The following is a 126,076-nucleotide window of genomic DNA, read 5'->3' as shown; positions in this document are numbered from 1 at the left end:
GAGCAGAGCAGGGTTGGTGGTGGGCGAAGGGAAGGAAGAGCTTCGCTACTGTGAAACTCTTGGGGGAGGGGTTATTTTGCCCCCACAAGGGTTAGAAGCTTGCACCTAACTTTTGCAGGTCTGGTGTCACTCTTACTTGGTTCTGTAGGTGCACGCAGATTCAGTGTTGCTTGTCTGCACGTGATGTGGTGGGCTGTCTTTGGATGATGCTGCTTGCCTCAGCCCATGGGTACTGTGCAGACTCAGCTAGCAGGGTACTGGTGATCTCACAATCTGTACTTCTCCATTTCTTTTGAATTGTCCCTCTTTCCACCTGCTGCTCAGTCCAATTCTTCAGCTTTGTCTTTGATGATTAGGGTTCCTAGATTGTTATATATAATTGAGTCACTTGTTTTTTGGGGTCTTAGTCATAAGAAGGGCTGACAGGGAGTGTCTGACTATTCTGCCAGCTTGGATCCACTTCCCCCAGAAAATATGGTCTTGAAGATAGAAAGGACGCCAAACATTGCATGATAGAATTTCGCAAGACCAATGACTTAATCATTGCAAATACCTTTTTTCAACCACATAACTGGTGACTATACACATGGACATCACTGGATAGAAAACACAGGAATCAAATCGACTACATCTGTGGAAAGAGATGATGAAAAAGTTCAATATCATCAGTCAGAACAAGGCTGGGAGCCGACTGTGGAACAGACCATCAATTGCTCATATGCAAGTTTAAGTTAAAGCTGAAGAAAATGTAAACACATCCATGAGAACCAAAATACAATCTTGAGTATACCCCACCTGAATCTGGAGACCATCTCAAAATAGACTTGATGCTTTGAACATTAATCACCGAAGACCAGACGAGTTGTGGGATGACATCAAGGACATTATACATGAAGAAAGCAATAGGTCATTAAAAAGACAAGAAAGAAAGAAAAGACCAAAATGGATGTTAAAAGAGACTCTGAAGCTTGCCCTTGAATGTAGAATAGCTAAAGAGAATGGAAGAAATGATGAAGTTAAAGAGCTGAACAGAAGATTTCAGAGGGCAACTTTACAAAGTATTATAATGAAATATGCAAAGACCTGGAGTTAGAAAACCAAAACGGAAGAACACTCTTGGCATTTCTCAAGCTGAAAGAACTAAAGAAAAAATTCAAGCCTTGAGTTGCAATATCGAAGGACTGTATGGGCAAAATATTGAACAACCCAGGAAGCAACAAAAGAAGATGGAAGGAATACACAGAATCACCACACCAAAAAGAATTGATCAATATCAGCCACTTCAGGAAGTAGCATGTGATCAAGAACTGAAAGTATGGAAGAAAGAAGAAAAAACAAGGCTCTAGGAATTGACAGAATACCAATTGAGATTTTCAGCGAACAGATGAAGCACTGGAGGTGCTCACTCCTCTATGCCAAGAAATTTGGAAGAGCTACCTGGCCAACTGACTGGAAGAGATCCATATTTGTACCCATTCCAGAGAAGGGTGACCCAGCAGAAATTATAGAAAAATGTCATTAATATCACACACAATGAAAATTTTGCTGATGATCATTGAAAAGTGGTTGCAGCAGTACCTCGACAGGGAACTGCCAGAAGGACAAGCCGGATTCAGAAGAGGACATGGAAAGAGGATATCACTGCTGATGTCAGATGGACCCTGGCTGAAAGCAGACAATACTATAAAGATATTTACCTGTATTTTATTGACTATACAAAGGCATTCGACTGTGCAGATCATAACAAATTATGGATAACATTGCAAATTATGGGAATTCCAGAACACTTAATTGTGCTCATGTGGAACCTGTACATAGACCAAGAGGCAGTTGCTCAAACCATAAGGAATATTGCATGGTTTAAAGTCAGGAAAGGTGTGCATTAGGGGTCTGTCATTTTACCATCCTTACTCAACCTGTATACGGAGCAAATAATCTGAGGAGCTGGACTATTTGAAGAAGAATGGGGCATTAGGATTGGAGGAAGACTCATTAACACCCTGTGATATGCAGATGACTCAATCTTGCTCACTGAAAGAGGACTTTGAGACACTTACTGATGAAGATCAAAGACTATAGCCTTCAGTATGGATTACACCTAAACATAGAGAAAATAAAAATCACCACAACTGGACCAATAAGCAACATCATGATAAATGGAGAAAATACTGAAGTTGTGAGGATTTCATATTACTTGGATCCGTAATCAATGCCCTTGGAAGCAACAATCAAGAAATAAAATGAACAACATGGATGAATCTGGAGGGCATTATGCTGAGTGAAATAAGTCAATCGCAAAAGGACAAATAATGCATAAGACCACTAGTATAAAAACTCAAGAAAAGGTTTGCACATAGAAAGAAAGAATCTTTGATGGTTACAAGGAAGGGGTGGAGTGAGGATGAAAAAACACTGACTAGATAGTAGATAAGTGGTAACTTTGGTGAAGGGAATGACAGTACTCAATACTGGGGAAGTCAGCACAACTTGACCAAGGCAAAGTCATGGAAGCTTCATAGACACACTCAAACTCCCTGAGGGACCAAGTTACTGGCCTCAGGTCTGGGGACCATGAACTCAGGGGACATCTAGGTCAATTGGCATAACATAGTTTATAAAGAAAATGTTCTACATCCAACTGTGGTGAGTAGTGTCTGGGGTCTTAAAAGCCTGCGAGCGGCCATCTAAGATAGCCTAGTGGTCCCATCCCATCTAGAGCACAGGAGAGAAGGAAGAAAACCAAAGACACAAGGGAAAGATTAGTCCAAAGGTCTTAATGGACCACAACTGCCAAGCCTCCACCAAACTGAACCCAGAACAACTAGATGGTGCCAGGCTACCACCACCAACTGCTCTGAAAGGGTTCCCAGTAGAGGATCCTGAACAGAGCTGAGAAAAATGTAGAACAAAATTCAAATTCACACACACACACACACACACACACACACACACACACACAAAGACCAGACTTTCTGGTCCGACAGAGACTGGAGAAACCCTGATAGTATGGCCCCAAGACACTTTTATAGCTAAGTACTGAAGTGACTCCTGAAATTCACCTTTCATCCAAAGATTAGACAGATCTATAAAACAAACAATAACAAATGTGAGCAATGTGCTTTGTAGTTCAATTATATACGCGAGACTAAAAGGACACTCCAGCCCCAAAACAAAGACAAGAAGGCAGGGACAGGAATACTGGACAAATGGAAACAAGGAATCCAGGGCGGAGAACAGGAAAGTGTTGACACATCACGGAGTTGGCAACCAATGTCACAAAACAGTTTGTGTATTAATGGTTTAACGAGATACTAATTTGCTCTGTAAACTTTCACCTAAAGCACAATAAAAAAAAGTATGTGGTTACATAGGTAGATATGTATGCATATATGTGTATAGGAAGGCATATGTGAGCATATGCATGAGCAGGTATAGGTGTATCTGTGTTGTTGTTGTTAGGTGCCATTGAGTCAGTTCTGACTCATGGCAACCGTACGTCAACAGAATGGAATACTGCACGGTCCTGTGCCATCCTCACAATCATTGTTATGCTTAAGCCCATTGTTGCAGCCACTGTGTCATTCAGTCTTACTGAAGGTCTTCCTCTTTTTTGCTGACCGTCTACGCTGTATCTGTAGGCATAGGTGTATACGTGTTTTTATGTGCTGCATATATATCCATACATAATAAAGCATCTGGGGGCATGGTTACGGAGACATCGTAGACATAGCCAAACAACTGGCAGGATTGGTTTACTGGGCTTAAAGGCTTAGGACCATCAAGGGCCTGTCTACAGAAAAATAGCACCTATGGCAATTTGTTTTAAATTGCTGAATGATCTCTCGCAGCAGGCAGTGAAAACTGCGATGGCCAATAGAAACTGCTCATTAGCAGCTGTTACGGATTGAATTGTGCCCTCCCCCCACAAATGTGTGTCAACTTGATTAAGCCATGATTCCCATCATTGTGTGCTTTTCCACATTTTATGATATGGTGTAAGTTTCCTATGTGTTTTAAATCCTAACCTCTACGATGTTGAATGTGGATGCATGTAAAATGAAGTCCTTAAGAACTTCAATATTTTCTCCATTTATCATGACGTTGCTTATTGGTCCAGTTGTGAGAAGCTCCTAGACCAGGGGAAGATTGATGACAAGGATCTTCCCCTAGAACCGACAGAGAGAGAAAGCCTTCCCCTAGAGCTGGCACCTTGAATTTGGACTTCTAGCCTCCAAAATTATTAGAGAATAAATTTCTCTTTGTTAAAGCCATCCATTTGTGGTATTTCTGTAATAGCAGCACTAGGTAACTAAGACAGTCCCGCTCCTCAAGCAGCTCCCAGGGCACACACCCTACCTCCCATGCCTTAGTTACGCCTCTGAGGACCATATATTTAGTGGGGCAACTTAGTTAATTGGCATAACATAGTTCGTAAAGATAATGTCCTACACCCTAGTTTGGTGAGTAACAACTGGGGTCTTAAAAGCTTGCAAGCGGCCATCTAAGATACACTATTGGTCTCTCCTCACCTGGAGGAAAAGAGAATGAAGGAAGCCAAAGACTTGAAACTAGTCCACAGTACTAATAGCCCACATGAACCACAGCCTCTTCTAACCTGAGACTAAAAGAACTAGAAGGTACCTGGCTACCATTACAGACCATTCTGACCAGGGACACAACAGAAGGCCCTGGATAGAATGGGAGAAAAATGTAGAACAAAATTAAACTTCCTAAAAAAGGACAGACCTATGGACCAATAGAGACTAGACGAACCGCCAAGACTTTAGTCCTAAGATAAACTTCGAACTTGGCACTGAAGCTACTCTTGGAGATGACCTTTCAGCCAAATAATAGATTGGCTTATAAATTAAACAATATAATCCCTGGGTAATATACTGCTTAAAACAATCAACTATATGAGACCAAACGGTCAACATTTATTTACCCAAAAGCAAAGATGAGAAGGCAGGGAGGGGCAGGGAACCTAGGTCAATAGAAACAGAAGAAACAAAATGGAAATAATGAGAATGCTGACACATTGTGAAAATTGTAACCAATGGCATAGAACAATTTGTATAAAAACTGTTAAATGGGAACCTAATTTGCCGTGTAAATTTTCACCCAAAACGTACATGACAGTGGCTAGAAAGGCCACCAAAAAGTAATCAATGGCACCACAGACCCATCACAAAAGGGCATGAGGGGTGGGAGGGAATCTTATGACCGTCCTTGGAAACAATCCACAAACTCGAATGGAAGACACTGTGTGAGACAGTAAACAATGTTCTTGACAACAGTCCTACAATAGATGCACCTGTAAGTTTTATAATATCAAAATGATATTTGTTGATTGAATGAATGGAATCTAGTAATAAAGCTTTTGAATGACCCACCTATAGTTAAGCAAAACTTTAGAGTAGCTGGAGTAGCTGTTCTTAAGCTTATTAATGACATGAACCCTTTGAGAGTCTTATCTCAGTGCTTTAGAAAATTAATTTTTAAAAAGTTATCTTTTTCCCTGTCTTAGTTGTCTACTGCTGCTATAACAGATATACCGCAAGTGGATGGCTTTAACAAAGAGAAGTTTATTTTCTCATAGTAAAGTAGGCTAAAAGTCCAAACTCAGGGCGTCAGCTCCAGGGGAAAGCTTTCTCTCTCTGTTGGCCTTTTCATCAATGTTTCCCCAGACTAGGAGCTTCTCTGCGCAGAGTCCCCAGGTCCAAAGGGCGTGCTCTGCTCCCGGCACTGCTTTCTTAGTGGTATGATGTCCCCAACTCTCCGCTCACTTCCCTTTCCTTTTATCTCTTTAAGATAAAAGGTGGTGTAGGCCATACTCCAGGGAAACTGCCTTTACGTTGGATCAGGGATATGACTTTAGTAAGGGTGTTACAATCCCACCCTAGTCCTCCTTAACATAAAATTACAATCACAAAATGGAGGACAAGCACACAATACTGGGAATCATGGCCTAACCAAGCGGACACATATCTGGGGGGACACAATTCAAACAATGACAGTCCCCAAATTGGCTGTCCTTTTCAACTATCCATTTATATTTTTAGAAGCGTCTTTCTCCCAGACATTCCCAGCCATTGTGATAAAACTCTTACAGGCAACATCTCATTTAATCCTGTCACTTAAAGCGAAATTGTACTTTCTGTCTTCATTTTACAGAGAAGGATATGGGCTTAGAGTGGCTAAGTAAATTGCTCATGATCACACAGAGTGTAAATGGCAAAACCCACACTTGAAATAAATTCTTTCTGGTTCTTAACTTTTTTAGAGTTACAGACCCTTTTGAGTTCTGATGAAAGCTGTGGGCCTTCCTCCCGAAAAGTGCAACTATGTATATTCACAAAACATTTCCCATGCCATATAAGGGAGATGATGCTATCTTGAATTCTGTTTATGGACCCCAGTGTCAAAATTATGAGGTATATTATAAACATTTATTAATGATAATAATTAAAATTCCTAGAGTTTTGAAAGTTTATGTTTAAAAAATTAGAGCAGGTTCAAGATTATTCTTAAAATGTCACTCTTACTTGCATTATGATCTGCTTTCTTGAGTGGGACAGGGATAAAGTTGCAGCATGTTAGTAATTCTACAAGAATGTGTCACAAATAAGAATACGAATATCATTCGCCAGCTGTCACAGTAGAAAAGAAGCTAAGACTCACTTATAGATGGCAGCAATAAATTTATTTGGAAAATTTTTGTGCTGGGGCCCACCTCAGCTATGAAAAATCTCAGTAGATCTCCCATAGAACATCTAATTTGAAACAACATAGTTATTCTGATGAAAATTCTTGGAAGGTATCAATGAGGTGGACCAGGAAACAAGTAAATCTGTTATACATAACTCTTAGGCATAAGCCTTTAAAATGTAACAGTAGTCTGTAAAAAATGATGTTACTTTTGGATTAGTCAATTTAAAGCCACTTTTTCTAGCACTTGTTAGTACTGTCAGCAGGATCGTGTCTCTATCAAAACCACTCCTAGCCCAAAGGTTGACATGTTTTTGCCTGGTGGCCCTTGTAAGCATTTGGAATAGCAGCAAGTGTTCTTTTAAAAACTGCAGTACAAGGTACAGCACTCTGCTTCCTCCTTTAATTAAAAGTTTTTTAAAAAATTTAAAATACTTTCAAAGCTACGGAAAAGTTGTGAGAATATTACAAAGACATATTTCAGAGTGCATTTCTTAAGAACAAGGACATTCATTCTCTTACGGAATCACAGAACGAGTATCAAAATTTAACAGTGTTAATGTAATTTACAATCCACATTCAAAAGTTGCCAATTGTCCCAGTAATGAATGCCCTTTAAAGCAGTGTTCTTTTTCTGGTCCACATCGAATCCAGGATGACACGTTGAATTTATTGGTCATGTATAGGGTTGCTATGAGTCAGAATCGACTCGACAGCAGTGGATTTGGTTTTGGCGGTCTCTTTAGTCTCCTTAGCTGTGAAACAGTTCCTTGGCCTTTCTTTGTCTCTCATGACATTTTTGAAGAGTACAGGCCAGCTATTTTGTAAAATTTCCCTGTTTGGGTTGATGTGATGTATTCTCATGATTAGATTCAGGTTATGCATTCAGGAAAGGACTATTATATAAGCAATGTCCTTGTCTCAACCATCCGGAGGCACATGTTGATTTAGGTATTACTGGAGGTTAACTTTGATCACTTGGTTTAAGGTGATGTCTGTTGAGTTTCTTCATCATGAAGAATTTTTTTCCTTTCGTAATTAATAATTTGTGGGGAGATATTTTTGAGACTATGTAAATATCCTGCTCCTCAAAATCTTGCTCCACTCATTTTCACATCCACTGATGTTTCTTGCCTGAATATTACCATGATAGTTGTAAATGACGATTTTCAAAATCCTCATTCCCTCTATGTTTTTTTAAATTGCCCATTCTGCTCTTACGAATGAGCTTTCCTTTCTTATTTATTTATTATCAGTATAGACTCTGGATTCTAAGTTATATTACTATTATTTTGGTGTTCAGATTATCATAATGGGAACCCCTTCAAGCTCTTGTATCCTTTTAACGTGATCCCTCAATTTGTGAGCACATCCTTACTTTCTGATATAAGATATTCCAGGCTCATTTGACTTCATGCCCTACTCCTGGAATTAGATTCTCTGGGTGGCACAGATGGTTAAGCACCTGACTGCTAGTTGAAAGTTTGGCAGTTCAGACCCACCTAGAGGCACCTCAGAGATCTGCTTCTGAAAGGTCACAGCCTTGGAGAAGTTCTATTCTGCATACATGGGGTCTCCATGAGTTGAAATCAACTTGATAGCAACCAACAACAACAGCCCTGTAATCAGCAATTTCTCCAAGGAGCATTGGTTCCTTTTACAGAGTGTCTTAGCTTCCTAATGCTGCTATAATACAAATACAGTACCACAAGTGGATGGCTATAAAGAACAGAAAGGCTAAAAGTCCAAATCAGGGTCTCAGTAGTGTCGATTTCTTCCTTGTTGGTAGCCCTAGGCATTCCTTGGTTCTTGGTGATCCTTACATGGCATGCGTTATTGCCCGTATGTGCTTGCCCGTAAGTCTAATTTGCTCTTTTTATAACTCACAAGTGCCTACCTCTTAGATTTAGAACACACCCTACACTGATATGGACTCATTAACATAACAAAGAACACCTCATTTTCAAACAGGGTTACATCCACAGGTATAGGGGTTAGTGTTCCAACACATATTTCCGGGGGATGCAATTCAATTCATAACACAGGGTAATTGGTGTTTAGAAACCAAAATCTGGGCACTCCTTAATCCTTTCTTAGAGACCCATACAAATCCAGTGCCATCGATTATTGAACCTATTCATTTTGGGCATTCTGAACTGCAGAATCAAATGAGGTCGCATTTGCTCAGGCTGAGAAAGCATTTACCTCCATTACGTTATCTATAAGATTATAAATTATATAAGGGTCTGTTTTGCACATCAGTGGGTCCCCAGCACTAGAGTGCCTGACATGCATATAGAAAATGTTCCATAAATATTTGCTGAATGGTTTACATGCTGCCAAGCCTACCTTAGAGAAACCTGTTTGAGATATAGCTCCAATTCTAAGTACAAGGGTCATTGCAGAGCAATTACATTCTTTGCATTCATTCGTTGTAGATACTTGTCATGCTACAGATTCATAGCTTAAAATATATTTAGCATCAGCTTAAAATAGATTTATCTGTCCTACAGTGTACCTTGGTGTTTTGTATTGTATTAGAAACTTTTAGGAATCAATAGTTCAGTTTACAAAAATTATTTTCCCTTTTTCAAAGCTGCCCTATTTTCAAGATTTTTCTAAATGACTAGGAAGTGATGTCAGTAAATGTTAGTAAGCTTGGAGATACACGGTTAAACTACCAAAGATTAACAACAACAACAAAAAAACCAAAAGAAGATGAAAATTGGAGATGGGGGAATGCAGGAGGGAAGCTGTTTTATATAAACCATCGACAGCTAAAAATAGGGGCAGATAATAGATAGTAAAGGAAAGAACCAGAAAACAACTCCGTAAACTACAAAAATACAGCTGGTTCCAATTCCCTTTAGGATTAACAAACTTTACATGGTTATATAATGTGCTTATATCACACAGACACACACACACATGACATATCGGGGGGAATAGGAGAGAAAGATAAATATCAAGACATATTATCCTGATGACTTCTGTGGAGTATGATTTAGCAATATCTATCAAAAATTACAAATGTACCATCAAATAGCTAAAGCAACGTTGAAAGAGAAAAACAAAGTAGAAAGACTCACAATTCCTGATTTTAAAACATACTGTACAGCTACAGAAATAAAAAAAACCTTCAACTGGTGTAACAATAGATACATAGACCAGTGGACTAGAATTGGGAGTCCAGAAATTAGCCCACATGTCTGTGGTCAACTGATTTTTGACAAGGATGCTAAGCCCATTAGATGGGGAAAAGAAGAGTCTCTTCAATAAATGGTGCTGGAAAAATTGGATTTCCACATGCAGAAAAATGAAACAGAGTCCATGCCTCATGCTGTACACAAAAAGACATTCAAAATGGATTAAGGACCTAAATGTGCAAATTAAAACCATAACATTCTTAGAAGAAAAAGCGGGGCAGTGCTGTCAGGCTTAGCTTTTAACAATGACATATTGAATATAATAACAAAAGCACAAAAAGCACAAGACAAAATAAATAAATGGGACCTTTTATGGGTTGAATTGTGTCCCTTGAAATTGTATATCAACTTGACTAGGCCATGATTCCCAGTATTGTGTGGTTGTCCACCATTTCATGATCTAATATGATTATTCTATGTGGTGTAAATCGTAACCTTTAGGATGTTAACGAGGCAGGGTTAGGGGCAGGTATGTTAGTGAGGCAGGACTGAATCTACAGGATAAGGTTGTATCTTGAGTCCATGTCTTTGGAGATATAAAAGAAGTGAGCAAAGAGACCTCATGCTACCAAGAAAGAAGCACCAGGAGCAGAGTGCATCCTTTGGACCCGCAGTTCCTATGCTGAGAAGCTCCTAGACCAGGGGAAGATTGATGACTAGGACCTACCCCCAGAACCGACATAGAGAGAAAGTCTTCCCCTAGAGCTGGTGCCCTGAATTCAGACTTCTAGCTTCCTAGACTGTGAGAGAATAAATTTCTCTTTGTTAAAGGCATCGGCTTGTGGTATTAGTTACGGCAGCACTAACTAGATAACTAAGACAGGACCTCATAAAAATTAAAAATTTTTGCTCATCAAAAGGCTTTTCCAAAAAAGTGAAAAGAGAATCTACTGAACATATCTTCAGAAACCATAGATCCGACAAGAACCTAATAACCAAAATATACATAAAACTTCAACAACTTAACAGCAAAAATTCAATAACCCAGTTATAAAATGGGCAAAGGACTTGAATAGACATTTCATCAAAGAAGACATACAAATGTCTACCAGGCACATGGAAAGATGCTGAACATCATTAGCCATTGGAAAGATGCAAATCAAAACCACAGTGAGATACTATTTCACTCCCACTAGGATGTTTAGTCCCCACATGTCTGTCAGTTTATCCTACTGAGGGGGCTTGCGTGTTGCTATGATGCTGGAAGCTATGCCACTGGTATTCAAATACCAGCAGAGTTGCCCTTGGTGGACACGTTTCAGCTGGGCTTCCAGACTAAGATAGACTAGGAAGAACATTTCAAGATCTATCCTGAAGTACAGTGCTGTCAGTGATAGGATAATATCCATATGCCTACAAGGAAGCTTAGTTATTACAACTATTATTCAAATTTATACATCAACTACTAAGGCCAAAGATGAAGAAATTGAAGATTTTTACCAACTTCTGCAGTCTGAAATTGATCGAACATGCAGTCACTATGCATTGATAATTACCAGTGATTGGAATGCAAAAGTTGGAAACAGAAGGATTGGTAGTTTGAAAATATGCCCTTGGTGATAGATACAATGCTGGAGATTGCATGATAGAAATTTTTAAGACTAATGACTTATTCACTGCAAATACCTTTTTTCACCAATATAAACAGTGATTATACACAAAGACCTCGCTGGATGCTCTACACAGGAATCAAATTTACTGCATCTGTGGAAAGAGATAATGAAAAGCTCAATATCATCAGTCAGAACAAGGCCAAGGGCCAACTGTGAAACAGACCATCAACTGCTCATATGCAAGTTCAAGTTGAAACTGAAGAAAATTAGAACAAGTTGACTAGAGCCAAAGTAAGACCTTGAGTATATCCCACCTGAATTTAGGAACCATCTCAAGAATAGATTTCACACATTGAACACTAATGACCCAAGACCAGATGAGTTATGGAGTTACATCAAGGACATCATATGTGAAGAAAGCAACAGGTCATTAAAAGGCCAAGAAAAGACCAAAATGGATATCAGAAGAGGCTCTGAGACTTGCTCTTGAATATTGAGTAACTAAAGCAAAAGGAAGAAATGATGAAGTAAAAGAGCTGAACAGAAGATTTCAAAGTGTGGCTCAAGAAGATGAAGTAAAATATTATAATGACGTGCAAAGAGCTGGAGATGGAAAACCAAAGGGGAAGAATATGCTTGGCATTTCTCAAGCTGAAAGGACTGAAGAAAAAATTCAAGCCTCCAGTTGCAATATTGAAGAATTCTACAGAGAAAATATTAAATGACAAGGAAGCATCAAAAGAAGGTGGAAGGAATACACAGAGTCACCGTACCAAAAGGAACTGGTTGATGTTCAACCATTTCAGGAGGTAGCAAATGATCAGGAATGAATGGTAGTGAAGGAAGAAGTCTAAGATGCTCTGAAAACAAAGCTGCAGGAATTGACAGAATACCAATTGAGATGTTTTAACAAATGGATGCAATGCTGGAAGTGCTCACTTGTCTATACCAAGAAATTGGAAGACGGCTACCTGGCCAACTGACAGGAAGAGAAGGCTATTTATGCCTACTTCCAAGAAAGATGATCCAGCCAAATGTGAAAATTATCAAACAATATCATTAATAGCACATGTAAGTAAAATTTTGCAGAAGATCATTCAAAAGCAGCTGCAGCAGTGTATCGACAAGGAACTGCCAGAAATTCAAGGTGGATTCAGAAGAGAACCAGGGATATCATTGCTGATGTCAGATGGATCCTGGCTGAAAGTAGAGAATACCAGAAAGATGTTTACCTGTGTTTTATTGACTATGCAAAGGCATTCAAATGTGTGGATCAAAACAAATTATGGATAACATAGCTAAGAATAGGAATTCCAGAACACTTAATTGTGCTCATGAGGAACCTGTACGTAGATCAACGGCAGTTGTTTGAACAGAACAATGGGATACCGCAGGGTTTAAAGTCAGGAAAAGTGAGCATCAGGGTTGTATCCTTTCACTATATTTTTTCAATCTGTATGCTGAGCAAATAATTCGAGAAGCTAGAGTATATGAAGAAGAATGGGGCATCAGGATTGGAGGAAGTCTCAGTAGCAACCTGAGTTATGCAAATGACACAATCTTGCTTGCTGAAAGTGAAGAGGACTTGAAGCACTTACTAATGAAGATCAAAGACCACAGCCTTCAGTATGGATTGCACCTCAACATAAAACAAAAATCCTCACAACTGGACCAATGAGCAACATCATATTAAAAGGAGAAAAGATTGACGTTGTCAAGGATTTCATTTTACTTGGATCCACAATCAACAGCCATGGAAGCAGCAGTCAACAAATCAAAAGACGCATTGCATTGGGTAAATCTGCTGCAAAGGACCTCTTTAAAGTGTTGAAGAGCAAAGATGTTGCCTTGAAGACTAAGGTGCGCCTGACCCAAGCCATGGTATTTTCAATCGCATCATATGCATGTGGAAGCTGGACAATGAATAAGGACAAACGAAGAAGAGTTAATGCCTTTGAATTGTGGTGTTGGCAAAAAATATTGAATATACCATGGACTGCCAAAAGAACGAACAAATCTGTCTTAGAAGAAGTACAACCAGAATGCTCCTTAAAAGCAAGGGTGGCGAGACTGCGTCTTACATACTTTGGACATGTTGTCAGGAGGGATGAATCCCTGGAGAAGGACATCATGCTTGGCAGAGTACAGGGTCAGCGGAAAAGAGAAAGACCCTCAATGAGGTGGATTGACACAGTGGCTGCAACAATGAGCTCAAGCATAACAAAGATTGTAAGGATGGCTCAGGATTGTGGCAGTGCTTCGTTCTGTTGTACATAGGTTCGCTTTGAGTCAGAACCGACTTGACGGCACCTAATAACAAGAACTTATAATAGGTGTATGGAGCCCTGGTAGCACAGTGGTTAAGATCTTGGCTGCTAACAACAAGGTTGGCAGTTCAAATCCACCAGCCACTACTTGGAAACCCTATGGGGCAGTTCTACTCTGTCCAATAGGGTCACTGTAAGTCAGAATCATCTCCACGGCAATGGGTTTTTACTCCCCTAATAAACCTCATAGGGGCCCTGGTGACACAGTTTTTAAGTGTAACGGCTGCTAACCAAAAGATCAGCAGTTTGAATCCATCAGTCACTCCTTGGAAACCTTATGGGGCAGTTATCGTGAGTATTGTCTGTGAGTTCTGTGTAGCCATTGCAATGAGTTATCGAGCCCAGCAGAGAACTAGAGAGTGCCATGGGAGGGACAGTTGGTGTCAGACTTGGTAAACAGGTTGGAGAGAAGAGGTATGTCTGACCTCTGCCTCACAGGAATCCGCCTTGGGTTGTTGATCTTGATTCTCCTTCCCCCTCAGGAAGTTAGAGGAAGGTCAGATGCCGCCCCCCGCCATTCTAACAGGATCCAATTTAATCTTTTTTCCATATGGACATAATAGTCTCAGCACTATTTATTAGAAAGTTTACCCTATTTCTGGCCTCTCTGTTCCCTTGCATTCTATTTTCCTATCCCTGCACAAATACTCACCATCTTAATTACTAGAGATTTTATAAGAAATCTTGCTAAGAGGGCAGCTCTTTCTGTTTCATTCTTTGTCATGTATCTCTGACTTATTTTCAGCTCTTTGAATTTCTGTATTGAGAATTATCTAAAATGTGGAAATAATGTAAAAAAGATGACGTGGGACTGTTTCATGCCATGCTAGAGTATTGTCTATCAAGCTCCTCAAGGGGTCTCTGTCTCCCTAGAGAATGTAACTTTATTTACACAAATGATTAGGGTTGAAACATTTTACAATTCTGTAAAACGATGAGGTGAAATTACCTTTTCTGTTTAGTTGAGAAGATAACCCCAAAGGTTACCAGGTAATTGCCCTACAGGATATTAACCAGTTTTGATTGCAGCATTCCTTTTTTCCAGTTTTTCATATTCTGTTTAAACTGGTTTTGTTATCCTACTGGTTCTCTCATAATTAACTAATTAAAAATACAAATCCTCTTTGTATGAGAATTACACTTAACATTTTGGAAAATATGTTTTGATATCCATAAACATTTTAAATCAACGTATCAAGTTCCACAAAACAAGCAAACAAAAAAAAGGTGTTCTTTTTCTTTTTAAAATCTCCCACATTCTTTCGCTCAGCATTGTTTGTGTGATTTATCAATGTTTTCTGTATGGTTATAGATTTTTCATTTTCGTTGCTGTATATTTCATTGTATGGGTATGCCATAGTTTATCATCCATTTACTAGAGATGGACATTTGGGTTGTTTCCAGATTTGGGCTATTACGAATAGTTCTGCTACTGATATTCTCGTACATGCCTTTTGGTGAGCATGGGAATATTTCTGTTGGGAATATACCTAGATATAGAATTGGTAGCTGGCAGGGATTGAATTGTGTTCCCAAAAATATGTGTGTCAATTTGGCTAGGCCATGATTCCCAGTATTGTGTGATTTTCCACCATTTTGTCATCTGATGTGATTTTCCTAAGTTTTGTAAATCTATCCCTATGATGTTGATAAGATGGGATTAGCAGCAGTTATGAGGCAGGACTCAGTCTACAAAACTGGTTGGTGTCTTGAGCTGGTCTCTTCTGAGATAGAAAGAAGTGAGCAGAGAGGGAGGTGGGAGGACCTCATACCAACAAGAAACAAGGGCCAGAATAGCTTGTCCTTTGGACCTGGGGTCCCTGTGCAGAGAAGCTCATCAGTCAGGGAAGATTGCTCACAAGGACCTTCCCTCAAAACCAACAGAGAAAGCCTTCCTTTGGAGCTGACGTCCTGAATTTGGACGTCTAGCCTCCTAGACTGTGAGAGAATAAAATTGTTTGTCAAAGCCATCCACTTGTGGTATTTCTGTTATAGCAGCACTAGATGACTAAGACAGTGGTTATAGAGTATGTGATGCTCATGTTTTAGTAAATACTACCAGTTTTCCCAAGTAGTTATATATACCACTTTACACTTCCTCCTGCCATGTACGATAATTTCAGTTGTTCCTCAACCTCACCAAACCTGGGTATTCTGTCTTTTCATCTTAGCCATTCTGGTGGCTGTGAAGTTGTATGGCATTCTGGTTTTAATTTGTAGTTCCCTAATAACTAATGGAGAAGACGGCACTGGGTTATGGGTAATAACTAATGAGGAAACCCTGGTGGTGTAATGGTTAAGAGCTATGACTGCTAACCATAAGGTTGGCAGTTTGAATTCAGTAGGCACTCCTTGAAAACTCTACAGGGCAGTTCTACTCTGTCCTATAGGGTTGTTGTGAATTGGAATTGACTTGATGGCATGGGTTTGGTTTTTGGTTAATAATTAGTGAAGCTCGGCACTTTTTCTGTTTATAGACCTTTTGGGTATCCTGCTTTGTGAAATGCCTAAGTCTTTTGCTCATTTTTCTATTCATTGTCTGCCTTTTTTAAAAAAAAAAAAAGATTTTGAGAAATGTATCTAATGTATATGAGTCCTGTGTCAGCAAATATCTTCTCTCACTCTTTGGCTTGACTTTCCACTTTCTTAATGGTATATTTTGATGAACAGAAGTTATTAATTTATGTATAGTCCAATGTATCGGTTATTTCCTTTATGGCTCCTTTTGTGTCCCATTTAAGAAAGTTATACCTAAGCAAAGTTCATAAAGATACTTTCCTATATGTTCTTGTAAAATATTTCTTGCTTTATCTTTGAAACTTTAAGAACAGTCCATCTGGAATTACTTTCTGTATGGTTGTGAGGTAGGGATGAGTTTATTTTTTTTCCGTATGGATATTCAATTGGCCCATGCTAAAAGACCACCCTTTCCCAATGTACTCCAGTGTTGCTTTTGTCATCTGTCAGGCGACTCCATTCAGCCTGTCTGTGGACTTTCTGTTCTGTTTCACTATTTGTCTGTTGTTGGAACAAAACCCCACTGTCTAAATTTTCACAACTTTGTAATAAGTCATGATATCTAGCAGTGTAATTTTTTAGTTTTTTTTTTTAGATTTATTTTTGACATCTTTTGTTAGATTTAGATTCAGGTTTTTAACGTTATTGTAAATGATATGTTTTCAAAATTCATTTTCTATTTGCTTGTTGCTGATATACAGAAACACAAGTGATTTTAATGTAATAGCCTTGTATTCAGAGACCTTGATAAATTATTAATTCTAATATTTCATCTACACATTCTTTGGGATTTTCTTCATATATAATCAGGTCTCTGGGAGGCACAGTTTGCACTTGACTACTAACTTTAAGGTTGGTGATTTGAACCCACCCAGTGTGTCACAGAAGAAAAGCCTGGCATTCTGCTTCCATAAAGATTACAGCCAAGAAAACCCTATGGAGCAAAATTCTAATCTGTAACACCTGGGTTTGCCATGAGTTGGAATTGATTTGATGACATTGCCACGTGGGGCACATACACAATCATGTCATTTGTGAATTAAAAAAAAAAAGTTGTCATTGAGTCGATTCTGACTCATAGCGACTCTATAGGACAGAGTAGAAGTGCCCCATGAGGTTTCCAAGGAGAAGCTGCTGGATTCAAACTGCTGACCTTTTGGTTAGAAGCCAAGCTCTTAACCACTGATAGTTTTATTCCTTTCTAGACTATAAATCTTTTATTTTTCCTGCCTTATTGTTATGCTAGAAACTCCAGAATAACATTGAATAAAAGTGGTGATGGTGAACATCCTTGTCTTATTCTTTATCTCAGCTGGAAAGCTTTAAAAAATTTTACCACTGAGTATGACTTTTGCTTTAATCATTGATTACATACCCCACATTTTTATAGGTTATATCTTCATTATCATTCAGATCAAAATATTTTCTAATTTCTACTGTAATTCCTTATTGATGCATGAGTTATTTGATAGTGCATTCCTTAGTTTCCAAGCAGTTGAAGATTTTCTCAATCTGGTTCTTTACTGATGCATAGCTTAATTCCACTATAGTCAGAGAACTACGAATTATTTCAGTCTTTTGAAATTTTGGGGTCTTGCTTACATACAGTCCATTTTTATTAATGTTCCAGTGACAGTTGAAGGAACACGTGCAATAGGCAGAATTTTGGCCCCCATGGTCTTTATTCTCTGATGTTACTTGTGTGAATATGTTAAAGGGACTTGCAGATGTAATTATTAAGATATGGAGATTTTCCTGGATTATCCAAATGGAGTCAATGTAATCACATGAACCCTTAAAAGCAGAAAAGGATGTCAGAGAGGTTTGAGATGTGAGAATAACCTGACCCACCATGGCAACTTAAAGATGGAGGAGTTCCGGTGCAAAGCATGAGAAAGCATTGAATTCTGCCAACATCCTAAATGATCTTGGACACAGATTTCTCCCTAAAGTCTTCAGTAAGGAACGCAGCCCTGCCAACTGCTTGATTTTGACCTGTGAAACCCTAAGCAGGGAACCCAGTTGAGCTATGCTGTGCCCAGACTTCTGAGCCACAGAAACTGAGATGATAAATGGGTGTTTTCAGCCACTAAATTTCTGGTAATTTGTTACACAGCAACAAGAAAACAACATGTTTTGTCTTTGTTGTGTGAGGTGTTCTATATGTATCGGTTATCGTTATACAAAAACCTCCAAAAAAAAAAAACAAAAAACCACACATGGTGTCCACACCTAAATGCCAGTGTCCTTTCTCAAGTCAGGCCTATGACTGTTGTATGCTCCTGAGTTTTGGTATCTTCACTACCCACAGAGGCAGATCTGATCTCCACTGGGTCTGGGCTGGGCGTGGAGGCTGACCACGACATAGCTTTTCCGGAGAACCTTCCTGCCTTTTGCCTTTTCTTCCTGGGATGAAGTCACTGGAAGAAGCACTGCATCCTATTTATCAAAGGTTCTTTTTACAGAGGCTGACTCATGGCCCAGGAAATGGGAATTTTTGCACACCACGGCCTCATGAGCTCGGCTTGTGTGGCCTCTCTGAACCCATGAATGATGTTGGAAGGGGGACCTCTAGTGGGGCCAATAAGAACGTGGAATTCGGTGGCAAAAAACGTTCTGGGGGCAGATGAAAGCCCTTTGGTGAGGTGAAAGAATGGAACGTGAGAGCATGGAGGTATTCACTGGCAAAAAAGATTCTGGTGACTGAAAGGAGCCCTGGGGTGAGGGTGAACAAGGGACAGTTAGTGGGAGGTAGATGATAATTGAAGGAGTAGGAGGGACCAGTGGCCAGGAGAGCATGGTAGACAGGTCAGTCCATGGATGGTAGAGGAAAACAAGTCAGTCCCTGCAATTGTGTGAGGCAAATAGGAACTTAGGGCCTCTGGTGGCAGAAATGGCCAGTGCTAGGTAAAGGAGTGATGAGCAGCCAGGGCTCATTGTGACACTAGAGCAGACAAAGTGAGGAGACAGGGAGACCAGAGAGCTGAACTGGGGTATAGTGAGGGTTCTAGAGCATGCTCAGGCCAAGAGCACAACCAACAGTCCAGTGCCAGAGAGGGCTCAGGCAGAGACCTGTGGGAGCCAAAGGCAACAAAGAGGAAGCCACATCTCGCAGAGCAGAAGGCTGCCTTCCACCATTGCTCCTTCACACTCACAGGAAGGATCTTTACAGGTTGGGTTGCTAAAGACAAGAGATAAAACCTCCAGCCAGGAGCATAAGGGGACAGAAGGGCCAGGCAGGGCTCACGTTCTCCTAGAGGACAACTTCGATCCTCATCCCAAGTCTATTTCTCACATTCCCTTTCCCATGGGCTCTTCCTCCTAAGTCTGCTCTGGCTTCCCTGGGGCTCTGGAATTGCATAGGCTGTGCTAGGAAAAGGAATACAGAAAAAAAAAGAGGAAGAGATTAATCATCGTATTAGAAGAGAAATCGGGTCCTGAGACACCTCAGCTGCTTTCTGGCAAGCCCCCTAGCTGGGAACCAGGGGACTTAATTAAATTTTTTTTACAAGTGGTAAAGTAGGAAAAGCGATCTCATGGGAAGCAGGGTAGAATAATGGCCCTTTGAAGGGGTCAGTTTTGAGAACTCTGGCTTTGAATCCAGTTCCTACCCAGTGGCTGGGGAGTGACAGAGTGCTCTCTGATATCTAGAGATTTATTACCTGAAGCCTGTGAACAGCATGTGCTCCAGCCCCCTCCTGAGTTTAAGAGCCTTTTCTCTGCTCTCCTTTCCTCCTGTCAGGGGGAGGAAGAGCGAGAAAGAGATGCTTTACCATCCCCATCCTACCCTAGCTCAGTGCCCTACAGTCAGAAAGCCATATTGCACACACGCACCGCTCACACGGAGCTGTTTACTCCCTCGCTGGAGTGAACACTGGAAGAGAGGGTAAGTGTTGTGTCCCTCCAAAAGATATGTTGATATCCTAACCCTTGGTGCTGAGAATATGACCTTATTTAGAAATAGGGTCTTTGCAGATGTCATTAGTTGAGGTCATACTGAATTGGGGTAGGCCTAAATCCAACCACGTTCTGAGGATAATTAACTAGATCAGCGTGATCCTTTCAAAGCTGGTTTTTGTTCGAGTGTGTCTAGCTTTTATTCTAGAGCTAGTTAGTGCTATTCAGGTGACCCCTCTATCAATACTGAGCACCCTGGGTATTTTACAAGATGTCTCCACTCTGGCTGTTGGAACTGGACTGTCTCCTATCCCTGTGGGAGCTTTGGGAGTTGTTCAGCTCACAGCCCCTGGACAGGTCTTCGCTCAGCCTTATGCAGCTGCGCTCTATGCATGCATAGTTTGGTATTTAGTCAAAGATTCAAGGGACTCCTATGCAGGTTTCTGGAGCTTTTTCCCTGCATAATTCCCTTTGTTACTGTGGAGCACTGGTGGCGCAGTGTTTAAGCATTCAGCTGTTAACCAAGAGGTCAGCAGTTTGAATCCACCAGCCACTCCTTGGAAACCCTATGGGGCACTCCTACCCTGTCCTATAGGGTCGCTATGAGTTGGAATCGACTCGACAGCAACGGGTTTTTGTTACTCTATCCCACAAATTCTAACTGCCTTAGCCTCCCCAAGCTCTGATCTGTCTCAACTAACCTGAGACCCCTTTTCTCTGCTTGGGTCCACCTTCCTTTTGCATCAGTGACAAAATGTTGCAGGAAAAAAGCCAGTGCAATTGTAGGGCCCACTTTTGTTTCCCTTTTCTCAGGGATTATACTCTTGTGCTGTTATCCGATGTTTGCAAAGAGTTGTTTCAAACATCTTGCCATTTTCTAGTTATTTACAATGGGAGGACAAATCTAGTATCAGTTATTCTGTCATGGCCAGAAGTAGAGGTGACAAGCAATGGCTTTTATTATCTAATAACAGAAAACATCTGTGCCACAAGATACCAAAAACCAATTCAAAGAGGCTAGGAAAAGTACTTGAAACATAGACATAACATAAAATATTAAAAAGATTCCACTTACCAATAAGAACCAAGCCTCCCAATTACCAAAAACGGGCAAAAACACAAACAGGCAATTAATTTAAAAATTAATAGTAAAAACTACTAACAGATGAAAGGAAACCCCGGTGGCATAGTGGTTAAGTGCTATGACTGCTAAACAAAAGGCCAGCAGTTCAAATCCACTAGGTGCTCCTTGGAAACTCTATGGGGTAGTTCTACTATGTCCTGTAGGGTCGCTGTGAGTCAGAATCTACTTGACGGCAACGGGTTTGGGTTTGGTTTTAACAGATGAAAAGCTGCCCAAGTACATTAGTGTTGAATTTCTCAATCTCTTTAAAATTTCTATTCTGACTTCTATCACCATAGAATACTTTTCACCTGTTTTCCTACTTTAGCAATTTTTAATGGAATCATACACTATATACTTTTGTTCCATGCTTGTTTCATTCAGTGTTATGTCCTTGAGATTCACATACGTTGTCACATGTAGTTAGGCTGTTCATTCTCACTGCTCCGTAGTATCCCATTGTAAGAATATTCTATATTTATTCTTATGTTGATGGACATGTGAACTATTTCCAACAAGGGCTATCATGAATAAAAACTGCTATAAGCATTTATTAGTCTTTTTGTGGGCATGTACTGTCACGTTTCTTGAGAAAATTCTCATTGCTGTTGAGTTGATTCTGACTCATAGCAACCTTACAGGACAGAGCAGGACTGCCCCATAGCGTTTCCAAGGAGCAGCTGTTGGATTCGAACTGCCAACCTTTTGGTTAGCAGCCAAACACTTGATTGGAACCTGATACACTGATCTAGTATCCAGAACACAGACATAACTGGCACATAAGCAAACCCTATGACCCAACGAACAGAAATACATCCACATGCATCCACCAAGACCTGAACAGAAGTGTTCACAGCTGCATTTTTTGTAATAGTCAAAAACAGGAAACTACCCAAATAATGTCCATCAAAAGTTGAATGGATAAATTGTTAAATTCACACAAAGTAAAATACAGCAATGAAAACAATCTCTACACAAAATTATGGATTAATCTCACAAACACAACATTAAGGAAAACCACTCATAAAGGTGTACATAATGTATGATTCTATCTATAAAGCAACAAAACCAAGACAGAATCAAGATAGTGATTAGTCTTGGGGAAGGTAGGGTAGGAGAGAGAAAAACTAGAAGGGAGAGCCTCCGGGGGACTGGTAATGCTGTTTATCTGTGTCCTGGTGTATGGTCTGCATTTCTGAAACAAACAGAAACCCTGACCTTTCATCAACTCTCAAGCTGCTGCTCTTTTAGTTAGTTCTACAATTCTGACTCCACCATATTACTGAAATTGCTCTCACCAAGGTCAGTAATGACTGTATTTAATGAACCATTATTTCTCTGTTCTCATTTTACACAGCAGCATAACTTAACCACTCTCTTCAATGACATTCTCCTGGTCTTCCTTCATTGTCTGTCTTCTCTATTTCTATGGGTAATCTTCTATATTCCTATCTCTTCTATTACGTCTATTTGCTAAGGACTCCCAACTATTTCTTGTTCAAATTTCTGAGCTTTAGATGATTATCTAACTGCCAATGGATGATCTCCGTTTGGATTCATTCACATAGCACTTGAGTGCTTGCTATGTGCCAAGCACCATGTTAGGCACTAGTTTCTCGTGGTAATACCAAATTCAAACCCCCAAACCCCACACCTGCTGCCGTCAAGTTGGTTCTGACTCACAGCAACTCTATAGCTGCCCCCCGGTTCCCAAGGAGCCCCTGGTGGATTCGAACTGCCGACCTCTTGGTTACCAGTCGGCACTTAACCACTATGCCACCAGGGTTTCCAATAACAAATTCAACGTACGCAAAACCAGAGTCTATCTTCTTTCCCTCAAATTTGGGCTTCCTCTAGAGTTCTCTTTCAGTGACTGACACCGTCTTCCACTAGGCTGCCCAACTTAAAAAAAAACTTTTTACTTGTCCCTGTCTCTCTGGCCGTATCCAATTAATCAAGTCCTCTGAAAGATCAATCTACCCATTTCTCTCATCTCATTCCTATTCCTCTGGTTCATTCATATTTATTTTATATGTAATCAATTTTTTAGAATGAACAGATCAAAATGGTGAATGCTTCAAAGAAATCATTAAGGTGTGTATGAATTCCAAAGCATTACTTGGTATTGTTTCCAAATGATATAGCATCAGCAAATTAAATATGTACACCACCCCTCCCGCCAGTGGTGGTGGGTACCGCCCCTCAGATTACAATGGTAGTTGTGGTAGCCAAACTTCAAGATAAGCCTCAGTGATCCCTGCCTCCTAGTATTCACACCCTTGTGTAGTCCCTTCCCACATTTTACCAGAGCTGATCTATGCTACCAATAATAGAGTATGGCAAAAGTCAAGATACGTCATTTCCAAGATTAGGTTATGTAAAAACAGTGGCTTCAGTCTTGGGTGCGCCTTCTCTCTTGCGTCACACTGGGAGAAGCCAGCTGTCATGCCATAACGGCACTCGTAACAGTGAGCTTACAGCCAGTACCTTGTGAGCTTGGAAGCAGATTGTCCCAGTTGAGTCTTCAGATACTGCAGCCCTGACTGCAATGTTATGAGACCTTGAGCCAGAACCACCCAGCTAAGCCACGCCTGAATTTCTGACACAAAGAAACCATGCAGTAATTGTTTTCAGTTTGAAGTAACTTGTTACATACATAGCAATAGTTAACTAATACAGTTTAAATCCCATATGAGCATGTATTTAGCAAAAAAAAAAAAAAGCCAAACCTATTGCCATTGGGTTGATTCTGACTCAGTGACCCTATAGGACACAGTAGAACTGCCTCACATGGTTTCCAAGGGGCACCTGTTGGATTCGAACTGCTGACTTCTTGGTTAGCAGCCGTTCTTAACCACTACCCCATCAGGGTTTCCAAAGCATGTATTAAATAACTAAAATAAGGAGCCCTGGTGGCATAATAATACCAATTTTATAAAGTGATATGAAAAATGTATTTCTTCTTGCAGTCAAACCATAAACCGTAATAACAACAATTCTAACTATTCCTCTTACTGGGGAAAATAAAACAAGTACACCTTACATTTCTTTCCCATTTCAAGTTACTGTCACAAACTCAATGTGTTAAATTCTGGACAATAAAGTCAGCAGTAGTCTAATGCAAAAGCATTTGATTAGGATCGAATTTTCATAATCAGCTTTAATTTATTCCAAAGAAGTTCTGACAAACTTTTGATTCTTTGCCAACAAGGATTAAACATTACTAATTTTCCTCAATAAGATAAATAACAATACTTCAACTGCCAATATAATTATATTGTTATTAGTTACCTGGAATAGTCAAATGCTTTATTTTTTAACTACTTCCCAAAAGAATGCCCCAAGACAAATTCAAAGGTATTTCTCAAACTGCATCCATGTACTGCAAAGCGTTATACCTGGCCCAGAGGAGGTGTACAATATTTAAGTGGGTAGCAAAATTTTTAAGTGATAAATTCCAATCAATTTCAAAACACTCTGAATATAATAACATAAATGCCATCGAATGTCAGTTAAGCTAACGAGGGCCTAACAGAATCGCATGGATGCCCCCCACCCCCACCCCCAGGACACATACACTCAAAACTCCATGTCTACTTCTTTACCTCCTTCCCAAATCTTTGGTGGGAGGATGGTATGTGAATTCAGAAAAGCTCTCTGACTGCCGATATCAAGGTGAGAGATTAACCACATGTGTTTAAAGCCTCTTTCTGCTAAGACTATATCACCAATAAGGGATTATAAGTGTTTTACCACAATGGCAAACAGAATGGCATAAGAGACATCAAAGGACAAAATATGTCCAAAAAATTTTGGAAGATGTAAAACAGATCAAGAAATGGAAAATAAGTTAGCAAAGTTAAAGAAGGCTCAACTTAAATGACTGCAAAGAGTAAAACTGGAAGTGAGCCACTCTACCCTAAAGAACCCCTAAGAAGTTTGGAACTTAGAGGCAACACTTAAAGTTGTAGAAGGAGCAGGCCTGTTTAATCAGACCATTTTCCAGCTGTACAAACCCGAGCAAGAGTCCTAACTTCTCTGAGCATCAATTTCCTCATTTGTAATGAGAGGATAATAAAACACCTACTTATAATGAGAGGATAATAAAACACCTACTTCATAGGATTACTGTGTGGATGAGTTAATATATAACAAGCTAGTAGAGCAGTACCTAGCACATGGCAAGCATGTAATCAAATGCTATTTTAAGCTTTTGATGCTATTTGGTTTTCAATTAACTACAGTGTATGTATTACTTTGAGAGTCACTAATTAAAATGGGGGGGGACAACACATGAATGACAGAAAGGTAACAGCAATTTCATCCTCTGAACACAGCTCCATGATGAAAAAAACCACAGTGACCTGTTTAGTCTCAAAGCAAGGCTAAGTATAATCAAGAGTGCTGTACTGAAGTACTAAGGCAGTAAAACTAAGGCCAGGGGTGGGGTGGACAGAGCTGAAAAGAAGTACTTACTTTATTGTAGGGGGTAGGAGAGGTGTCCCTGAGAATTTCCCTGTCGTTCTGTGAACTAATGGCTATATATTGCTTGTTTATGAACAAACGAGGACTTGATTACTATGATGATTAGAAATAAAACAGAGGAATAGACTGAAATGAGAGCTAAAACTCAACAATTCATATATACCACATAAGAAAACAATCTGGAAAAAAAAGATGTTATCAGGAAATTGTATACAACTCTCTGAAAAGCATTTATTGCAATGACAAAACTAGAGGTTAATTACTTTATTATTGAATTATATTGTAAAGTCTTAACTACTACGTCGACAATTTAATCAGGAAGAAATGCCTTTTGCATTTACATCAAGGACACATTTACTCTAGTGGCAAAAAACAGACACAGACAAAAGACCAAGTACATGTTCTGTTTTGTTCTTAAAAAGAGACTACATGTTTTACCTGGTCCTACTTTTCCTATTTTGGACCATACTTTTACTATTAGAAAACTGATCTTACATACATGTTATGTCTGATTAATCTTCCCACATTTTTAAACATTAAATGTAGCTTCTCAAAATTTCTAAGTTATAAACAAAAGATGAAAAACAATATGGGAAACAAAGTTTAAAAACAAAGTAAGCATAGACTTGCTATTACCCAATAGTGGAAAGGTTGAGTAAAACATGCCCCCTCTGTGGCTCATCTCAAAGAAACACTTCTACTCAGAGAGGCAAACGTTTCTGACCTGGGAGGAAGTTTCTCATGCCCCCCGCAGGACCAGACCTACCAGTGTTTCTGGTTTCAACTGCAAAGTAAGTAAAGATGTCTATAAAATATCTACAAGCTAAGTATCAGAATATGGCTAATTCAAATAAAAACCGGGTGCCAGTCTAAATATATCTTCAGTTTTTTCCTTTTTTTAAAAGTATCACTTTTATTTCAGATGATATTTAAAAATAACTTACATTTTTAATGTGCTTTATGGTCAATGAGTGTAAATTTGAAACTCAAAATGAGTAAGCTTAAAATTTTTGTTTCACTTGATTCTATTGAAATTTCAATTATCTACTATTTTATTTAGCCAAGCTAAACATGAGGTAAGTTTCAGCTAAAAAAAAAAAACAACACCAACCACAAAGATACAGTTAACCATTTCAAGAGTACACAAAATCATAATGCCCTTCTCAGAGTTTACAACTTTATCGGTTAACTATTGTGTATTCAAGAAAAGTTTACTATGTAATTTAAAAGAAAATACTTTTTGCACTTTTAAATCAAATTACATTGGGAAATGTAGGGCAAAAACTTGGTAAAATTTGTTTTTGGTAACAGAACACAAAGGAATAATGAACAAACCCAAATGAAACTAAGACCAGTGTTTAAAGTTTCTAACTTCTAAACAAACACACATACACTTATTTATCTAAGAAATATTTTGGTAGCAAATCAGGATTGACAGAATGAATGTTTTGCTGTAAATAAAGAGCACAAATTTTCAGTTATGGCCTTATAGCTACAAAATTGTAGCTAGCTGACAGTTTTTTAAAACATGTATAGCCAACCAACAGTTTTCCAAAACATACCTGTGTTGCACTAAAAGATCCCTGCTAAAAATGAACTGTATTTAAAATGGGTTTTTAGGACTTTCATGATACTAGAAATCTTTTAAAAAGTGAGTACAATAGGGCTATAATACAATTACCATTAAAAGTTACTGAAGAGATTATTGCTGTACTCTCCCCCATAAACACCATCAAACTGTTGCAGTTACAAAAAGTGCAACCCCAAGTTACTTTTCCTCTTACTGAATTTCATGTTTCACATCTCTAAAGTTTTTATTCAGCAGAGAATCTTAAAATCTTTTCTGTAAGAATTCCAAGTATTTAAATGTGTAGCTTCACATTATGCCACCACATTTTGCCCTTCTTGTTTCCCAAATACACAAAAACAATATACATTTTTCTCAAAAATGAAATAAGATGTCCACATTAAAAAAATAAAGCCTACAAAAGGTTCCAGAGCTAAAAAAGATTATTCATATGGCACAAAGTGATCTCCTACTAGTCCAAAGTTCAAAACCATTTCAGTGAAGTCCATTTATATATCTTGTTCGCTTTTCAATGGAATACTACATTTATCGAAGTGAAATCACATTTTTAGTTCTTGAGTCAAGTCTACACAAATTTTTTCATATAGTTATTAAAAATAGGAGACCAAGTTGAGTGTGCCAGAGATATCATTCACTCGGATTCTGTAGAGTCAGAGAGATAACGAGAGAAAGGATTTCCTTGGTTGGTTTCCATAGCTTGATAGACCAGAAACAAAAAAACTGCTACAACAACAAACAGCAAAATTTTTATCCACACGGGAATGGAGCGTCCCTTTTTTGTCTTTTCTGACTTGCCATCTGCCAAAGGAACATACTTAGGGACATATTTAGATGAAAAAGATTCCCCCATCCTGAAATCACGGAGTTCCAAAGGCCGGCCTGCAGCCCCCTTGATTGGTCTGCGGCAACTAGCACTGTCAGGAATGAAAGGAGGAAGAAAAAAACAAATTTTAGATAAAATCATGATTTAGATAAAATAATATAAAATCTCATTGCTACCCCCACTTTCAAGGATATTCTTTAAAATAACAGTAGAAAATTGTCTCATATAAAGTAGTTAGGTCAATCAACCTATACATTTTTCACTTTAAAAAGTTAGATGCATATACTGATAAACGCTCATTAAACCTGTCTCCCTCCTGAAGGCTTTTCAAAGTCAATACATTTAGCAATTAAGAGGAAAAAAATAAGGTAGTTTGGTTTTACTCTGTCACTTAGGAAACAACAGATACCTAAACATAGCCTTTTCAATTAGAAAAGAAAAATTCTCAGAAAAAAAATGATTTCTTTTTCAGGTTTCCCATTTCAATTTCAAAATATGAATTAAATGGTAGGTAAATTATTTACTTATACCCCTTTGGCTTAACAAAATTAATTTTGAAACTGACTCAACTTTCAAGAATAGAAACTGGTGGCTTAGAGGAATTAAACTGCTCCCCAAGAGAGAACAGTTCAATTCTGAGAGCAAAACTACAATAACTTTGTGAGGAATAATTAAGATTTCCCTAGTAGAATATAGTAGTATTTGTTTCAGCGTGTCTGAATACCTAATTCCTGTTGGTGTAGATGCTTCATTGGGAAACATTTCCTTAAGAATATCCCTTTCTGTTCTTCTTTCCTCTGTTTTTTCTCCCACCTGATAAGAAATCACAAGTTAAAATTTAGCGTAAATGTGCAAAGAACAATTCGACACAGAAGTTTTAGAGAACAAAATGCAACTAAAGAAATCTATCCTAGCTTTTATAACTGCCATTTCAGCATTCATTATTATCTAGGTATCCACACATTTCCCAGGTTCTCATATTTCTTCAACATGAAGACATCTTACTGTGGTTGAGGGGGGAGGGGGAATCACTACATACACAAATAAATTAAAAAAAAAAACCTAAAATTTCAGTATACTTATTTTTAATATGGCAGTGTATGTATTTCCCATGCTTTTCATGAATAAAACATTAAGAGTACAATATTTTTTCTTTGTTAAGAATTCTGTAATAAAATAAATGATTGAATGCAGAAGATAATCTATTTAGCATGGATCTTTAACAATGTTTTTTTAACTAGAGAGTCAATGCAATCTTCCCAACTTAAGAAACATGAAATAATTTAACAACCTCTGATTTTTTTTTTTAATCTTTATACCCAAATCAAAATAAATACTTCATTTCCTTTAGTAAAGAGTCATTAAAATTATAGTGCACCATGCGGTTAGTAGTTTAAACTTAATACATGTGTTAATGAATTCAAGCATCATTTAGTCACTTTAAACTTACTTGACCTTTCAATGAAAGACAAAGTATAGCTTCCCTCACAGCCCTCTAATCTTTCCACTCACACCCATGACAAACATAAGCATCACACAAAGGACCACTCCCTTGAAAAATGGACCTTAAGAGGCACATAATAGCAAGAGGATAGTATTAGATGTCATACTGTATTAGTTCACTCTCATTTTCACTAATGAAAGTATGTCTTTAAAATAATACATATATATACACACACACACACACACCACCCAATAAAGAAAGCTCTGGTCCCTCCCACTCCAAATAACAAATATAAATATTTCCTCTTTAAAAGATCAATGATAGCCTTGATCTAAATTTTATTCATTTACTTCAGCTCTCGTCAATGGTTTCTTTGGTGTTCTTCTGGGTATGTCTGAGAATTCAGTGATTGGCAGAATAGGAGCTGCATGCTTGAAATTTCCAGTCACCCTATTGACAACCTGCCAAGATTCAAATTATTCAGACTCAGAATTATCCAAACATAACAAAGACACTTACAAAGAAAAAAAAAAAATTTAAAGAAGATATTCTACATCTGTAATATTTGAATTTTCCCTTAATGAATATTTAGGTGACAGAACCTAGAAATGAACATATTAATATAAGTGCTTCACATGTGCAGTCCTTTCATTCCTTAAATATTTTAGCAAAAAAGTATCCTTGTAATACTTAGAATTCTTATACAATAAATTATATAAATTTGCTATATTGAAAAAGATATTGAAGAGTTCTAAAATTCAGAACTATATGGGAAAAATAAATTTTAAATGCAGTATTAAAAAAAAAAAGTAAATCTAAAATTGTCAAAAGTCACCACCTCCCCAGTACTAATTCAGGGGTAATTTACAAGGAATACCACTGGTATAGTTTATGAAACATATTTACTAAGGTTTCGTTGCTTGAAGCCATTATAGTTTCAGCTATGGGAGTACTTTCTGAAATTACTGCACCATCTATACGAAAATGTTCTGAAGTTTCCACCTGTTAGTTTGAAAACAAAACAAAAACAATAAATATAAAATAATCACTAGGACCCTACCAATCTGAAAACCCATTTCTAAACAATAAGCCTTGCATCACCCTTTTCCTTGGAGTTCTTCTCGACCCTCTTGTAGATTCCCTAGTTAATGCCTGCAGAGGTCCGCTTTTTGAAGATCCACTTCTCCATTCAGTCTCAGTTATTCCAGCTTGAGAATAGCTCTATTCAAGCATTGACACATTAAAAAGCCATATTCTAACATCAAACACCTTAATAATGGCCATATTAGCACACTAAGAAGCCAAGACCAATCACCAAATGCCAGTATTTGCAAACACTATTATGTTTTCAAGTATTTCTAAATATACTGATTGAACTGACATACAGACATCCGAAAACTGGTAAAAAACACAATAAAGTCCATCTCTAGTAACTCACCAACTATAATAAAAGTGAGGGAAAAAGAACATCAGTTATCACTGCACCCCTTTTGTAATTGACTGCTATCTGTCTCTAGTACTGCAGCTACATCAGACTGATCACAACTTGTAAGAAAGTCATTTGTTATAACAAGTCAATTTCATTTTCAAACAAAAAGACAAACTTGTGTATGACCATTAGCACAGATTACACATTATTCTTTTCATGTGGTTAGAATTATTTAAGTAGAAACCTTTCAAATTATAATCCATACCCAGCTATCTGAACTCAAAATTCCCAGGTGTCAATTCCTTCTTGGATAAACAGAAAGTGTCAAAATTGAGCAACCACACAAACCTGGCGGTCGCCCTTTCATAAACATGCAAACCTAAAACGTCACTGCCAAACCACAAATGCCAAACCGCAACGCTACCCACCTCTTATTAGAGAAAGACAGAAAAGTAATAGTGACAGAAAGGTCTCAGATCCATTTCTCCCTGAAAAACTGACCAATTATTTCCTCATTTAAAAAATAATCTAGCAGTCCTTACACACCAGTTTAAAAAACCATTACTGCTCCTTAAACTGTAATGTGCATAGGAATCACACAGAGCTTTTGTTAAAATGCAGATGGATATAAGAGATCTGGGAGGGGGCCTGGGATTCTACATTCCAAGTAGCAAGGCGTTCCATTTTGAAGTCACTATTACCAGGATTACCTTAAAAATTTGCAACTGGAGAGTACCCATCAATGACAGTATTATAGTGGAGCGTGCTTACGCTGTCACTTTTGCTTTCATGTTAGTATTTGATTTAGATAACTGATGGTTTTATTTTCAAGTTGGTGTCTATTAATTTAAAAGAGATTTTTTTCCCTCTTATGTGGCAATAAGAGTGGTCATCCAATAAATTTACTTATTTGGCAAGGAGCATTACTACCAAAACCCCACAAGGTACGGACATATCTCGTGTTGTATTTACCCGAATTTGGAATTGACATTATTAAGAGTTTTCCTTTGACTCAGTCTCTGGGTTACCGTCATTCTGCTATCAATTAGCAAATATCTGCTGAACGGAAATTTAATGTTAGTCAAAACACGAATCTGCAGACATTGTGCACACACGAGGATAATAAATGCTTACTAACAGTCAAAATTCTGATTATTTGAATTAATAGAAGGGAGCAATAGCTTTAATCTGAAGTTCTCTACCCTGGCTGCAGTGTCATGTCTGGGGAGATTTTAAAACATCAGTGCCCCCAGACCAATTAAATCAGAATCTCTTCTAGAAGGTCCTAGGCATAGTTAATTTTTATAGCTTCCGAGGGGATTCTAATGAGGCGCAAAGACCGAGAACAACTAAATATAAGTGACAGTGGGCATCTCAGTCCCAAGTATTTTTAAACTACTTAACACTGCCTCCCCCCCTTAATAATCAATGCCAGTGAAAATAACTGAAATATTTATAAAATGTACTATTTTGATAGTCTACTTGGTATCAATGTATACTTAATATTTTAAAACTCAAAGAATTAAAGAATGACATTACTTGAAAGGGCTAATAAAGTTATCAGTTCTACAACTGATACTCTATGAAGACTAGATATCTTAACTGTATCCATGAAGGTAAGGAGGAAGGGGGAGAGAGAGCTTTTTTTCTTTGAAATTAGTTACCTAACAAATTCCAGGATTTTCCATTTGTTATGTTTTGAGTAAATAAATAATGCTTTCATCAAAAATGTTACAATTTTACCAAATACCTACTGAAACTACTTTGGTATGTGTGTATGCACACACACACAAAAGCATGTTTGCATTTTTTGTTAGTTTCTTTGACTTTAGAGGTCAAGTTCCATTTTAAGAGTCTTTATTTTTTTCTATGGAAGGAAACACAAGAAACTCATTGGTTGCCTGTGGGGATGACTGGGAGGAAAGGAGGGAGACTTTTCACTGTGAATCATTTATACTTTCTTTTGTTCAGATTTATTAAATTTGTTGGTTGGGGAATGTCACCTAATTTTATTAATTCCTATTTAGTTTCTTCAACCAATGTAACATTAAGTTTGCATTCAGAAAACTGACAACCTTGACATAAACAGGAAAAGATATTCTGAAGACTCAACTTTTTTTTTTTTTTAAGCAGAATCCACAATAAACAAGTGACTTTGAGGAGAAGAAAAAATAAATAAAAATGAAATAAAATTATCCAATATTGTAATTAACTCACAACATGGACCAAATAATTATTGATTGAAAAAAAATTCACTGGTATATAAAATTAGTAGTTAATATGATTGCTGGATGCTTTGGGGCCAAAATACGAATTCCAGCGACATCTATTTTCAGCCTGATATTCTATAGGAAGTCCTGAATTTAGCATGGAGATAATAAGAGTAAAAACCAAAACCATTTCACATTGCCTTCTGGTAAAACTTATCAGGTAAAAAGTTACTCAGCAAACAGGCAGTGAGGCATGTGAGAATGCAGAAGCTGGGCTACAAAAGAAGGCTACATATCCCAATCAGTAAAATTACAAGCTTTAAGCCACAACAAAAACCACATAAAACTAGATTACATAAAAAGACAGAACCCTGCGTACAGTGACGAGAGGGGGGATATGGGAACTTTCTACTTTCTGTGCAAGTTTTCTGTAAACCTAAAACTGCTCTAAAAAATAAAGTATATTAACAAGAAAAACAAAAAAGATAATTAAAAGCCACCTTACTCTGAAGAGCTCACTATCAATTTAGGTTAAACACAACCAATATGGTTAGTCATCTCAGCTTTTTAACAATATCAAATTTCTCCATTTGAGAAAAGTACTCTCATACACTGCTGCTAGGAATGTCAAATGCTTAAACTCTTATGGAGGGGAATTTGGCAAGCAAAATTACACATGCATTTATCTTTTGACCCAACAATTTATACTTCAAGATTTTCTAAAAATAAATGAGTAAAAATATGAAATGACACAAGCAAAAGGCTTTTCATTGGTTCATTGTGGCATTATCTGTAATAGCATACGACTGAAAACCCAAATATCCACCAAAAGAAAACTGGCTGAATAAATCACAGTACGTCCATAAAGTGGAATACTATGCAGCTGAACAAAGGAACGAGGCAGACGGTTACATACTGATATGGAGTGATCTCCAGAATAGGTTTTTAGGTTAAAATCAGAAAGGTACAAAGGAACATACCAAGTGCAAAGTTGGTTGCCTTCTGCGTAAAAAGGGGGGAAGGAACATAAATACATACATAAATCTATGTGTTTACCTCATATTTTCAAAAAGAAACAAAATGTAAACAAAAAAAATCAATAAATACAACTACCTATAAATGGAGAGAACAAGGATAGAAACCAGATTCCATCTGATTCTACCTTGTTCTGCCTACATAAAACCACATATTCTCGGTAATTAAAAAAAAAAAGAAAAATGCAATCTCTAATATTAGAAAACAAAACTGTTCACCAAGTTGGAGGCCTTATCATACAAAGAAAGAAAAAATTATTTCAAGTGACTTTAAGCACAGCATTTTGATCATTCTACAGGCCAGAAAAACTGCAAAAAAAAAAAAAAACAGCAAAACTCCAAATTGCATTAGGAGCCTTACTGCTGTTAGTACTACTACTGTATTGCTTTGAAACTTTTATATGTATATTGTAATAATTAAATAAATAATATCATTTAAGAACCAAGTTATTCGCCTAAGAGTGCGAATGTAACAAAAACAAGTTAGATAGCCTATAATCTTAAATTTGATATATCGTCATGAATTCATGATTTTCTAAAAAAATAAGTGCTTTCTAGCTCTACCTACTGAAAAGGCCTAGAAGCAATGGCAACTCAGCAAGAATGAACACCCTCGCACCTGGACAGTAGTCCCAGATAACATTTTCCGTTAAAAGGAAGAGGGTGTCTTGGAAAAAACAGCTCACTAGATACAAGGCAGGAAATATACGTGAGCCTGGGGCATCTCACTGTGCCAGAAAACAGGAAAAGAATCAAAAATAGCCAGTTGCCAAATAGTCAATTCTGACTCATCGGGACCCTCCTGTCAATGTATGTCAGAGTAGAACTGTGCTCCACAGAGTTTTCAATGGCTGATTTCTCAAAAGTAGCTCGCCAGGCCTTTCTTCTGAAGTGTCTCTGGGTGGACTCCAATCGTGTGGGTAGTAGCTTAGAGCTGACTGTACCCCGCCCCCCACCCCAAGGATGCTTATCAAAGATAACTGGAGTCAGTAAAAAGATATAGGAACCAACTTAGTAATTCCCACTGGCTAGGGATGGCAGGGAGCCCTGGTGGTGTAGTAAAGAGTTTGGCTGCTAACCAAAAGGTTGGCAGTTCAAATCCAGTAGCAGCTCCTTGGAAACCCAATGGGGCAGTTCTACTCTGTCCTATAGGGTTGCTCTGAGTGTGAATCCACTCAATGACACTTAACAATAGGGATGGCACACTTTGAGCATGAAAAAATAATGACTGCAATTGATCGGAATAAATAAAAAATAAAAACTTTAATATTAAAAAATAATTTACTGGTCACCTTTTGAAGTGGCTAGGGTACTGTATTTTGAAAAATGGCAAATAAAAGGAAGGAAATAAGCATTAATCCTAGCTCTCCTATACAAATTTTATTTCAAAGCAACGAAGCAGTTCATAAGGGAAAGTTCTAGTTAATAGATACAAATGAATGAGAAAAACCACTCTTACAACAAATGGGTGATGTGGAACTTTATAATGAATGGATCTGGCTTTCAACATCTGAATCTATTACTAGTTGCAGCATCATCAAAAGCAAATTATATGGCTCTTGAAATGATACAATAGGAAGGACATAACATATTCATGCCAAAGAAACTGAACCTTAACTTAATCACCCTCTAGATCTATGCAGTCCAATTATGGTGGCCAATAGCCATGTATAGCTATTTAAGTTTAAATTAAAAACTCAGTTTCTCTGCTACAGTGGCCACATCACAAATATTTGACAGCCACACATGGCTAGGGGCTACCATAATGGAGAGCACAGACATAGGACATTTTCATCATTGCAGAAGGTTTGATCACATATCCTTGCTATCGATCTGTGATAGGACAAATTGTGCCCTCCAAACAGATATGTTGAAATCTTAGCCCCTGGTGCCTGTGAATGTGACCTATCTGGTAACAGGATCTTTGCAGATGTTAATCAAGTTGAGGCCATTAGGGTGGGCCCTAATTCAACATGACTGGTATCCTTTTAAGAAACAGACACACAGGGAGAGCACCATGTGACAACAGAGGCAGAAACTAGAGTAATGTGTCCATAAGCCAACATTAGAAACTAAGAGAAAAGCATGGAACTGATTCTACCTAGAGCCTTCAGCGAGAGCATGGCCCTGCCGACACCTTGACTTCTCACCTCGTGGCCTACAGAACCGTGAAACAATAAATTTCTGCTCTTTGAAGCCACTCAGTTTGTGATAATTTATTATGGCAGCCCTAGGAAACTAATACAAAGTCTCATTCCCAATTTACAGGAAATAACAAAGATATAGAAAAGCAAATTAAATAACATTCAAAGGAACAATCTACCAAATCTTGAATGCAGGAAACTATGTAGAGAAATAACCTGGTTTCTTCATCAAATAAATAGAGGGATGGGGAACTGTTATAGTGGGGGAATAGCTATAGACATAAATAAAAGATACCAAATATGATATGTGGATCTTGTTTGGATCCTGACTTGAAAAATTTAATTATAAAAAAATACATTTCTGGAACAACCAGAAGAATTTGAACACGAATTAGATACGAATTATTAATTTTATTAGGTGTGACAACTGCATTGTCATTATGTATTTCATTAAAAGCCCTTATCTTTTAGAGATATACACTGAAATATTGACATTTTTTAACGTATAAAATGGTATCTGGGATTTGCTTTAATATACTCTGGCAAAAAGCAAAACAACAAAACCAAAAGCAAATTAAAAAGCTGGAGGGGAGTGGGACAAAATGAAAACTGGTAAAACGTTTGTAATGATTAAGGCTCTGATTGGAGGGTCATTAAACTCTTTTCTCTGCTTTTCTGTATCTTTATATTTTCTATAAGGATACTATCTAATTCTGCTTGTCATCTTCTAAATCTATTCTCTCCTCTATTTATCTTTCCCCTCAATTTAGATTCCCTGACTCAAATAACTTATCCTTAATTAAACCATCTTTAATACTATCCTCCCCTCACTACCTCCACTTTTTAACCTATTACCTGACTACTCACACACTCCTGCTAAGACTATACCATCTTGCCTTCACATTCTGGACCAAAATTGTCCAGGACCTTAATGTCTTGTTTTCAGTATCCTTCAGATTTTCCTAGTTTCTCTTCCTTAGCAATACTAGAAAAAAAAAGCAATAAAATATTCCAGTGTTTGATTCTAAATTAAACAAAATCATCTTTCACTCAATATACATTTTCCATATGTTACCAAGCTCGTTTTAACAAATAGTTTTGAAATTCTACATCTAATGAGGAGACATAGCTTAAGAAATTAAGAACACGTTCTCTGAGAATGTGTGATTTTAAAATGACGAACAGAAGATAGAAAAGATAAATCAACATTAGACAAATCTTTCAGCTACGTAGAGTAGAAGAAAAATGACTCTAGGGAAAATCATCTTGTAAAGCAGCAGCCAAATCAATATTAGATTATAACCAATTTGTTCTCTGTAAACTAGTTCATTTTTATACCTGTGCTTGTTTTTCCACCTAGTTTTCTACATTTTCCCTTTGAAAAATTACATCTTGCCTCTCCCACAATGATAAAAGCAAATTTTCCACAATTCCCAACTAAAGTAAGGTAGACAACTTCAGGGGCTTACACCCAGACTAGTTTCACAGTTGAGGGAAATGCCACAAAAGACAGGTGAAAGTAAAAGCAAAGTCAGAAATCTAGAGACCAAACACAAATATAAATCCGCCCCCTGCCTTTGAAAATTTTTTATCAGAATTTGTTTAGGAATTTCCACCTTTTAAGTATTTTTCTCAAAAAGAAAAGCATGACTGGCTTTGAACGATGCTTAGCATAGAATCAGACACAAATGAAGCATTTATTAAACACTCGTTTTTATAGTAAGCATAAGCTATAATACAGTGACAAAAAACCACATTTCTAATGCCATTTAATTAACAATGGAATTAACAGTTTATTGAGTGCGCTGGAATCTGAGTGTCAACTCTTAACCAAAGGCTAAAACACAAGGTAGATTAGTGTTGTCAGGTTATACTTCTACACAGTGATCATAAAGCTAAAGATACCTGATTGTGCTCAACTCTTCTTTGCTTGAGTGTTACTGGAGTCTTTGCTCTGCCCTTTAATGGTTCTCTCTTCTCAAGCTTGAGCTCTACTTGAGAGTCTGGAAATAACACCAGAGAAACCATTACTCTCTGAAACATACAACAAACTACAAAGTCATCCTAGTATTATTTTGGAATCCTGGTTTTAGGTACATTAAAATGTAACACAAGTTTATCAATTGGTGTTACCTCAATACACCAAATTGTTTAATTACAATTTGCCTTTTTTTCCTTTTCTATTCTATTTTATTCCATTTTTATCTTTCCCACTCATTAATCTGATCACCACTCTGTTGTTGGGTGCTGTTGAGTCGGTTTCGACTCCTAGAGACCCCACGTACAACAGAATGAAACGCTGCCCAGTCTGTGCCATCCTCATGATTGTTGCTATGTTTGAGCCCATTGTTGCAGCCAGTGTCAGTCCATCTTGTTGAGGGTCTTCCTCTTTTTTGCTAACCCTCTACTTTACCAAGCATGATGTCTGTCTCCAGGCACTGGTCCTTCCTGATAACATGTCCAAAGTGTGTTAGACTACTAACCAAAAACAAACAAACAAACAAACAAACAAAAAAACCCAAACCTTTGCCATCGAGTCAATTCTTACTCCTAGCAACCCTATAGGACAGGGTAGAACTGCCCCATATGGTTTCCAAGGAGTGCCTGGTGGATTTGAACTGCTGACCTTTTGGTTAGCAGCTGCAGCTCTTAAACCACTATGCCGCCACGGTTTCCATGTTAAAAACACTACTTCCTATTTATTCTCCTTTCCTTTTCCCAGGCCTTAAATATAAACTAAATTCAAACTGCTCCCAGGGAGGCTTTTGGCTCAAAACAACTTAGATGTTGAACAAGGACATATAAAGTACGTAGCTGTTAACGTTATTTTGTCCATATATTACCACTAGGCAACAGGGATACGTTTATCAAACTAAAATTTGGAATGTGGAAAAGAAAAAGGTATAAGCAATTTTAAGAATAAAAAAAAAATCTGAATGGTATTAAGTCTCTATTAACTCAATAAATGATAAATGACAATGACAATAAAACTTATGGGCAATTTAAGTCTTTCTTTCCTTTTTTGATGTGGCTACAACTGAGGTAGAGAGAAAGAGGAATCTTGTTCACAGAGAAGTACGACAGATCACTGCTTCCCTCCCCTCTGTAATAAAAGTAGCGTTTCTTTGAAGAGAAGACAGTACATACAGTAGTTAAATCATGATGTTTATTAACCTAACAACTCATATCTTTTTATAGGCTTCAATATTCCATTCTCCTCATCTTGGATTTTATCACCATTTGAAGATCCAGATTTTTAAAACACTGATAAAAAAAAAACTCCATTTTGTGGCTATCATAGTATAGAAAAATTAATGAAGAAGTCAATAATAAACTCTATCACTAAATAATTGAAAAGGTAAACGACTACATTCTCACCCAAGAGGCAGGCATAGAGTAATTCTTAAACAAAAGCTTAACTTAATTCTGCATGAACTCACTGTAGTTGTGCTAAAGTGGTCAAAAGAGCTGTATTACGTGTTGTGCCAAGTTGTCAGTCTAGTACTAGTCAGAGTCCAGAGCAAAGTTTCCTAAAAATGAGCAGTGATTGTCTTTTTTTACCAGGTTAGTTCAAACAGTTCAGTATTTATTTATGACTAAGCTATCCCCTACCTTCCAACTCCATCCCCTACCTTCCAACATTTCTATTATTGGATCTATTTATAGGATTATAAAATATACTCTTACACTTTGTTAACTCAGAATCTAAGAATTTAAAAAAGTAAAAATCTCATTGGTAATTGGGAAGAAATTGGTTAGACAAGTGAGGTATCTTGTTACAGATTCTTACAAATTTAGATTCCAACAGCTAATAAAAGCATGGTCCTCAAAAAGGAAAAAAAAAAAAACAACAAAACAATAATATTTTCACCTATACCACTGGAGTGTCAAAGATGAAATGGAAAAAGGTTGTACATCCACAAATATCTAACTTGTTGCCAACTCCAAGAATAAAACACACATACAACATGTTTCTGGAGACCACACAAAACTGTTCAAATTTAACAACTTTATTGAATTTGCAGAAGCATTCTACAGTAATACATTCTTTTTTAATCACACAGCACTTAGTAGGTACATGTGTACATGTACATTTTGGAAGACAAATAACAAAATTACCCTCAGTAAGATGTAAAGATGGACATGTGTAGTATAAGAATATGGAAATGGCTAAGAGGAGTACCAAAGGGACTATATTTTGCTTATGTTTAAGGCTACCATTTTCCATAAAAACAAAAGAAATTGTGTTCTACACAAATAAATTCTACATTTAAACTGTTTCATCTTACAATCATAAAAACAAAACCAAAGAATAATACATTGCTTTATATAGACAGAAACACTGGGATAGAGTATTTCTTAAGGCTTTTTTAAAACCAATAATTCGAATTTGCTTTTAAAATTTACATTGCTAAGCCTAATTATCCATGAACCAGAAAACTGCTAAAAACCTATTTTCGTTGAGTTGGTTAACGACTCATAGTGACCCTATAGGACTGGGCAAAACTGCTCCATAGGGTTTCCAAGGAGTAGCTGGTGGATTCAAACTGCTGACCTTTTGTGCCACTGTGCCACCTGGGGTCCCCATGAACCACAACACCCTTTAAAGTATTATTTAAAAAAAAAAAACAAAAACCATCTTTCCAGCATCTGGCTAATCTGATAAACTAGAGTGATGGTGAGAACGTATTATCCTGGAACATCCATTATCGTCCAGAGCAGGGTTTCTCAAAAGTGTGGTCCATGGACTGGTATTGGTCCACGAACTGTTTGCTACCAGTCTATGAAGAGACAAAGTACTTGCACCAGAATGTAAATCAATACATTGCTGCCTTAATAATGTTTTACTAAAAAACAAAACAAAACAAAAAAAACAAAACTCTAAAAAACCACCTCACCCTGTCAACTGCCCTAGAAAGTGTGTCTGTATTTAAATTCTGGTGCACGTTTATCTTGTCTGTGGACCAGTAACATTTTGCAGACTGGCACTTTGAGTCGCACTGATCTAGAATATTATGAATGATGTAGCTTAAGTAAAAAGCAAACAAAAGTGAGATTAAGAGCAATAATGTGGACAAGTTCTACAAAGTAAAAAGATATTAAATGGCAGTATCAAAAAGAATAAGATCAGTTTTGAATGTGTAACCATTTTTTAATTTTGCCCTAGGTATAAAGGGGACTGCATAGATACTACTAAAAACAGTGAAGATTCTAATTATTGCAATTTTCTTAATTTTTAAGAGTGTAAAAGCATAAGTAAAACAGGAAACAGTGAACTATTTATGAGGGAGAAATGCAACCTAAAAAGCTTTAAAATGTTTGTACCAAGCTTTTCATCTGGGCAACTTAAAAAAAAAAAAAGGTAGCTGTATGTAAGCATTTACTTTTACACTATAATTTACTGAGTAGAAGCTTGGTAACTGAAATTAGCCCGATCCGTAGACTAAAAAGATTTAAAAATTTTGGCATATAAGCATTTGAAATTGATAGAAAAGCTCCTAAATTCCTCATATCAAAGATGCCTTTGTTCTTCACTTTATCAGTTTTTATTCCCACGCTTTTTAATTATTTTGCATACTTCTCCTCCAAATAATGTTCCGCCTTTAAAGGGGGTAACTGCGAGCTTATTCTTAGAAGCTGGATTAATTTTGCAATCCTTCAGCCAGAGATAGCGGCGGCCCACACTGGAAGATCCCATGGTGTGGGCAGCCGTCTTCACTTCGTCAAATGCAGCTTCACAAAGATATGAGGCTGCATCGTATGTTTTGCTCAGAATCCTAAGGGCCTGGTGCATTTGAGTAGGATCAGAGCTAAGAATTTGGGCAGCCTGACTAATGTCTGCCTGCATAGCCCTAACTACAAAGGCAGCATGGGTTGCAATCTGCAAGGCTGATGCTGCAGCTTCGTATGTTCTACATAGTGCTAAATCTAACTGCTTATCACAAGCCTCACTGGAGGCTGCCTGAATACCTGCTGGTGGACTGCCTTCAGAAAGAAACCCTAAGATTTCATCATCTACTTTTGGAACTGATAATATCCGTGGTGCCTCTCTAGAAGAAACCGGATACTTGCATGCCAACGAAGGCAGTTGCCTGTCAATTTGCTGCCATTCCTCTTCGATTACTTTTAAAATAGATTCATGGAGGGGGAAAGACAGTTCATAGTCATCTATTTTATCATGCTGTGATTGCTTAGACATTTCAATGCCCAAGGTAGTGAGTGAGTTAGACACAACAGTTTTAGCAAAAGAAGACATCGATTCATCTCCAGGTGTATTTTGAAATGCCACAAAGGAACCTGAATCCCTTTCTTCTACCGACTTCTCACTGCGTCTAGGGAATTTTCGTGGAGGAGACAGGGATTCAGTTTCTTGAAAACTAGATCGATCAATTCTCTTCCGTGTGTTTTCTATATCCATTGGGGGTACAAAGTGAGAAGTCCCAGGCAAACTACCTGCCCCACCCTGGACCAACAGAGAATTGACATAATCTCTGATTGCCTGAGCAAGTGGTGGAGAAATTACTTGTGATCTCTCAGACTCTTCTAATCCTTCCCTTTCACTGGAGAGAATCGAATGATCTGAAATATGAGATCTCCCAGTACATAATGGTTGAATTCCACTTTTCTCTCCACGACAAATATTTTCTACTATTTCTTTATAGGAAGTAGTAGTGGTTTCTTTAATCAATGAAGGAGAAGCTGCAGCTGAGACCAACATAGCAGTGAGTTGATGCTGAGAAGATGACGAAGAACTTTTCTCTAAACACCTATCATGGTTAGATTTGGAGGAAATAAACAAATTCCCTCCAGAGGCTAACTTCTCCAACTGTCCCTTGCCAGGCAACGTTGTGGAAATAACAGGTTCCCTAGGTGGGTCTCCCTTAGAAGTATGTACTTTGTTAGCTGCCTGTAGTTCAGTCCTGCCCAAAGGAGGACGGGTGGAGATTTCAGGAAAAGATATACCCTGAAAAAATCCACCAGAGGGAGTAGTTGGAAGTTCAGAAAAAGGAACAAAATCCCTAGTGGACTTCACTTTCTTGTGTTCTTTCTTCTTTCCTGTAGAGGCAAAAGAGGCAGGAAGTTTAAGCATTACCTGTGTTTGAGCTTATTCTTTGCCTCTTTGCTAAAATAGTGCTGTTGAAGGAAAAGGCTAAATACGTGCATAGTCCTAACAGCCAATTTGGCAGACTGTGCCCTGTCAGGCAATTTTTATGACGATAAAGGTATTTTGGGACAAATTAAACAATCACAAAATTAAGAAGTAAGTTACATGAATTAATAACAGTTTATAAAACACCAAGTTGTACTTAAATTTAAACAGATGTTTATTTCATGTACTATTCTCAAGAAGTATTTAACTATCATGATCAAATTAATCTTAAAATAATATAGTCTACTAAAAATATGTCACACTATTTGCTTTAACGGTGCCTTCAAATCAAATTATCTAGCAAATACTGTAAACAACTTAAAAACCTGTTGATAGAAAACAGAGAAAATATGCCAAATGTAAATGATACCAATATATATTAATATAAGGAATAAACCAGATATATATGTAATAAGGATCTCAAAAACATAAAGAAAAGCAAGTGCTAACACATAGCATGATACCACTTGTAAAGATTTTTTAAAGCACAAAATAATACCACGTATTAAGTAGATGCATATATACAAGTATGAAAAACAGACCGGAAAGAACCATCAAATTAATGATAGCAGTTGCTTCTGTGGAGGTGATAAAAGGAATGAGATAAATGGGGAATTCATCTGTAATATTTTATTCTCTTAGAAAAACAATTAGAAGTAAAGATAACTGGCAATTTCAGGTGATGGAAAAATTAAATATTTGTGTTTTCTCTTTCTTAGAATTCTCAACAACAAAAGATATTTTATTCAAATTACTTGGAGGCTGATAATTTGAATTATGACTTGAACAAAAATTTACATTTTTTGCTAATAGTGTTTTAAATATTACCTTTTTCATAGTCACTGTTACCCTAAAATTAGTCTTAAAAAAAAAAAAAATCACATGTATTTTATTAACATCTTTCAAAATTTTACCTTCTTCATTGTCGCTGTATCTGTCAGAGTCATTACTTCCATTCTGCCTTGTATTTTCTGCTGAAGAAGAAACTGCTGGCAGAGGTGTAGATGACCTTGATTCAGTTCCTTGTTCCCTCAGTTTCAGCAGCTTTTTCTCATATAGCTTCCTGGTTGTCCCTGAATTAAGGTAGAACCTGCTTTAGAAGCTTTCGTTGCTATTAAGAATTCCTTACTTAGCTGTTGTTTTTGCCTGTTCTTTTATATTTGTTTACCTGCTACTAATTTTTATATTTTAATCAGCTTTCAATTATTTAAGGTCTAGCTTATGGATTAAACATTTAAACCTTACTTTCACACTTTTCTAAACTTAAGTGCTAAAAAACACTATACAATGGGCTCTTCTAACATAGTTGGTTGTCCTCCCCACCCCCCCGGCCGGATATTCATGTAGTACATCAATGTTTCTTTCAACAGCACAGAACAGAGAATAGATTGAGCAAGATCTCACTATAGAACATCTACTGAAGAACCACGCACAACCAAGTATTTTTGACTGAAAAGGTTCTCCAGCTGTCTTGGACTTCGTTGTATTTTCTCCAGTACTATGTAGCTTTTACCCATCTTTGTACTTACCTATGTAGAAAAGTCATTTTTATAAACACACTGTACCCCCTGAAGAATTATCGTAATTTCAACGTCACAACTCTTATGAGATTAATACACCTCTACATAGCCATTTAGTTATGGGGAAAAGGAAAATCCTACAAGTTACATCTGAATAGAACTACTATGCAGTCAAAATTACCTTTTATGGAAAATGGATATTACAAAAAAATCATATACCGAATAGATAGCAAATTAAAACTGATAATAAATTCTTACCATGTTTCAACATAAATTTAAAACAGAAATTAGGTTTTATTTTCTGTTTTACACTAGCTATATGTCCTTCCTTGCATTCTACAAGATGCATAAAATAAAAATGAAATTTTTAAAGAAACAATACACATCTAGGAACGTTTTGTAAGCAGTATTAAGATGAACATCTACTTTGGCGTATGTTGATACATAATAAACATTTTCAATGTCTCTTTTGGAACTGTAAATATTTAAAAGGGTATCAAATGCCTATTGATAATTATATTAACAGGTTTATTATTACCCATCTGAAAATGGCATATTAAATAAAACAAATCAAAAGACACATTCTAAGCAAAAAGCGCATCCTCAAATCTCCACAGTATTCAAAATGTTACACAGCCTCGGTAACAGGAAACCCAAGGCAGAGAAGGGAGAGTGTTGACATGTCCTGGGGTTGTTAACCGATGTCATAAAACAATACGTGTACTGTTTAATGAGAAGCTAGCTTGTTCTGTAAACCTTCGTCTAAAGTAAAAAAAAAAAAAATAATAAAAAAATAAAACCATAGGGAGAAAAAAGAAAAATCCAGAATCCTATGACTTCCCATCACCCCACCGCCACCACTTTAGGCCTCGTCATATCCTCCTCTCTCCTTGGATTACTGCAAGAACCTTCGACTGGTCTGGCTTGCTCTGTACCTGCCCCCTGCAGTCAGTTCTCCACCCAGAGCGGCGCTCATAGCAGAATTTAGACCATGTTACTCCTCTGCTCAGAACCCCGCAGCAGCTCTCCATCTCACCCAAAAGAGAAACTTAAGTCCTTACAATGGCCCACAAGGTCCTCCCCTCTCATACTTCTATAGTCCTAGGTTCTACCAGATGCCTCTTCTTCACACTGCTCCAGCCACCCTCACCTCCTTATGTTCCTGGAACACAGTAGGCCACCAGATACCTACATGGCTAGTTTACTCAGTTCCCACAGGCCTCTACTCAAAAATCACTGTCACTCCCCCTGAAATCTTCTTTAAACCAACAGGAGGTTAACTTATTTGGTAAAGAATGTTTGCCTTGAACATCATGCTCTTTGAAGAACTATCCATTCGGAATCAAAATCATAGCAGCAACCAAAAGGTTAGACAGGAAGCTTAGGGGGCAGTGCACGCACATTAATGGGGGGAGGAACAATTTGGAAACGGAGGGGGAGAATAATGCTTGCACACCTTAAAGAACGTAATCAATTCACTGAATTGTACATGTAGAAACTGTTAAATTGGTACATGCTGTTCTGTGTATAATTTCAACAATTAAAAACCCAAAATCAAACCCACTGCCGTCGAGTCGATTCCGACTCATAGCGACCCTATAGGACAGAGTAGAACTGCCCCGTAGAGTTTCCAAGGAGCGCCTGGCAGATGTGAACTGCCAACCTCTTGGTTAGCAGCCATAGCACTTAACCACTACGCCACCAGGGTTTCCAGCAATTAAAAAGAAGTTAAAAAAAATGTTACACAGCTTAGATCAAAATGGACTTTTCTCATCTTGAGGTTACCACTAAACCAAACCAAACCCACTGCCACCGAGTAGATCTGGAGTCACAGCAACCCTACAGGACAGAGTAGAACTGTCCCATCTTTCTCTCTTGGAGCAGCCACTAACCGCTGACCTTCTGGTTAGCAGTTGAGCCCGTAACTACCATTATTGCCAAGACCCCACAGAACTAAGGCCTTGCAAAATCATAAACCTAAAAAGTAATAAAACGATGGAAATTTAGTTTTAAGTTTTCTTTTTTACAGTTAAAATCTGTTTCTAAGGGTATCTTGAATTTTAATCAAGACAGGACTTTTTGGAACCCTTCGTAAATGAAAAAGGGTACTTATGCTACTAGGAATTGAGTAACTTGAGCTCTATTCACAAGTCTGTCATTACCTTACTGATGTGGATGCATTTGGCCAGTTATATTACCTCAGTTTTTCCTCAATTGTCATATTAGAACCGTGTGGTCTCACTAGGTAATGTGATATGATTACCATATGAAACAATCTCAATAACGGAAGTAATTTCGGCCATTGTCTGGTTTAATTCTATTACATTATTTCCTTCATTTATATTTAAGGAAATTAATGTCCTAGTCATATAATTAATATTATATAGGAGAGACTAGTCCTTAGAATCTATATTTTAACAGCTAGGGAAGGGGAAAAGATTTGGGATATGGCTTCACAGAAAAGGTAATTACAATTTTACCAACTTACCCACAATAGGGCCAGGGTTCACTCCATATCTCACAAGCTGGTCCAGAAGATCTTCATTGGTGAGCTCCGTTACATCTACATCATCTTTATCTTCTAGTCTGGGTTTATCAGTTTTCTTTGTGGCTTTCTGTAAACAAAGTCCAGTTATCATTTCCACACGAATTAGAAAGTGTTCATTTACCTTTATAAATAACACTCTACACAGAGTCCCTATGAGTCAGAATCACCTTGATGACAACTGGTTTCATTTGGTTTTATATATAATTATTGTGGTAAACATGCAAATTAGCCTTCAAGTAGCAATTTGGTTAAATTAAAAGCAATGCATTATTTGGAGAAATTTTCTAACTTCAATTCTAATTGTGCAAATGTAATAAGCAACTAAAATTTTAAAGGCAATACTGTTACAACGGAGCCCTGGCAGCACAGCAGTTAAGAGCTATAGCTGCTAACCAAAAGGTCAGCAGTTCAAATCCACCAGCCACTCCTTGGAAACCCTATGGGTCAGGATCAGCTGGACAGCACACAACAAAAACAACAACATTGTTAAAAACAGTCAATTTGGATTACCTATCTAAAGGAGAGGTCGCGGCATCAAAAATTGAAAAGAACAAAATTAAAATCAACTTTCAAATACATTATATATCTGTATTATAATCAACTACACGCTTGTTATCCTTTAAACAACCTTTATAAAAATTATACTGCACATCTTAGCATTTAACTCTGGATGGCAAGGAGGACATATTGGCATGAAAAGTGCAAAGTGAAGTCTGACTGGGTTTAAACATTTTCATCCACGTAATTGTAAATTACTACTGACCTCTTTTGATAATCCTTAAAAGTTTAAAAATTTACCAGAAAGATTTATATTACTTATATAAAAAATTATTTCCTTTAAATATGTGTATGAGAACTTAAGCCTAAATGAATATTCTCCTTGTAACATCTTCAAGTGTGGTTACTTTAGTAACCCGTTTGTGACATATGAAGGAAGGCTGACAGACATCACCTCTGACAGTTGATGCACACAGATTTAGTTCTATATGCCCATTTCACTAAGAGTCAGAAGAACAGAGAACAAGCTTTAAGAGAAATTTCAAAAGGAGTTTTTAAAATAATTTAAGCAATGGCAGTATTTATTAGAAAAACTATATAAACATTCGAGGTTAAACAGATGAAGGAAGCAAAAATGAGTACCTTTTAGGGTTGTGACAAATAGCCTCACTAATCCCAGAAAGCACCATAGTACTGAACAACAGAAAAAACACCTATTGAAATAATGCTCATAAAAATCAGGCAGAGTCATTTTAGGCCCAAATTACTACTAAAGGGAACAGGACAGTCAACATTGCATCCTAGAAATATTTATACAAAATGCTTAAAATTATAAAGTTGTATGACTTCGTTACTTTCTAATAATGTTGTGGAGAAAAAAATAGGCCATTATTTGACTTGTATTAGAATTTTTGTTTCTGACAAACAAAAATTTCAAATACTTCATAGAAAGCAAGATTATGAGGAATACATTTTAGATAGGCTAATAAGAACAATGTCAAGTAATAAGAAATCTTTTATTAAAAAATGGCTGTGGGCAGGAAGGGACAGGAACTGATTGGATGGACACAGGAAACCTGGGGTGGAAAGGGGGAGTATGTTGTCACATTGTGGGGATTGCAACTAATGTCACGAAACAGTATGTGTGTAAGTTTTTGTATGAGAAATTAACTTGAGCTGTAAACTTTCACCTAAAGTACACACACACACCAAAGTTGTATTGGCAAATGCATTATATACATACTTCTGTTGGTGTTGTTAACTGACATTGAGTCAATTCTGACTCATAGTGACCCCATGTGTGCAGAGCAGAACTGCACCTTAGGGTTTTCAAAGCTGTGACCTTTCAAAAGCAGATCACCAGGCCTGTCTTCCCAGGTGCTCCTGAGTGGCTCTGAACCACCTACCTTCAGGCAGGTAGTAGAACACTTAATCATTTGCACCACCCAGGGACTCCTATGTATTTTTACAACCATAAAAAAAAAAGTGGTATATATATACAATGGAGTGTTATTCAGCAATAAAGAGAAATGAAGTTCTGATACATGGTACAATATAGATGAACCTTGAAAACATTATCCTGAGTGAAATAAGTCAGATATAAAAGGATAATATTTTATGTTCCTACCTACATAATATCTAGAAAAGGCAAATATATAAAGACCAAAATAGATTAGTGGTTACCAGGGGCTGTGGGGTAGAGGGAGTGGGGAGTTATTGCTTAAGGTTTTTCTGTTTGGGGTGATGGAAAATTTTGGAAATAGCGGTGATGGTTGCACAACACTATGAATGCAATTAATGTCACTGAGTTGTGCACTTAAAATGGAAACGGTAAACCTTATGTCATATACATTTTACTACAATAAAAATTTTAAAAAAGGTTTTAAAAAACAGATGTGAAGTTGTATAGAGGGCACTTTCAGAAGGCTTAAACACACCTATATTGCACTGATCTAGAATTACCAGGCTCAAATATTGAAGCAATCCATACCTTGAGGCCAAAATAATTGCCTAGAGTTTAAGAGTTCTACACTGAAAACCTTGAATTCTTTAGAGAAGATTTCTTAATGAAACAGACCCATTTAAGTGGCCTGCTTGATTTTTTCAAAAAGTAGTGGACAGATTGGGGAGGAAAAACTCTATTATACAGTAAAACTTGCAAAGCCGGAAACTGTAAGGCGGAAACCTGTTAGAAAAGGAAAATTCAAATATTTCCCACCATAACGAGCAATATAAAAGTGGTTAAGACTGTACCCTGTCAAAGGTGGAAAACTTGTGAGACCTCAAAAAACAAGGCAGTCCCAGCAAGTTCCAGCTCTCACAGGTTTCACAGCATAACACAAATAGTTTAAATAATAAGAAAAAGATCAATCAGGTCCATATTTCTTGTAGACAATTCCTTCCACCGTAATATTCAAATTTTATTATCAATAGAACATACAGGAATTCCAACTTCCTGCAGCAACAGCATAGGGTTTTCAAGAAATTTCTGACACCACATTCCACCTACTTTGTGTTAGTGGTTTATTTATATGCTTTATTTTCTCTAGATAGTGAAATCCTGAACACGGTAGTGCCCAAATCTGGTTCATTATCAAAATCTCAATTGTGATTCTTAACCTTGGGCCCAGGAATCTGTATTTTTAATGTGCCTCAGATGATAATAGATGCTGCCAGCTAAGAGAGCATCATCGGAAGGCAGGGGCAGTGTCTTATTATTCATTTTTGTACCCCAAGCATCTAAAATAAGAGTGCCTGACACAGAAATAGGCACCTCATAAATATTTCATTGAAATAATTATTGAACGAATGAAAAGTGCCATGTGGGAAGGGAAAAGTTACTTATGTTTGAAAATCCATTTCTTATGAAGAAAGAACCCAGGATTATTAAATCAAAGTAGGAAATCAACTTCCTTCTACTTGCATTTTTTTAAAGCAAATAATGAACACTTGAGCTGTACAAGAGTCTTAAGTGGCCAGTAAATCTGCATAAGTCAAACAGATCAGGGATCCTTAATAAAGCTACCTAATTTACCCAAAACAAAACAAAAATCTGCAGAACATTCCAAAGAAGTAATGCCATTTTATAAAATATAAAATTTAACAATAAAAAAGAAATTGGAAGATAGGTGGTATGAGGAACATGATTATCAAACCAGCAGTTTCATTCAGGGAGAAGGAACCATAAATCGTACTGATTTCTGGCTCCAGATAGCTTTCTTCCTTTAAGTGAATCACTTAACCTCTGAGAGCTTCATTTAGTAAAAAATTAATGAAAAATCCTGGTATCTACTATGTGCTGGAATTATTCTCTGAGTGTCTCCCAGCTACCAGATGATCTCTCATTTCTTTTTAAAATTCAACAGTTCCATGATAGTAACTCTAAACCAAAAAAACCAAACCCAGTGCCATTGAGTCGATTCTGACTCAGAGTGACCCTATAGGACAGAGTAGAACTGCCCCACAGAGTTTCCAAGGACTGCCTGGCGGATTTGAACTGCTGACCCCTTGGTTAGCAGCCGTAGCACTTAACCACTACGCCACCAGGGTTTCGATAATAACTCTGATTTACTCTAATTCTGTTAATCCCTACCTTTAGTAGCCCAGGTACTTTAGTAACAATAATTACTATAAAATATATTCTACTGAGTACCCATTATGTACCACGTTGTGTTCTAAGTGCCTAAGTGTAATACTTTATTGAAGTCTAACAATCCTATGAGATACACTAGTATCCTCATTTTACAAGTCAGGAAACCGAAGCCCAAGGTCACGTGGCTAACTCAGGCAATCTGCAAACTACCCTATATAGTTACATTTGAACAAGCTTTATAAATCATTTTCACATACTTCTCCAATTCTGAAAAATGTATTATAGTAACCTTCCAGAGTATTGTTCTGACATTAAAGACAATAAATTCAGAAATCACATGTTGTGATAGGCATCAATTAGATAGGCTCATATCTTCCAGGGAAAAACTCAATTTCTGAGAGGTGATGTTCACTGGAATGTGAATCGGAATTCTGTACATTTAACATTTTACTATAGTGTATAGTCGTCAATTTATGATTTAATTTACATTTACCATCACTAACAATTTTTTAACATACTTTTTTGGTGCCCTGGTAACGCAGTGTTTTAGAGCTACAGATGCTAACGAGAAGGTCAAGCAGAGTGAATTCACCAGCAGCTCCTTGGAAACCCTATGGGGCAGTTCTACTCTGTCCTATAGGGCTGCTGTGAGTTGGAATCGACAGGATGGCAATAGATTTGGTTTTTAACATATTTTTTTACAGTTCTGTTCCATGTCTTTAAATATTTTCTGTCAAGAATTTGTAGCCTACTAGACCAGACCACTCAAGAATGCTATGATCCACTGGATCCCAAATTAGCTACTAAACCTTCATGCTTTGCACCTTGGAACAAAAAGGCAGATTGCCAACTCTGTAAATGTTTATTTTTGTGTCCACAATCTAGATAATTTTAACACCTAAAACTACTGGAATCATCAAGATGCATAAAATTAACAAAAAACTTAGAAATAAACTAAAAACCAAAATCAAATTTTGAAAATGAAAATATTTTTGCCATATCACACTAAGTGAATCGAGGAGACTACAGAAATGGTGAAATGAAACAATTTCTCCTTTAATGAAGCTAATGATGACTAAAACATAGTACATATAAAATTAATTCAAAATGCAGAATTTTACAGACCAAAGTTCTGCCCTAAATTTCCTTTCCTGTAAATTCAAGGTGTTTTTCCTATGCCTAGTAAAAACATCTATCGGACTCTTAAAAATCTATAGCTATAAATTAATTTTTCTCTACATGGAAGTAAGCAAAATATTAAATAAAGAGTTTAGCATGGCACCATAGTGGGTACTGTTAAAATGTTAATTTTTTTCACCCAGAACTTATTTACATGGTGCTGACCAATTTAAGGAACATGGAAAATTTGTTGAAGCAACATGAATAAATAACATGGATAATCATCACACACAAAAAAACCAAAGAAATTAAATTATTATGGGGATGGGTGAGGCCTGGAACCCCTGGTGGCTAGTGGTTAAGAGCTAAGACTGCTAACCAAAAAGTCAGCAGTTCGAATCTACCATGTGCTCTGTGGAAACCCTACCGGGCCGTTCCACTTTGTCTTACAGGGTCACTATGGGTTGGAATTGACTTGATGGCAACTCTTTTTTTTTTTTGGGTGGGGCCTACAAAAATGACTTTCATAATTAACACCACATGGTAGACACTCAAAAGTTGGATTACTCAACTGAGATTTAAAGTCTTTATATTCAGAGATTCTTGCCTCCCAAAGAACAGGGTAGATGGGGCATATTCTCTTTCACAAAGTTGCTGAAGGAAAAACAACAAAGCCAAATAATCATCATAAAAATAATAATACTAAATAATCCTAGTATAGACATATAACCAAGAAACTACCATGATTCAAGAAGAATAAATTTACACAGATCAATACAGGGTTAGACTTTTTTTTTTTAAGTGTACAGATTTAAATTACTAAAATAATTTTACTATTATTCTTTTTTTTTTCCCCAGAGGAGAAGGGAAAAATGAATAAGGCATATGCTTTATTCAAAAATAAATTTGTTTATTATGGAAGGATAAAATGGCTTTCTTAAAATTCACAAAAACAAGAGACCAGAAAAAGTAAGATGGGGTTGGTCTTTTATTTCCTGATCAAATGGTGATTTGGCACAATCATGTGCCAGGCAGCGACTTAAGATATTTACAAGGTTTTCAATTTCTCTGAAGACCAGGCTAAGATTTTCAAAGAAATTTCCATGTGTGTACTACACCTTTCATTTCCAGCTGGATAATCTAGGAAAACACATTTAATAGATTAAAAACAAAAAACAAAAAACTGAACAACACAGAGGGTTACAATTTTGAAAGAAGCAATCCTGAGTTATACCAGAGACCAAAAGCAACAACTCTGAACTCTCCATTCCATATTTTTTGAAGCCCTGGAAGTCTTAACTACATTCTATTATGATGTAAAGACTGTTAATCTAGCAGATCCAAACCAGCAAAATAATACATAGAAACACACAGAACAAAACCAAACTACGATTCTCAAACAAAATATGCACTTGCTGGAGCTAATATGAGATTAATGTGGGATCAGAGATTCCAAATTTGCAGTACAAGAATGTCATGAAAATAACATCTTTCCTGATTCTGAAGTCTTTCCTTTACTCACACAAAATTTATCAAAGAGAAAAAATATAAAACCTTCGGTAACTATAATTTCCAAATATTTGAGTTTATGATAAACGCTTTAAAATGCATTTTAAAATGCTCACTTTAGAACTGCCTCCCCAAAGATGATCTCTTGCTGAGATTAAGACAAACAAGAAAACATAAACGGTTCAAAAAGCCCTCCATATGCAAAAACATAAAAAGGCGGGAATTTCCTTATTTCAAATTTTGATTAGAAATTACTATGTAACAAATTGCCCTCCAGGGAGCGCTCTGCGACTGTCGCCAGTCATTTCAGTTAATAAAGCGGGAAAACGCTCGATCGCAACCTATCGCATTTTAGGGCTGACCCTTCCTAAGCTTTTGAAAAGGGCACGGAAGTCTGTCTAAATACCTACTACTGGCGGCCGGCTGTCAAGACACACCGAATCACACGCGCGGGCCAATCACCCACGTGCAAATTAACAACAAACACATAAACTTCAAATCTCCGAGACACACGACGTTAAAACACGCAAGCCCTGCGGCTCCAAAGCCTTGCAAAGCCTGCAAGCCCTTCGCGCAGGAGCTCGAGACGAGCGCCAGCAGACGGAGACACCGCGCTGCACGACGAGGCGCGGGGCACCCTCGCCGCCAAGGAGGCCCGAGGGGGAGCCGAGGAGGGAGGGGCAGCGGGCGGGGGCTGGGGCGGGGGGCTGAGCGCGCGGCGGCAACCGCCAACCGCCCTCCTTTGTGGACCCGGCCGGGCAAGAGGGTCGCGCGGCCGGGTCAGGCGTCCTTACCCTGCCTACGGCGCCGCGGCTTCGGCCCGCGGCGGCGGCTCCAGAGCCGAAAACCGGGGTAGGTTCGCGCTCCTCGTCGCTGGAGAAGTCCGGGGGCCCCTTGTTGTTGGCGCTGGCGGCGAGCGGCGGCCGGTTTCGCGCGGTGAGGTGCTGCAGGTAGAGCTGCACGTACACGTCTTTGCGCTGCTCCCCGGCCGGGAGCGTCACATTGTTGGCGATCAACTCACTCTTCAACTTCTCTTTCGTCAGCACCGAGGGGTCTTCCAGGAACTCTGGCATCTCCGCGGCGAATCCCCTTCCCTGCAGCCTTCACACTCGCCGCTCACGCCGGCGCGCTCTCTCCTCTTCGGCGGCCGCGCTGCCTCCTCTGAGCCTCCCGGATCTGGCCAGGTAGGAGCACGGTGGAACAAACAAAAATTGACAGGCCCGAAGCAAGACAGAAACCCGACACAAAGCCCCCAGAACAGTACTACCGTCCAAGTGCGGCCAAAATAGAGCCCTACACAAACCCCAACCCACACACTACAAGCGAGAGGAGATCACCCTGCTTCGCCCACGCCCCAAGAACACGAGCCGCCATTGGCCGGCGGCGGGAGGAAGCGCGGCGGTGATTGGCGGGACGGCTCGCGCGGGTTCCATTAGCCGCCGCGCGGTGCGAAAGGTTGTAGAAACGCAGTTTAAAAGCCGCTCGGGCGGGAGCCCAGGCTTTGGCTAAGGCGCCCAGCCCAGTTCTGTTTCTCTTTTCTCCACCCTTCCCTGTAGATTCTGATAAGGAACTAGTCGTAGTGCTTTTGTGCACGGTTTCCTCTTCCTCCCCCTACTTGGGAAGAAGCTTTCGTCTCTGGGGTCGATCACCTAAAAACGGGCCGGATTTCATGCTAGCAGTGAGGACCCTTGCCTGGGCCTTTCTCAACCCCAGGACACTGATCCCCCGAAGAACAACCTCAGACTTCCCTGCCCCAAACGCTAGCCCTGAAAGGAAAGAAAAGGAACAAGGAGTGTTCGTAGGCGCTCATATAACTTGATTTATTTGGGGGAATGGGAGGGAGAGTATGGAGTTAAACCCCCCTCTTTTTGCTTGCAAACGCTTCTTTTGTTCCTGAAATTCAGGGAAGTCCAAACCTCTACTACTGGGCTCTTTAAAGTGTCCCTGACTTTGTGACTGTATTTTATTGCCAAATTTTCCATACCGTTCTTAGCCTAAAGGTTGAGGCGTTTCTAAATTATTTCATTTGAACAATTAGTTGAGAGATCAAGGCAAATCCGTGCATGCATTTTAGTGAAGAGCAGTCTCTGGGTTAGATTGCTTTCTTCACAAGTATTTTACCGTGACTTAATCAAGCCTAGTGTTTAATAATGCAATGAAATGAAAAGAAACATTTAGGAACCCCCGAACAGGCAATTTAAGACAGTTCACAAGGTGCACAGTCGATTTTAATCTTAGGGGAAGCCTAATAACCCATAATAGGCTGGCAACCCTAATCAGATCCGTATTACTGATCCAAATTAAAACCTGGTAGAATCTCAGAAATTACAGTTAAAATACCTTCCAGAAAACAAATACCATCTATGACAAACATTAGTGTTTCTTAGGAATACATACATATATGTGTATATATGTAGAATTTTAAAATGCTTTCTTCCAAGAAAAGAAAGAAGCTGACCTCAGTGTTAGGGTATCTTTATAATTTCCCCCAATTCTGACCACCAAACTATGCTTTATAAGCTGCTTAAAAAAGAAAAAAAAAGTTTACCTAAATGATTTCTACATGTTTAAATTGGAATAAACCTTTTCACTAAAAGTTTTGTGTAAATTAGGTCATTTTATTTTGTTCAAATTGAGGAAACATTATTTACTGCAAATAGGATTATTTTCCTAGAGGCAGCTTTGTTTTCTAAAAACCTCACTGTTTGTATACATTTAAGTAATAATATTAAGCTGGATAAAGTAAATTAATATTTATATTTTCATTAGCAAGTGATATATAGGTTTTTAGGATGCGTTTGTAAAAGGTACCTTTTTTTTTTTCCCCTCCACAATTTCCTTAGGCAAATAGGCAAGTACTGTATTTATCTTCAGAGGAGGAATTGAGGTGAGAGGCAAAGGGCCATGATATTGCAGTGACTGGTAACCCCCGCAAATGAAATACAAATGGGAGGGTCCCAATCTGCAGTGTGCCCTAGTAATCTGCCATTGCTCAGTTATTTCTTCCAGTATAGTCTCAAAGTATAATGGATAAAGCAATAAAGGCCTGGCCATTATCTCTGCAAGGCCAAGAAGTTCGTGTGTCTATTCTAGCCTGTTTAAATTAACAAATCATCCTGTTAAATTCTTACCTTGCTAGTTATAAAGAGAATTTGGCTCTGGCCTGATTGTACAGACAGTTTTTAAGAGGTAGTTTTTTGCAGCTCTGACTGAAAAGGGTTAGTTATCAGATTTGATAACTGACTAGAGTGGAGTACATAGAATGGGCTCCAGGTTCTGACGGCTGTCAGATACATGGCAGTGCAGTCCCTGAAGTGGGTCCTTAGAGAAGACTTCATTGATGTTTAAAGATAATGTACCTAAAAAATTGTTTTGGCTTCCTCCTTTTGATGTGACTGGAAACCCTGGTGACATAGTGGTTAAGTGCTATGGCTGCTAACCAAAAGGTCGGCAGTTCGAATCCACCAGGCGTTCCTTGGAAACTCTATGAGGCAGTTCTACTCTGTCCTATAGGGTTGCTATGAGTTGGAACTGACTTGATGATAATGGGTCTGGCTTGGTTACAGTACAATGAAAAAACCAAACCTGTTGCCTTCCAATAGATTCTGACTTCTAGCAACCCTATAGATCCCTGGTGGTACAGTGGTTAAGAGTATGGCTGCCAACCAAATAAGGCTAGCAGTTCAAATCTACCAGCTGCTTCTCAGAAACCCTATGGAGCAGTTCTGCTCTTGCTGTGAGTTGGAACTGACTTGACAGCAATGGTTTTTTTTTTTTTTTTTTTTAATTAAAGAGTGCAATGCTGAAGTCACAGAGCTAGCTGCCTGGGAGAGCCACCTGAGGAGAGGATCCAAACCAAAAAAAAAAACAAAAAAAAACCTGTTGCCATCGAGTGGATTCCGGCTCAGGATTCTGACTCATAGCGACTCTACAGAAGAGTAGAACTGCCTCGTACGTAAAGGTTTCCAGGAAGTGGCTGGTGGATTCGAACTTCGGATCTTTTGGTTAGCAGCCGTAGCTCTCAACTACTGCGCCACCAGCACTTCAGAGAAGAGGATACCTCACTGGAACTTTGCTTTTTTCATAGGGCCTTTTTTACCAGAATTTTTCCAGTTTATCTTCAGGGACAATAACTCATCCTATGAATTCCGTGAGCTAAAAAAAAAAAAATCTGTTGAGTATGAAGGTTGTCTTAAATAGACACAGTGCTATGCCCTAAAGGCCAACAGTCAAAATAATATGATTCACAAAGAACTGCATTCTAGATGCCTGAAATGAATGTTCCTTGAGCAAAAACATCGTTTTATTCTTTTTTATTAATTATCTCTCTTATCTGTGGACACTATCAACAGGAGGTGGTGCAAAGATTTCACTTTTCACAGGGGACATGGTTGATGTCGTATGTTTTCAGTGAGGCTTCCTTTCTAGAACTTCCACAAGATCAAGGTATGAGTTACCAAATTCAGACTTGGAATCATTCTAGATTCATTCAGGTGTATCTCTAGCACTACTAGTTTTGGTGATGAAGGTAATTTTGCTTTTAACTCCACTGTAGTACTCTGAAAGGAGCCCAGGTAGCGCAGTTGTTAAAGCAATTGACTGTTGACTGAAAGTTTGGCAGTTCAGAACCACCAGAGGCTCCATAGGGGAACGATGTGGCAGTCTGCTTCTGTAGAGATTTACAGCCTTGGAAACCCTATGGAATCAGCTTGATGGCAGTGGGTAGGTAGTGCTCTGAAAGGAGGCTTGGTGGTGCGGTGATTAAGCACTTGCCTGCTAACCAAAAGTTTGGTGGTTCGAACTCACCAGTCACTCTGTGGGAGAAAGATTTGGCAGTTGGCTTCAGTAAAGATTTATAGCTTTGGAAACCCTGTGGGTCAATTCTACTCTATCCTGTAGGGTTGCTATGAGTCGGAATTCCACTCAATGGCAATGGGTTTGGTTTGGGGTCTGTGAGAGTGCTCTGAAGTAGGGGCTGTTTTTTTCCTATACTCTGTACCATAAGGCCAAGATGTTGGGCTATAGAGTATGGGTGGTCTCTTTGTTCCTGATTAATTTTTCCAAACTATTTCTCTTCTTTCCTCTTTCAAAACATTTGAAGTTCATATTGTCTGACTAAATCATCCTCTACCTCTTTATATCTATAATTTACCAACCTCTTCACTACTCTCCCTCAGAAACTATGGGCTGCTGCTCCTTGATCTAGGTTTTCCTCACCACCCCTACTCTTGTCTCCAGTGTAAGTGATTTGAACATCTTGGAGATGACCTACCCAACACGCAACGTCTTTGACCTCCTCATCTGCAATGAGTTGCTCGTCTACTCCATCTCATCTATCCATTCCAGTGGTAAGACCATGAACCTTGTCATCAGTAACTAATTTACCTGCTACCTTCCTCCCCCACCCCAGTAACTGCTTGACCTACGACCTCCCGCTCCCACACCAGGTCATTTATTGTACTCTCATTGGCCTAATCGACACCTCCACTCCATTAACACCAGTGCTTTTTCAGAATCTATTATCCCACTCCTACCTTCATATAATTTTACATCTAACCCAACTTAGATTCCCAGGTCAATCATTGTAATCACTCTTTTGCAAACATCTTCAGTTCACTTACCCCAATGTCTCTGTCTTCCTTGCTTGGAAGAACCTTAACTCTGTTTGAAATGAAATAGTTGCTTTCTCTCTGCTTACACCCAAGCAGCAGACATTGCTGGAGAAAATCATACCACAAGGTTGACTGGGTTTAATTCATGACCTCCAACCTCACAGGAGCTCTCAATACTGGCTGGCAATGCTGCTTCGTTCTCTGGACTGACCATTCATACCTTTGTATCTCTCCTCAAATCTCTCACACCACATTCCCACACCTCTTTCCATTTTCAGCTGGTGACCTTGCTGCATACTTGAGAAAATAGAAGCCATCTTTAGGGACCTGTTTGCTCTATAGACTGCCAAATTTGCCATCATTTTCTCTTGTATCCTTGTTTCAGTGGAAGATGTGTCCTATCAGAAATGGATTCCACTATATGTACTCTGGATCCTATTTCTTCTCTCCTTCTTAAGGACTTGGTTCTTTCAGTCATCTTCTTTCTTGCATCACTAGTGTTTCTCTCTCTATGGAACATTCCCATCAGCCTAAAGAATACCAAAACTCTTTTAAATACTCTCTCTTCATTTCCTTGTGAAATATTCTGAATTAAAAAAACAAAAATAAAAACTCGGTGCTTTATTTTGTGTTACATTCATACAATATAAAAATTTTATGTTATCTTGTATGTAGAAACAGGTATTAAATTAAAAAAAAAATCTTAAAATACCGAATCATTGATGATTAAAACTTTGGGAAAGAGTGAAAAGATAATTTTTATGGAAGTCATGGCTTAAAATAAAGAGAGAGAGAATTGATGCACTTACTTTGCCAGGAAACTCTTATAACACTTTTTTTCTGAATCACATGGATAACTGCCTCAATTTCCCACTTTGGGTACTACAGTTCTTAATTTATTAATATACAGCCTTTTTAAATTATATTAACATATAATATCCTGTTTTACACAGACGTTGAATGTGAATTTAAGGATGTCACTTTAAACAGAACAGAATAAGTTACATTCAAAGTGATGCCAAAGGAGGCAGGGCCAAGATGGTGGAATAGCCAGATGCTTCTAGCAATCGCTTTTACAACAAAGACCCAAAAAATCAAGCGAAACAATTATATTTATGACAAGCTAGGAGCCCTGAGGAAACCCAGGTGGCATAGTGGTTAAGTGCTACAGCTGCTAACCCAAAGGTTAGCAGTTCAAATCCACCAGGTGCTCCTTGGAAACTCTATGGGCAGTTCTACTCTGTCCTATAGGGTCGCTATGAGTTGGAATTGACGGCAACGGGTAACAGGCAGGAGTCCTGAACATCAAAGGCAAAGTTAGAAAACAGACTAAGTGGCAGGCGGAGAGTGAGACCATTCAGAAGCAGAGAGGAGTTACCGGGCCTGAATCGCGGGGAGCCCTCAGGCACCATTCCTGGAGTGGCGGCATGCAGGCTGGTACTTTGATTTGGCCGCAGTTTCCTCAGGGAGAATCAGCCAGCCACGCAGTCTACTCACACCTCCGGAACCTGAGAAGAATGGTGATCTCGGGGAAAGCTAAGTACTTGCATATATTTTACCATGCCCCCCACCCCCAAGCTGGCTTCAGTGGCTGTTGATTTCCCTGGGCCTGAGATAGGCTCATTTGAGCACCCTGAGCCATGCTCCTGAACTTGGAGAAGGAATAAATTCACAACAGGGGGAAAAGATAATTGGCCAGCTCCACCAACCTGGGGAGCTCAGGACAGAAACGGCTCTTGTCCAGGCATAAACGGTCTGTGGACTTTGAATACCTTTCCCCTCTGGATGGACCTGTGTGGGCCTGTTCCAGGAGAATAGGCCCTTGCTGATAGACTGTGACTGTTTAAGCTGTGCGGTGGAGAGGTGGGTTTTTGATATTTGACGCAGCTTTGCCTATTAAACAGGGTCCTCCCCTACCCACATCAAGGGCCCGAGGACTGGTGGCTCCTCTCAGGTCACCCAAACCCCTTACAGGGGTCCAGGGATAGCTGATACTTCTCAGTCCTTACAACCAAAAGCATTGGGTGCCCATGGTCCATCTGCAGGACCCACCCACCTGCACACTCTAGGGAAGACGGATGCGCTTTCCTCAGAAACACTTGGGGGATGGTTCTCAGCCCCCTGCCTTGTTCAGAGCGTGACCCCCTGCTACAACCAGATAGTGGTACCTACACCAAACGCCCCATCCCTCTAAGACTGTAGGACAGCGCCTGTACCACACACTTGATGACCAGCTACCAGGACACCTGAGCTGAATCCACACAAGAAAAGTGAATGGACTCATAAGCTCATATACCTGATAACAGCTCTAGCCATCTGGTTACAGGACGTCAGAGCTCCAAAGGCGAAAATAAGGTACCTCACTCAAGCAACCCATTTGGGCATATCAAAACAAAGTGATGCCAAAGATGGATAAGTCAAAACCCTTAAGAAATGTTTATTTCCTTTCATCCATTTCTAGGAATTCATTCTGAAGAAATAACCAAATATGGAATTTATAAAGATACTTATTACTTCATCATATATAATGGTGATAAAGTAAAAATCTAAACCCCTAACAATAAAAAATTGGCTAAGTAACATATATGGTCATACAAATCATGTTTTTGACATTGTCAAAAGAAACAAGTCAATAATAAAATTAATCTATTAAATGAGGTTTATTCAGGCAGATGATTCTCAAATTGGGTAGCACCAAACCACATGTGGACCAGCACTTCCCTGAGTATCAGGAGTGACTGGCTTTTTATTGGCAAAAGGAGGAAACAAAGAAACTTATTTCTGAATGGCTTATACAATTTACTATTGAACCACTGTCAGGATTTCATTGGTCAACAAAGGTCAAGCACTATCCGAATCTCATTGGTCAGTGAGGGTGGCCTGATTTAAGTTTCCGTAAAGACAAGTCTTAGGGACCTTGTTCACTTGGCTGCTAATGCCATTTTGTCAACCACACGACTCCATTATGATTTCATTTAACATTTTTTAAGAGTATGGGAGAATGTTCACAATATAGCATTAAATTTAAAAAGTAGAAAAAATTGAGAACTATATTACAGTAAGATCTCCATTCTATAAAGTATACAAAGAAATGTATTTGAATATGTGTGTGTATATATATATATACATGCACACACACAGAAAAAAAGACTATATGACTATAAACTGTTAGTAGTTTCTTCTGGTGGTGGGGCCATGGGTGATTTTTATTTTCTTATGTTTTTCTGTACTTGCCAATACTTCTACAATGAACACATTAATGATTTTAGAACCATAAATATTTTTCTTTTTTAATTAGTGTGAGAAATGGGGATCAGATGTCTCATCAGAATCCAGGATCTTTCTTTCAACATTGCATATCTAGAACTCCATTTTGTCAGTTCATCCAGAGTACATCAGTTTTTGGTAACTGACTTAAAATAATCTCAGAAGAGATAGCTAGGTGAAATCTGTACTACTAGATAAATCTACTTGGAAGGATAAATGACAGGCTGGAAGATTTTTAGTGAAACAGACCAAAATCACAGAGCTATTAAGTGTCAAGAGTTGGGAATTCAAACATGGATCTGTCTGTTACCAAGCCTCTTTCCAGGTACCCATCATCTCTGTATAATAACTGCAAGTTAAAATGAAATGTTGGGTTTTAGGTTGTTTCAGAATTATAACAGGTCAGCAAATGAGCCATTCTAACAAACTACAGATGCCCAGTCTGTGGATAGAACCTGGGACCTGTGAAGGTGACACAGTTTTAGAGCTGTAACAGAGCCAAGTACAAACTTGAGACTATCTCACCTGAATTTAGAGACCATCTCAAGAGTAGATTTGATACATTGAATACTAATGACTGAAGACTAGATGAGTTGTGGGATGACATCAAGGATATCGTACACGAAGAAAGCGAAAGGTCATTAAAAAGATAGGAAAGAAAACACCAAAGTGGATATCAGAAGAGACTCTGAAACTTGCTCTTGAAAATAGAATAACTAAAGCAAATGGAACAAATGATGAAGTAAAAGGGCTGATTTCAAAGCGCTGCTCAAGAAGACAAAGTAAAGAATTATAATGAAATGTGCAAAGACCTGGAGTTAGACAACCAAAAGGGAAGAACACACTCGGCATTTCTCAAGCTGAAAGAATCGAAGAAAAAATTGAAGCCTTGAAATGCAATACTGAAGGATTCTACGGGGAAAATATTAAACGACGAAGCATCAAAAGAAGATGGAAGGAATCACTGTACCACAGACATTGTACCAAAAAAAATTGGTTGACACTCAACCATTTTAGGAGGTAGCATATGATCAAGAACTGATAGTACTGTAGGAAGAAGTCCAAGCTGCACTGAAGGCATTGACGAAAAACAAGGCTTCAGGAATTGATGGAATATTAATTGAGATGTTTCAACAAATGATACAAATCTGGAAGTGCTTACTAGCCTATGCCAAGAAATGTGGAAGACAGCTACCTGGCCAACCGACTGGAAGAGATCCATAGCTGTGCCCATCCCAAAGAAAGGTGATCCAACTGAATACAGAAATTATTGAACAATATCATTAATATCACGAGCAAGTAAAATTTTGCCAAAGATAATTCAGAAACGGTTGAGCTGTACATTGACAGAGAACTCACAGAAAGTCAAGCCAGATTCAGAAGAGGACTTGGAACAAGGGATATCATTGCTGATGTCAGATGGATCCTGGCTGAAAGCAGAGATTACCAGAAAGATGTTTACCTGTTTTGTTGGCTATGGAAAAGCATTTGACTGTATGGATCAAAACAAATTATGGATAATATTAGGAAGAATGGGAATTCTAGAACACTTAATTATGCTCATGTGAAACTTATACATCGACCAAGATGCAGTTGTTCTAATGGAACAAGGGAATACTGAGTGGTTTCAAATCAGGAAAGGTGTGCGTCAGGGTTGTATCCTTTCCCTGTATTTATTCAGTCTGTATGCTGGGCAAATAATCCGAGAAGCCATACTGCATGTAGAAGAATGTGGCATCTGGATTGGAGGTAGACTCAGTAACAACCTGCGATATGCAGATGACACGTTACTTTCTGAAAGCGAAAAGGACTTGAAGCACTTACCGATGAAATCAGTATGGATTGCAGTTCAACATGAATAAAACAAAAATCCTCACAAGTGGACCAACAAGCAACATCATGATAATATGGAGAAAACATTGAAGTTGCCAAGGATTTCATTTTACTTGGATCCACAATCAACACCCACAGAAGCAGTCAGAAATTAAATGATGCATTGTATTGGGCAAATCTGTTGCAAAAGACCTCTTTAAAGTGTTCAAAAGCAAAGATGTCACCTTGAAGACTAAGGTGTGCCTGACCCAAGCCATGGTATTTTCAATGGCCTCATATGCATGCAAAAGCTGGCAATAAATAAGGAAGACTGAAAAAGAATTGACACCTTTGAATTATGGTGTTTACCAAGAATATTGAATATACCATGAACTGCCAGAGGAATGAACAAATCTATCTTGGAAGAAGTACAGCCAGAATGCTCTTCAGAAGCAAGGATGGCTAGATGCTGTCTCCATACGTTGGACATGTTATCAGGAGGGACCAGTCCCTGGAGAAGGACATCTTGCTTGATAAAGTAGAAGATCAGCAAAAAGGAGGAAGACCCTCAAGGAGATGGACTGACCCAGTGGCTGCAACAATGGTCACAAAGAGCAACGATTGTGAGGAGGGTACAGGACAGGCAGTGTTTCATTCTGTTGTGCATGGATTCACTATGAGCCAGAACTGACTTGACTTCACCTAATAACAACAACAGCAGTATTAATAATGACATTTATATAGTATTGTATAGTTTAGAAAACATTTTGATGTATTTTATCTTATTTGATCCTCTTAACAATCCTTCAAAGTAAGCAGGACATTCATTCTTGATTTGCTTTAGGCCAGTGGTTCTTAATTTCAATGGAATCACCTGGAAGATTTGTTAGAACTCAGATTGCTGGGCCCCATCCCCAGTTTCTGAATCAGGTCTGGGGTGGGGCCTGAAAATTTGCATTTCTAACTTGTTCTCAAGATGCTGGTCGAGAAACAACAGCTCTAGGCTGTTTATTAAACTTTGTGAAGCCAGTTCTGAGTTTACCACAGTCTTAAATGATATGTCTGTATAGCCCTCAGAAGAAAATCTAAATTGGAATGGCACACAGGTCCCTTGTGATCTGACTCCTGCTTAGCTCTTCACTTTCTCTTTCTTCTCTTCCTCTTCAGCCATACTGGAGAACTAGTAGCTCTCCAAAGAAGCCATGTCTTTCTCCCCCACCCCCCCCCACCCGCCTTTATATATATTGCATATATTTGAAATAGTGCTTACTTGATCTTCTCTTATACCAAGTACTGCTGTGGTTTATCTCATTTGTTCGCAATCATATTCTTGTGAGTTAGAACATTTGTATCACTTCTATAGTTGGAGAACCCAGAGCCCTGGGATGTTAAGTTACAGTGCTTAACTCATAGAAGATATTCAGATACGTCTATTCAATGAATAAAATGCCTTAAAGTCACATCACAAACTTTTAGTTAGCTTTCAAGATCCTCTTCTGTCAGCCTTGCTTGAATTCCCCAAGACAGAGTTTGTATTTCTACCTTGGCACCCCCACATTACTCTTCATGCTTTCATGGAACTTGTCCCAATGTATTATGTATTCGGTGGCTTAACATACCTGTCTCCTGGTGCTCTATATTAGAATTTTTACTTAGCATTACATCAGGCCCATCATAGTCGGTGGTCAATAATTATCTGTTTAAATGATGATCTAAACGCAATCCAACCAAGCGGGAGAGGGAAGAACAAAGTACACAAAGTGAAAATACAACATCCAGCTATACTGCTGTATCAGGTTGAATCATTCAAAATTAGTATCTCTATTTTCAAAACACTGCAGAAAAACTCAGATAATTTTATGGCACATATTCCATAAAAACTTAAAAATATTAATTTTTCATACTCTTGCTATTCATAATTTGTTAAGAAAATATTTGACTCGTGCATACCTCTAAGGCATTATTCAATATGTAACATGAGTCCTGGAACTTACAAAAGTGAATGAGTAAGATTTGCTCCCTGCTATTAAAAAGATTAATCAAAAGTTGTATGTTACTTGTCATCACTCTATAAAAGGCACGTTGACTTATCACTTAATATCCAACAATGGCTTCTAGTATGTTCTTTAAACAGTTTGTTTTCACCTTTGTTGGCAAACATTCAAGTGGGGGATCTGGAGCCAGTCGCTTGATTTGGAATCTTGGGTGGCCCTGGGCAAGTCACTTTTTCTATGGGTGCCGCAGCCTTATCTGTAAAAGGGGCTTATTAGTCAACCTTGGTAAGGTCTCCCCACCACACACCAATTCATTTAGGACAGTGCCTGGCACACCAAAAAAACAAGTCGCCATGGGGTGGATTCCGACACATGGTAAAGCCATGTATGTCAGGAGAGAACTGTACTCCATCATTTTCAGCGGCTACTGATTCAGCACATCCTATGGGCTAAATAAATTAAAAAATTTACAGCCTTTAAAACCTTTTTGGAAAAAGAACTTGTACACTGTACATTTCTTGTGAAGGACCACAGTTGACTGATGCGCCGACTTACGCACGCCAGTAGCACTCCACTTGTATGCCTCATGCACATTGAGACACAAGAAACTCGCTTTACAAGGCCGGAAAGTACAAACGTCAGATTTAAGACTCTTTGATACATAGTGAGCCTTATCTTTTCAGACTGAGGATTACTAGGATGACATTTGAAGGCAGAGGCTTTAATATTAATATTAACGATATTTTCAAATAATAGCGGGAACACGTGTAATTTTATAGATTCGGTGATTTAAAAAAAAAAGGGGGGAAAAACCCCATGACCCCGACGTGATTCGAACACGCAGCCTTCTGATCTGGAGTCAGACGCGCTACCGTTGCGCCACGAGGTCCTGCTGGGTTGTGCCTCGCGCAGTGTCTTAGGACTCTGGTAACATGACGTCTCTTCCGGACACGCCCCGCCTTTTAGTCTACTTTTGCCTCCACCCAGGCTGGACTGGAGCTGTAAATTGATCTTTTAACGCCTTAATTTTCCTGACACCTAACCTTTTACCTACGTTGGGACGAAACCAGGGGAGTCCGGGGAACACAGTTTCCCGTTCAGACGAGTCCCTAGGGTGAAAGGAAATAGGCCCTTCCTCTTTTTCTTTTTTAGCAAGCGAGTTCCGCTCTCACCCGCCCCGCCCCGTCTCTTTGTAGGCGGAGACTCCGCCATCTCTTTCCACTCCCACTACCGGTCCTGCGGGCCGAGTTCTGGACCTCCAGTTGGAATCGGGCGATGCGATACAGCGCATGCTCAGGCCTTGAAAGCTGGAGCTGAGCCCCCTCAGGACGTTTTCTTCCTACGTCTCGCTTCTTTTTGTCAGAGGAAGCTTGCATTTCGCAGCGCATTAAGCTTAAAAATCACCTTTTTGAAAAAACATGGTTGTACACTCACAAAACATATTAGCATATTATATTCGACAGACTCTAGCAGTGAAATTACGTGGGAAAATAGTAAAAAAGCGGTCGAAAATAGCAACCTCCCCGTCGGGGAATTGAACCCCGGTCTCCCGCGTGACAGGCGGGGATACTAACCACTATACTAACGAGGATCCGTCATAAAAAGCCTTTCCTGCTCTTCTTCAAGGTAAGACAAGGCAAGTTCCCCCCTCCCCCCCCCTCCTTAAATTGGCCTTTTTTACGCATTTTTTTTTTTTTTTTTTTACCAGAAGTCTGAAAACTCAGATTCTTGAAACCATTGCTCACGCAGCTCGTTATCCTCTCTGGATTCCTCGGGCTCTTTTTTTCGTATGTCAAAAGCTTGGATTTACAATCAGTGAAACAATATACGCTTCCAGTTAGCAGTGGGATCCTTAAACACGATCAAGCCTCTTCACAGAGGTACCAGGCGAACTTGTTAAACTTTTGACATTACCTTTAAATAGGAGTATTCAGAGTCACAGATAAGCTGACGTTATTGAAAGAGTTCATCGTAGAACTTAAACTTCTGTATCTTAAGAAATCCATTGCTCGTAGTGTACTATGAATTAATATATTTTTAGAAATTGTAGATTATATTTTTTGTCTGATAAAAGGGTTAATTCCTTTAATGCAGGCATTAAACAAATGGCAATTTCTGAGGGCTGTTTTGTATGCTTTTTTTTTTTTTTTCCCCACTGTTAATACACCAGATGTTTTTTAAAAAAAACCCAGTGTTTCTAGGGCCTCATTCTGACTCTTCACTAACTCTTGCGAGGTCAAAGGGGCACTGTGATAATAATTATGATGATACCCATTTTTTGGCAAGTTTTAAGGGACTTGCCCCAAGTCTCTCAGCTGCCAGAACCGCAGGGCACTGGGAACCCAAGTCTCTCGAGCTGCCTGTTTGCCTCCGTGTTCCACACTGTGAAGTGTTTTAACCTCAGTCCCTTCAAAAGACACAACGCCTTCTCCACTTAAGTGCTGGTAAAGCTATGCCACAGCTCATACACACATGTCGTTACTTTTTCCTCCCTTGGGAAACGAAGAAACAGCCAGAGTCAGCAGAGATCAGGGAGCAGGGAACTCCGCACCTGCTGTGGATCTTCCTAAAAAGGAAAGGAAAAGAGAGGGTACTTAACCTGAACAGGGTAAGGGAGTTCAGAGATTTCTCACTGTCAGCACTGGAAGAAAATAAAGGTTAAAATCTGACTGACAGTACAGAGGGCACAGAACTCTTTGGCGGTAAATATCATGATGGCAATCGATGTTAGTGAGTGTCAAATCTTGCTCAGCTTAAATAATTATAACTGTTTGTATAGCTTATCACAGTTTACATTCATTTCATCCTCTCAACAGCCTTGTGAGGTCAATGTAAACCATAAAAACCAAATCCGTTGCTGTCGAGTCAATTCCGTGACCCTATAGGGTTTCCAAGGAGCACATGGTGGATTCGAGTTGCTGACTTTTTGGTAAGCTGCTGTAGCTCTTAACCACTGCACCACCAGCATTTCCAGTATAAAAATAGCGTGTTTTTAATCCCTATTTTACAGGTGAATAAAGGGACCCTTATTCTGGGTCACACAGCTAGCAAGTGGTGAGAGGCCAGGAATCCCCCAAGTCTTGACTTCAAATCCTGTACAGTTTTCACCCTACTTCACTATTCCACATACAGGTATATTAACAAATAAATATATGCAGTGGAGAGACAAACTTTCTACCTAGTATCATATGTGTCACACTTCTTCCTGTGTTAATATTTACTAATCTCTAACTGACAGTCGCTGTAGTTATTCATTCACCATTGAACTTAATACGTGAAAGACATTGTTTTAGATGCATGGGGAGGTATCAGTGAGTAAATCTTCCGGTGGAGCTTACATTCTAGTAGAAGGAAGACAGACAATAAACAATTAACATAATAAATAAATAAGAAAGTAACAAGAGTGGAAATAGGAAAAACATAGAGTAAGGGGGTTTGGAGAGTGACAGTTCAAATAGGATGGGTCAAGCTAGGCTTCATTAAGAAGATAACATTTAAGCAGACTTGAAGGAAGTTGAAGGAAGTAAAGGATGTAGCCAGGTAGCGATCTGGGAGGCTTGTGGAGCCTTAGAGGTCATTGTAAAGACTTTGGATTTTATTCTGAGGAAAATGGTGAACCACTAAAGGGTTTTGAACAGAGAAATGACATGGTTTGATTTACGTTTTAAAGGGTCTTTGGATTGAGCGTAAACTGTAGTGACGGAAGAGCAGAGGCAGAGACAACAATGAGGTCTGCAGTAACCCAGGTCACAGATGATGGTGGTTTAGGCTAGAGTGGTAGTGGTGGAGAAGGAGAGAGGTGCTGGACATGTTTTAAAGATAGAGCCAACAGGATTTCCTGATAGATTGAATGTGAAGTGTAAGAGAAAAGGAGAGATCAAAGATGCTTCCAGAATTTTTGACTTGAGCAATTGAAAGGATGGAGTTACCTTCCACTGAGACGGGGAAGAATAATGGACAACTCCAGAGGGTATCAGTTATATTGTAGTCCACGTGAATGGCTGTGCACTATACAACTGGGGAAGAAGCAGGGCACCACTCACATAGACTGCTCTGTTTATGGCACTGGTTGGAGTTATGCAACATGGAGTCCTGCAGGTAGAGCAGTGTTTTGGGGGAATATCAACGTTGCAGTTTTGGATATGTTAAGATTAAGACACTGAGTAGGCAGTTGGATATAATTGTCGCGTACTCATTGTGTGGGCCAGGCACTGGGCTGGGTTCCAGGGATACACTGATGAACAAAAAAAAAAATTTTTTTTTTGATGAACAAGGACTGTATAAATGGGGTGGGGTGTTGTTTGACCTCCTCTAACTTCATAAGGGGGAAGGAGAATCAAGATTAATATCCTCATTCTTATGAGGCAGAGATCAGACATGCCTCCTCTCTCTGCCGTCTTTACCAGTTCTGACACCAGCTGTCTCTCCCACAGCACTCTCTACTTCTTTGCTGAGTTCAACAATTTATTGCAGTGACGACGCAGAACTCACAGACAATACTCACTATTATGGGGCTTATTAGGGAAGTAACAGGTTACAGTTCAGGTTCAGGAACACTCGGGATAGTTCTTCCATCAGGACAGCCTCTTCTCAACCATGCCACTTGGCACACCTCTTTCTGGCCCCTTGGCCTCTGCCCTGCTCAGGTGCAAGAGTTACAAAGCTCTTCTAGCTCTGCCGATAAGCGCCCAGAGGCACCCCACTTTGCCAGTAAGACTTGGTTTAAAGGCACTCGGCTCTAGCTCCATGGGTCTGCAAACCTGGCTCCACCAAGCACCTGGAAGCACCCTACTCCTCCAGCAAGCCTCCTGCCCAAAGACAGTCAGCTTTCTCATTCTATGGGTGGAAAGCCCACTGTCCCGGTCTCTCCTGCCCTTGTTTCACTGCCATCGCTTCTTGCAGTCTACCATGTTACATCTCTCTGTCTCTTGGTCTCCTGGTTCCAGGAGCTTCTCAGTACAGGGATCCTAGGTCCGAAAGATGTACTGGCTCTTCTTCCTTGGTAGTGGTGGGATCCTCTCTCTGCTCTGGAATTGGCTCTCTTTTAAGGCAAAACCGACCATTCTCCTTTATGGGCCACAATTGCCTTATTTGCACAGTCCCACCCAACTACCTGGGTGGGAATGACAAGACTAGAAAGGCCACACAAAAGCCATCCACTGAACCACAAAGACAGATCCCATTCTCAAGGAGCTTTCATTTTAATGGAGGAGACACAGATTAATAACCAAAGAATAACCCCCAAAATATAATATTACAACTGTGACATTTACCAAGAAGAAGATATGCATTGTGCTAAAAAAGTTTATAAGGGGGGTGTAATCTAGTCACGGAGGTGAGGGAAGACTTTCTGGAGGAAACAATGATCTCAACAATGAGAAAGAGGTAAGTTTGACAAAAGGATGTGGAACAACTTTCTAGATAGACAGAACTGGATGTGTAAAGATTTTAGGGACTGAGGAAACGTGATGAGTACAAGGTTTAAAAGAAGGTTGAAGTGGCTAGAGGGAAGCAGAGAATAATGAGAACAGGGAAGAGATGAGTTTGGGGAGGCTGATGGGAATAGGACAATGCAAGTTCTCCCAGCATATCCCAACAAAAGGAAATCAATGTATGACACCACATTAATAGAATGATGGAAAAGAATGACACGATCCTCTCATTTGATGCAGAAGAGGCATTTGACAAAATCCAACACTCTTTCATGATAAAAACAGTCAACAAACTAGGAGTAGAGGCAAAATTCCTCAACATGATAAAGGGCATTTATGAAAAAACCCTAGCTGACATCATACTCAATGATGAAAGACTGAAAACTTCCCTTTAAGATCAGGAACAAGACATGGATGCCCGCTTTCACCACTGCTCTTTAACATTATACAGAAAGTCCTAGCCAGATCAATTAGGCAAGTAAAAGAAATAAAAGGTACACAAACTGGAAAGGGAGAAGTAAAACTATTTACAGATGACATGGTCCTAGATATAGAAAATCCCAAAGAACCCACAATAAAGCTACTAGAGCTAATATGTGAATTAAGCAAAGTGGCAGGGTACAAGATCAACACACGAAAATCAGCTGTGTTTCTATACACCAACAATAAACAATCTGAAGAAGGAATTAAGAAAACAATTCCATTTATAATAGCATCTAAAAGAATAAAATACCTAGGAATAAATTTAACCAGAGACGTGAAAGACTTGTTTACTGAAAATTATACAACATTGCTGAAATAAATTAAAGAAAAGCTAAATAAATTGGAAGGCACGGGCTTATGGAGAAGAAGACAATTTTGTCAAGATCAATACTACCCAAAATGATCTGTAGATTCAATACAATTCCTATCAAAATTCGAAAAGCCTTTTTTGTAGAAATGGAAAAGCCAATTCTCAAATTCATATGTAATTGCTAAGGACCCCGAATAGCCAAAGCAATCTTGAAAAAGAAGAGCAAAGTAGGAAGACTCACTCTCTGCAATTTCAAAACGTACAATAAAGCTACAGTAATCAAAACAGTCTGATACTGGTATAAGGGTAGACATATAGACCAATGGAATAGAACTGAGAGTCCAGAAATAAACTCATACATCTGTGGCCAACTGATTTCGACAAGGGTACCAAGTCCATTCAGTGGGAGAAAGAATAGTCTCTTCAATAAATGCTGCTAGGACAGCTGGACCTCTGCATGGAAAAGAATTAAGTTGGACCCATACCTCTCATACCATATATGAAAATTAACTCAAAATGGATAAACGACATAAATATAAGACCTAGAACTATAAAACTCTTGGAAGAAATCATAAGGACAATGCTTTGAAACCTAGTTTTCAAGAATTAATTCTTAGATATGACACCAAAAGCTTGAGCAACAAAAGGCAAAATAGATAAACTGGGCTTCATCAAAATTAAAACCTTTTGTATATCAAAGTAATTGCTCAAGAAAGTGAAGCGACAATTCACAGAATGGAGGAAAATGTTTGTTAGCCATGTATCTGATAAGGGTTTAATATTCAGAATATGCAAAGAACTACAACTCAACAGGAAAAAGACAAACAACCCAAACAAAAAATGGTCAAAGGACTTGAATAGAAATTTCTCCGAAGAAGATATACCAATGGTCAATAAGATCATGAAAAATGCTCAACAGCACCATTAGTCACTAGGGAAATGCAAGTCAATATCACAATGAGATATTATTTCACACCCACTGGTGTTGTTAATTGCTAGGTGTCATCGAGTCGGTTCCAACAAATGCAACCCTATGTACAACTGAATGAAACACTGCCCGGTCCTGCACTATCTTCACAATTGTTGTTATGCTTGAGCCTATTGTGGCAGCCACTGTGTCAATCCATCTCATCGAGGGTCTTTCTCTTTTTCACTGACCTTCTTTACCAAGCATGATGTCCTTCTCCAGGGACTGGTCCCTCCTAATAACATGTCCTAAGTACTTGAGGCAAAGACTCACTATCCTTGCTTCTAAGGAGCATTCTGGCTGTACTTCCTCCAAGACAGATTTGTTGGTTCTTTTGGCAGTTCAGGATATATTTGGTATTCTTCACCAACACCGTAATCAAAGGCATCAATTCTTCTTATTTGTTTTCCAGCTTTCGCATTGATATGAGACAATTGAAAACACCATGGCTTGGGTCAGCCGCACCTTAGTTCTCAAAGTGATATCTTTGCTTCTTAATACTTTAAAGAGGTCTTTTGCAGCAGATTTGCCCAGAGCAATGTGTCCTTTTATTTGACTGCTGCTTGCATGAGCGTTGATTGTGGATTCAAGTAAAATGAAATCCTTGACAGCTTCAATATTTTCTCCATTTATCGTGATGTTGCTTATTGGTCCAGTTGTGAGGATTTCTGTTTTCTAGTTGGTTAATTGAGGTATAATTCATACAGAAGGCTGTAGTCTTTGATCTTCATCAGTAAGTGCTTCAAGTCCTCTTCACTCTCAGCCTACAAGGTTGTGTCATCTGCATAACGCAGATTGTTCATGAGTCTTCCTCCAATCCTGATGACCCATTCTTCTTCACACAGTTCAGTTTCTCAGATTATTTGCTCAGCATACAGATTGAATAAATATGGTGAAAGGATACAATCCCGATGCACATCTTTCCTGTTCAAACAACTGCCTCTTGGACTATGTACAGGTTTCTCATGAGCACAATCAAGTGTTTTGGAATTTCCATTCTTAGCAGTGTTATCCATACTTTGTTTTGCTTCACACATTTTAATGCCTTTGCATAGTCAATAAGACACAGGTAAACATCTTTCTGGTATTCTCTGCTTTCAGCCAGGATCCACCTGACATCAGCAATGGTATCCCTTGTTCCATGTCCTTTTCTGAATCCTTCTTGAATTTCTGGCAGTTCCCTGTCGATATGCTGCTGCAATCGCTTTTGAATGATCTTCAGCAAAATTTTACTTGTGTGTGATATTAATGATATTGTTTGATAATTTCTGTATTCTGTTTTTTTTTTTTTTTTGTTAGATTACCTTTCTTTGGAATGGGTACAAATACGGATCTCTTCCAGTCAGTTGGCTAGGTAGATCTTCCAAATTTCTTGGCATGGACGAATGAATACCTCCAGTGCTGCATCCGATTTTTGAAACATCTCAACTGGTATTCTGTCAATTCCTGAAGCCTTTTATTTCACCAGTGCCTTCAGTGCAGCTTGGATTTCTTCCTTCAGTACCATCAGTTCTTGATCATATTTACCTCCTCAAGTGGTTGAACGTCGACCAATTCTTTTTGGTACAGTGACTCTGCGTATTCCTTCCATCTTCTTTTGATGCTTCATTTAATCTTTTTTATTTTGTTGTGCTTTGTGCCTTTTTGACGTCTATTCTCTCCCCATTCATAGGCAACTGCTGATCTGATATCCATTTCCAGAATGTAAAAATAATGGCATTATCTAGTATGTAGCCTTTTTTCATTTCATGTTATGCTTTTGAGAGGTGCCTGTGTTGTTGTCTGTATCAGAAGTTTTTCTTTTTTTTGTTGCTAATTTGTATTCCATTGTATGGATGTTTGTTTTTTTTCACTCACCAGTTGATGGGCATTTAGGCTTTTTCCAGTTTTGGGAAAAAATATAAATATAGATGTTATAAACTTGGGCACAGGATTTTGTGTGGACACATGTCCTCATTTCTCTAGGGTCATTACCTAGGTATGAGATTGCTGGGTTTTATAGAAAGTATATATTTACCTTTATAAGAAATTGCCAAACTGTTTTCTGAAGTGGCTGCACCATTTTGCATTCCTACAAACATATGAGAGTACTTGTCGCTCCATATTTTTGCTAGCATTTGGTATTGCAAGTTTTTTTTTTTTTTGATGTGAGTCATTCTAATAGGTCTGTAGTGGTATCTTATTGTAGTATTAATTTGCGTTTCCTTAATTAATAATGACGTTGAGCACCTTCTCTATTCCCTATGATTAATGATGTAGAGCAACTTCTCATGGACTTATGTAATCCTTCAAATCTTTTGCCCATTTTTAGTTAAATTTTTGAAATTATTATTGAGTTTTTTTTTTATTGAACTTTAGATGAAGGTTTATAGAACAAACTAGCTGCTCATCAAACAGTCAGTACACACATCGTTGTATGACATTGGTTAACAACCCCACGACACGTCAACACCCTCCCTTCTCAACCCTGGGTTCCCTGTTAGTAGCTTTCCTGTTCTTTCCTGCCCTCTAGTCCACGCTCCAGGGCCGGTGCACCCCTTCAGTCTTGCTTTGTTCCATGGGCCTGTTCAATCTTCAGCTAGAGGGTGAAACTTAGGAGTGGCCTCATTACTGAGCTGAAAGGGTGACCGGCAGCCATACTCTCAGGATTTCTCCAGTCTTTGTCAGGCCAGCAAATCTGGTCTTTCTCTGAGTTAGAATTTTGTTCTACATTTTTCTCCAGCTCTGTCTGGGACCCTCTACTGTGATTCCTGTCAGAGCAGTCAGTGGTGGTAGTTGGACACCATCTAGTTGTACTGGGCTCAGTCTGGTGGAGGCCGTGGTAGATGTGGTCCATCAGTCCTTTGGACTAATCTTTCCGTTGTGTCTTTAGTTTTCTTCATTATTCTTTGCTCCCGAAGGGGTGGGACCAGTGGAGTATCCTAGATGGCTGCTCACAGGCTTTTAAGACCCCAGACACTGCTCACCAAAGTAGAATGTAGAGCAAAAAGTTATTATTGAGTTTTGAAAGTTCTTTATTCTAGCTACTAATCTTTTTTTTTCTTTAATCAGATATGTGTTTTACAAATATTTTCTCTGAAGCTGTGTCTTGTCTTTTTAGTCACTTAAAGGGCTTTTATTTTTATCCTAAGAACAACGATTACAATCCAAAGATAAAAGTGTGTCATGGATTGAATTGCGTCCCTCCAAAATATCTGTCAACTTGGTTAGGTCATAATTCCCTTGTATAATTGTATGATTGTCTGCCATTTTATCTCCTGATGTGATTTCCCTGTATGTTGTAAATACTATCACTATGACGTAATAAAATGGATTAGCAGCAGTTATACTGATGAGGTCTACAAGATTAGGTAGTGTCTTAAGCCAGTCTCTTTTGAGATATACAAGAGAGAAGTCAGCAGAGAGACAGGGGGACCTCATACCACCAAGAAAGCAGCACCAGGAGCAGAACGAGTCCTTTGGACCTGAGGTTCCTGCACTGAGATGCTCCCAGACCAAGGGAAGGCTGACGCATCACAAGGACCTTCCTCCAGAGCCGACAGAGAAAGAAAGCCTTCCCCTGGAGCTGATACCCTGAATTTGGACTTGTAGCCTACTGGACTGTGACAGAACAAACTTCTCTTTGTTAAAGCCATCCACTTGTGGTATTTCTATTATAGCAGCACTAGATGACTAAGACAATGCTTCACTCCTTTCTTTCCCTTGTCATTTTTAGAATATAAACCTTTATTTATTATTCATGCTAGGTATGGAGCTAGGCATTGTGACAAAAATATTAGTACAGCTAGTTTTTCTTTCTCCTTTCTCTTCTCCATTATTCTTACTTCTTCAACTCAGCCTTTGAATGTAATATAAACAAGATCTTGTGCCAGCTTACTATCCAACATTTCCTCTTCCCTTCCCTCTTATCCCATAGTTAAAGAATAGCTTAAACTGCTTCTGGGTAGTTTTTGGATTCTATAATCATTCATTCACAGAAACATTATATATATCTATTGAATATCTACTGAATCCAGAATTTTGCATGCAAATGTGGGAACTATCCCTCCATAAACATTAACATTCAATAGTGAATGTTTATAATTTGGGCCTAGAAGACAGGCCTAGATGGGTATGTGTTTAGATTATTAAGAATTCTATTGGGGGTGCTCATACTTCACTATTTCCCAGCCTAATTTATTTATACAGTCATCCAAAGATAACAGTGAGAGGCAAAAATTTGTTGCTCTTGAGTTCAATCAATGCTTCACTCTTTTCTTTCCCTGCTCATTTTTAGAAAATAAACCTTTATTATTCTTCATGCTAGATATGGAGCCAGGCATTGTGATAAAAATATGAGTAAGATTCACTTCCTGTCTTCAAGGCACTCAAGTTTCACGGTGAAGGTAGACCCTTTAACTGGCAGTTAGGTACAAAACAACTGAAGCGCTATGGTGGAGGCATAGTTAATGCTTATTTTGATTCTGCTATGTGCTAGGCACTGTTTTTACCCATTTAATGCTTATCGCAATCCTATGAGTTTGACCTCTTTTACAGATGAGGAAACCGAAGCCCAGAGAGGTTAAGATCCCACAGGTAGAAAGTGATGGAAGCATGTGCAAAGTACTATGGGATTACAGTGAAGGAAGGGCTATCTCTGCCTGGTGTGGTGGAAGACTTTTCAGCTGGGCCTCCAAGGATGATAAACTTTGAAAGAGAAGAGGGAAAGGATTTCCAGCAGTCCTAGAGGAGGAATCCACTATTGAAAAGGCTCAGAGCTAGTCAAAGAGTAGAGGAGGTTTGGGAACTTGCAAGTGAAGGGGTTGTTGCTTATGGGACTCTGGTCGAAGGAGATAGGAAATGTCTTTGCTTTTCATTATAAAGCATGGTTGGCCATAGTTAAAAAGCACAGATTTTGAAGAGCTGGCAGGAACTTCAGAGATCTTTTCAACTCTTTCATTACACAGATAAAGAAATTGAGGTCCAGAGAGGTCCAGAGATTTATGTAAATTATCACGGCCAAGAACATCACCACTCTTACTGTAAAGTACGTGAATCTGCAGGCTCTGAGATTAGGTGTTCATGGGAGGCTCCCAGGGCATCAGGTCGTGTCATCACCTTCCTTTTGGCTGTCTGCCCCTGGGCTGCTCTAGGCTTCCCTCTGCTTTGAAGAACTGGGCTTTGGCCCCAAGCCTCAAACCTGGTGACCTCCCTGTTCCTGACTTTTCTGGTCTTGCTAACCATCTTGCTGACCTGCCACGTGCTGATTTGTCTGGCTCCACTGGGAGGGCCACTGGGTCTTGGTGACCTGTATAGTCCCCTGGCCCTGTAGGGGTCAGTCGTCAGGCTCTTTGGAAGGGCAAATTCATTCTGTTTATTTGGAGTGGTATGAAACAGTTTCCAATCTTTTGTTTCTTTGATCTTTACCTGGTTCCTCTTTCAAATGCAAGGCAACAGAAAAATTCCTTCTTCAAATGTGTGAGCCAGAGCTAGCAGTCATGTTGTTGCTATTTTAGGTAAAAATCTGCCTGTAGCACTTTTGAAATTCCTTATTTCCCTACCTGTAATTAACTTAGGATTAGCAAGGTTTTGTTATCAGAATTAATTGATAAATGTAAAGAAGTCAATGATACAGCAAACAAGAAGGAAACCAGCACAAACTAGCATATGGAGTCCTATTTTTCTATGCATTTATAAACATTGAAAGAGTGTGGAAAGAAACGTGGAAGTATTAAAAATAGTTGCATTTGGGTTAGAGACTGTGGATAAGCTCCATCCTTTTTTGCTTTTCTAATCGTTCTAAATTTTCTACAATGTGCATATATTATTTTCGAACTCAGCAAAAAGTATGCGTGTGTTTTAAATTACTGATATCAGTCAAAACAATATATCAAATGCACACCTGTGATAGTCTTTTCTAGCCTCGTGGTGACTAAGCTATTATTCTGCTCTGGTTTATATTTCATTATTTCGCAGCTTAAGCTGTTTGTTTTTTCCTACTTCCTTAAAGTGAGGAGGCGTGCGGGGTGAAGAAAGAAACTTCAACTCAAGTAAAACAGCCTTTTCTTCTTTTCCCTTTGTTTGCCACTGCCCCTGCGCTCCGGATATTTTGTTGTTCTTTGCACGGATTTTGAGTCGACGTTTAAAGAAAAACAAGTGCTGGCCATCGTCGCGCCCTCTGGTGTCCCAGTGAGGTATAACCAGAGAAAATCGACAAAGACCAGTGAGCCATTTTCACACTCTCCTCACGTGGTGATGATGCCTGAAGATGAAAATGTCTGGAATTTTAGAGGAAGGGATCCCATACCAACAAGCACAGACGATTGAGTCTTTGAAACTTAATCAGAGCCTGTAGATATGGATGCTGATTCTTTTTTTTTTTTTTTAATTCAGCATCTGGGCTACAAGAATTAAAAAAAAATCTAGTAGTAAATAAGCCGATTCTCAAAGCAGTTGGCAGTGGCATCACTAGGGTTGGTGTCGCCCAGTGCAGTAACTCTGGTGTCACACCCCGCCTCATGGACCTTCTCCCGTACCAGACCATACAGAATCCTCAGTAATGTTTTTCGTACTAAGGTTACTCATAAATGGTAATTCCTGTATATCACTCCTTCTTTTTCTTAATTATTACTTCAGTCTCAAAAAAGTTATTGATATAGGCTCACAAATACTAATTACCACAATATTGTAGTTAAAACACCAGAAAATTTGACAAAATCAGCAACTATAAAAACACCAGTAGGAAAAAAAAAACAGTGCATAATTGTAGGGTGTAGACGAAACCGTGATCTGAAGTATTTTTGTAGTTGGGTAATAATGACAGCTCTGACTGGGGTGTTTTAGAAGGTTCAAAGAGTAAATTAGCATAGAATTTTAGCCTTGTAGGTGTATTGATACATGTAAGCTGAGCTTATGAAAAATGTTTTTGTTGTTATAAGTAACTACAGGGATTTTTTATAAAAAATAATAAATTTCTGCTGAAACACTGCACAAAAATTTTATAGACAGCCATTTTGATGTCAGCCGCTCTGACAGTGTCACCTGCTGTGGCCTGCAACCCCTGCACCCCTCTAGTGATGCCACTGGCAGTTGGCACAGGTTTCTGGGTTCTAAAATGAAGAAATCCAAGCTTTGATTTATAATTACAATATAATTGAATACGTTGGAGTAATTGCAAATAAATGAGATTTTGACAAGGTGAAAGAGGTCTGCATATGTAGGCCTTTCCTCAATGCCTGTATTGATTTCTGTGACTTTTAGTTTTATCAGTATAATGTAAGAGACGGCACTGGGTTTACTGGGTAATGTAAGAGTTGATACCGAAGTTCCCTTTTGCCTATAATTTTCTTCTTTGTATTGCATTTTTTCATCAAGCCACATTATTTTTTATCATTTGGGGGTTTTATTTTAAAAAAATTCCCCCAAACCCAAATGTAGATAATGAATATTTTTGCCTTAAAAGTTTAAGAATTGATGGAATCCCAGATATTACAGTTTTATTTGAAGAGGTGATTCATGTATATAGTGCGAAATTTAAAAAATACCAGAAAGTACGTAGAAGATAGTCTTTCTCGTGTCCCTGATTCACAGCTAGCTACTGTTAAGCTCCCCAGACGCAACTAAGGGAACTGATTATCCTTCCAGAGATAGTCCATGCAAATGCAAGCATTTATGTATGCATTCTTTTTTTTAAACAAAAATTATGCCATATTATATACGCTGCTCTGCACCTTGATTTTTCATTTTGTCTTTTTAATGGCTTCATTGTTTTCCATTGTATGGAATAAGCCAGTTGGCACAATAATGAGTATATCTGTATGTGGGTATGGATGCACACGAACATATGTAGGTGTGTTTCCTGGCTGGTGGAATTTGTTGGGTTAGATGGTGTCTTGGTTATCTAGTGCTGCTATAACAGAAATAAAACAAGTGGATGGCTTCAACAAACAGAAGTTTATTCTCTCACAGTCTAGTAGGCTAGAAGTTCAAATTCAGGGCATCAGCTCCAGGCGAAGGCTTTCTGTCTTTTTGGCTCTGGAGGAAGGTCCTTGTCATCAATCTTCCCTTGGTCTAGGAGCTTCTCTGTGCAGGAACCTCAGGTCCAAAGGACAGGCTCTACTCCCTCTGCTGTTTTCTTGGTGTTATAAGGTCCCCATGTCTCTCTGCTTGCTTCTTTCTTTTATGTCTCAAAAGAGATTGGCTCAAGACACGATCCAATCTTGTAGATTGAGTCCTGCCTCATTAACATAACTGCCGCTAATCCCATCTCATCAGCATCATGGATGTGGGATTTACAACACATAGGAAAATCACATCAGGTGACAAAATAGTGGGCAATCACACAATATTGGGAATCACGGCCTACCTATATTGATACACATATTTTTGGAGGACACAATTCAGTGTCAATCCATGAAAAATGGTATGTGTATACAAACGGTTAAGAGCCCAGCTCTAGCCAAAAGGTTGGTGGTTCAAACCCACCCAGAGTTGCCTCGGGAGATAGGCCTGGGGATCTGTTTCAGAAAGATCACAGCCTTGAAAACCCTGTGGAGCAGTTTTACTCTGCACATATGGAGTTGCCATGAGTTAGCAATGAGCAATAACAATTTTAAGATGCTTTCACTTGCAAATAACAGAAAACCCTGTTGATTGTGACTTAGACTGTAATAAGCCAAGAGCCCAGTGATCTCAGCAGCAGTCTGGCAGCTTGACAAGATCATTAAGGGCTCTGGATTCTTTTTGTTTTCTCTGCTACTCTTAGTGAATTGACTTTTCTTTTTTGTGATTGTCACTTCATGGTTGCACGATAGCTGTTGCAGATCCAGAGAGCGCGGCCACTTTCAGGGGTGGAGGATGAGGGAAGGGAAAGTTCCAGCAAACTCTCCTTTTGAATTTGTCCCTTTTATGTTAAACAGAAGGCAAAAACCCTTCCAGAAGCACTCTGGCAAATGTTTCCTTATACTTTAGTAGGCAGCATTGAGTTGAAAGGAGGCTGGGAAAGTGACTATCTGGAAAAGGGGAATGGGCAAATGTCCCAATGTTGGTATTCTAGAATACTGTGCTGTTTTTGAAACTGAAATCTGTTAGTATAATATTGTTTTTCCTTAATTTAACAATGTGAAATTTTAATCATTTTATGTCTGGAGATATGCCCAGAAAATTATATGCTGCATTAAAATTTCAGTCAAACCAAGGTGCACATGTTTTGAAAACATTTTGACCAGACTCAGACTTATTTAAAAATTTTCCAAAATATCTTATTATTGAACGAAGGGTATCATTGCTGATGTCAGTTGGGTCCTGGCTGAAAGCAGAGAATACCAGAAAGATGTTTACCTGTGTTTTATTGACTATGCAAAGATGTTCAACTGTGTGAATCATAACAAATTATGGATAAGATTGCGAAGAATGGGAATTCCAAAACACTCAATTGTGCTCGTGAGGAACCTGTACATAAATTAAGAGGCAGTCATTTGAACAGAACAAGGTAATACTGCGTGGATTAAAGTCAGGAAGGATGTGCGTTGCTGTTGTATCCTTCCACCATACTTATTCAATTTGTATGTTGAGCAAATAATACAAAAAGCTGGACTATATGAAGAAGAACGGGGCATCAGGATTGGAGGAAGACTCATTAACAACCTTCAATATGCAGGTGACACAATCTTCCTTGCTGAAACTGTACAGGGGTTGAAGCACTTACTGAAGAAGATCAAAGACCACAGTCTTCAGTATGGATTGTACCTCAACATAAAGAAAACAAAAATCCTCACAACTGGATTATTGAGGCAACATTATGATAAATGGAGAAAAGACTGAAGTTGTCAAGGGTTTCATTTTACTTGGATCCACAAGCAACAGCCATGGAAGCAGCAGTCAAGAAATCAAACCACGCAATATGTTGGGCAAATCTGCTGCGAAATACCTCTTTAAAGTGTTAAAAAGCAAAGATGTCACCATGAAGATTAAGGTGTGCCTGACCCAAGCCATGGTGTTTTCAATAGCCTCATATGTATGTGAAAGCTGGACAATGAATAACGAAGACTGAAGAAGAATCGACTTCTTTGAATTGTGGTGTTGGGAAAGAATATTGAATATACCATGGACTACCAGAAGAAGTCAAAAAAAAAAAAAAAAAAAAACAGAAGAATGAGCAAATTTGTCTTGGAAGAAGTACAGCCAGAATGCTCGTTAGAAGCAAGGATGGCAAGACTACGTCTCACATACTTTGGACATGTTATCAGGAGGATCCAGTCCCTGGAGAAGGACATCATGCTTGGTAAGGTAGAGGGTCAGCGAAAAAGGGAAGACCCTTAACGAGATGGATTGACACAGTGGCTGCAACAACGGGCTCAAGCATAACAATGATTGCGAGAATGGTGCAGGACTGGGCAGCGTTTCGTTCTGTCGTATGTAGGGTCACTATGAGTCGGAATCAACATGACGGCACCTGACAATGACAGAGAGGTTGAGCATCTTTTCATGCTTATTTCTCATCTGTATTTTCTCCAGAGGTAGTCTGAGTCCTGATTTTCTTTCAGAGTTTCCTGGTAGAGTCATTTTAGAATGGGAGTCCATCGTTTAGAATGGAATAGGACAATAAGGAAAACAGGAGGGAGATGTATTAGGGGATTCTGGGAGGAGAGGCAAGCTTGTAGGGGAGGGAGGTTTTCAGGCCTGCTCACTTTCCTTTCCCCAGGGTAGATTCTCTCTGTTCTCTTTGCTTTTTTATTTCCAAGGCTACATTCATTCTCTTAGGAACTGACCACTCCTTTTCTAGGATAATACAGTGAAATCAGTGAAAGCCAGAACTCAATGGGACTACCTTGCTTTTCCGGGTCTTGCAAGTTTTCCGCCTTTGACAGGGTGCAGTCTTACCACTTTTTTTTATCACTCGTTTTAGTGGAAAATATCTGAGTTTCCCTTCTCTGTTCTGGCTTTCGGAGGTTTTACTGTATATTTTAATCAGGAATCTCTTCTACAAGCAATTGACCTGTAGAGACTCAATAGTGAAAGACAGAGAAAACTTAGTTCTGGATCCTGGTCCATTCTCAGTTGGAACAACAACTGAGACAATTGTGATGTTATTGCTATCTCAGAATTATTCAGGATGATCTTATTTCCTAGTTTACCTGGGACTATGCCAGTCTGCACCTATTTTTCCAGTGAATTTTATTTATAGCTCTCAGTTCACTCTCAAAAATGTTCCAATTTGGATGAAAAATTGTATGGTCGCCTATTATTTGAAATACACATCAAATTACCACTGTTGCCATTTTGCTGAAGCAAAATGCAGTAAGTTGCAATCAGTAGGGGTGGGGTTGTCATGAAGGCTGGAGCTGTGGTCTGCTTCCTTCACGGTTGCACCCTCAGAGTCAAGAATACAGTAGGTATTAATGAGTGAGAATGAATGAATAAAGCAATTTCTTGCTTGAGGCTGGGCAAATTGCCACCTGAGCAACAGAGTTCTGTTAGCAAGGAATATGGAGGACTGATTTTGGGGTACACAACTAATGGTGCCTGCCAAAACATGTATTTTAGATTTTGGATAACATCAACTTTTTCTCCACAGGAGCTGAGCCAGTTTACACTCCCACCAGCAATCTGTGAAAGCATCTGTTTCTCTAACCTTCATCCACATGGTGTTATCAAAATTTTTATCTGTGCCAATCTGGTAGTTTTAACATTCATTTCACTTATTACGGAGAAAAATGAGCATATTTTCATATGTTTAAAAGCCATTGGAAATGCCTTTTCTGAGAACTGTTCATATCCTTTGCCCATTTTAATTGAGTTGTTGATCTTTCACTTACTGCTTTGTAGGAATGCAAATAGTTGTTGCCAGTTTTTCATTTCTTTTGAGTATGTTTGTGGTGGTGTTACTGAGCAGAATCTTAAAATTTTATGTGTTTATATTTAGTTTCCTTTTATAGCCTCTATGTTTTGTATCAGGCTTAGAAAGGCTTTCTGTATTCTCAGTTCTCCCATATTTTCTTTTTATACTTTCAATTTTTCAACTTTCACATGATCTATCCGGAATTAAGGAGCCCTGGTGGTGCAGTAGTTAAAGTGCGTGGGTGCTAACCAAAAGGTTGGCAGTTTGAATCCACCAGCTGTTCCATGAGAAAAAGAGGTGACAGTCTACTTCCTAAAAGATTACAGCCTTTGAAACCCTATAGGGCAGTTCTGCTCTGTCCTATAGGGTTGCTATGAGTTGGCATCGACTTGACGACAGTAAATTTGGTTTGGTTTATCTGGAATTAATTTTGGTGTAAAGTATGAAGTATGAATCCAATCTAATATTGTTTATTGAGTAGTTCATTATTTTCCCACTGGTGGAAAGCCGAAAGAGATGCAGATTTTCAAAGAAACTCAATTTCTTCTGACCAGTGCTTTCGACACTGTAGTAATTTTTAAAAAATTCTAACGGAAGGAATTCAAGGCAAAGAAGAGTCAAGATGAAAATTTAATCTGTAGCTTTATGTTTTATACTTCTTCATTTTATAATACTACCTTTTGTTGTACATCAATATGTTAAGAATAATACACACAGAAGATAGTATAAAACATATATGTATAGTTTAAAGAATAATGGTAAAATTAATACGTACTTGTTACCCAGGTTAACAAGTAAAATATTGCCTGTGTGCTCTACTTCAATCATATCCTTCTCCCTCCCTCTTCAGAAGTAACCAAAACCCCAAAATCCAAACTTGTTGCCATCGATTCTGACTCATAGCGACACTATAGAACTGACTGGAACTTCCCCATAGGGTTTCCAAGGAGCAGCTGGTGGATTTGAATTGCCGACCTTTTGGTTAGCAGCTGAGCTCTTGTCCACTGCACCACAAGGTCTCAAAGAAGTATCCACTATTCTGATATTTTGAGTTATTTCTTGCTTTGCTTTATACTTTTATCATGCATGGATAGCTGCTGTTAAGTTGACTCTGACTCGTGCTGACCCTACGAACAACAGAGTGAAACATGAAAAACAGAATGAAATATTGCCTTGTCCTACATCATTCCACAATTGCTGGCATGTAGAAGTCCATTGTTGTGGCTCATGTGCCAATCCATCTCACCAAGGGCCTCCCTTGCACTCGTGGGTCCTCTACTTCACCAAACATGATGTCCTTCTCTATGATTTGATCCCTCCTGATGACATGTTCAAAGCAAGAGAGTTGAATTATGTTCTGTTGTGATATACAAGGTTTCATTGGCTAATTTTTGGAAGTAGATTGTCAGGCTTTTCCTCCTAGTCTGTCTTAAATCTGAAAGCTCTGCTGAAACCTGTTTATCATAGGTGACCCTGCTGATATTTGAGATATTAGTGGCATAGCTTTCAGCATCACAGCAACATGCAAACGACCACAGTTCAACAAACTGACAGATGGGTGGTGGTTTACCTGTGTATGCATCCTTAAATAATATATTGCTTAGTTTTGACAACTGAGAAGTAAGCACAACCATTAGTTGCAGGCTCTCACAAGATAAGCTAAACAGATCTCTGGGTCAAGTTGAGCTTCAGTGTCCCTGAGATAATCCAAGAGCTCCTTCTGAGAAGTCAGGGGTCAGGGTTGAGAATGAGTCCTGGGAAACATAGGATATACCACAGCTGGGGCATCTGGCCAGGCTGTAGTGTGGGTCAAGTAACGGACATCTGCAGAAATATAGCCAAGGAGTGGGCTACTGTCTACCTGCTGCTTTCCAGCCATCTATGGCTTCTCTCCTACTCTCAAGAGGAAGTCCAGGCAGACTCCTTCTATGGGGTGAAATGACTTTCCTCAGCACATCCAGACAGCAGGGCATGGTGGAATGCATTAATCTTTTATTGCTCGGTGAAAAATTACTACAAATGTAACAGCTTAAAACAGCACACTTTTGTTATCTCATAGTTCCCATGGGCCAAGAGTCCAGCACCTTTCAGTTGGCTCCTTTGCCGTGTTCCTGATAAAAACACAACACATTTGACACCACAGATGGCTGATTGACAACCAGAAGTCAAAATCAGATAAAAAAGTTTCTGAATATCTCAAAATTATGTAATGACATTTAAGTTGAAATGGTCAGTCCATCTGCAGAACACAAGTGTGCGAGGATGATATTTTATAAGAACGAAATATCTGCCAAATGTAGCCAAAGTTTCAGAGTTGGGCTTTAGGAATAAGGTTAAGACAATGGAATAAGAATTTGATTAAATTCACAAATACATGACATTAATATTAATAGCAAAAGAGCAAAGAAAATAACTTCTGAAAGGGAAAAAAGTATATTTGAATTTTATTTGGCTTTCTAATCACGAAAGCAATGGTTCTCAGTTAGCAGAAAAGTCACCTGACCTCTCTACATAGCTGAGGAGGTTAGCTTGTCCTGCTGCTTTTGATGAATTGTTAGAAGAATTACCCACTAAGAAAAAGCTATGTGCATTTAAAAGAAATCATTAATAATAAAATAGTTTGTAGCTTGTGAAAAACAAAACAGACCAAACAGATATTTGTAGTTCCTTTTGAAATATAAATTCCCAGATCCGAAGGCATTGTGTCAGTCAGGTCCTTAGTCTCATATAACAGAATATACTCTAGCTAATTTAAGCAGAAACATAATTTATTAAGGCTCACCTGATGGCTCAGGTCCCTGCGTGGTGCAAATGGTTTGTGCTTGACTAGTAATTTATAGGTTGGCAGTTTGAACCCACCTAACGATGCCACAGAAGTAAGACTTGGTGATGTTGATTTTGTAAAGATTACAGCCAAGAAAACCCTATGGAACAGTTCTATACTGTAACACATAGAGTTGCCATGAGTTGGAATCACCTCAAAGGCAACAGGTTTTTTGGTTTTATTTGGTAGCTCAGAGAAACTCTGGGAAGGTCAGAGTCAGTCTGGGTGGATTGACAGCCAGAAACAGTGTTGGAAGACCCCATTAGAACGCCCTCTAACACCGCGTGCAGTGAAGACCCTGTAGAATGTCCGCAGCTCTGGTTGCACTAACAGTTATGCCCTCAGCTACTAACTGAAAGGTTGGCAGTTGGAAACAACCCAGAGGCACCTCAGAAGAAAGGCCTGCCATCTACTTCCAAAAGATCACAGCCACTGAAAAGCCTATGGACCACAGTTTTGCTCTGAAACACATGGGGTCACCATGAGTCAGAATTGACTTGAAGGCAACTGGTTTACTGCCTTTGGAAATGGGCACCTCCACTGGCACCCTTTCCAGCAGCAGAGTTCTTTATATTGCCTGTTTCCTCATGTTGTTCTTCTGCAAATTGAGTTTTCGTGTGGGTGTATCTTGTTAGTAGAGCGTATGTCACGTATCAGCTCCCTAGCTGCAAGAGAGGCTGAGAAAGCCAGTTTCTGGTTTCTCCTTTGAGGGTGGAACTCATAATGTGAATTCTCCAAACATAGGAAGAGTTTACTAAAGATATGGGGCAGCCAAGATTATGACTCATGCCAAATCAAAAGAGGCCAGACAGGGTAAGTACGTGGGCTTCAGAATCAGATAGACCTTAGTTTAAGTCCAGTCCCACAGCTTATCGGTTTACCTTTGTAGGCTTATTTCCTCAATAAAATGCTGATAATTATAGTGACTTGTTCATAGAGGTATTATTAAGATTAAATGAGGAAAGCATAAAGCACTTAACCTGGCGTCTGGTGTATGGCGAACACTCGCCAATTGCAAGCTATATTATTATTGTTGATCTTGTTGGTATTATTGTTGTTGACGTAAGGAACATCAAAGCTGATGATATAAAATGTAACCTTTAGATAGTTTCTGTCCCAGGAATTAGGGTTTGGATGTTAAATTCAGAGCCTCCTTTTCTGACTAAAAACAAAGAGAGAGAGAGGTTAGTACCAATCTTCTGAGAAATTATAAATATCTGTCATACCTACTGTCTTCCTGTGTCTTCTTCCTGCTTTATCTGCCCTCCATTACAATCACAGAATTCTAGCTACAGGCCAACATACGCCCCTATGAAAAATCGAAGTAGAAAAAGGACAGCTGAATACACGTTAGTATTGACAGTGCTATGATGTTTCCAAGTGGAGAGGTCTTTTACATGTGTTGTTGCTGTTATAGGAGCCTGATGGTACAGTGGTTAAGCACCTGGCTGCTAACTGAAAGGTCCGCAGTGTTAACCCACCAGCAGCTCTAAGGAAGCAAGATGTGGCAGTCTGCTCCCATAAAGATTTACAACCCGTAAAAATCTGTGGGGCAGTTCTACTCTGCCCTATAGGGTCACTACGAGTTGGAATCTATTCGATAGCAATGGGTTTTGGTTTTTGGTTGTTGTTCTTAGATGCCATCGAATTGTTCCAACTCACAGAAGCCCCAAGTGACAGAGCAAAGCTGCCCCATTGGGTTTTCTATGCTGTAAACTTCACAGGAGCAGATCACCAGGTCTTTCTTCTGTGGAGCTGCTGGGCGGGTTCGAACTGCCAACCTTTTGGTTAGCAGTGCTGGCAAAAAAACTGGTTACTTCTGAGAAAAACCTTTAGCTGGGAAGAGAATATGAATTAATGTCAATAAAAGCTTAGCAGATGCATTGTCAGAGTACACTATCACGAAAAAGAACTAGGAATGAGGCAATGGAACCCTCTCCCTGACCAGATTTCATTAAAATTCTCCCTCTATTTTCAAGGGACTGGTGAGAATATGATTTTATTATTCTATATAAGCTATCTGCGAAGTATTATCCAGCTAAGCCTCTTGTGAGGCAGTCAGCCCAGCACAGCCTTTTGGGGTGGGGTAGCCAGAGTTCAAATCTCTGCTCTGTCATTTATTAGCTGAATAACATTTTGAGCCTCAGATTCGTCATCTGATTCTCCTCAAAGTTCTCAACTCAAGGTCTTCTTTAGTCAGGGGTTGGCAGGAACTAGGCCAGGTGGCAGAGGGGCCCGGGAAAACTGTACTGAATCATTTGCATATCCTTTCAAATCCTTTCGTTCTTAGACTGCACTATGGCTTTTAGTTAAAAAAAAAAAAAGTATTGGATTCCCACCCATGTAGCTGCCTAAAGTAGGGGCAAGAAACACAAAACCTTAGAAAGCAAAGTGGTGAACATTTTCTATATCACCCTGTTGCATACTTGTGGAAAAGAGAATGGTATACCTTTTGGATGATAAGAAGGTTAAGAGATTTTTTATTTTATTTTTGTTTACCTGTATTTCTAACTTTTATACTGCAAAGAAGTGTTACTTATAGGATAAAAAATTTTGATCCATATAATTCATTTGTGGAAAATCAAGATTTTTTAATATCAGATAATCTTAGGATACAATTTTAATCACTGTAATACAATAGCACTCAATTAAGTATTAGTATATATTGACCAAAGGAGACATTTAGGGGAATATAGCTAAAAGAGTAGAGTAGTAACCCAGTTGAACATTTTTCATTAATTATCAAAGACTAATGAAGTCATAAGAACCCTTGGTTACGCAATGGTTAAGAGCATGACTGTTAACCGAAAGGTCAGTCAGTGGTTTGAACCCACCACTTCTCTGTTGGAGAAAAGACCTGGTGATCTGCTTCTATGGGGCAGTTCCACTCTGTCCTACAGGGTCGCTGTGGAATTGGAATCTACTCCACGGCACACAACAACAGTGAAGTCATTGGGGGAAGAGTAAATGCTCTTTTAGTTCAGAGGCAGCCCCTGGATAGATTAGCTTAGGTACGTAAGCTTTAACTTGCCCACTCCTGGGCCATTCCTAAATCAGAAGAATCCTGGGCTCTTGGACTGGTGCAACTGGTTTGCTCTAGGTAAGAAGTTTGGATCCTACTTCAGATTACCTGTCTGGTTCAGGCTTGTCAGCCCCTGAGGGAGGGGAGATAGGGGTGCAGTTTTTCTTGGCAAAATCATGGTAGTTGCTTCAGAGCATGTTCCTCCTGCCAGAGCTGACCTGCCTGTTCAGCATAGTCTACAAGGCATCCCTGGACCTCAGGCTTAGAGAGAAAATGAAGGCTCCCTAGGAGGTCTCCTTGAAAATAAAGCAGATTACTAGTAGAGATCTGGAAAAGGAGAATATATGTTTGTGATTCTGATTTTGTATTTTAAACCAATTTGTGAAACTTGAAGGGAAATCATAGGAAAGTTGAAATGAAGCGAGGGTCAGAGGAAGCTTCCAGACTGCTGAAATCAGCACAATACCAGGATTTAAACCATGGAAATCATTGAGACAGGAAAAAAGGTGATATATTTTTCCTAAATAGCCCTGTTGATTCAGGCTTTTTTTTTTTTTTTCCTTCTAGGAACTTAAGACCTGCCTGTCTAAACAAAATTTAAATAGCATTCTGATTTCCAAAGGTTTATGTTCATTGTTTTTTTCCAAGTTTCCATAATGAGGAGGGTAGAAACATTTTTATTTATCATAAAAATCAAATGCCAGAAATTATATTAAAATAATTCCCTTTGCAGTTTGTTAACATTCTTCCATTTCAAATTCCTAAAGAACTGAAAACAAAATCTTTCAATTTGTAATGTCTCAGTGATAAAAGAATAATATTCTGAATAAATCTGAATTTTTACAGAGTTCTACAGTTTCGATATTACAAAGTTAAACTGTCTAGGATGAAAATCAGTGATTTTCAATACTCATTGCATACTTAAGTGTGCAGCATTATTGGAAACAAGATATTGTCAGGTTTAATGTCAGTATTTATGGTATAGGCCCCTAGAGAAGGTTTTGTTGAGATTCTGCATACCTTTGTTAACTGCAAAGAGAGCCTTCTTCTCTAGAGCAGAGACTGTCTCTTTTCCATTGTGCTGCAGCAGTGGGGGAAGGGTGCTTTGGCCCCATTTTCTGCATTGCTGAAAGAGACTATACAAAAACAGGACTCTGAGAGACAAGGGCAATATGGCTTGTATCCTTTCAAGGTTGAAAAGGGAAATTATTTTCCTTTGGCAGACTACTTCCAACTCCTCCAGATGCCCACTAACTCCAGCGTCTGTTCATGAGAGCAGAATAAACAAATATCAGATTTTTTCCATTTCCTCCACAAGGACATTCTGGCCTCTTCTCACAGTTGATTATTGATGGAAAGTCTTGTACCAAGAATTGTGACTAATTTAACTAAAGCCAAAGTAACCCTCGACTTTTAGAGGAAGGTAATGAACTTCATTAGGTTTGGAGTTACCAGAATTTAAGTGGAATCACAAATCAAGCACATTACTTAAAGTATCTATGCTTGCTTATGGTAGGTCAGCACACGGAACAGTGTCAGCTCTCAGCTCACTAGGTGAATAATTGATCTCATCAATAGGTTTGGAAGGAAGGGCACCTGAACATAATGAATAAGGTATACGGCCCTAGACCACGACCATCAAAACACAGCACACAACCATTTGTTATATAAACAAGAAGAACTAAAAATCAGAAGCATGAATTAAAAACAAAATTATCTCCTACTATTTCAAAAGAAGAAAATTCTGTTCCAAGTGATTTGTGCATCAGTGGTGATTTTTTTCTGTGTTCAACGTCTAAACACTAAAAAGAAATAAAAAGGGCAAAAAACAAACAAACAAACAAACAACCCATTGCCGTCAAGTTGATTCCAACTCATAGAGACCCTATAGGACAGAGTAGAACTGCCCCATAGAGTTTCCAAGGAGTGCCTGGTGGATTTGAATTACCAACTTTTCGATTAGCGGCCACAGCACTTAACCACTACGCCACCAGGGTTTATTTGACTGTTGTTTCCTAACTGAAGTTCATGCCATCTTTGAGGATTTTAATAATAAGTCTTTGATGTGAGTGGATTTCCTTTGGTAACAGGTCTTGCAGGTTGTCTTAGGCTGGGTTCTCTAGAGAAGCAAAACCAGTAAAGCATATAAATATATAGAGAGAGATTTATATCAATGAAATGGCTCATGCTATTGTAGAGGTTGGAACATCCCAAGTCAGACTGGAGGTTTCTCCTGATTTGTGCAGCTGAAGAGGCTGGCGAACCCAAGATCGGCAGGCCAGACAGCAGGGCCTGGCTCACAGGCCATGAAGACCCACGAATTCCAAGACAGGTGTCTTAGTTTTCTAGTGCTGATATGACAGAAATACCACAAGTGGATGACTTTAACAAACAGAAGTTTATTCTCTCACAGTCTAGTAGTCTAAAAGTCCAAATTCAGGGCGTCAGCTCTAGGGGAAGGCTTTCTCTCTCTGTCGGCTCTGGAGGAAGGTCGTTGTTGTCAGCCTTCCCCGGGACTAGGAGCTTCTCAGTGCAGGGATCCTGGGTCCAAAGGATGCGCTCTTCTCCTGGCACTACTTTCTTGGTGATATGAGGTCCCCACGTCTCTCTGCTCCCTTCTCTCTTTTATATCTCAAAAGAGATAGATCTAAGACACAGTCTAATTTTGTAGATTGAGTCCTGCCTCATTAACATAACTGCCTCTAATCCTGTCTCTTTAACATCATAAAGGTAGGATTTACAACATAGGAAAATCACACCGGATGACAAAATGGTGGAAAATCACATAATAATGGGAATCATCGCTAGCAAAGTTGATACGTATGTTTTTGGGGACACAATTTAATCCATGACAATCAGCAAGCAAGATGGCAGGTAAGCTGCTAGCTCAAGTCTCAAGAACTGAAGGTTAAATGAATAGGAGCCAGGCACAGGATCCAGCACAAGCAAAAGCCCATGTGCCTTGCCAGAAAGTCCACATATATTGGATGCAGGGTACACCCTCAAGGAAACTCCCTTTCAACTGATTGGTTACTCATAGCAGATTCCATCACGGAGGTGTTCATATTATATCCAATCTCATTATGGTGGTGATTACATCATTATATGACTGCTAAACTACATCATAATTGCCAAACCACTGAGAATCATGGCCCAGCCAAGTTGACACACACCCTTAATGATCACACAGGTCTTATTGGCAGCCTGGCTGGTAAGGCTGGCCAGGAGAAAATTCTTCAAGGTATTGAGCATCTGGACTAGTTATTAACTTTTCTCTATGCTCCAGGTTTCTCATTGGTAAGATAAGATGATAAGGTGGCTGTGCAAAGGTTAAATGAGGTAATGCACTGAAAGCACTGTGGAAGAGATCGTTAGTGCTCCCTGAATCATTTCCTCTTCTTCCTGGGCACATACCTGGACCTTATTTTCCAGCCTCCTCTGCAGTTTTTTTTTTTTTTTTTAATGTGGCCAAGTTTTGCCCTGTGGAATGTGGGCAAAGGTGATGACTGTCACTTTCAGGCCTGTTCCATAAAACCTCCCAGGACAATCCTCAATGCTCGTTTCTTATTCTGGATGGCTGGAATGAACACAACTCCGTGGTAGACTTTGGGTGCCATATGATGAAGATGGCGAAGCTACAGGATGAACCTGGATCCCTAAATCACTGATGGAGGATAATTGCCCCACCAGGCACACCTCCATTGATCTGTGATATGAGTCAGGAATAAAATTTATTGTAAGACGACTCCAAGATTTTGGAGCTTATCTGTTGCATCAGCTAGTGTTTAACTTAACTAAGCCCAGTGTCTGCAATAATTAAGCAATAGCTGCAAGCTAAAAAATGAAGACAGCTTTATTTGTGTTTCACATCATCTTTCACGTCACTACTTTTTTAACCTCCTGTGTCAGGCTGGCTTTGGATTTTAATCCAAGTCACTACATTTTGATCATGAAGGTCATCCTAGCCATGCTCTCCAGATAATTTCAGGAACATGGATTTCTGGCATATCAAAAAGTTGGACTTGTAAACCTGGAACTTAGGAGGGAATGCTGGATTTGGAGATAGAGATATAGAAGTCATCATCTTTTGATGATATTTGAAGGCCCAATTGCAGATAATATCATCCAGGGAGACTGAATGAAAACAGAAGGAATCCTGAGGAACTACAACGTTCAAGGGGGAAAAAAAAAGGGAGGAAAACCTGGGTGAGTGTGGCATCGTGAAAGATAATTTTTTTTTTTTTTTTCTGAGGGGGGAGGTGGGAAGGGGTAAGTGACCCCAAGAGTAGAGGGCTAACCATACTTTCCAACTCATGGTGCAGTATAAGCAGTTACCTAGTTTTGTAAGGCCTTGCAGTATTTAATTATTCCTTTTTGTCTCCATCTCAATTCTATTACCCCTTCTTCCATGGAAAAGCATTTTAATGTGTTTGTATATATTTGAAAAATGTATATTGAGGGTTCATGTATATATTTTTAGTTTCTGTGAATGCTGTGTTACAGACGTCTTTCCATTTCTTATTTTTCTTACCAAACACTATTTTTTAGATCCATCCATATCTTTATTTTTTTTTTTTATCCATGTCTGTTGCAATGTATAGATATCTTATCCACAGTTTTTAATTGCTATAAATAGTCCACGGTGTGATAGTTAGGAGAACAGATTTTTAAGAAGGTGAGGGTATTTGGCAAACATGGCAGAGCGAGTCGATAAGAAGGATTAAAAATTGGGTGATTTGACAGCATGGAGGCCAATGGTGGTCTTTGCTGGAGCAGTCTTGCTGGGGTTGCTGGGGCTGAAGGCAGGCTGCAGTGGATGGAGAGAAAGATCTGGGAGGAGAGCAAGTAGAGGTAGTGAGTGCAGACAGCCTCCGCGAGAAGTTTGGCCAGGAAGGGAAAGAGCAAGGGATGCAGAATCAAGGAAGGGTTGGAATTTTTTAAGCTTTTGTTTTCCAAATAGTCAATGTTCATTGCAGAAAAATTAGAAAATGCATTTGAGCAAAAAAAAAAAATAATGGTTTTCTTTTCTATATTCCTTTGCCTCCCTCTCTTCCTGTGGTTTCCCTTCCTTCTCTCTTTCTTCGGGATGGGGGCAACTTGAGCGTGTTTATAGGTTAAATGCAGAGTCAGGAGAACAAAAGAGGTCAGAGATAAGGTGAAAAGCATAGACAGCTGGTGGCTTAAGATCCCAGCAGAGAATGGGAAGATGGACTAGAAAGCTCTGGTGAAGGAGTTGGGACCAGGGCCCAGAGGGATAAAGGGCCTGCTTGGGGTCCCACAGCTTTGCCCAGTCTCTGACTCACAGTCCGATGCAGAACCTCTGTCCTCAGGTGCTCACTGTCTAGGTACAGCCTTTCATGGAGTCAGCTTGCTCAAAGGCTGTGATGCAGGAGAAGGGATATGTGCCCAGGGAGGATCAATCCAGGGCTGTTGCAAGGAGCTCACCAGAAAGGCACACGTCTTTCTTTTTTTATCTGACTTCCGGAAAACATAACAATTTTCTTTGCTTTCCTAAGATGCTGAAGATCTCTTTAAAACAAATTTCCTCAGGTTTGGCAGCATCTCATAGTAGGTAATAGCTTTTATCATTTCCTGAACTTTTAAATTTGGACGTAAATTGAGCCAGTACTTTTTTTTTTTTTTTGGTTCAAGGAGTTTATTTGGGAGGTTATCCTAGGCACCACCATGAGAGCACTGGAGGAGTGAGCTGGGAAGGGAGGAAACCCAATAAAGGGTGAGCTAATGAGTGGGGAGAAACCCTGGTGGCATAGTGATTAAGAGCTATCGCTGCTAACCCAAAGGATGGCAGTGAGAATCTACCAGGTGCTCCATGGAAACCCTATGGGTCAGTTCTACTCTGTCCTATATGGTCGCTATTAGTTGGAATCAACACAATGGCCACAGGTTTGATTTTGGTTAATGAGTGGGGGCCATGTGGGAAGCTGGGGGTCAGTCCCACTGAGGACTATCTGAGAAACTGTGTGGACCTCACCTCAGAATTGTCCTTGCCCCTCATACTGAGGGGAGAAGAAACAGGGACCTTCCTCCAGAGCTGACAGAAAGAGAAAGCTTTCCCCTGGGAAAAAAAAAAAATTAGGAGCTCACCCTAAATTTGGACTCCTAGCCTACTAGAGTGTGAGAAAATAAATTTCTCCTTATTAAAGCCGTCTCCTTGTGGTATTTCTGTTATAGTAGCAATAGATGACTAAGACAGAGGGTTTATTGGCTTATGTAACTGAAAAGTTCAGAGGTAAGGTGGCTTTGGGGTAAGTTTTATCGAGGAGCTCAATGATTTTACCCAGAATTTAGTTTGTTTCCATTTTTCAATTCTTTTATGGTTTCAGCTTTATTCAAAGGCTGCCTGCCCTCAAGAAGGGGTAGCTCCCCAAAAGAAACGCTGGATACTTTTTTTTCCCGATCATTTTATTTTATATTTTTACATTTTTTATTGTGGTGAAAATATACACAACAAAACATAAATATACACCAACTCAATAATTTCTACATGTACAATTCAGTGACATTGATTATATTCTTCAACTTGTGCAACCATTTTTACCATCTTTTTCCAAATCATTCCACATCATTAACATAAACTCAATGCCCCCTGTGCAAAACTCCTTCTTCCCTCTCCCTCACCCCTGGTAACCACTGATAATCTTTGATTTCTCTGTATTTGCTTATTTCATGTAGGTATGATCGTACAATATTTGTCCTTTTGTGACTGACTTATTTCACTCAGCATGATGTTTTCAGGGTTTCCACGTAGTGGCATGCATCAGAACTTCATTTCTCTTTATAGCTGAGTAGTACTCCACTGTGTGTATATACCACAATTTGTTTATCCATTCATCTGCTGATGGACATTTTGGTTGTTTTCACCTTTTAGCCATTGTGAAAAGTGCTACTCTCCATTCATAAAAAACAAAACAAAACTTATTATGTGTTAGGCGTTGTGTAAGATACTGGAGTTGCAGTACTACTGATAGGTTACAATTCTTGCCTCAAGTATAGTCTAATGTGGGAGACTGAAAAATCAGAGCAATGATGGTATAATGACATGAGTGTTATATACCAGTACGCATTGGGTATTGCAGGAGATAAGATGGGTAGACTTCTAGTCCCATTGTGTGGGTTGGGCATCTTTTAGAACAAGTGATGATATCAAAGCTAATTTGAAGGACTAGTAGCAATTAGCTACAGAGGAAGACAAAGAAAGACTTTCCAGGCAATGGGAACAGAATAGACAAAGACTGTGAAGTCTGGAACTACATAATCTCTTTGATGTGATTAGAACGATTTGTATATATGAGGGAAAGTCAGGAAATGAGACTAGAGACCTATGCAGGGGTCTGAACACAAAAGGTCTACAAACCGTGTTGAGAAGTTACCATGTTGAATAGTTTTAGAATTCCCTGAAGTGTTTTATATAAAGGAGTGTATTGAATATACCATGGACTGGCAGAAGGATGAACAAATCAGTTTTGGAGGAAGTACAGCGAGAATAGTCCTTAGGAGTGACGATGGCAAGAATTTGCCTTGCTTGCTTTGGACACATGATCAGAAAGACTAGCTGCTAGAAAAAGATACCATGTTTGGTAAAACAGAGGATCAGCAAAAATGAGGAAAGCCCCCATGAGGTAGATTGACATGGTGGCTACAACAATAGACTCAAACATACTGACAATTATGAGGATGGTGCAGGACTGGGCAATGTTTTGTTCTGTGATATGTAAGGTAATCATGAATCAGAACCCACTCACATGGCAACTAACAACAACAACAACAACAATATTAGGGTTTCATTTTAAAGATCATTCTGAACTCAGTGGAAACATGAGGAAGCTGTTAAGAGGTGTACTATGCACTGAGCTTGAGAAATACTCATTTAATCTCTCTTTTATTTTATCTTTTTTGTAGTGCAGAGACTGGAAAACTAAAACCTACATCTCCTAGACTCCCCTGCAGCTAAAAAAAGTATTTTATATCAAGCAGGGTCCCTCCTGTGTATAGATGCACTCGCACAAAACCCATATGGAACTGAGTTACACAGGGAGAAGCAGATCAGGGGACTGTTTTGGTGGGGTTGGAAATGTGGCAGAGGTGCTGTAATTTTGGAGCTGGCACTGTAGTCGTAGGGATAGCTTAGTAATGACCTACTGATTTAGCCATGAATTTATAGAGATCGAATTTTGTTGGGAGGTTTTTGTGTGTGGTTAATGAATTCATCTTAATTCTGTATTCTCAGCTCTTCCGACAATTCTTTTTTTTAAATTGTGTTTTAAGTGAAAGTTTACAATTCAAGTCAGTTTCTCATACAAAGACTTATACACACATTGCTATGTGACCCCAGCTGCTCACCCTACAATGTAACAGCACGGTTCTCTTCTGGATGCTTTTAAAAAAGGGAGAGAGGGGGAATTAATTTTGTCATGTTCATAGACAAGGTTTGCACTTAGAAAGCTGGTTCTATAGAAAGGTAGAAATTCCCACGGAACTCATTCTTTCCTGCTTAATGAGGCCATGATAATAAGCCCCTTTAGTATACCCAGAGTAAGACCAGAGGAATAATAAGGTCTGAGGATCAGAGCCTCCTAGAAACATGGTATTGTCAACATAAAGTCAGCACTCATCATGGAAATCAGCTGGTCAGCATGGTTCTAGCTCAGCAGAGCTAAGGAAGACAGTAAAAACCAGGATGGTGAAAACGAGGTTGATACAACCAGTGCCCCTGGGCATGTGGCCAAAGGTAAAGTTTCTTAGATGATGGGAGTTCTGGGACCTCAGAGCCTCTAGCCTGCATCCTTGAGCTGGGATATGATGTACTGCCTACAAAGGACATTCTGTTCCTTGTAGCTGAGAGCACAGGGAGAATCAAGGCCAGGACAGAGGAGTACAGAACACTGAAGGGCAAGAGAGTAAAAAGAATCAAGCATTCCCTATCTAAGTGGAGAGAAGGGTGACTCTCACTCAGTGCGTGAGCTTTAGTCACTCATCAAATATTTACTGAGTTCTTACCCTGTACTGTGCTGGCCCTGGAGGTACAGTATGATTTACAAATTGTTGTTGCTCACACGGAGACTATGATAGGTGGAGGAGTGTATTATAATGTTGAGTTTTTTTCCAGGAAGCAGAAGTGACCTTGCAATCTTGTTGAAAGAATATTCGAGGTTCTTAGAAAATTCACAGATGAGGCACGGAGTAAGGAGGCTCCCGACACCTTATTAGCAGGAGGCTCACAATCTCCTTTGAAGAGTGCTGTTGTTAGTGTGAACAGGTTCCTGTGTCCAATCTGTGTCTCTCAGTTCCAAATTCCTAGAGGGAGAATCTGATCAGTCCAGTGTCTTATCTAGTGCTGCTATAACAGAAACACAAGTGGGTGACTTAAACAAACAAATTTCTTTTCTCACAGTTTAGGAGACTAGAAGTCAGAATTCAAGGCGCCAGCTCTGGGGGAAGGCTTTCTCTCCCTGTTGGCGCTGGGGGAAGGTCCTTGTCTCTTTTCAGCTTCTGTTTCTTGGTTTCTTGGAGATCTCAGTGGCATCTATCTTCCCCCATCTGTGCTTGCTTCTCTGTGCCTAATCTGCTCAATTTATATCTTGAAGGTGATTGGCTTAAGACATAACCTACACAGTTGTGGCTTCATTAACATAATAAAGAAGCCTTATTGCGAAATGGGATTATGTCCACATGTATAGGGGTTAGGATTTATAACACATATTTTTGGGGACCCAATTCAGTCTATAACACCTAGCTTGAATGAATCAACCGTGTTTCAGGGTTATGAAGTACTGACATGGTTGTCGGGGTTGTACCCCTGTGCATTGAGTGCAGTTTTCAGAGAACGGCAGAGTGCTCTGTAAACCTGAAAGCCACTTTCTTCTTGGACAAGAAGTTAAACAACCAGCGATTACAGCCGAATGTTATCAGTGTTTGCTAGGGGAAGCAAGGAGTTATATGGAAATGTATCTGTCAAGTCCTTTTGGAGGCAAGGTTAAGAAACCCAGTTTAAACCAACTTGGGCAAAAAGGGGGAACTTATTGGAAGGTTCACCTGGAAAGGAGTGAGGGGCAGCTGACGTCAGGGACAGCTGACTTCAGGGACAGCTGACTTCAGGACCACTGGAGTGCTACTATGTCTTTTTTTCTTAGCTGCTCAACCAACTCTGCTTCTCTCTGTTTTCAGCTTTTCCTCTTAGACAGCTTTCTCTATATAGGAGGTGTTATGGATTGAACTGTGTCCTCCAAAAAGATATGTTAAAGTCCTAATCTCTGTACCTGTGAATGTGTCCCTGTTTGGAAATAGGGTGTTTGAAGATGTTATCAGTTAGGTGAACATGAAGTTATATTGGAGTAGGGTGGGTCCTAACTTTGGTGTTCTTATAAAAGAGGAAAAGATACACAGAGATAGGGAGACAGCGAAAGGATGTCGTGTGATACTGTGGTTGTAAGCCAAGGACTGCCTAGAGCTACCAGAAGTTGGGAGAGAAGCGTGGAACAGATTCTCCCACAAAGCCTTAGAAGGAATAAATATGGCCAATAACCTGATCTCAGACTCTTAGCCTCCAGAACTGTGAGCCAATATAGTACTGTTTTTATAAGCTACCCACTTTGTTGTATTTTGTTGCAGCAACCCTAAAAAGCTAATACGACAGGAAGTGTGGCCACTACCAGCCCCTGAGTCCCACATATCTCTTTGCTTAACTTCAGTTAGAAAGATCTGAAGGAATGACCCTGACTGGTCTGGCTTGAGTTATGAGCCCATTCCTCAACTAATTATATCTAACCTGTTGCTGTTGAGTCAGTTCTGACTCATGGTGACCTTACGTGTGGTCAGAGCAGAACTGCACTCCATGAAGTTTTTAATGGCTGATTTTTCCAAAGTAGATCACTAGGTCTTTCTTCTGAGATACCTCTGGGTGGGCTTGAACCTTCAACCTTTTGGTTAGCTGCCAAGAACATTAACTGTTTACACCACTTAGGGACTCCTAACTGTGTCTAAGGAGGCAGAATTTTCCACTAGAGCCAGATGATGGTTAAATAACAAACCATAATGACTGATAACACTCCCTGCACTAGTTATCTATTAAAAAAAAAAAAAACTGCACATCAAATTACCCCCAAACTTAGTGACTTAAAACAACACTAAACACTTATGATCTCACATAGCCTCTGTGGTTGGAAATTTAGAAGTGGCTTAGCTGCATGTTTTGTCTCATGTTCTCTCATGAGGTTGCAGTCAAGATGTTGGCTCGGGCTGCAGTCATCTGAAAGCTCGTCGGGAACTGGAGAATGTACTTCCAAGATGGCTCACTTACATGGTCCTCAATTTCTCCCATGTAGGCTGCTCCATAGACAACTTGAGTATCCTCAGGACGTAGTGGCTAGCTTCCCACAGGGTGAGCAATCCAAGACACCTAGAGTTGAAAGTTACATACTGTCATTTCTGCAATATTGTTTGTATTACATAGGTCAGCCCTATTAAATGTGGGAAGGGATTACACAAGGGCATGAATCCCAAGAGATGAGAATTATTGGGGGCCATTTTGAGAGCTATCTTGGAGGTTGGCTATTGCATTCCCCAAAACACACCTTATAGAACTGGGATTCTAGAAGTTTTTACATGAAGAAGAGCCTTTGCTGTCAAGTCAGTTTGAGAAAGGGTGTTTTAAACCAAATTGAATAGGTTTCCTTCCTGCAGCAATTCCATAGAGCTTTTAGTACACTAATGCCCGCTTAGAAGGAACCCTGGTGGTGCATGGATAAGCGCACCTCTGCTAAGCCGAATGTCAGCGGTTCGAACCCACCAGCCGCTCTGAGGGAAAAAGATGTGGCGGTCTACTTCCGTGAAGATTTGCAGCCTTGGAAACCCTATGGGGCATTTCTACTCTGTCCTATAGGGTCACTATGGGTCAGAATTTCTTTTTAGAAAGAGCGGAAAGCTGTGCATCTTAGAAGAGCAAGGTCTTGTGAATAGTCACAAATGGAAAACCCAAGTGCACTGGCCTGCAATTCACATAGAAGGCTGCTGAGAAAAAGATCCTCCTATCCATCCTTTAGACTGGAAATTTGAGCTTACTCTGGGTTCCTGTTTACAGTGCTCTTTGGCATCCCACAGTTCTGCACAAAATGGAGTTTCACAATGTCCAGCATTACATAATGGTTTCTTTGAAGTTGCAAATCCACCTTAAGTTCCTTTGGTTGTTTCTATGGAGAGAAGACTCAATAAATCTCCAAATACAGTTCCGTAGTGACCTGTACATGCACAACTACTGATTTCAGAGAACAGTGAATCATGCAATAAGCTTTCATTATCTACCTTCTTGAAATAGCACTTGAAAGCATCTATTATTAATAACATTTCCTGAGTTCTCGAAACCAGAGAATCAGCTCTATCTAGGGGATCAACTTCTCCTTGATTCCCCAAAACATACATTGGTTCAAATGCAGGAAAGGAAGTGCGACCTTCCTGACAGCAAAATCTGCTGCTTTTAAAACTAACAGGAACCCAATGTCTCCCAAGTGTGGTTGCAAACCTCCAGCAGGAAGCAGAATGATTTTAGGTGGCATGTGGATAAACTTTCAAAAGAATTATTGATTTTTTATTAATGATTCATTAACAATTTTTCATAATCATTTATCAACATCATAAAATAACCATTATTTACTTATTTTAATGTATTATTCAAAATATACAAAATGTGGTGTATAAAACCTGGGATTTCACAGCTGTTACTGTTCAGGCTAGTATTCTCCAAATTTATTGAGGCAGGAAAATATGCATTGATTTAAAAAAAAAAAAAACTTTGTTAAGTAAGTAATCACATAGAAGGTAAAACGATTTTGCAAAAACAGTGTAGGTGGTATACAGATGAATGGTATGGGAAATACTGCTGTTTGCAGCCTACAGTCTGCTTTAACCTAGAACTGCGTTGTGGTAGACCTGGGACAATCTTATTTCTGCTGCAATCAGCTCTGGCACTTTGGGTAAAATATGAACAATGGCCTCGAGAAGCTCATTTTCCTCAGCAGTAAAATGAGGACAGTAGCAGATAGCTCACAGAGCTTATGTGCAGACTATGAGTTCCTTTTCCTGCAACCTTGAAATACTGAAAGCTTGCTTATCTCAACTAACTTTGCTGAGAGTGAGGGTGCGGGACTCCTGGCAGCTGAGATGATGTAGCAAAAAAAGCATTTTGTAATCCGTGTTCTCAAATGTGATTTTCAGTTGATAAATACATGGGTCTGAGCAATATGGGAAGTGAGTTGTGGTAAAGCAGTAGGAACCAATGCAAATAGGCTTTCGTGAGTCATATCTGAAGTCAACTGTCTGTTACATTTTGGTTTTATGATGCATTTTATGAATTAGCATGGCCTTTATAACTCCCTGTTTTTAAATCTATCATCTTGGAGCTCATGAAAGGGAGGACAAGAACTCTGGGTGTATTTAGGCTTTTAGACTTTGGAAAGCGTGTGCATTTACAAAAGTTCCGAGAAGCTTTGTAAATTTGATGCTGATCTTTGGAGACACTCTAGGGGAGTTTACTGAGCAGATGACGTGTGAGCATTTAGAAGAGGTTATTGTGCCGCACAGATTTGCTGGGATTTTGGGTTATTTTGACAGGCTAAGCGCTTGGCCCGAGTCAACAAGGTAAAAAATCCATTGCCATCAAGTCCATTCCAATGTATAGTGACCTAATAGGACAGAGTAGAACTGCCCCATTGGGTCTTCAAAGCTGTAATCTTTACTGGAGCGGACTGTGACATCTTTCTCTCACTGAGCTGCTAGTGGGTTCGAACGGCCAACCTTTTGGTTAGCAGCCAAGTGCTTAACCACTACACCACCAGGGCTCCTTTACCAAGGTGAAAAGGAGTGTGAATAAAACTAACACCTACTTGCTCATGAGTAGGCTCTATGTTAAATGCTATCTCATTTAATCAGCCCTGAAATCCCCTGAGGTTGGTATTGCTATTAAAATTCTTATTTCACGGATGGGAGACATTAAATAACTTGTCCAAGATCACGTAACTAGAGGTAAAGTAATTCGTTCAAGATCATCAAAAAAGGATTTGAACTCAGGCAGTCTGCTTCTGGGGTTTGCACTCTTAACCTCCATATTGTGCTGTGTAAAGGCTGTTGTTAACTGCTATTGGGTCAGCACCTGTGCGTGGCGACCCCATGTACAAAGCGATGGGATGGTTGAGATCCATAGGGTTTTCATTGGCTGGTTTTTTGGAAGTGGATCGCCAGGACTTTCTTAGTCTGGAGTTTCACTGAAACTTGTTCAGCATCATAGCAACAGGCAAGCCTCCACTGATAGACAAAGGATGGCTGTGGCTGAGGTGTATTGGCTGGGAATCAAACCTGGGTATCCTGCATGGAAGTTGAGAATTTTAACACTAAACTACCAGTGCCCTCATGTGTCCAAAAAAACCCCCAAATCTGTTGGCATTGAGTTGATTCAAACTCATAGGGACCCTACAAGACAGAGTAGAAATGTCCTATACGCTTTCCAAGGAACGACTGTTAGGTTCAAATTGCCAACTTTTGTTTAGCAGCTGAGCACTTAACGACTACACCACCAGGGCTCAGCCCTCATGTGTAGAGGCTTAAAAATGTGGACATGCAGGAAAGGTAATAACACCCCTAAGTGGTCCGAGAATAAGTACTTGATCTTTGGAGTCAGGGAGGTCTGACTAGAAGCCCGGCTCTGCCAGTCAGCAGCTATTTGACCTCAGGCAAGCTACTTAAGCTCTATGAACCTCAGATTTCCCACCTGTTAAATGGGTGCAGTAATATACACCTCTTACAACTCCCGTGAGGATTAAATGTGATGATAAACAGTGAAACCCATGAGAGCCAGAACTCAAAGGGACGGCTTTGTTCTTGAAAGTTTTCTGCCTTTGACAGGGTGCCGTCTTACCGGTTTTCTATCGATTGCTTTAGCGGAAGATATTTGAGTTTTCCTTCTCTGACAGGTTTCCACCTTACACAGGTTCCAGCTTTTACAACTTTTACTGTGTATCTACTGTCCACTACAAAGCTGGGCGTATGGAAAATGGCCAGCATTGTACAAACTATTTTGCCTGAGGTGTCTTTCTTAACCCTCAACAGCCCTTTGAAAGGTAGGGATGCTTATTATCACTCCTACTTTATATGTAAAAGATTAAATTACCTGCCTAAGATTACACAGCCACCACATGGCAGAACAAGGATTCAAACTCAGGAAGTCGGACTCCACAGCACAAGCTCTCATCTGCTTTTACTATCTTCATACAACTTTATTGTGATTATTATTACTATTTTACTATGTTACTCTTGTATTATTATTTTACTTCCATTATTCCTCTTGATTTCTGATTTCAACAGCTGCGAAATCATCTTGATTCTATCTTTGCGGACTACTGTTTCCTTCTCTCTACCTTCCCTGTCACTGTTTCACATCTGAAGCTCCTTATCTCTTGCTTAGACTATTGCAATAGCCTCCTAAATAGTTTTCCCCTAGCCTGTTCATTTCATGAATCCCTGGTGGCATAGTGGTTAAGAGCTCAGGCTGCTAATCAAAAGGTCAGCAGTTCGAATCCACCAGCTGCTCCTTGGAAACCCTATGGGACAGTTCTTCTTTATCCTATAGGGTCTCTATGAGTCAGAATTGACTTGATGGTGATGAGTTTGGTACATTTCACATCTTGTTTCCAGATGAACTTTTCTTGAAATTGACCTCTGGTCACGTTATTCTGCTGCTCAAATAACTTCAGTAGCTCCTTGCTGATTATGGAATAAAGCGCAAAAATCTTTGCTTGGCATTCAAGGCCCTCCATGATCTGTACCCAATGAATAATTTCACACCAATTCTCCGTTGTTTTTTTCCTTTCACATACTGTATGTTTGAATCTTGTATTTCTCAAAGTATTGTTGTTATTGTAGTCAGGTACCGTTGAGTTGATTCTGACTCATAGGGATCCCACGTGACAGAATAGAACTACCCCATAGGGTTTCCTAGACTGTCATCTTTTTATGGAAACCCTGGTGGTGTAGTGGTTAAGAGTAACAGGTGCTAACCAGGAGGTCGGCGATATGAATCCACCAGGTGCTCCTTAGAAACCCTATGGGGCAGTTCTACTCTGTCCTATAGGGTCGCTATGAGTTGGAATCGACTCAACGACAGGGTTTTTTTTTTAGTCTTTATAGAAGTGTATTGCTAAGTCTTTTCTCCTGTTTGAACTTCTGACCTTTTGATTAGCAGCTGAGTACTTAACCATTGTGACACCAGGGCTCCTTTCTCAAAGTGTAGGCCTCAGATTTACCTGGGTGCTTGTTGAAAGCACAGGTTCCTGAAATCCTCCCTAGGAACAGACTGTGGCTGGGATCCAGGAGGCTGTATTGCAAACAGGAATCCCAGGTGATTCCTACACATGTTAAAGTTCAAGAGTCGCCACTGTTGTCGTGAGGAAGGGGAGAGTCCTGATTTTTGTAAATACGGCTGAAAGGAGAGGTCAGGATGCTTTTTAGGGGGCAACGTAGGGATTCACCAGTTCAACACATGCCTCATATAGCCCGTGGCTCTAATTCTTTAAGGCAGTGATTTTTCAAGCTGTGTGCCAGAGAGCACTCAAGGGCCCCACAGGAGGTGAGGGGTACACTGAGTGGATGGGCTTCATAACGTCTTTTTCTCTCCATTCACCAAAATAACTTCGTTTTTATATGTTTCGTGTTTTGATGTTCTAAGATTATATTTAAAAGATGTGCTCTGTCTTGAGGTTTTCTAAGCATCTCTGCTGGGGTTTTAATCACACCTTTTCCTCTCACTTGCAGCTTTCAAACTCTATGAAAAGTAAATGCAGTAGACAGATGGAGATTAACAACAACAACAAAACAGCTTTATTATTGGTAAGACTCAACTGAGGACTGCAGCCTGCTCTGATGGCAACAACTGGGCTCCCTAATAACATCTGTCTAAGCCTAGATCTTGGACAACTCACCCAATATCCACCCTGATATTCCACATTCCCCAGCTTTTTCTTTTATTTTTAGGGTTTTCTATGTTCAGTGTAGTGACTTCCCTTGGTGAAGGTAGTCATCAATTTCTCTAGCTGGTCCTGCTTCTTTCTTCCTGAGACTACATCCTTAGAATAGCAACCATAGCTCCTTTGGATATCTTATTGTGACCATGGGTGGGAGTTTTATCTTTTCCCACCAGAAGGTTCTGAAATGGGACAGAAGAGGAACGCAAATTAAATTATCAGCAAGACCGGTCTGCACTCTTGGCTGAAAAATGAGTCCATGTTCTATTTCTCATTCTAATTAATGCCCAGCAGTGTTAGCCAGTTATAGAATATCAGAGGTCAGGCAGTGAGCTCAGATAAAAACATAAAGACTCTTCAAATAATAAAAACAAACAAATAAACAAAAAAAACAGTCGCCGTCAAGTCCTTTCTGACTCATAGTGACTCTATGGTGACAGGCACTATAAAAACTTTACAGTTTTGAGTAATATGAACCTTTCCTATTAAATCCCCAGGAAGAGACAAAAGTTCAGTAATTAAATCTTTTTCCCCTTTTAAATTAAAGTCCGGAGAAATTGGAGCTCTTATCAATTCCTCCTCTGCTCAGCCTCAGTCAGAAGAGTCTTACTCAGACAGTGGGAAGAGTCAGGTTCTTCAGTACCAGCAGCTTTGGCTGTTTTCCACTGGAACACACCTCTGTGGGCATTACTGAACTGTTAACTAAATACACGTTAAAGTGCCAAGTGTCATCACTGTAGTCGTGAGGAAAAGGAGAATCTTCTTTTTGTGGATACTCTGAGAGGAGAGGTCATGGCACAGAATAGGATCTCACTTCTCTGCTGCCTTTGAAATTCAGCCTTACCATGTGACTCACATTGGCCAATGAGATGTGAGTGGAAATTATGTCTATTACTTCTTGGTGGAAAATTTATGAGTGAGTGTGTGCTTTGTTACGTCCTCTACTTTTGACCTGGTGCTTGGGGAATATAGGGTTAAGATGGAACCCCCATCAGATGAGGTCCCTGAGTGACTATGACGAGGAGAAACACCTTGCTAACCTGCAATAGACATGTAGTATGGAATGAGAAAGAAATTGTTGCTGTTGTGAAAAATATCTTTGGAATTGTTTGTTACTACAGAATAACCTATCTTATCCTGACTGATACATTCTCTCAGGACTACTGACATTGAATTAATTCAACGTAAAGTCTTTCAAAAGCCGCACTTTTTTAGGAGGGGGTCTAAAATGTTAATTGGGGGAATCATTGGTGGGTCAGTGGTAGAATTCTCACCTTCTACGCAGGATATCCTGGCTTGACTGCTGGCTGATGGATCTTATGCGCAGACACCACCTGTCTGTCTGTGGAGGCTTGCATGTTGCTATGACGCTGAACAGGTTTCAGTGGAGCTTCCATACTAAGATGGACTAGGAAAAAAGGCCTGCTGACCTACTTCTGAAAATCAGCCAATGAAAACCCTATGAATCATAACGGTCTGATCCATAACCTAACATTGGGATGGTGCAGGACTGGCAGTGTTCTGTTGCATTGTACATTGTGTCTCCACAAGTTGGGACTGACTCAAAGGCAGCTAACAGCAACAACAAAAATTTTGGTGGATTACATACAAATACAATTTTTAAACAAAAATTTTAAAACAAAGTCAAATCCTTTGCATCTTGAGTACTTACCGCAAACAAGATGATTTTCCTAGAACCCTGAACTTGGCACATTCCCGGCCAGACACTCGGTGGTATTTGAAGGAAGGAGAGAGGCAGTGAAAACACAAGAGCAAAGAAAAAGTCGTCCTACTCTCAGCCTTACTAGGATACCAGTCAGTCTGCCAGTTGCTTGGAGTTCATGAAGTCCATGACAGATAAATATAAACTCAGGATTATCTCCCTCAAGAGATTAATTATGGATTAACTATGGAACTAGACCCTGTGTGTACCGCATATTGGTGAAAATCCATTTATACAGATTGCCTCCTCTCTCAGAGAATAGCATTTGTAAAATTTAGAAATCTACAAAAGTGACATGGCCAGACAATTACATGAGGCGCCCTATCTTCAAAACCTCCTAACGCCCATTTACGTTTTGAGCCCTGTGTCTCTGCTATGCCAGGGCAGAACTGAGTGTGAGCTCTGTTTTAGGGCACTGCCTTCACTTTTTCCAGAGAGAAGGCATTTCTAGCTCTGTCAAGTGATGGCTGTTACCATTGGCTCTTGCTTTAGAATTGCCTAGGCCAAGGGTCTGTAATTACAACCCATGGGACAAATCCAATCTACCGCCTGTTTTTATATGGCCAGCGAGGTAAGAATAGTTTTCACATTGTTAAATTTTGATTTGAAAAAGATCAAAAGAATGATGTTTGATGACACATTAAAAATTACATGAAATTCAATTTCACTGCCCATAAATAAATTTCTGTTGGAATATAGCCATGCCTATTTTTTTTTTTATTCATTTCTGTATTGTCTGTGGCTTCTTTCAAATTCCCACGTAGAATTAAAAAGTGGAAGCGGAGGCTGTATGGCTCATAAAGCCTAAACTGTTTCCTAGCTGGCCCTTTATAGGAAAAGTTTGCTGACTGCTGGCCTTTGAGTTCTGCCTCTGTCAGCAGGTCCCTGATTTAAAACAGGTGTTGATGTCTCTGATGTGTTCCTAGGGGCCTGATGAAAATCAATACTTCTGCAGCGGGCTCTTCCTCAGACCTTGCTTTTCTTCAGTTTTTGTATTTTTCTGGGCTTGACTAACTTCTGATACTTCAGAGAAACCAAACTACTTCCTTCAGCTACACCTTTTCCTGTAATGGAATATGAACCTAGTTTCCATCTCCCTTGGTGGTTCCTCTACTCTTTTAAGAAAGGCTCACCTGAGTTAAAAACAAAAGAAAACAAAAGCCTTCTTTGCCTTTTTTTTTTTTTACATAAACAGGGCTAACACTTTGAAGGGTCTGAGTGTTTTTCTTTTTAATCCTTCCCTCCTTTTTTTTGTGGATCAGGTATCTCTTTTCCCAACATTCTCCCCTAGATCTTTTTACTCTGGTGTTTCCTTGTAATGAGAGAGATAAAGTCAAGGAGTTCTGGCTTTGCCTTAGCGTTTATACATCTTGTCTGCCTTCAACCACCTAAAAGTTATAATTCTGTGCAGGCCTGGACTCAATATATTTTTGTCCTGCCTGGCTCTCCTATAATATGTTTCATTTTTTTATGAATCTTTAACCTCGTACGATTCTCAGGCTTGTTTTCTTGGAACATAAGCAGTATCGGAAATTATCAAACAATATCATTATATCATTAATATCACACACAAGTAAAATTTTGGTGAAGATCATTCAAAAGTGGTCGCAGTAGTGCATCAACAGGAAACTGCCAGAAATTCAAGCTGGATTCAGTAGAGGACATGGAACAAGTGATATCATTGCGGATGTCAGCTGGATCTTGGCTGAAAGCAGAGAATACCAGAAAGATATTTACCTGTGTTTTGTTGACTGTGCAAAGGCATTCGACTGTGTGGATTATAACAAATTATGGATAATGTTTCGAAGAATGGGAATTCCAGAACACTTAACTGTGCTCATGAGGAACCTCTGAGGCGTCGGTCCTTACTAGAGCAGGTTTCTTTGAGCCCCAGTCACGCTTTCTAGCATCCTCTTCTCATTTTATAGTTTAACTTTTATTAACAGTTAGATTGCAGTATATATCCTTTCCTTTTCCTTGGCTGTCTAGACTGACTTTGAAGATTTCATACTTTTTACATTGATTTAACTTTTTCTCTGGAGCCTCAAACTTTCTCCTAAGAAATTCTCTCTCTTCTTCTAGGGCCTAATCAACCAGTGTTCTTTTTTCATTCATTTCCTGTCTGCTCTTGTTCTGCTAGTAAAACTGAAATGCATCTTTTTAAATCAATGTATTTCTTCCTTTATGTCCTGAACAAACCTGATTCTCAAAGATACAGTGTGCCAAGCATACCCAAAAAACCCAAACCCACTGCCTTCAAGTTGATTATGATGCATAGTGACCCTATAGGACAGAGTAGAACTGCCCTGTAGGGTTTCCAAGGCTGTAAATCTTCATGGAAGAAGACTGCCACATCTTTCTCCCATGCAGTGGCTGGCAGGTTTGAACCACTGACCTTTCGTTTAGCAGATGAGCAATTTGACCACTGTGCCATCAGGGTTCTTTGTGCCAAGCATAGGCCTTTTATATTCTTCTCAACCTTTGGTTTATGATAATTTCATTGAGTTTTTCTCTTCCTCAACTTAAGAAAATCACATGCTTCCTGTAGAGTAAGTACCTACATTCTTTTCATCTCTAATTTTTTATTATGAAAAATTTCAGATAGAAAGAAAAGTACAATGAACACCCATATACTTACTACCCATATTCGACAATAATAATTAAGCATATATGGTTTGTCTATCCGTATGTATACATGTATTTATATGTGTAAGCGCATATGTACATATTTGTGTTTATGAGTGCATCTATACATATCTCTCTTGTCTATCATCTCTCTCTCTCTCTCTATGTATCCATCATCTATCTATCTATCTCTGTACTTTCTGAACTATTTGAAAGCAAGTGATGGAAATCAGGATACTTCGTCCCTAATATTTCAGCATGCATTACATAAAAATAAGGGTATGTTTTAGTCATCTAGTGCTGCTGTAACAGAAATACCACAAATGAATGGCTTTAACAAAGAGAAATTTAGTCTGTCACTGTCTAGTAGGCTACAAGTCTCAATTCAGGGTATCAGCTCCAGGGAAAGGCTTTCTCTCTCTTTCTGCTCTGGAGCAAGGTCCTTTTCAAGAATCTTCCCTTGTTTCGGGAGCTTCTCAGGTACAGGCACCCCAAATCCAAAGGACGTGCTCTGCTCCCGGTAATGCTTTCTTGGTGGTATGAGGTCCCCCGCTCTCTCTGCTCATTTCTCTCTTTTATATCTCGAAAGAAATTGGCTTAAGATATTATCTGATCTCGTAGATCTCATCCATGTAACTGGAGCTAATCCATTGTATTACATCACAGTGATAAGATTTAGAATATATAGGAAAATCACATAAAATGGTGGACAATCACACAATGCTGAGAAACATGGCCCAGGTAAGTTGACAGATATTTTTTGAGGGACACAGTTCAATCCATGATAGGGTATACTCCTACATAACCATAATACTATTATTACACCAAATGATATTAATAAATTCCCTGCTGTTGTTGTTGGTAGGTGCCATTGCGTTGGTTTTGACTCACAGCAACCCTGTGTACAACAGAACGAAACACTGCTGGGTCCTACGCCACCCTCACAATGTTGCTGTGCTTGAGCCCATTGTTGCAGCCACTGTGTCAGTCCATCTCATTGACGGTCTTCCTCTTTTTCACTGACCTTCTACTTTACCAAGCATGATTAATAAATTCCCTAATATCATCTAATATCCAGTCCATATTTAAATTTCTCCAATCTGCCCTAAAATGTCCTTTATAATTTTTTTTTTTTTTAGTTTTTTCTTTTTTGTAACTAGGACCAACAAGGTTTATGTATTGCATTCCAATTCTTTTTTGTTTATCCAGAAAATACTGTATCTTTTCACGCTTTTGTAGTTGAGGCACAGCCAGGGCTTATGCAATTAATAAATGGTATTAGTGAACAAGCTAAATTACTTCAAGGTATTATATTCAGTTCTTTCCTTGGTTCTAAAAGAGTTTCATTTCAGAAGAAGATGGAGAGGAACAAGATCTGGGTCTGCTGAACTATTGCCACCTATTGATCACTGTAGGCTGTAATTCAAAGGCCATTCCTCGGTGGCCATGTGCACTTAATTGTTTTGTGATTTCAAGTCCTAGCCTGCTGTTCTTTCTACGAAATACGTGATAGGAAGCAAAAGTTATTCCAGCAATGCCTAGTAACCCTGTACAATGATGTAAGTCTTAGGTGGAACTAAAATTCTTTTTCTAGTAATCTAATCTTTTATTCAGTCACACCTGCTTAGACTCAGGCCAGAAAAATTTCTTACTAATGCCGGTAAAAACTAGCAATGTGTTCGTAAACATTAGCTAAAATATAACTTATTGCAGCCTGCAGTGGTCGAGGAATTATGCTTGCAAAAGTACACAAGTCTAAGGCCTTCCATCTGCCTTTATCTTTCCATGTGTTATTTCCATTGCCGTATTCTAGTGTGGTGCAGTGGTTAAGTGATACGGCTGCTAACCAAAAGGTCAGAGTTTAAACCCACCAGCCGCTCCTTGGAAACCCTATGGAGCAGTTCTACTCAGTCCTACAGGGTTGCTATGAGTCAGAATCGGTTCCACAGAAATAGGCGTGGATTTGGTTTGGTTTATTCTAGTGTAGTATTGATCTCATAGGATATTGGGGGTGTTGGGTGTGAGATTAATCTTATCTCCTCTCTCACTCCCTAAATTCAGAAATATTTGAAAAGCAGATTCAGGGGTCATCAAGAGGTAGAAATATCAGCCTTGTTATTGTAAAGCAGAATTAGAGAACATGGTTTAGATCCATGATTGGGCTTCCTTTTCTGCAAGCTCTAGAACCTTGAGATACCCGTCTGAGGTAGAGTCTGAGTATTTAGACCAGACACATGTACCTAGAATTTCTCCTTTACACTCCCTGAGCCCCAATTGTATGAGCAGAGAAAGAAAGAAAAAAAAAAAAAAGTACACTTTTTTTTAAAATTGAGGTCTAATTTCAGTAAGTCATATTCATCATTTTCAATGTATAGTTGGATGAGGTTTTAAAAACATATAGAGTCATATAATCACTACCACAATCAAGATATGGAATATTTGCATTACTCCAGGAGGTTCCCTCCTGTGCCTGTATAGTCAATTCCCCCTCATTTCTACCCCACCTCCAGACCCTCACAACCAGGGATTTACGGCCTTATAGTGTTGCTTCCAGAATGTTATATAAATGGAATTATATAGTATATAGCATCCATGTTGTTGCATGTATCAGTTGTTTTTTCTTTTTATTGTTGAGTTGTATTTCATTGCATCGGTATACTATTATTTGTTTATTCATTCACCAGTTCCTGGATATTTGTTTTTTTTTCAGTTTTTGCGTATCATGAATAAAGCTGCTGTCTTAGTTATCTAGTGCTACTGTAACAGAAATGTGAAAAGGGGGTGGCTTTAACAAGCAAAATTGATTCTCTCACAGTTAGGAGACTAGAGGTCCAAATCCGGGATGCCAGCTCCAGGGAAAGGCTTTCTCTGTCAGTTCTGGGGGAAGGTCCTTGTCATCAAACTTACCCTGGGTCTAGGAGATTCTCAGCACAGGGACATCGATTCAAAGGATGTGCTCCACTCCTGGCTCTTCTTCCTTGGTGGCAGGAGTTCCCTCCCCTCTTTGCTTGCTTCTCTGTTTTATATTTCAAAAGAGATTGACTCAAGATACAACCTAATTCTGTAGACTGAGTCCTGCCTCATTAACGTAACTGCCTCTAATCCTGCTTCATCAATATCATAGAGGTTAGGATTTACAACACATAGGTTAATCACATGAGATCACAAAATGATGGACAACAACACAACACTGGGAATCATCGCCTAGCCAAGTTGACACACATTTTTGGGGGACACAGTTCAATCCACAGTAGCAGCTATAAACATTTGTGTACTGATGTTTGTGTGAACTTACTTCTCCTACTTCCTAGGAGTGTGATTGTTGGAGTATGTGATAAATATATACTTTACGAAAATAACGTACTGCTTTTTTTAAAAAAACTTCTTTTTTTTACTTTATAAGTCTCTGTGTTGTCTGAATTAAAAAAATTTGTGTTGTTGTTGAGAATATGCACAACAGAACATACATCAGTTCAATAGTTTCTACATGTACAGTAGAATTCAGTGATACTGACTACATTCAAGTTCTGCAACCATCTCACCCTCCTTTTCTGAATTGTTCCTTCGCCATTAATGTAAACTCACTGCCCCGTAAGGCTCCTATCTAATCTTTCGAGTTGCTTTTTTCAATTTGATTCCATATAGATAGTTCTTAAAAGAGTGCAATGCTCAAGGCAAACACTCTTTACTAATTAAGCTAAACTATTGCTTGGTTTAAAGAAGACTTGAGGGGATATTTTTGGTTTAAGGTTTAAAGATTATCTCAGAGCAATAGTTTTTGAGAGTTCATCCAGCCTCCATGGATCCAGGAAGTCTGGATTCCATGAGAATTTGAAATTCTGTTCTGTATTTTCCCCTTTTTGATCAGGATTCTTCTATAGAATCTTTTGATCAAAATGTTCAGTAATGGTATCTGGGCACCATCCAATTCTTCTGGTCTCGTGGCAAAGGAGGTCATTGTTCATGGAGGCAATTAGCCACACATTCCATTTACTCCTCCTATTCCTGACCTTTCTTCTTCCTCTGTTGCTCCAGGTAAATAGAGATCCACTGTTGTATCTTAGAGGAACCTGAAGCAATGTATTTTACACTCTCAACATTCACAAGGGTGGGGAGAGAGGAAAGGAATATGAAATGACTTCATTGTACTGATTCACAACTCTGGATGCACATTGGAATCTCATTGGAAGCTTCTATGAAAGCTTGTTGTTGGTTCTGTCTCCCCTCCTTCAAAATTAATAGGCTTGTGGTGGAGCTGTATGTATTTTTAAAGTGCTCAGATTATTCTAATAGTAAGAATCGAGAAACACTCCTCTAGCGGGAATCCTCTCATAGAAACATGGTACCCATGAAATGGAGATAATCACTTTCTGTCTAATCATTTCTGACTGATGGCAACCCCATGTGTGTCAGAGTAGAGCTGTGCTCCATAGAGTTTTCAGTTTCTGATTTTTTGAAAGTCGATCACCAGGCTTTTCTTCTGAGGTGCCGCTGGGTGGACTCTAACTGCCAACCTCTTGGTTAGCAGATGAGAGAGTTAATGGCTTGTACCACCCAGGACTCTGAAATGGAAATAGCCTCTTAATGACCAAGAAGTTATTACCTTGATGAAAAAGAATCGGTAACATGATAAATTAGTAGAAACTTTCATGGTATTATATGAGACTAAGTAATAACATTTTGCACTCTAAATATATTTCTAAAAATGTTAGATTTTTAAGAAATGTAAGGTAAGGAGCCCTGGTGTCACTGTGGTTAAGAGCTCCACTGCTAACTGAAAGGTTGTCAGTTTGAACCCACCAGCTGCTCCATAGACGAAAGGTGTGGCAGTCTACTTCCATAAAGGTTACAGTTTGGAAATCCTACAGGGGCAATTCTACTCTGTCTGATAGGGCCACTGTGAATCAGAATCCACTCAACAGCAAGGGGTTTCGTTTTGGTATAAAATGGAAGGTCTTAGATGAATTAAAAACAAAGTACACAAGTAAGACAACTGTAATTAGGAATTATTTTAGGCTACTTTAAAATCTAACTCATATAAGAACCTTGGCTCTGCTACTCCTTTTCAATATTAAACATATAGGAAGACATGGAGTGATTTTTTACCTAATTCTGCTGAGTCTCCAAAGGGCATTTCCTCTCCCTGAATAAACCAGGAAAACAAAACAAAACAAAACCCAAACCCGTCCGCCAAGTCGATTCCAACTCATAGTGATGCTATAGGACAGAGTAGAGCTGCCCCATAGAGTTCCAAGGAGCAGCTGGTGGATTCAAACTGCCGACCTTTTGGTTAGCAGCCAACTGCTTAACCACTGCCCTACCAGGGCTCCACCTCCTTGAAAAGCTGAATGTATTCTTTTAGGATAAAGATAATTCAATTTTAAACAATGCAATTTCCTTGAGAGATTCTAAGCTAAACTTAGGCTTTGATTCACGAAACAAAATTATTGATTTGATTTAGAAGAATACCTTTGAAAACAGCTTTATGTATATATCTTCTGGCACATTTGAAAACAATTCTCACTATTATGTTTTAGTGCTGAGTTCTTAGTTCAGAATATCAACTTCACTCTAAAATATGAAGAATTGTTAAAAGTATTAATGATTCAAAGAAAATGCCTCTACTTTTCAAAGTCTGCTTTCTCGAGTAAAATACATCAGGCTGATCATTTCCAAAAGCAAAATTAAGCAGACAGTTAAGAGAGAAATGAGTCTAATTTGCACAGGACGCTCCACATTGGTTAGCCTGGGGAACTGAAAAGTTGTCTGAGGACAAGTTAATAGTATGTTTTGAAATATCTTTCCATGGATCATTTATAATGTAAACTAAGAATTATGTATGATTGTTTTGAACTGTCGATGCACAGAAAAGGGCAAGAGGGAAGGGGAAGGAAAAGGAAGAGTTTTTTTATCGTGGGTACCATAGTAATAGCTCATGGACTAAGAAAGAAATGAATTGTACAAACATTATGATAGCAACTTTTATGGAACTTTAAATTAAAAAAAAATACCACACTTACATTCCTGTTATCCAAAAATTAACCTGTCCTCATTTTTCTTTTAGGTCCCTTTTATTCCATTAACTATGTGGAATGTTATTTACTTAGCCATTTCTAAACTATAAGGCACACAGACCAGGTTTTTTGTTTTATTTTTGATCCTAAAAAAATTGCCAGGAAAATCTTTATGCACATAGATTTTTAAAGTTTAAAAACACACTTTTAGATCACCTTCCTAGAATAAATTCATGTAAATAGAATTTCTGAATCAAAGGACATAGCGTTTTTATAGTTCTTTTGTTGCTGTTGTTGGGTGCTGTCGAGGCAGTTCCGACTGACTCATAGCGACCCTATGTGTGACAGAACAATCCTCCCAATCATTGTTTTGCTTGAGCCCATTGTTGCAGCCACTGTGTCAGTTCATCTCATTGAGGGTCTTCCTATTTTTTGCTGACCCTTTACTTTACAAAGCATGATGTCCTTTTCCAGGAACCGGTCTCTCCTGATGACATGTCCAAAGTACGTGAGAAGTCTCGCCATCCTTGCTTCTAAAGGGCATTCGAGCTAAACTTCTCCCAAGACAAATTTGTTTGTTCTTCTGGCAGTTCATGGTATTTTCAATATTCTTCACCAACACTATAATTCAAAGACAAATAGTTGTTTAGTATGTTAAATATTCTTTCAAAATGCATCATCGTACCTATTTATTCTGTGCAGGTACAAGTGTACTACCTCACCAGTCTGGGTATTTTAATTTGAAATTAAACTGCTACAAAATGGTACCTTATTGTTATTTTATGATTATTTCTTTGTTTATTAGAGAGGTTGACCATTTTTCCACATTGCTGTTTACTAATTATAAATTCTATTTTTTGATGTGAAATGTTTATGCTATATATGTGTTCAGGGAGCTTTAATAAGTCTTACCAATTTATATGTGCCCTGTTTGATATAGATAACTCTTTGCTTGTTTAACTACTACAAATGTTATTCCACTGCATTTCTTTCCATTTTAGGTTTTTTTTTTTTTATATAATTTAGCAGAAGATTTGAATTTCTACATTATAAAATTCTTGATCATTTCATTTGTATTGCTTCAAGATGTCTAGCACAATATGAAAATCCATGAGGCCCCAGCCCTATGACATGCTGGGAACTTAATGGTAATGAGAGGTGGTTAAGAAATTCAAGGACCGAGGAAGCTAGTTACTGGGACTGACTCTGTGGCTGAGCTCTCAGCCCTCTCTGCATCTTGCTATTCTTCCCTTAGCCCCAGGGTGGATCTACAGTCCACACCACTGGGTGAAAGAACCTGGGGAGTTCTTGCTCTGTTTGGGACTGTATTAGTCTTCACTGCTATTGCTTTAGTTCAGGTCCTCATAATTTCTCCTCTGGCCTATTGTAATTATCCCTAATCCATTTTTCTTGGTTTGTTCTCACACTTAGCCAATATTCTCAAATTCCTTTCTTCTTCTTTCTTCCTTTCCTTTTCTCCTCTTCTCTCTCTGTTCTTCCTTTCTTTCTCTCTTTGTGTTCACTATAGAGCCCTTTATCTCTCTTAAACTTTTTTTTAGAAAAGGAAGATAAGCAAAAAGCAAAAAAAAAAAAAAAAAAAAAAGTAATTACCCCTAACGTCACCAAAGATAAACACTGTTAACTTTTTGTTATTCTTTCCATACTTTTTCTTCCTTTCTTTGTCTCTTCCTATTTTCTCATATTTAACAAAAATGGGGTCATAATACATAGTTCATAACCTGCTCTTTTCCACTTAACAATATATATGGTGAACATACATCTGCATAGTAAATACATCTCTCTTTACCATTTCACAATGCTCTTTCTAAAATCCAGATCTGTATGTCATTGCTCTACTGAAAATGTTAAATCCTTTCAATCAAGGTTTTATCTTTGGTTTGACCATCTCCAATTCTGATTCAGTATATCTGGGGTGGAAAGGCAAATTCTCAGCAGGAGGTCGAACTGAAAACAACCAGTTTGAAGCCCTGTTTTCAATGATTCCTTGCCCTAGAATAAACCAAACCAAACCCATTGTCCTGGAGTTAATTTCGACTCATAGTAACCCTATCGGACAGATTAGAACTGCCCTGTAGGGTTTCCATGTGGTGGATTCGAACTGCTAACGTTCTGGTTAGCAGCCGAGCTCTTAACCACTACACCACTAGGGTTTAGAATAGTAGTTCCCAAACTTTGCTGCACATTGGGATTACCTGGGAAATTTTTAAAAACTATAGACTCCTGGCTCCCATGCCCAGAGATTGTGATGTAGTTGGTTTTTGATGTGTCTTGGGCAGTGGGAGTTTTAAAAGCTCTGCAGGTGGTTCTAATGTGTTGCAAAGTTTGGCAACCACAGGCCTAGAGCAGAGGTCTTCAGATTATGTCTTGTGGGCCAAATCCAGTCTATTGCTATTTTTTGTGGCCCGTGAGCTAAGAATTGTTTTTGTATTTTTAAATGGTTAAAAAAAAAAAAAAGGATGTTTTCTGACCTATGAAAGGTATATGAAATTCAAACTTACATGCCCATAAATAAAGTTTTATTGGTACACAGTCATACTCATTGGTTTATACATTGTCTACCTGTTTCTGATGGTCTTAGGAAGGCCTGATGGAGGGCAACTGATAGGAAAGGACCAGATTGCAGGAGAGGAAACTTCTCATAAAAAGAGAGGGTGTCTGGATTGTTGGCCAGGGCTGAACACCAGGACCAGTTTCTGCAGGGGAGGACTATTTATAGTTGATGATGGATCACCTTGACACGGTAGGCATGTATTTATACGTGCGATGCCAGAGCTGAAAGAACTTGTCTCTAAAGGGCTGTTCCGTGGCGAGACGATATACAGCTGAGGCTGAGGAGAACACCGGGAGGGAAGGCTTCTTATTCTTCCAGGGCTGCACCCATCCCCTCCCCACACCCCAATGCGCTAGCAAAGGAAAAGGAAAAGAAAAGAAACACTTGCCAAATCAGGAGGGGCAGCCAGTCCAATTCCAGTTTGATTTTTGGCTTCTTTGAGCGGACAAGCATTGCACCTGCAGCTAGGGCGCTGGGATTTGGGATGCTGTGTGGCTCCCTATCCCACTGTGACCTGTGACAGAGGAGCCTCTCAAAGCAGTGGAGAATGGGTCCTTCACAGGCTTCCCCCTTGTCTCTTTCTTGGCCTGAGAAAGTACTCTTGAGGCCCTTGGCCTTTTCAGAGGCACAGGGAGCAAAGAAAGACATTCTAGACAGGAGTTGGGAGTTAATTTGAACGTTATATAAGGCCTTATTTTGTGCCCCAAGGTGCTGGTTACACATGTAAAATGTGTATGCATGTGAGCAAGAGTAGAAAGGAGCTGTGCAAATTATACAAGAATGAAAATAATAGTGTTAAAATGGTTGGATTTTATTTAGTCTTCTTTTAATGTGGTTATAACTTTTCAATACGAAGATAAAATGTGCTTACTTATTTACATTACAGTGAACATTAAAAGTAGATCCTTAGGATTATTTTACTGTCTATTATGTTCTGCCATTTTAGTTATTTATTTTCTTTATTTTTAGATTCTTTGTATGGTCCTTTTCTTCAGCATCCTTCTCTTCTTTCCTCTTCATCCCTGTGGGTATTTTTTAATGATTGTGCTTTTCAGTGCCAAATATAGCAGGCTAGAACCAACTCCTGTTTGGATGCCAGCTGGAGACCTTTTAATGAAAGGAGACTCATCAAAATAAAAAGCAATTCTTACACATACTATATATTTTTTAGTAGGAAATTACCCTAAGCCTCTCAATCACCTGATATCTAATGGATAAGCACTCCCTGATTTTAAAATGGTTTGTGTTTCAGAAATTTGTCAACTCAGCTTTTTGAACTTGAAATACACTTTCCCGTAGAAACAGTGCTGTAACATGGTGTCCAAGATTCCTAGGTCAGCTCACCAAAACCCTATAATACAGATGAAATGTTTTTATAGTTATTAAAAACAATTAGAAATGTTTCATATAATACTCTTGGAGAAGTAATTTAAAGAGTAGAAATCTAAAATAAGAAAATCATTTAAAATTAGATGAATTATGATCCTTGAGGAAAAGCAAACTCCCTTAGACAATGAGGAGATAGATGAAGACTTTGACCCAGCGTATTGGTCATGGCTGAGATCTTTTATTTGGGGAGGAGAGTGGCTGTTTGTGTCTCAGCTCAAAAATGGTATGAAAAGAGTGATAAACAAGAGAGTCTCCTGAATGAAGCAACAGCCCAGATGTTGGGAGAGGATGGGAAAGGAGAAGAGGCTAATTCAGATATGCATGTCCTTGCAGGGGAGAGATTCTGGGAGGAAAATTAGCAGAGCTGGTAGTGAGAAAAGAATTGGGGCTAGGGGAAAGTAATTGCTGAGCCCGGAGGTGACTAGTGAAAGGGGAAAAGATGGTGTCAGTGGGACAGGAGCCTGCATGGGCTGCTTCTTTTCTGTGACTCTTTTGCCTGGTCGGGGTTTTCTCTGTCTTTCTCCTGTATCGCCAGGTCTCCCAAGGGGCACTTCAGATTGTATCAGGTGAGAAGTTGGCAGTTGACAGGAGGCAAGAGCTTGAGCTATTTCCTTGAGAAAGTTTAGAGAAGTATTTTATTGTTGTATACAATAGTTGTATTGTTAAGTGTTCTGTGCGTGTGCGTATGTGTGTGTGAAGAGGGAGAGAGAGAGAAACATCTTCCCACAGAGGTTGTACAGTCCTTCCTGAGGAGTGTTAACGCCTTCAGTGTAGCTGGTGCCCATGAGACCAATCTATGCAGTAAGACTGGAAGCAGGGAGTGGGAGCATTATGGGAAATTTACCATCAAGGAGGAAGCTGTCTAGTTTATTCAGATTCAAAATAATTTTTTTTGTTGTTGTTGTTTGAGATATATCAGTTGTAAATAGAAGTCTAAATAAAAATAGCTCCAGGAAAGAATGAAATCTCACAATGATGCAACTGTTGCTCAAGAATTTCCTATTTACCCCCAATTTGACCAATTTCAGAACGATTGTACATATCTTACAACACGTTATAACAAAGAAAGAACGGTTAAGAAATCAGATTGCCTCATTGCCAAATACCTGAAGTTGTAACAATAACTAAACATCTCAGATTCTCTGGGATGTCCTCAATTAAAATATTGTTTTGTTGACCCAGGTACTCATCAGGTAACAGTTCTTGATTTTTGTTCAGAAAGTAGAGCTACCATAGGAATTCAGCAACAGACTTCCAGCTGGTCTTCTCAACTCCACTCCTCTTTTCCTTCTAATCCGTTTATCTGATTTTTGTTATAAAAAAAAAAAACAAAAACTTTTATGTTCCAATGCTTAGTTACAGAAACTCTAATGCTTTCTCTTAGACTTTGCAACAAGTACAATCTTCTTCTTCCAGTTTTAAAGACCACTTACTACCTAGTTAACTTTCTTTCTCCTGCTTCTCGGACACTTACCTTTGCTGCAGCCAAGTAGCTCTAACCTTTGTTCCCTGAAATGGTCCTATTCATTCCCACCTCCATATTAACTTCTCTTCTGGAATGCATTGCCTCCTTTCCTCACTTGCTTAAACCAAACTCACCTGTCAAAGTGCATCATCTCATTTAATTCTCATATCAACCCGTTAGTGTATGTGCCATTACTATCCTCATTTTACTTTATTTTCTCCTGCAGGAAGCCAGGTTACTCTAAAATCTCTTTGAGCTCCAATTGTACCTACTTCAGGATGATTCAATTTTGCCCTCAAGTAATCTCAGTTTATTTTATCCATGCTAATTCTGTCACCTCAGCTAATCGAGAGACTTCTTTAGGGCTGGGGTGAAGTTCAATATCCTGATATCTATTGATTTATGGTTGATAACTTGGTGGTTAAAGGCAGGACTCTGAATTCAACTCTTTGGGCTTTAATTCTAGCTCTTCTGTTTATACTTACATAATCTAAGCCAGGAAACCCTGGTGGCACAGTGGTTAAGAGCTATGGCTGCTAACCAAGAGGTTAGCAGTTTGAATCCCCCAGACACTCCTTGGAAACCCTATAGGGCATTTCTACTCTGTCCTATACAGTCGCTATGAGTTGGAATAGATTCGACAGCAGTGGGTTTGGTTTTAATCTAAGCCAGGAGCCCTGGTGGCACAGTGGTTAAGAACTTGGCTGCTAACCAAAAGGTTGGCTGTTTCACTCCTTGGAAACCCTATGGGGCAGCTCTACTCTTTCCTGTAGGGACACTATGAATCAGAATTCACTCAACACCAATGGGTTTGGCTTGATTTAATCTAAGTCAAATTGCTCAAATTCTCTGTGCCTCAGTCCCCTCATCCATAAATGAAAATGATGGTAGCTATCTCTCCAGGTTATTGGGAGGATTGCTAATTAGCAATCACTTAAAATTGTTCACGAGAGACTATGTGCCAAGCATTGTTCTAAACACTTAAGTTATTTAATCTTTACAAAACCCTTTGAGATAGACTGTGTTATGGATTGAAATGTGTCCCCCGCCACAAAAAAATATATGTCAACTTGGCTAGTCCATGGTTCCCAGTCTTGTGTGATTGTCCACCATTTTGTCATCTGATGCAATTTTCCTATGTGTTGTAAATCTTACCTCTATGATGTTAATGAGGTGGGATTTTTGGCAGTTATGTTAATAACTCAATCTACAAGATTAGGTTGTGTCTTAAGCCAATCTCTTTTGAGATATAAAAGAGAGATGTGAACAGAGAGACATGTGGACCTCATAGCGCCAAGA

At 39.1% G+C, this 126,076-nt stretch overlaps 1 protein-coding gene and 2 non-coding genes across 6 annotated transcripts; all 3 read right to left on the bottom strand.

The window, feature by feature from the left end:
* Positions 1-26,052: 26,052 nt before the first annotated feature.
* TMPO (thymopoietin) lies at positions 26,053-55,754 on the bottom strand. Of its 4 annotated transcripts, XM_049884131.1 has the most exons (9): positions 55,219-55,599; positions 47,647-47,773; positions 44,553-44,711; positions 38,394-38,491; positions 30,773-30,892; positions 30,578-30,673; positions 30,022-30,132; positions 28,952-29,040; positions 26,055-28,318 (listed from the first exon to the last, which is right to left on the bottom strand). In XM_049884131.1, the coding sequence occupies exons 1-9, from the start codon at positions 55,495-55,497 to the stop codon at positions 28,036-28,038; spliced, it is 1,362 nt and encodes a 453-aa protein (XP_049740088.1). In that variant the 5' UTR covers positions 55,498-55,599; the 3' UTR covers positions 26,055-28,035. The 4 variants fall into 4 exon arrangements, with proteins under 4 accessions (XP_049740090.1, XP_049740088.1, XP_049740089.1 ...); XM_049884132.1 differs by lacking the exons at positions 30,578-30,673; positions 30,773-30,892 and having other exon boundaries at positions 26,056-28,318; XM_049884133.1 differs by lacking the exons at positions 30,022-30,132; positions 30,578-30,673; positions 30,773-30,892 and having other exon boundaries at positions 26,053-28,318; positions 55,219-55,754.
* Positions 55,755-67,926: 12,172 nt separating this feature from the next.
* On the bottom strand, positions 67,927-67,998 carry TRNAW-CCA (transfer RNA tryptophan (anticodon CCA)). The gene has a single exon. It is a non-coding gene; the product is annotated as a tRNA-Trp (tRNA).
* Positions 67,999-68,628: 630 nt separating this feature from the next.
* On the bottom strand, positions 68,629-68,700 carry TRNAD-GUC (transfer RNA aspartic acid (anticodon GUC)). Its single transcript has one exon. It is a non-coding gene; the product is annotated as a tRNA-Asp (tRNA).
* Between the last annotated feature and the right edge of the window lie 57,376 nt (positions 68,701-126,076).

The sequence above is a fragment of the Elephas maximus genome, chromosome 4, assembly GCF_024166365.1.
Source record: "Elephas maximus indicus isolate mEleMax1 chromosome 4, mEleMax1 primary haplotype, whole genome shotgun sequence".
NCBI classification, from domain to species: Eukaryota; Metazoa; Chordata; class Mammalia; order Proboscidea; family Elephantidae; genus Elephas; species Elephas maximus.
The sequence above is the reverse complement of the archived record's forward strand: the minus strand, read 5'-3'. Positions and strand labels throughout refer to the sequence as shown.

Excerpts from the sequence above, each read along its gene's own strand:
- TMPO (XM_049884130.1), bottom strand. The coding sequence starts at position 55,497 with ATGCCAGAGTTCCTGGAAGACCCCTCGGTGCTGACGAAAGAGAAGTTG. Across the intron at positions 47,774-55,218 it reads GCCGCGGCGCCGTAGGCAGG|AAAGCCACAAAGAAAACTGA; the intron begins GTAAGGACGCCT and ends CTTTGTTTACAG. Across the intron at positions 43,545-44,552 it reads ATACAGCGACAATGAAGAAG|GAAAGAAGAAAGAACACAAG; the intron begins GTAAAATTTTGA and ends TTGCCTCTACAG.